Source organism: Micrasema longulum, unplaced genomic scaffold, assembly GCF_059751315.1.
Source record: "Micrasema longulum isolate JH-2025_06_02 unplaced genomic scaffold, ASM5975131v1 h1tg000040l, whole genome shotgun sequence".
Classification (NCBI taxonomy): domain Eukaryota; kingdom Metazoa; phylum Arthropoda; class Insecta; order Trichoptera; family Brachycentridae; genus Micrasema; species Micrasema longulum.
In genome coordinates this window covers 244,905-389,083 of record NW_028277247.1, presented here as the reverse complement: position 1 = coordinate 389,083, position 144,179 = coordinate 244,905, and the positions used below count along the sequence as shown (strand labels likewise).

The 144,179-nt window shown below is 31.0% G+C and overlaps 8 protein-coding genes across 8 annotated transcripts; 4 read left to right on the top strand and 4 right to left on the bottom strand.

Annotated features, from left to right (window-relative positions):
- Positions 1 to 13,214: 13,214 nt before the first annotated feature.
- On the bottom strand, positions 13,215 to 17,322 carry LOC148285346 (uncharacterized). Its single transcript, XM_088226433.1, has 2 exons — positions 17,222 to 17,322; positions 13,215 to 13,816 (listed from the first exon to the last, which is right to left on the bottom strand). The coding sequence occupies exons 1-2, from the start codon at positions 17,231 to 17,233 to the stop codon at positions 13,403 to 13,405; spliced, it is 426 nt and encodes a 141-aa protein (XP_088082559.1). The 5' UTR covers positions 17,234 to 17,322; the 3' UTR covers positions 13,215 to 13,402.
- Positions 17,323 to 48,364: 31,042 nt separating this feature from the next.
- LOC148285345 (uncharacterized) lies at positions 48,365 to 51,300 on the top strand. Its single transcript, XM_088226419.1, has 2 exons — positions 48,365 to 48,512; positions 50,841 to 51,300. Exons 1-2 carry the CDS (start codon positions 48,501 to 48,503, stop codon positions 51,168 to 51,170), a joined length of 342 nt encoding a protein of 113 aa, XP_088082545.1. The 5' UTR covers positions 48,365 to 48,500; the 3' UTR covers positions 51,171 to 51,300.
- Positions 51,301 to 66,388: 15,088 nt separating this feature from the next.
- On the bottom strand, positions 66,389 to 71,364 carry LOC148285344 (uncharacterized). Its single transcript, XM_088226407.1, has 2 exons — positions 71,252 to 71,364; positions 66,389 to 66,697 (listed from the first exon to the last, which is right to left on the bottom strand). The coding sequence occupies exons 1-2, from the start codon at positions 71,261 to 71,263 to the stop codon at positions 66,494 to 66,496; spliced, it is 216 nt and encodes a 71-aa protein (XP_088082533.1). The 5' UTR covers positions 71,264 to 71,364; the 3' UTR covers positions 66,389 to 66,493.
- Positions 71,365 to 78,835: 7,471 nt separating this feature from the next.
- Positions 78,836 to 80,963, bottom strand: LOC148285343 (uncharacterized). Its single transcript, XM_088226395.1, has 2 exons — positions 80,934 to 80,963; positions 78,836 to 79,148 (listed from the first exon to the last, which is right to left on the bottom strand). The coding sequence occupies exons 1-2, from the start codon at positions 80,943 to 80,945 to the stop codon at positions 78,951 to 78,953; spliced, it is 210 nt and encodes a 69-aa protein (XP_088082521.1). The 5' UTR covers positions 80,946 to 80,963; the 3' UTR covers positions 78,836 to 78,950.
- An 8,448-nt stretch (positions 80,964 to 89,411) lies between these two features.
- Positions 89,412 to 97,920, top strand: LOC148285342 (uncharacterized). Its single transcript, XM_088227062.1, has 5 exons — positions 89,412 to 89,456; positions 89,609 to 89,816; positions 90,130 to 90,138; positions 96,752 to 96,813; positions 96,972 to 97,920. The coding sequence occupies exons 1-5, from the start codon at positions 89,445 to 89,447 to the stop codon at positions 97,179 to 97,181; spliced, it is 501 nt and encodes a 166-aa protein (XP_088083188.1). The 5' UTR covers positions 89,412 to 89,444; the 3' UTR covers positions 97,182 to 97,920.
- A 3,705-nt stretch (positions 97,921 to 101,625) lies between these two features.
- On the top strand, positions 101,626 to 102,166 carry LOC148285341 (uncharacterized). Its single transcript, XM_088226385.1, has 2 exons — positions 101,626 to 101,666; positions 101,828 to 102,166. Exons 1-2 carry the CDS (start codon positions 101,655 to 101,657, stop codon positions 102,032 to 102,034), a joined length of 219 nt encoding a protein of 72 aa, XP_088082511.1. The 5' UTR covers positions 101,626 to 101,654; the 3' UTR covers positions 102,035 to 102,166.
- A 7,312-nt stretch (positions 102,167 to 109,478) lies between these two features.
- On the top strand, positions 109,479 to 110,293 carry LOC148285340 (uncharacterized). The gene is made up of 2 exons (XM_088226373.1): positions 109,479 to 109,546; positions 109,694 to 110,293. The coding sequence occupies exons 1-2, from the start codon at positions 109,535 to 109,537 to the stop codon at positions 109,901 to 109,903; spliced, it is 222 nt and encodes a 73-aa protein (XP_088082499.1). The 5' UTR covers positions 109,479 to 109,534; the 3' UTR covers positions 109,904 to 110,293.
- Positions 110,294 to 113,632: 3,339 nt separating this feature from the next.
- Positions 113,633 to 116,927, bottom strand: LOC148285339 (uncharacterized). The gene is made up of 2 exons (XM_088226364.1): positions 116,871 to 116,927; positions 113,633 to 113,983 (listed from the first exon to the last, which is right to left on the bottom strand). Exons 1-2 carry the CDS (start codon positions 116,880 to 116,882, stop codon positions 113,786 to 113,788), a joined length of 210 nt encoding a protein of 69 aa, XP_088082490.1. The 5' UTR covers positions 116,883 to 116,927; the 3' UTR covers positions 113,633 to 113,785.
- Positions 116,928 to 144,179: the final 27,252 nt, after the last annotated feature.

The window sequence follows — 144,179 nt, the reverse complement described above, 5'->3', positions numbered from 1 at the left end:
AGTAATCAACATAAATATAAAAAGTTTTCTTAATAATGTACACAGGAAGTGCTTAAATAAGTTGACTTTATTTTATTGATCGCGAAAATGTTTAATTGAATTCCGTGGTAAAACCTAATTAGAAAATAATTGACTTATATTGGCAGTAAAAATTTATCAATTGCTATTTGATTTTGGGGTTGATTAATGCCAAAAGAAATTTATTTCAAAGATTTGGTATTTATTTATAGATTGATTCCAACCCTTAAAAGCAATTTGTACGATTACCAAAAGGAAATTAAAAACAAATTAACGTCTCAATTCTTTAATAGGATTTTTCAAGCACAAATTAAAAAAAATTGCATATTTATGATTAACTAAAATGTTTAAGTTTTGGGGCCATTTTCATTAGGTCGTAAATAATTATTGAAGTTTAGAAGTAAACTCTTAGGGGAATTTCTTAGTGGAAACATTTGAAACTATCCCCACACTATCTTACCTATGTATAACTGGTCTTTTATTTCTATAAAATAAAGTTTTTTTAGATGATGGGAAACAAGCTGTGGTAGGGCGGGATTCGAATCTCGGACGTCCTGATCCGGAGTTCAAGGCACTACCCACGTTACCACAAACCATCTTTTATCATCATGTTTTCATTGAGTTTTAATTAAAAATAAATTCTCTATTTTATAATGTGTTTTGAATTTTTGGGAATCCAAAAATAAATCTGATATAATTTTTTTCAATCGGGTTTAAAAATATTTGTAATCCTATTTTCTTTTACGTATAAAAAAAAAACTGAATTTATGTACATTTTTAACACGACATTCTGTTTTTTTTTATTGTGTTATTTATAAATTGACCGACAGTAAACGGATACTAAACTAACAAATTTTCAACCATATTTTGAGTTTGTCAAAATGTTTGTAAAAAAAAGGATTTTACTAGCTAGGGATTAATATAAAAAATTGCAACAGAGAAAAACATGAAAAACAGAATAAGAAATATGGAAGTTTTAGTGGCCACATTACACATTATGTAACATTCACCCCTTTGCTTATGTTTGAACATCCATATGATAAAAAAATATTTCATTTTTGTGAAGTTAAAAAGCTGAAACCTTTATATTAACGTTTATGAGATTGATCTGACTGAATTATTTTTCATACTAGGCAACGCTTAAAAACATTTTTCAATTTTTATACTTTAAACCTACTGGATCAAGGAGAGCAAATTAAATTTCAAAAATATTTTTAAGCTATTGAGTTTTTCTACTGACATTTCTTGGTGGAACTGCATTTTAATTATAATAATAAAAATACTTTATAGTTTTATTCCACTTTTATTTATACCAGTCTGACGATGTCGGTCACGACGAAACCCGGTTACTGGTAAAAAATTATAAATTAAATATAAATAAAAGTGGAATAAAACTATAAGGTATTTTTATTATTATATTTTTAAGCGTTGCCTAGCAGGTAGAATAGCTCAGTTAAATGAAATTGAGAAATATGAATGGTCAAACCTAGGCAAAATGGTGAATATTAAACAGTGTGTAAAGTGGCCACATAAACTTCCGTATTTCCTTTTCTTAAACTTTCTTCATCTCTGTTGTAAAATTTTGTACATTTTTTTCTCAAGTTGATATGAAGTCAATGTTGCATCATTGATAAAATATAATAAACAAGAGACGTTAGTATTTTTATTTAATTTATTATTTTAAACGGACGGATAAAAGATTTCATATTCCAAGAACATTGTTTTATAATTTCATTCTATACTCGAACATTCATAATTTATTTTCAATACGAGTTTTTCAGTAATTTTCCGTTCTCAGCCTTTGATGACGCAATTTAAAGTCTGCCGCTATTTTCCGATGATAATAAGCACTAATTGTTACTTTATTTTATATTGTCACCTCTGTAAAACCCAGCACGTGGAGAACAAATTCTCCGTAAATGTAAAAATATCATAACGGAAAATGGGAAAACATGTTTTTTTTACTGCATTATTGATAGATATTATTTGTCGGGTCCAGCAACTCAATCACAAATGTTTATCACGTCGGTAAAAAGTCCTTAATCAACTTTTCCAATCACAGTGGAAGTGGATAAGTTTGTCGTGGTCACGTTGTCAAAGGCTAAACGTAAAGTCGAGTTTTGCATGATCTATGCGAGTTTCCATTTGTCCGTTTGTCGTTTGTTTTGCCCATTGCAAGGTTTTCATTATAAAAAAACCACATGTAAAAGTATTGTATTTAATTACGAAAACATTCATCTTGTTTTTTTTGTCTTGATTCATTAACTTAAGTTCATGTTATACACGACATTGTCGTCATAATATTATGTACCGTGTCTAACAAATGTTTTGTTTTCAATTTAGTTTTAAATATATATAATATGATTAATTGCGCAAAAACAATCGCAACCCTATAAAACAAATTTGTCGAGAGTATTTTCTATTCTTTGAATATTACAATTTTAAAAATATCATTAAAGTGTGACAATATTAAAAAATTATCTCCGATCGATAAATTCTAGTCGATGTTCCATTGAAATTGCTTAAATGACAAACAACTACGGTGAGAAACTTTTATCGCGTCGGTTATAACCGACAAGTGCGGCCATTGTGATTGAGCTGCAGGTGGATGAAGAGTACATGACTGATATTGAAATGGAACCAGAACCCCAAACTTCGTGTTTTCGACTCGATGACTACTTTCAGGTAAACAGTTTAGGACAAGTCGGACTTATAGTGTAGTTGTTGAAATATTTACATACCGTGCTTAAGGTCTGGGTTCGAATCCTGGCAGAGTCAACGTGAAATATTTGTTTTAAAGGTGGTTTGAAAACGCAATATTTTACCGTCCCTGGACTGATACCTCCAGCGTTAAACAGATCACCTTACTTTTATGTAATAGATGATTGAAGTATGCTGTATTTAGCGATGTAACATCCCGGGAGGGGAAAGGGTAGTACCAGATTTGTTTAGATTTGGAACTACCCCCAGGACCTTACCGCGCCGTTTCATAGGTTTCAAAATACAATATGAATATTTTGGCTTAAAATATATGTGGAGCTACTCATAAAAGCTATAAAAAGTAGTACAATAGATATTTCACCCGTGCAACTGTACTGCTACTGCCTTGCGTGCTTAGCTACAGAAACAGCGATCTTGTTAGTCTCTTATTTTCCGAGAATTTCATTTTATTTTTTTATTAAAAACATTATACATACATAAGTTGATACACAGTTGATAGAGACACTACCAGGAACGACCTATGCCTGAGAACTGCCCCGACTTGCTCAAAAATCCGTGTTGAGTCAGGGTACTTGCAATGCATTCATAAACATTCATGTACATACATACACACACACACATATACCCGATCCTTGCATATTATAAACATATTTTTTTAACTAAATAAAGTTTTTCATTGAAGTAAATTTAACAGAATATTGTTCGTTGAAGTAAATATAAATCTTGTACAACATAAACAAGGTAAAAAAATAATACAACTCCCAAATCAAAAAATACATACAATTGTTTTTTTTAGGTAATTTATTTATTAACGGACATTGTCAATGTATACAATTTAAAGGGTTTAAATATAACAATAAAAGGATAGTTAAAAACATTTTTAAAAAATAAGAAAAGAAGCATTGACAAACATAAGGGACATCAAGACAAGATCTGGACTATTTATTTAGTGCTCATTAAAATCGTTGTAAACTTAAACCAAAAAAATCCAGATCTTGTCTTGAGTTAACAATACGATAAAGACGGGTTATTGAAGAATTGAGACCATAGATTGAATTTATGCTGATTGATAAACAGTACTTCATTGTTTCTCAACCTACAAGTCGGAATGTTGAATTTTACTTGTCCCAGTAATGATGAAACATCGATTATACCATTTAGTACGCCGAACATATATATGGAATCAATATAAGTTCTACGTTTTTGTAGACTAGAAATATTTAACATTGACTCTATATCAGCATAAAAATATTTCCTTCGATACCGTGATACCGTTTGTGGTGGATTTGTTCCAAACAGTCACCTAAAAAAGACATATTAATAACGGTGACCGTGAAAACCTTCGAACCTACATACATATATATTCACACACATGTATTTACATATTATAATTTCAACATAAATATTTGGTTTATTTTTGTATGTCGAATGCATTTAAAAAAAAACTTTTTTTTTAAAAAGAGAAATACTTCAGTTTTTGGTATTTACTCAAATTTTTAAATTTTCAGACCATTTCTTACAAGTCGCAAATGACTTGTGCTTGAAAAGTGGAAATCAAGTTGTAGTAGAGTGGGATTTGAACCTGAAACCTTTGATCCGTGAGTCAACAATCGGGACTACGACCCGGTTCAAATATTACTAATTATGATAAATGTTATTAAATATTTGTATGTAACCACTTGCCGACTTTTCTATGTCTACCGGTTTTGAGATGTATCCGTCTTTTCATCAGGACACCAATTAAACTAACATGCAAACCAACATGCAAAACCCACTACACACTTTCACCATAGTTGTTGCACAAAAATATAAAACCAACGTCTCGAAACCGGTAGACATAAAAAAGTATGTAAATGGTTATACACAAATATATCATAACATTTAGTTAAATGTTTGACCACAAAGTTTATGCTTTAAATATTAAAAATATTCAACAATGTTTGATTATGTCCAAATGCGTGCAAACTGGCTGGCCTCCCTAGGGAGTTGTTCATATTAAAATTTATTTCAACAGAAAGGGAAAACATTTTTGAGAAGGTGAGAGATTTGGACGTAATCAAACATTGTTGAATTACTACCTGGTAAAAGAAAAAGTATAAAAATTGGAAAATTGTTTTCACGCGTTGCCTAGTAGGTGATTTGGTTCAGCCGGATGAATCTCACCCACGTGATAAAGGTTTAAGCTCTTTTCCTTCACAAAAGTCAACAAATGGAGTTGAGGAAATGTAGATGTTCAAACATGGGCAGAATGGTGAATGTTACACAGTGTGTAAAGTGGCCACTTAAACCAGACAATGACAGGTCATAAGCCTTGTAAATGCCTAGAATTCCATATTCACTTCTCAAAAATGTTTTCCCTCTCTGTTGAAATAAATTTAAATAAAAAATACTACATATATATTTTTTATTTCTTTTACATTATATATCTATACCTGTGCTGGTCATTCAACAGTATTGGTATAAATGTAATACATATTTTACAGAGTAGCAACCCCTTTCGTCACGGCCCATAGCTACAGTAATTTAAGAAAAAACCTTTACAGATTGTTTGAGAGAAACCTTAGAAGGTACATTCAACAAAAGTTTTAAATAAATAAATAAGGAACTACTGTCATAGTATTTTGTATCATGATACGAAGTAAAATTCATGTTTAAAAGTAAAAGCTAGTTACAGGCATTTGCCCATATAGGAACCGATTGCAACATTAGGCATACTAATATTTCTGGCTTGCCAACCCTTCATATACTGAGCCTACTCCAAGTAGAAACAGAATTAGCCAGAGTGTTTTTTGTGCCATTTTTGTAACAATGTATGTATAAACTAATAAAAATATAAATAAATAAATAAAAAGGTGTTTTGAAAGATGTAAACTTGAAAACCAAACTTTCTTAATTAATATGTTGTTTTCAATGTCATTGAACGTCTTGGTACAATTACTTTCCTCCTTATTTTAGTTTTTAAATAATAAATTGTTTGAGTTAAAGAAGTGGTTGCCCTGTTCAATTACTTTTAAATTACCTGTTAGCAGTGCCTACTTAACCTAACCGGACCGAAGTAGGGGATTTAAATCCCCCATATACCGATTTTAATTCGATAACTCGAGTATTATTAAAGCTGTTTGCCGTTTTTTTTTTCAATAGTGAAATTAATAAAAAGAAGCGTTTTCTTGTTTTTGTTTTTAAATTTTGAAATAATTATTTTGTTTTTTTTTAAATATTAAAACAAAATAAGACTTATAATTATTTACGACCCTCGTATTAACAAGGGTCGATTTCACTTAATGTACATAAGCATTCGGCAAACTTACAAAAATGAATAATACACACGAATGCGTAAAATATGTGTACGCGAAAACATAAATAAATTATTGCACGGTTATAAACACTTCCAACGTTTTATTCTCCTGACGCCATATGCAAGTAGGCGCTGGGGTCGTTTGGTCCCTCTGTTCGGTTCATGTGTAATTTTTGGATGCTTAGTGAGGGAAAGGTTAACTCCCCTATATCAAGAGTAAAATTTTGACTATGTTGTACAGCCCTATGAATAAGAGTAAAGTTGTCAAGAAGTTAGCGACCACAACATAATTAAAAAGATGAGACTCCTTTTGCCTAGAAGTAGGCGCAAGTGTGATTTCTTAAGAATCGTACTTTTCTTGAACTCAAAAAGAGTGGCAGGTTGATGCTAGGTTTTCGTCTTGAATAGGGTTGAGTGGTGCTAGAAATAGAGCGAATTTATAAAAAATGATTTTCTTTTGGGCTTAATTTGGCCGGTGGAGGGGTGGTGACGGTTCTGGTTCTCCCGATCGAACTTGTGTCTTCCGGCTTACTAACAAGCTAATGAACTAACATACCCTATCGCCGTCAGTATTGGGAAAATTAGATTGAGAGTGACAGCCAAACTGAATAGATTTACTTAGGTGTTTTTTTTAAACGGTAATAGGGGTATTGGAAGCAGTAAATATACATAAAAAAAACGCAAATCTTTTGTTAACAAATAATGGTTGAAAAAAACAAACATAAATAACCGTTCATTAGAGTTTAAAAAATTGTTTTTGCAATGTCTGAATAGAGGCTACAAAACCTTTAAAACAGATCCGGGTAAGTGGGTCGGGCTTCCAATTCAAAAAGAGTACCTTAAATATATTTCCGAATGAACATTATACTAAAAACCTGCTCTATAAATAAAATAAAAAATGATAATATCAACGGGTGTATTTGATTACAAAAATCAATCGGTTCGGCCTTTTTATCCACCGGATTTTAAATATGCTTCTACAAAATATAATTCGGCATTTGAATGTCACATTTAAATTTCAATGCTAGTAAACATAAAACATCACATCTTAATACGTCAATAAAGGATTTACGTACACAAATTTTTTGCACGTTAATCAATAATATTAACCATAAACCAGTATTTTTGAATCGATGGCCACTCTCAGGTAAAAATCATTTAAAAATACATCGAGTGCAGATAAGTCCTCCTCCTAGAGTAGTGGTTGGTGTGTTATACTAGAGATTGTAGGTTCAAAGTAGTTCTATTTTAACGACAGATACAGTTTAGTTTCTTGGCCAACCCCAAAACTAGCGTTGCGGGTTCAACTGTCGTCAGACGCAAGAAATCAAGAAAGATTTTTCTCAATTCGCCTGGTGCTGTGTGTATTTTTTATAACTTCCTTCAAATCCTCTCTTTCCTGCCTGCTGACAAGCCTCTAAAATGGAAACTTGGCGGGTTATTCTATTAAACAAAAAAAACTAAAAGAATAATCACCCCTATGCGATCCGAATATTTATGTCACTATAATATTATGTTTATAATATTAGAAATCAAACACTGATTTGAGTCTACCGAACACTTTATTTTATTTTTACAAATCTTTACTTATCTAAAACTCATAATTTTTTTTTTACAAATCTTCGAATTCGAAGGCGAATTAATTGTCACGAAATTTTTGTTTTTATATTTGTAAAAATAAAATTAAGTGTTCAGTAGACACAAATCAGTGTTTGATTTCTAATATTATATGTTTAAATATGGAGTTTTACAGAATAAACACCAAATCAATCAATAATATTATGTATTTATTTATAACTAAATAAATGTGAATTGAATCAGTCAGATAAATCTTACCCACATCAAGCTCTTTTACTGAATAAAAATCAACTCGTGGAAGGAATGAAGAAACATAAACGTTCAAACATAGGCAAAATGGTGAATGTTACGTTGTACGTAAAGTGGCAACTTAAACCAACCAACGACGGGTTGTAAGTTCTGTTAATACAATACTTCCATATTCTATGTGTTTTAAGTGTTCGACGTCTCTGGTGTAATAAGTCAATTGACGTAACATACCCAAAAAAATATCGGCTTTGTTTACCAAGTTATTTAATAACGTCGTAATAATTATTTCTGCACCAATTTCTTTGATCGATGTTTATTTAGAAACCACTAATCTAAACAGATAATGATTTTCAATGAAAATTTCGGACAGCGGAGATTACGCAAAGGTCAAGTCTGGTAACATATTAATAAATTCAATCATCCAGAGCATTAGTCCGACAAGCCCCAAAAACGAGTTTAAGTATACAGTTTCGGATACGCTTGCCTACTTGACAAAACATCAGGTTCTCGAAGTCTTGGACACTCACCTCTGACAGTTTGTGGGCAGTTCACGATTGAACTACGGGACCCGGACCCGAAGAAGAGGTCTCGCAAGATTTGGTGGACACCATATGCCCCACCTAGATTAAGTGAGTTAATTCAAATTTTTGTATCTTCATATCCGGGTGGGTGAAGAATACAGATCGGTGAGTTTAATAGAGCCAGAATCCTGGACGAGTGTTTTCTATTCAATGCTCGTACTCAGGTAAATATTACAAAAACTATTGTGTAATGATTGGCGTGTTCGCTTTTCATACTTGAGGTCCGGGGGTTAGTTCCTGCGAAGCTCGGCATAAATTGCAATTTGAAAGGTGGCGCCCGAAGAGTAAATAACTGTAGTGATATGAGATATTACTTGAGTCATTTTTTTATAAGAAGCATTCTTAAATATCCTACTAATAAAGCGGAAAATGTAACAATATTTTGAGTTTGTCCAAATTGTTGTAGACAAAGACTGGATTTAACTTCCTGGGGAGCTGTCAACATTAACATATTACAACAGAAATTAATAACATTTTACAGAAGGGAATATAGAAGTCTAAGCATCCACAGGGCTGACGACCTGTCATTGGTTGTTTTAAGAGGCCACTTTACACACTGTGTAACATTTACAATTCTGTCTTTATTTATTATATTACCAAATATTTATGGCAATATGTTATACTAAAAACTTCCTAGGGGGTTGAGATTCCAGTCCGTGTCTACAAAAATTTGTACAAACTCAAAACATTGTGAATGAGTTCACCTGGTCCAAGAAGAAATAAAACAATTGAAAAATACTTTTAGGCGTTGCCTAGTATGTAGGTGAAATAATTCAATCAAATGAACCACACCCTCAATAATAAAGGTTTCAGCTTTTTAAATTCACAAACGTCAACAGAAAGAAGAGTCAAAGTAATGTAGATGTTTAAATATGGGCAGAATATTGAATGTTACACAGTGTGTAAAGTGGTCACTTAAACCAGGCAATGACAGGTCATGGGCCCTGTGGATGCCTAGACTTCTATGTTCCCTTTGGTAAAATATTATTTATGTATGTTGTAATATGTCAATATTAACAACTCCCTAGGGGGTTGAATCCAGTCCTTGTCTTTAAAAATTTAGACAAACTCAAAATATCTGCCTTAAATATCTGTTGGAAAAGGAAGCTTGTACAATACATGTAAATAATGCTCATATCAAACATGGTTCACAAAGTTACGATTTTCGGATTTTATGAAAACAAGAGGACTCGTTACGACTCGAAAACGTTGCGTAATTTTTGGATAAATGAACATTAAATAGTTAATTTTCACTATCTGTAAATGACTTTAAATGCTCTTCTTAATGCTTGGCAATCGCGATGGGAATCTTCCTCTTCAGGGAGGGTTACCTTTCTTTTTTTTCCTTCAATCCGCCAGCGCTTAGAATCTTCTTGGGTTATCCCCGATCACTGGACTACGCAGTTTTTATCAGGTCATGGTAAATTTAATCAAAAATTATTTGTTTTTAATATTGTTGACTCTCCTTCGTGCTGCTGCGGATATCCTAACCAATCTTCTGAACACATCCTGTGGTCTTGTCCCTTTCCCCTTCTCTATGATTACCGAATGGAGCTTCTCGCTACTATCCGTGGCCCTGTTATAGGTCCTGTCGGATATATAGATCTGGTGGCTTCTAGAAAGAATTTCAAGGCTTTTAAAAAGTTTTGTAATCATTTCGGCGAATTGATTATGTCCAATCAATTTAATCCCAGTCAGTGAAGAATTCACTTCCCTCTCTTCTCAATCCAATGAAGTACATATTATGTACTTCTGGATTACTTTCTTTCAACACAAAGATGCTAAGACTACCAGATTTCAGAGAGCTCCTTCGGGCAGCTTTTCTCGTTTGACAACGAGCAAATTTTCCGTGTATGTGGGCACCGCCAAGGAGACTTATGTCCTCAGATGCGGTGTGCGGTATGTGGTGGGTAAGCTATCTGTAAATTTGTTATTTGGAAATGTCTGACTTATAAACTGGGAGATTGAATTTTATATTTGTCTGGGTAATTCTTCGTTAAGCCTGTTACATAAATATCATCACATAGTTTTCAAAGATAATCCTAAACCAACAGATCAGGCTTGGTTTACGGTTAAAACAATAGATTTATATAATTTTTCACCATCGTTATTTTACATTCAGCGTCTAATGGTGCATAGAGGACTGCATTTATATATCTATCTCAGCATATCTTGATTTTTTTGTTAAGTATAAAAGCACAATACGAAAAATAAGATATATCTATCGCAGCAATTCTTTTTTTTGTTAAGTACTAAGGTTCAAAAGCACAATACGAAAGATAAAGATATTTTGATAATAACTTAGAGAATTTAAAGGTAATTTATTATTCACAGGTCTGCTTTCATAATTTATTATTTAATAATTCATTTCATCTTAAGGTTATTTATCAATTTTTTTTATTACATCGTCAGTTTTCTGTCGAATATACATTTTATTTTATTACTTTAAAAGAAATTTATTTCGCATTTATATTTTTTTCTTCTTTTTGTTAAATTAATGTTTGTTACACATTGCATGCAGTGAACGGTAACGGTTATAAAGGGTGACGGGTCTAGCAACATTACATATTTTCTACGTCTGTGCGTCTAGTTGTCTGTCGCAGTTCCATTATAAAATAAATCAAAAAACAAATAAAGTGAGATGATCAGTCTATAACGGTGTTTTTCAACCTGTAAGTCACGACCCCCTGGAGGGTGGCGGACCCAAGCACGGCAACAGTAGCTCAATCACAAATAACTATTGACGTGCTAAGAAGCGACGTGATAACAGTTTCTCACCATGGTTGTTTATCGCATTCGCGGTCACAATGGAACATCCGCGAACACCTAATATTTTGGATTATACAATCCTGCTGCGCAATCACATATTTGAATTTCACCGGTGTTAATATGAAAAATATTCGAAAACCGCTATATTTATTTACTTATTTATTATTTATCATGCTATTTCTTGCATTTAGCCGGCGGTTGGCAAGCCAAATGTCAAAAAAAGCAGTCGCCATGGTAATTGTAATTTAATTTTTTACTTTTTTGTATTAGATACTCCTTACTATTTTGCAAATTATTTTTTTATTACTTCGATGGCTTACGCCTTTCAAGAGTATAAAATAATATTGAAAAACAATTCAAATGAAACAAAACACCTGATCACAGTATAAAATATATAGATACATGAAATAAAATCAGCAGAAAATAAGGAAATAACAAAGAAAAATGAAAGAAGAAATTATAACATAGGTATGCAGCAAATTAACAATAAATAAAGGGTTTAAATAGAAAAAAAGTATTAAAGTAACAGAAGCGATGTATCATAGCAGAAACAGTGAAATAAATATAACACTTTTATAATTTAGGAAAGAAGTGATAAAAGAGTAATGATTTTAATTGGTATAAAAATAAATGAAATAAATCTAAGTTTCCATGTTTGTTTGCTAACATGTGGAAAAATATGATGTATTCTTTTATACAGAAAACGACGACTTTTTGCCAATGAACTGTATTTATTTACGAGGAAAACAATAAACAAACCGACGCGAGCGTTGACTTAGAGATTTCACACGCGTTAACTTATGACTGCGATAACTTAAGTATAGTCATTATTGTTCATTGTGATCGCTTAAATGCTTAGCATGTTTTTAAACACGTCAATGGTTATATGTGATTGAGCTACACGAAGGATTCAAAACAGACATCCTGGGGAGGGTGGAGATAGCACCAGATACTGAGAAATCTGGCGCAACCTCCCTAAGACCTTAACTTTTGTATTTCTCATGACAGCGACCCCCCGACCTCCACAGACAAGGCAAAAGCTACTGCTGGAGGGGGGAAGTATTGGCGAGCTATTTTTCTACTAGCAACGGTATTTGAAAATGTTAAAAAACTCTGGTCTAAAACTTCAGGAGCCAGCTTTCCCACCACATACCTCACATCGCTAAAGACTTAAGTTTGCTTGGTGAAAAGAAAAAATGTTTGTTGCCGAATGTGAAAACCTGCCGAAGGAGCTCTCTAGCCTTGTCATCTTTTTGCTGACAAAAAATAATCCCGAAGTACATAATAATATCTACTGGTTTCATAATGAAACTATATTTTTTTTATTGAAAAAATGTCTCAACAGAGACGACGGATATAACTTGTATACATATATATATATATATAGATTTACAGTGCTTATGACTTGAATTCACCATTTCACCTTATGTTTGTGGTTTACACATAAACACAATTTTTGGAATTTGTAGGTAGATAATATCTAGTCAATGCACGCGTACTTTCACATCATTTGATACTTACTCATAGGCGACATCTACTGTTTTTTTGGTGAAGTTTTTTTAAATAGTATTTTTTTTTATGCCATCGAGGTTGTGACTAAAACTAATACGAATCTGATTGTTTTTTTGCTGTTGTAATATGTATCTTTATATGAATAAATAAATACATGTTTTATTTTCTTACATACATTTTTGTTCAAGTATGATTGGGAATCCTTGATAACAATTTATAACGATTGCACGAGACTATAAATTCTCTTCTCACCCTGTTAAAATCAATTAGTTATACTGGAGTGAAATAGGGCACTTAATTTCACCTCATAACTGCCAAGATACTATAGTGCCTTATAAACCATTTTGTGCGAGTGAACGGAAACGGATGAACTTTTTTTAATATGTAACTGAGCTTTTTTTGCGGCACTAAACCAGGTGAACAAACATTTTTGATTTAGCAATCCACGCTTATGAAGATGGTTTCTGCTGTCCATAAAAAAACTCATTTAAATGAGTAAAAGTCTTGTATGTTTACTGTAGAAAAAGTTTATTAACAAAAATAAATAAATAATAATTTATTCATGTGGAACACAAACGATGTATAATGGAGACTTTAATTTATTTACGTAAATAAATAAAAGTTTCGTTTTATTGATGATTGGAAAATAACAAGTGCATTTGGAGTGACACTTATGATCTTAATAGTGGGAGTAGGCGGACACAGCGGGGTATCCGGAATAGGCGACTGGAACTCCGGATGTGTATGCGACCGGAGATCCGGCGCCATATGCGAGCTGAGATCCCGCTGTGTAGGCGAGGGGAGATCCGGCGGTGTAAGCGAGGGGGGACCCAGCGGTGTATGCGAGAGGGGATCCAGCGTATGCGAGCGGAGATCCGGCGGTGTATGCGAGAGGAGATCCCGCGGTGTATGCGAGGGGAGATCCGACGGTCTTGACCACCTGGGTGCTGTAGGCGGACACAGCGGGGTATGCGGAGTAGGCAGATACTGCCGGGACAGCGGAGTAGGCGGACAAGGCGGGGTAGCCGGAGTACGCCACGTGGGATACGGAAGGCTTGGCGGCGCACACGGCCACGAGGGCAGCGAAGAACAGCTGAAAAAATAAAGTTAAAATTATTTTCAAATGAACACCATATTATGTAAATATTTCAATTTCAGAATTCTGAAGATTGTAAATTACTCACTCCGACTGAAAATTTCAAAAAAAGATACATCATAGAATTACTACTTTTTTTATATATATAAAGTAATTTTAATTATATAAGGTACAAAAAATGGAAAAATTTCATACAAATACCTAACACAAAAAATAAGACAGCTAAATTGTCTATTTAACTAGTTATATTATATTTTCATTTTGTAAGTGCCTACTGGACTCATACAAATATATAAAAAAAATAAAACTCTACAAGAAAAATGAATAATGTAAATAATTTAGGAAAAAAATTAGATGATTTTTGTACTTGAAAATTAAATAAAAAACGCAAAGAAATAAATCAAATTTTAGCTTTAATTATGAAATAAATAAAATATTTATTTTATAAAAATAAAAGAATTGATTAAACATGCAGCCAACAAGTGTCATTTAATATGTACATAATTGAATATTTTTTTGAAATCGGCACATCTTTGAGAAGCGGTCAAGATCTTTCAGCTTAACGAATTTATGCTAATTTAAACCTTAGCCTTCTTAATGGAGTTGCTAGTGTATGGAAATAAAGACAAATTGAGATTGCTTTTTCTCAAGACAAAACAATAGTGAAACCAATTGAAAAATTAGTAAGTTCTTTTGAGTACAAACCAAAACGAGCAGTCAATTATAGTGAAGTGTATTAAATTAAACTTAACTGTTTTAAACATAAATATATTACACTATTCTTTTTTTTTAAATATCGTTCAAAATAAACATAATATTTATTACTCATCTTTAAATTTGTTTGAATAATAACAAAAGAAAGAGAAAAAAAATCAACACAGTAATAATAATAATTGGCTAATTTATATAACGCTTTGTAAGAAATTCCTTTAGGGGGGCTTTACAATTTTGTACCAATGAAAACTTAGGTTCTAACTGAGCTGGCACAACATATTATGCTAAACGGAAGAAGTGGGATGCCAGTCGAGATGAACTGACTAGGACTGTAGATGATTCGCAAGTCTATAGGCAATTGGTTCCAGGCAAAGGGGCCGGCCAGCTACGGCTGCGCCGCGCCGCGCCGCGCTGGAGTTCCGACAAGTTTTCCTCTGCCCGAATCAAATGCATACTATCTACTGTACACGGGTGTATAAAACTGTATGACTTATTATGCATGATTAAAGAAATTTTTTTTGGTCATTTGTCTGAAGAGCGTCGGGATTATTTAAAACAAATAGTGATGTAATTTGATTAACAACACTCTTACGTAGGCAAAAAGGTCCATAACCTTTTGCCAGAATCGTGGATCTGATACTAAGTGAAGGGGTCAACACTGTTCTGGCATCGAGACAACACTATTACGTAGGCAAAAAGTTCCAGAATCGTGGAAAGACGGGAGTGTTGTCAAGTTGCGGAAGGTATTGACCTCACTCTTTCATGACATTGGTCGTAGGGAGTTAGAAAGGTTAATACATGCCGCGGATTGGAGATTCTTACTGGATGTCGAAAATAAAATATAAAAATAAGTAATAATTTTAAAAAGTATATACAGATGGCAATCATGAAGTTTCGCATTATAAATAAATTGTCTATGTTTTATGAATGTATGTATGTGTATGCGCATGAATGTACGTACGTGTGTGTGTATGTACATGTGTATATGTGTGTGTATATATATATGTGTATATATGTGCATGTGTGTATATGTATATGTATCAAAATGTGTATACGAGTAAGTTTATATTTTATTAGTCTGTGCTCTCTATTAATTTGTTAACTATTATCATATATAAGAATGTAATTGTCTAGGTTGGAACAGGTTATGTACCCTAGTTAGCTGGGCAAAGTGAACGTAAAATTGTATTTTTGATAAAAGGTGTAAATAAATAAATAATGGACATGGACTTTGATAACTGAATTCGATAAAAAACACAGTTTTTGCTACCATTTGTGTTTGCACTAAGGTCACGAGGAAGAATGACAATATCCGACAAAAGTTCTCCATATCTTTTTCCAAACTTACATTGAAAGTTGTTGATATGAATTAAATTAAATTAAAATCGCGATTTATGAAATTGGAAAATTGAACTTTTTAAAAGTGTAATTCGTTTATTGACAAAAAAACGTTGCTTTTTTGTATGAGCGAAACCGACAGTAAGACCCACGGTCTTAAAAATGGTTTTCGGGTATGTGGAGGAAATACTTTCACTGTATGACTTATTATGAAATAATTACAATCAATTTGAATTATTGTTTAACTTTAAAAATCGTTTCTCAAAACCATATACAAAGAATTATAAAATGGTATCAATAGATTAATTGCAATTTTTTAATATAAAAAAAAACGCTTCTAAATTTTTCTGTCTAGTATGGACAAAACACTAATTATACTTATAAATATTAAGTCCTCATCAGGACATCCCGTGCCAATAAATTTGTTATTATAGTAATTATATTTTTACTAACATAATAAAAATATTTTCTAAATTATTTTGTAGAATGATTTTTTTAATGTTTTAAATGTTATTGTGTTCGTTCCGTATAATTCTGTAATTGCAGGTATGTTGCATGTGGAATTATACCGATAAATCTGTACAAATGGTATTTTTTTACGAGTGTTGAATTACTCAATAAAATAAAACAAACTAAATTAATTTGGATGAAGTATACAGCGCGAATTAATAATCTAAATAAACGAATTGTATTACCTATGAAGAAGTTTAACAAAATAAAGGAAATATTCGTTTCACTAAATTACTAGTGAAGTCTTCTTTTTAAAATAATTTTTCAAAGCGCCTTCACAAAAATCATATTAAAGATGGAAGAACTTAAATTATAATAATAATTATTATAATTTGAATCTTGAATTCAACCGAAACTATTTCAATAAAAAAAATATTTTAACAAAATAAAAAAATAAAAAACTATCAGTTTAAAAACTGACTGGAAAAAGTTTCGAAGTTATTCAATAAAATTGTATAGAATGTAAATTTAATTTCAAACAGCGAAATTTAATTAAACAAAATATATTTTTCATATGACCCTGGTAAACGCTTTAAACTTTGCGATACGCAAGTAATAAAAAAAGTTTATTAAACACAATGCTAAATGAACTTAAAAATTAAATGTAAAATCAAAAATGTAATAAAAAAAACGAAAAAACCTTGTCACCATAAATATCAAAGGAAAAAAATTCCATAGAATTGTATTACCTAAACTTTAAAAGAGTATAAGATTTTAAATGCTATTCTATGAATTATAATTAGGATATTAATAAATATTTTTTCAATATAGCTATCACTTTTCACTGATGTTGCATATAAAATTAAACCAATCACTTTTATTAATAGAAATTATACTTACAATCTTGAACATGTTGAGTGGAGGATTTGAGATTGTCAAGTGAAAGACAAAAGTCGAATGATAATATTTTCCAGGCGCTGAAGCCTTTTATACTAAAAGAACTTCTTGGAAAACGAACAGTTGAAGATCGAAAAAAAACAAATGCTTGCGGAAGAATTTTCAACCACCTGATTTCGGCGCGAATTAGGAAACGAAACAACAATGAAATATAATTACTGTTATTATGCATACATAATTGTTTTAAAACGATAAGGTTCTTTAATTTTCGCTTTGTTCATGACATTACAGTGGCCTTATTACATAACACGATATACTACATTATTAGTTTGACGTGTTCTGACTTGCTGTTTATCAATATTTTTTTGTTTTTTGTCATGACGAATTAATATCGGATATTATCTTATAAACAGATTGATTAACATTTCGAATGTTAAATAAACGTACAATTATAAACGGTTTTCGATAGAAGCGTTATGTGGTAGGTACCGCACATAATGAATGGGATAGATGAAGGTAAAGGCAAATCTATGCAGAAATGAATGAACTCATTTTTTAATTGCGTTCAAACATTAGTTTTGGTATTTTTGGCAAATTTTAGTGCATTAAGCATTACTTTGATAAAATAAATATATTAAGAAAAATATAAATTATCGAATGATTTGGTGTTTATTTTGTGAAACACCATATTTAAACTTATACTATTAGAAATCAAACACTGATTTGAGTCTACTGAACACTTTGTTTTATAATAAAATAAAAAAAAAACAATTTTGTTTTTAACCACTTTACGTCAACCTTGATAAAGAAGCTTGTTTGCTTTGAAACCGGTCGGTGAAAAATAAAAATTAGTGGTTAAAAACAAAGTTGTTTTATTTATTTTATTATAATGAATAACCACAAAGTTAGTGATTCAAATATAAACTTTTTACTTTATTTTATTTTTAAAAATATATATTATTTATATAGATATTTTATTTTTTTTTCGTGACAATTGTTTCGCCTTGTTAGGGCATTTTCGTTTTTTTGATTCGTTTGAAAATAATTCCAAGTTGTGCGACGAATTGACTAATCTACACATTTTGTACATTGGGGGCATAAAAATAAAAGTAGGTTTGATTTGACAAATAGCAAATTTTGACTTCTGGTGAAACGGTTGGGAACATAAAGTGAAATTGATTACAACAGAGATAAGACATTACTTAAAGCATTAAGTATTTTTAAAATGCACACAAGGTCTATCTCCATTCTCGATCTTGTTTCTCCAATGAAGACAGATTAAGAGATTGCTCTATTTCAGTATTCAAGGAATAAAGTCTTGAAATAAAAAGCTTACATAAAAAATAGTAATCTTCGTCTTGTGGTGCCCTGTCACGTCCCCCCAACGTTGGCGATTACTTCAGCAAAAGCATCTTGGTCCTACGCTACTCTTATATTCCACAGCCAGGACAATTATTGGATGTACTCGCCATAATAAATCCTGATAAAAGATGACCAAAATGGTTTCCTGTTGCTTTCTCTGGTAGATTTTTCAGTCGGAAGGTTACCTTTCCTTAGCTGGTTGGTTCTGGTTTGGAGGCGCCAGAAACTTTTCTTTTCATTCCCTCGTTATCTGCTGTAATTACACCATTATGAGTGTGATCCCAATTCCTAGGGTTCACGTCGTGAACGCTAACGAGTAGAACTGGACTAGTCAGTAGTGTTGTCGGTGGAATGTAATTGGGCGTTCGCAGCATTTTATAGAATCACACCCTCCAGCAAGATGTGACTCACTGCAACCCTACTGACAGTTTGAACCCCTTAATTTAATTTATATTTAAAACATTAACTTCGTGGTCAAACAATTCTATTAATATATTTTTTAATTTGGTATGTCACATTTTCCGGACTTTTATATGTTTACCGGTTTCAAAACGTACACGTTTCTTTGTCAAGTTTCTTCGTTTGTTACAGTAGATGCTATTTTGCACTTGGGTATATTCATCACTAAGACAGCTTTATTTATTATTTTTATAAACGTTATCTTGCCTTATCTTTTTTTTCCTTTCTTATGAAATATTAAAATCTAATTAATAAATTTACTTACGAATATTGTTAGTTAAACTAAAGTAAATATTGTATTTTGTTTTTTTTTCACACACACTTATTTTATAGGTTGGTTAGAAGATCGTCATTATCATTCCTTAACCGCACCTATTGGTGCTTAAGGCACTGCATTGGAACTTGTATTGTAGCGTATCTAGGTCATTTTATTACATTTAAGGTAAGTTGATGACGGTTACAATTCAGGTGCCAGTTTTTGAAAAATAAAAAATTGCGATGCAGAAGCACCTTCGAAATCAACGTCTAGCATCCATTCTACCAGGAATCGAACCCAGAACCTCAAAACTTGCGTAGTGGTAAGCGAATGTGCCAACCACAACACAACGAGGTGGACTTAACTCCACTCGATTTATTTTCTTAGTATTTTTACCTTAGAGTAGCCACCGAGTCAAAAACGGTTTTTCATGGTTCAGTTCTTTTTTTGGATAATAAACAAGTTCTCATATATAAATACGATAGGAAAATATCATACCGATAAAAGTATTTGAAACGGATTTAGAAAAATTCAGTGTTTTTCCAAAATCAATATGGATATTGTGGAAAAATGTTTTCATTCATAATTATTAAAAGAAAATTGTTTTAAAAAATATGACTACAAAAACGCGTCAAGATTGGCCTTGACAATTGAGACGGCAAAATTCATGAAATAACGACGGTCTAGTCAAACGGTCACAAACGACGGAAATAATTTAACCGAATCATGACGTATTAGGGACCTGGCCAATGCAATGAAGCGTTATCGCGGGAATTTAAAATAATACATTTCAATAAAAAACTTATGCTACCAATATATGCGAAAAAACATTTTTTTACTCGATGGTATTTTATAGACCCCTATTAATTCATAATTCTAAAAAAAAGTGATATTTCCATATTGTACAAAAAGGCAAATAAATAGAATTCATCTCTTCTTTGGTTTTGCTTAATTTTGTAAACAAATTAAGTAATGGTTACTTATTGATCTATTAAATCCTGGAATATTAAAACACTTGTCACTTAGGATATAGATTGCAAACACAGGGCATAATGTTATGGTAAATCGTAATCAAGTTTGCTACGCGGTTAACATTTTGAGAACTTTTATGAGTGCGGAATATGCCCACAAATCAGGTTTAGTTACCGTGAACTTTAGTTATCTGAGTGTTTTATATCCAATTGCCACAGTGTTTTGATAAATGCACGTGTTAGATATACAGCATGTTTATTTGCAACAAAAAAGCGTTTGTGCCATCTTTTCCGAGATCTAAATAACACATTATATTTTTTATAATTTTTTATTGCTGACAATGCATACTACATTGATGTACATGCATAAATCTTGATCTCAGATAGAAGGAGTCACATTCAGTCAATAAGAGAACACGCTAAACGCACGCGTTTACCCTTATCTTACCCACCACTAAAGTGGTGATCCCGACGTGATATGAGCCGGTAAAAAACCCGTTGGGGTTTTATAAGAAATATTATAAGGTCTTTTCATGTTATACCTCGTTTGGTTGTTTTATGGAGAATCCGTGTAAATAGAATTCTCCTTTTGAGATTTAAATATATTTTTTATAGCGGACAATCAAATTATTTTCTCCAAAACTGCCAATGTGAGCTAGTGATGCAGCCAACAATCTATTAAAATGTACTCGAACCAGAGCAAATCAATATGTAAAAACACTGATCAACCTGGTGTTGAGTCTTCTTCTTTGTCGGCGATCAGCTCACGCGCTAACGGGGAAACTGGTGATCAGGAAAACTGCGTGCACACAATTGTCTGGAGTCTGGAGGCGGCGCGGCGGATGAAGATTAATTGCGATGGATGATAAAATGTTTGCGGCGTTATATGATTTATAGCGTTAAGTTATATTAACTTTCACGGCAAAATAGCGAGAGATACTTTTTAACAATTAGAAAAGCGTGCGAACGTAACTCGTTGAAAAAGCTAAGAGTGGCGCTGAGGACGAGCAGTGTTGCTAACCAACAAATGTCCCGTCAGGCGTAGCAACCCCACAAATCAAAATTATACCAGTAACCAGAAGTCGTGTATTTTTTCAGGTTGATTTGAAATTTTTCTACTGTAAAATTATGCAATTAGTAAGGTAAATCGTGGAAAACGTGGCAAACTAGTTGTGGGTGCAAGTTTAAGAACAATTCCAATAATTAACTTTTTTTTAATACAGACAGTTGATAATTTAGCCCCACTGTATTAATATTTATGAAATTGTATGCATTTCCAATAAATATTATTTAACTAATATTTTTATGTATTTTTTTCACAAAGAAACGTTTATTTAAAATATTATTTTAAACAAAAAATATAAAATATAAAACAATATTTTTCTCGATAAACTATCAACAAATATTAATAATGTAAATCATACTCTTAAAAATAAAATCTGATCAATCAGACAGTACATTTTTGAAATAAGTAAATACACGTAAATTGAATGGAAAAAAAAGATGATAAATTCAAAAGAAAATGTGAATATTACATTTAAAAAAAATACATACTGCATCTGATAGTGCATAGAAAGCTGCATTGGTAAACCAGATGCAGCGTTTTTTGATCATATGTTGCATAAAAGTACGGTGATCAGTCTAACGCAGATTCCAGCCCGGGGACAGCTTGCCCACCACATACCGCACACCGCATCTGAGGACATAAGTCTCCTTGGCGGTGCCCACATACACGGAAAATTTGCTCATTGTCAAACGAGAAAAGCTGCCCAAAAGAGCTCTCTGAAATCTGGTAGCCTTAGCATCTTTGTGCTGAAAGAAAGTAATCCAGAAGTACATAATATGTACTTCATTAGATTGAGTAAAGAGGGAAGTGAATTCTTCACTGACTGGGATTAAATTGATTGGACATGATCAATTCGCCGAAATGATTACAAAACTTTTTAAAAGCCTTGAAATTATTTTTGGAAGCCACAAAATCTGTATATCAGACAGGACCTATAACAGGGCCACGGATAGTAGCGAGAAGCTTCATTTGGTAATTATAGAGAATGGGAAAGGGACAAGACCACAGGATGTGTTCAGAAGATTGGTTAGGATATCCACAGCAGCACGAAGGGGAGTCAACAGCCCGGGGACAGTGAAACCTCTAAAAAAAATATTCTACATTGACTCCACTGTAAAACCCTGAGACCTCAAGTATGGTAGACAAACAAACCAATCGCTACACTACGAGGTGGCTTCGATTCGATTTCCTTTTTCAGGATTTTTACCTAAAAGTATACATCGAGTCGAATACACTCGTCTAGGATTTTAGTTTTATTATGATAACTGTATAACTGTATTTTTTATTCATCCAGACACACAGTTTACCAATACAGTAACTGTCTACCTTTTAACCGCTTTTGCAAAAAAAAAAACATAGTTTTATTTGATAATATTGATGTTTTTTGTTGATATTTCTTGATAATACTCCATACCTAATGATTATGATAAAATTATAAATTATCAATGAAACTTCTTGGTTTAGTTTTACTTTTTATTATTTTGACCAACGAGCGCTTTCGCCTAAGTAGGCTTCGCCTAAGATGCCTACTTAGGCGAAAGCGCTCGTTGGTCAAAATAATAAAAACTAAAACCAAACAAATAGTTTTATTTATTTAAAGGCATATGAAATATTTGAGGAATAATACAATCCAAAGTTATCTGTCCATATTTACATTTTGAATTATATTTTAAAAGATTGGAATTTTTCATTTGAATTTGTTGAAAATTAGACGTCAAATAAAGCACATGCTTTATGTTAACTGGCGTCCGCAAACGTCGACATAATTATGTGAGTTTAAGATTATAATCACGAATTAAATTTACGAGTATAATAGAAAGATATGTTGACTACTAACCGTATAGTAAGTCAAAATATATTATTCAGGTACTAGTTTGTCATGCAAACCTGTTATTAATTTAATAAGTTTTAAATTAAATTATTTCTATTATAATTGGAAAAATTAATTTCATATATATAACACTGCTAAACTTAACAATGGAGGACGAATTAAACTTGATCTGTATGTAAATATATATGTAAATTTTGCTTTAATCTAATTAAGTACATTTTATGTACTGGTGGATTTTATTCTTTCAGCACAAAGATGCCAAGACCACCAGGTTACGGAAAACTCACTCGAGCAGTTTTTCTCGTTTGCACGCAAATTTTCCTTGTATGTGGGCACCGCCAAGGAGCCTCAAGTCCTCAGATGCGGTGTTATGTGGTGTAAAGATGTAACGATATATTTCTTTCTCCAACTTGACCGTCTGAGCCATTGTTTCAATTTAAGGCTTAAGGTTTAAGGTAATAGACATTAGACAATTTAAAGAGTTTTCTGGTCATAAGGTAACAAGAGAAGATCCCAGCAGAATGCTAGTACGAGGTTTTCCTGTATTTTGAACTATTTAGTACCAAAAACACGTACGACTTTCGATCAGAGATATTTTGCTTTTGTGGCCCTAAGAGTATTCAATATCCTGGATGAACATAATAAGATCTCGAATACGAAAGCCATTTACCGGAGATGTGTACAAGTTTTGATTTTGTCTAAGAAAATAGACCATTGCAAGAGACAGCCGCTAGACATTACAAATATTTATTTACTATTAAGCGTGTCGTCTAGATGTTTGTGTGATATTTTTTTTTTTCAGAATTCTTTGATAATATGCAAGCTTCCACTTTCTATTATGTTGTGTCCCAACTCAACACAGGCCTCTTGGCCTCATAGAGTTAGGGATACGTTATAATTTTTTTGTTATATGTATCTCGGTATGAATAAATAAATAAATAAACATATATGGTGTAGCATTTTATCGTCTTTGCTTGTCCTTACGGGGGACTGTTCACCTTACCTTCATGAAACAGATGATCGGGATACGATGCATTAACTTTACCAATGCAGTGCTCTATGTACCATTAGAATAATCGAAGATTAATTTGAATGTACTGACAATGCATATTTGTTAACAAATTGACTATATTGCACTGAAGGATACAATTAAAACTTTTACTGTTTCTATATTTTGTTATTTTTGCAATTTGATTCGAAAAAATTAAAAAATCTAACATTTAAAATTTTCCCTCCATATTTAAAAAAAACATTTTTAAATAGATACACGTAAAAATGGCGATCGGCAGCAAATAGATGTTATTATGGCTTGTTTAAACATCTGAGATTTAAATTGCTCTCTAGAAAAACAAAGACAATTATTTACAAAACTCTCTTTAGACCGGTATGGTGCCAAATGCTGGGTTATGACCAAAATTGATGAAAACACGGTATAAGTATTTAAGAAAAAATATTACGGAAGATATTTGGTGTTGCCAACCAAACGGAGTGTAGAGGAGATGGTTTAATCATGAATTAGAGGCACTTTATGGCAAATCCAACATTGCAGAATTCTTAAAAATAGGAAGATAACAATGGTTGGACAATGTGTCTTCAGAATAAATGATAATTGCACCCCCGAAAAAAAATCTCTATGCCCCTTCGGAAGGTAGATGAAGCAGAAGCAGTCTGAAACTAAGATGGCTGGATAATGTGGAAAGTAACTATAGAGCAATTACAAGCTGGAGAAGAGCTGCAGGGTGCAGCAAGGAATGAATATTGATTCTGGAGGAGGCCAGGGCCCACAACGTGCTGTAGCGCTACTGATGATGTAATAGTTTTGTTCTAACATATTGACCGAAACGTCGCAGCGTGTCCTCCAGGCCAGATGTCGCGAAGGTAACTAGTGTGGTAGAAGAGGCCATGAAAAAGTATCAATTGAACAAACATGTGTCTTTGTGCGTCCAATACCCACAAAGCTATTGCAAACGATTCCCTGTAAGTAACCCGTGATCTACTCTTACCTATTACTACTCTACTACTACTACTACTACTACTCTCCTAATATTTTTATTTCTGTGCCATATCATGTCCCCCCAACGTTGGCGATCACTCTAGAGTAGGCATTCCGGTCCTGACTGTGCCAACTGGAACTCCTCCTCAACCCCGCGCACTCTAGCCCAGTCATGGATGTTCATTCTCAGCCAAGACATCTGCCACCTTCCAACTCAACGCTTTCCCTCGATCTTTCCCATCATGATAAGCTGGAAAATCCCATATTTGCTTCCGCGCTTGATATGGCCCAGATACGCGAGTTTTCTTTGTGTTATTGAGGACAGTAGTTCTTTTTCGGCACTGGCTCGTCTCAATACCTCCTAATATATTGTCCTAATATATTCAAACACATTAATTAAATTGAGACTGTTCAGCATGATTTTTTAACGGTCATTTGAATATGAGTAATATTTTACTATTATTATCTCGACACAAAAAACATCGCGTCAATATTCACAACAATTATTTTTATCCGAAGCTACCTCGGAATGATCATGTTTGATCATAATATATTATATTACATTTATGCAAATTATATCCGCTTTCAAACTGGTTGATATACCTTTATATTGTATGTATGAGTATCTATTGTAAATGGATCAGTTAATATTTTTTTCCAAAAGCCCACGTGTTTTCTGTATTCTTGTGTTTGTTAAAGACAAGTTTGATGAATATTTATACTTTGTACCGACTTGACATTGAAATAGTTACTTTTTTATGGATAATCAAACGAAATCATATTCATCACTGAACTATAATAAGAGCACAGACTTAGATAAAATATGAGTCGACACATTAGAACTATTGTAACAATTTTTACAAATAAAATCATTTTTAATAAGACATATTTTTAAGTTGTCCAATTGATTGATTTATCGTTGTCCCGGTAGATGAAAAAAACAGTTCCGTGTGTGAAATAGATACGGAATCCTGCACAAGTATTTTAGACTCGGTGGCTATTCTCAGGTAAAAATCCTGAATAAAAAAATGAGTGGAGATAATTCCGCTTCGTTGTGTAGTGGTTGCAGCCTTCTCATACTATTTTTGAAGTCTTGGATTCGATTCCTGGTAGGGCGGACCTAAAATATTGTTGTTATTTTATGTTGCAACATATCATTATGTCTGTTCTGAAACTTAAAGCATAAAACTGATCACCTTACCTTCGTGTAGCTAATGATTGAAATACGCAGCATTTGGTTTACTGGGTGCGGAAAAGGAGAAGGGGCTCGTTATGCGATATTTTATTGTAATAGTCAATCTGTACCTAGTAAATTCATATTTTTTTTTTTTTTTTTTTTTTGTTTATTAAGAAAAACAACAGCAATACAAAGAAATATACACAACATAATAAAAAAAACATAAAATAAAGCCAAATCAGTTTTTCACATAAATACAATTATAAAAATCCAGTTCAGTTAAATATAATTTATAGAAGTGCATGTGTGCGAGTTTTTTTTTTGTGTGTGAGGATGAGTGTGTAAAAAAGTGGAGTGTGGTTTTGGTAGGTATGTGAATATGTGTGTGATTGTATATGGGTGTGAGGGTAGGTTTAAGGACAGGGTAAGTGTGTATTTGATATGAGTGAATAGAAATAATTTAAAATTATAATGTAAAAATATAAATATATTTTTTTTTATAACGAAACATAATTTTTTTCAAATAATAGTTTTTTAATTTTGGTTTTAAAAGTGAGTTTACTGTAATTAAATATGTCTATGTTATTAAAAAATAAATTATAATTACGCGTCAAGCGAATCAGAGGAGAGTTCTGAGCATAGTTGGTGCGAACTGTGGGTACATGGAAAAGAGATAGATTCGTGTGACGGGTGCGGTAGCCAGGTACGTTAAGGGCCAACTCAGAAACCAGAACAGGACTATCAAGACGTCCATTAAGAATGTCATGTAAAATACCCATATCTAATAACAATATTTATCCCTTCCTCCCCCTCCCACCCATTTTTTTAACTATACCAAAAAATCAAACATAAAAAAAGGGTGCTCGTTGTGTTAGTTTCTAATAGCATGTGTCCTATCAGCACGCTGGTTTTATATTTTGCTACTCTGCGGTAAAGGTTGAAAGATGTAATTAATGTCCGGATTAAGAGACGGGTACGTGGAAGAAGACACACAAAATTCAGTAAATAGATGAATATTTACTGACATCAACTCAATATATCTGATAAAAATTGATCCCAAGACCTCGTGCACTGTGCACAAAAGCACTAATCAGTACACCATAAGGCAGACTAATTTCTCCTATATTTTCCTCTTCGAGGTACTAGCCCGAGAGTAGCCAGTTCGTGCTTTATTGTACGCGCTTAATTTTATTCATGTGCTTGGACATGTAGAGCGAATGGACAGCGAAATAATGGCTGAAAAGATTGATGATCCGAATGTTGATGGATGCAGAAATCAAGGAAGACCGAGAAAGACATGGCATGACTAAGTCCAACAATAAAAGATGGACAAATTAACGGTATTCCGAGGAAACATCGACGCGCGTGCATAATGAACACGAAGAGAGTTATGTATGCAAAGACAGAGTTATAGGCATTCAATTTTTTGTGCCTACTTCTACGAGGAAACAGCTTATAATTATTAAATAATATAAACTGATAATTATTAAACAAATGTGTTTGATTTCAAGGATAAATTGGTTTTACAATAAATCGATTATAAATAAACTAAAACATGATTTAAAGTAATTAATTACGAATTATAAAAACTAGATGATGGGTTTCGAATACATTCTCGATGCTTTTAATGATCTAATTCTGACCTTAAAAAGAAAAAACAAATTATGGAAAAAATTAAGCACACCAAATTTATTTGCATGAATGCTCTCATAAAGCTTAATCATCTCGCAAAAAAATAAAATTCTCAGAAAAGTGATAAATTAGAAATACTTATTATTTCTTGAACTTTTTAGGTTGGTATCGTGATTCTGTAATTTATTGGGTTTGATAAATTTTATTCCAATGATACTGTTATTTATAAGCGATTTTTTCAATCGTCATCATCATTTCACCATCTGCACCTAGTGGTGCGTAGGGCATAGCATTAATACTCCAGTATAGCGTGTCTTTTCGAACTTGAAGACAAAATAATTATTCGTGCTATTGCGTTGCCCTCAATATTTTATTTTGAAAAAAGATATGGAAAATAACGATACGCTTTCAAAAATACATGAATTTGTAAGAAAGAGATTTATTTATTGACGGACTTATACAGTCCATTCCAACAATGGTAAAAACATTTTCTTCTACTAAATACAGGTAAAATTTAAATAATATACAACCAAATAAAATGAGAGCTAAGACAAAACATAATTACAACCTCAAGTGAGATCTGGTCTAGAGAGTTTTTAAATCTATTAAGACTTACACCAAAAAAGTCCAGATCTTGTTTCGAGTTTACAATGCGACACAATCGGGACATTGGTGCATGCAAGCCATAGTTTGTACTGTGTTGATCAAGGAATAGCACATTATTATTTCGCAACCGGCGCGGCGGGTCGGGACATTGAATGCCACTTGTTTATAAATTTCCTTTGTTCATATTTATTTCTTGTTTATTCATTTGATTCTAATTTGATTACAATGAAAGCATCCACCCCTTTCTCGAAACTTTTCATAAAGACTTGAGTCTTTCTTCAGTTTCGCACATCAATATCATTTTTTTTTAAACTAATTAAACCAAAATTTAATATTTCTTTACAATCAAACCGCGAAAATAACAAAACAAATAAACTTTAAAAACTTTCATTGTACCCCTCACTGCAGTATTGTCAGTTTGTGACCAATCAAATACACATGGTCAGCACAATCACCTTTTTCTAATTTCCCAGTATGACAGTGGAGGAATACAGTGTTAGTTCCAAATTGAGACCGCGGCCGCACGCTCCAGATCCCGCATCGGAAAGGAAGAAGAACGTTGTAATACAAACAAATCAATCAACGACATGAAACCCAAATACATATAGGAAACATTAGAATAATTTGCCCTATACAACATGCACTCAAGAAAAACAATACGTTTCTATAACAAATCACAGAGGAATATCAAATTAAAATAATTTGATTAGTTACCATGGAATCGACACTTACCGCGCAGCTGTCATAATCAAAAAGAATCTACTGTTACCCAGTGTGTAAAGTGGCCACACCAGCCAACGACTGGTCGTAAGCCTTGTAAGTGCCTAGACTTCCATATTCTCTTCTCTAAAATGTTGTGCATCTCTGTTGTAATTTGGCAATCTTAAGAAGAATCTGCTTAAAACATAGCTAATTGTCTTATATATACTTATTTCATAAACTGACATGTGTTTACGAATAAAACAATATATCGGTTTTATTTTCCACACGTGCAGTGCAATTAAAGTAAATTTTCGTCGCGCACATTGGCATATCTCTGTGTAACATCGCGTCTGATTATAATTAAATTCCGTTAGAGAATGAATGCATCAAAGGCAAACCGACGAGTTGAAATGCCATTTTCTCAACTTTTCTAATCTCAATTTTCATAAATTAAATAATGCGATTTTACAAAAAAAAAAAATTAAAGCTAATCACAAAAAAGTTCCTATAAAATTTTACGGTATGACCCCAGAAAACCGTGAGTGTACCTGCTGATAAATCGCATGCTTGCAGTTCGGCAGGACTTTAATAATAATATTTATTAAAAAAGTTTAGTTGTCAGATCTGAAATGCTAATTGCTGGCTGTGCTTGTTTTTGTAACTTACGTCAGAAAGATTTTTTAGGAATATTAACTTGTACTGGTTTTTGGCGCCTTTAAGTCTACTTACAACAGTTAACACAATATGTTTATCGATTTATTCATTTAAATAAATAGAATGGAATAATTACAAATCATAATGTTTATATTTAAAAATATATATTTATTTATTTGATTTATTATTACATTATAACATTACGTATTACAAATAAATCATAATAACGAATCGCAAACTCTATGAAGCTAAAAGCCACATTATGGAAAGTCAAAGCATGTACATTATTCAATAATAGAAAAAATAAAAAGTAAAAAATATTACATATATATTTCAATAAAAATCGGGACAACACGCTTAGTAGTTTATAAATCTATGCAATATCTCGTAACAGTCTCCCGTAATGGTCTCTTCCCTTAGACAAAATCCATTTGAACACTCTTTCTGAAAATTAAATATGCTGTTTTAATTACAAAAATTGTAATCGGTATATATTTTTGTTGATGATAATAAAGGCCAATTTCCAAATGGCAATATCATTTAAACAAAAAAGAAATTAAAGGATTTTTTTTATTAAGTTAAAAAAATACGAAATAAAATAAGTACTAAAATAGACAATATGCGCACATCAATATTTATACTAGTCTTCTACAGAAAAAGCACAAAAGGAGGGTTATAAAGAAGAGTCCAAAGAAAGAGATTGGAAATGTTTCTTCACACAGTGTTGCTGTAGAAAAATCATTGATAGTAGATGAAAAACTATATGATTCCACAGTTAAGCCGCATGGACAGTAAACTTTATTATGAGCCTGTAAAGGAGGAATTATGGATTTAAATTAAGAGGATGGTTTGAAAATGGGAAAGAAAAGGTAAGTCATGATCTGATAGGCATTGAAATTTTTCAAGAAGGAATATCGTAGCGTTAATACTATGGAGTGCAGTAAATAGAAGTTTAGGGGTTTAATAATCTAAACTATCTGATCTATATCGATTTTATTTATTATTTTCTGCACTTGCTTCGTGACTGAAAGATTCATTTTTATTTATTTTTTTGTTCATTTTAATAAATAATGTATTTTTTTGAAATTGTATCAAAATTCGTTTTAATAAATAATGTATTTTTTCCACTAACCTGTCCCTTTATTTTGTTTTAAATAGTTACTGATATTAAAAAAAAAAAAAAAAATTGTCTCATATTTTTGCACGAAAATATTATCTATTAATATTTAAACGTGTTTTTTTTTCATTATTACATAGATTCATTAGGTTTTAAATTAAAACTGAAATAACACTATTCGATTCTTAGTTTTGCATGAAAAAAAATATTAATTTGTTTTCTAAGACTTTAAGCGTAAAACTGTTTATTTTCTCTATTTTAGTATTATTTGAATAACTAGGAGTACATTAAGATAAGATGAAGAAGAGTCATTAAAAACTTGTCATTACCGAAAGGAAATTCCAAATGCATATTTCTAAATTCAATATATTATCTATGATCTTTTGTTTGCCGCAAAAGCCTTGAATTTTCATTCAAAAGTTACCAGCACATCAGTTACATAGAACTTCCTTGAATTTATGAAAGAAATTGACTCATTAAATCATTTGTTTATATTTTTTCTATTTAAGGAGAATTGTTTTAAATATTTTTGTGGAGAAAAGAAAATGAATTCCTATTTTTTCGGTAATGTGACATCATTTTGAATATTTTATGCATCTAAAATAAAACATTTTCAAAGAATACTTACATGTGGTACTTGAAATTCAAAGTATTTTAATATTTGGTATTTTCATGTAAAAAGCATTTGTATAGGCTAGAGAAGGATATTTCTAAGAACGGTTTCTTGGTATTTGGGTGACAATGAAAGATATTATAATATTCATTCAAATTAATTGACATATTTGAAAAAATATATATGTACAAAATAAACATTGTTTTGATGGTAGATAGCCAACCTGCTGTGGAGTGATACTGGAAGAAGAAAAAAATTGTTTTTATTTCTTCCCGTAAGAATTTTTCTGGATTTTTTATTTGGTCTTCACAAACGTTGTACTACATGAATGTCGTAATATTAACTTTAATCTAATTATCATTAAACTTTATATTATTTATCAATATTTGTAAAGTATATACACTTGAAACTTACATTTCATCATAACAATAAGGTGGTAACGACAAAGATTACAAAGAACGAAACATTTTCAGCGCCCTTAAGATGATTTTCAAAAAAATGGCGCTTTATAAATTAGCCAAACATTATTATTATTTTTATTATTATTTCAAAATCACGTACAACACAATAACTGAACCACGCACCAATCATCACAGCAGCACATTATCCTATCAGACCACGACAAATTTTAAACAAATATAGCATATTACAAAACAAAGCTCCAAGAATAATCCCCATAGAAGAAAAACATATTCACAATGGTAAAGACGATGTTTGATTAATTAAAAGTCCTAACGGATTACAAACAAAAAATACCTAACAAGTCTAACAATGATATTCGTTCACGAAATCATAAACTTTAATAAGAGTACAAAATTAAGGAAATAAAAAAAAAACATCTTCAAAGCCAACGAGAATACGATTACTTTTCAAGAGCCAACTTTTGTCTAAAAAATATGCTACACACGTGTTTGTTAACTAAAATTTAAATTAAATACTTCAGGTATATACATATATGTATACTTATATTTATTTATTGGTACAAATGCATGTACAAAATATTCCAAAAAAACATCACAAAATACAAATATTACAAAAAAATTATAAATCCCCGTAAATAATTATGTTTTTATATATTTTTTCTATTGATTTCAATGATACTATTATTTTACATATTTGATTCTTTATAAATCTCAAAGTGTAAAATTTGGATTTTAATATTAATATCTGATTATTTTCTTATATTTTCTTCTTTAGAATTTTATTATTTATACTTTGTTTTTCTGGATTGTTATTATATTGCATCACATGTCATTATAATTGATTTTAATTAAATTTGAATTAGAATTGAAGGGATATAAATGTTCAAATATGAGCAGAATAGAATAGAAATAGAATGGTAAATGCTACTCCGTGTGTATAACGGCCACTCAAACCAGCCAATGACAGTTCACAAGCCCTGTAGATGCCTAGACTTCTAAATTACTTTCTCTAAAATGTTCTTTATCTTTGTTGTAATATGTTAAAATTAGTTAATTAATGATTTGTTAATGATAATGGCTTGACACCCAAAAAGCCTAACAAAGTTCATCAATATTTCAAAGAGTGTAATTTTGAATGAATAAATAAATATATAAATCCTAAACTCTATGAAGCCAAGAACTTTGTGTTGAGCTGGGATACAACAAAATGGAAAGTAGAAGCATATTTATGATTAAATAATAGCAAAAATAACTTTAAAAAAATAAAAAAATTATTACATAAACATGTCTATATTTCAATAAACATCTGGACAACACGCATAATCGTTTATAAATAAATGAAATATCTCACAGCAGTCTTCTGCAATGGTCTCTTCCCTTTGACGAAATCCAAACTTGTACACTCTTTCTAAAAATAAGAGAACTTAATATGTTCATTCAGGACATTGAACGATGAACAATGAACAGCAAATATACCAATGATCCACAACGTTAGTGATACAAATATCCAAAATAAATAAAAACCTTTTTATGTTATTTTGTGTATTTCCTTATAACGTAAATGTACAGTTCGGTGCATCAGCGAGTTATATTAAAAGATAAGCGAAAGGTGAAAAACCAAAGTTGGTAAGAACATTTGAACCGCCTAACAATATTTTGTAGTCCTTTTGAGCCAGGATTACAATAAAAAATTGTCTTTACTTTTTCTATGAAAAATTAATTAATCCTTTTTTTCGCGTATTCAACCAAGGGATACTTCAAATAAATAGAATATTTTAAAACTAGTATACACAAAAATTTTAGCATAAAATTTTATTTTACTTAATGGATAACTGAGGATAACGATATTAACTTCCGATTACAATCGGGGTCCTAGGTACGTATTCCGATGGAAAGTTAAAATTTATCTTAAATTTTATCTTCAAAGTAAAATTATGTTTTCTGTATGAAAAATAGAATATGTTTCCATATTTTTTTCTAAACATGTTTTATGACCGGTTACCGACGAAAATACTTTGAATTTTCATACAAATATACACACTTTCGTACATAAATATCGATATTCTTTTATACTGTTGTAACGATAAGAGGTTGAAATAAATTATTTGGTCTCAGTTGGGCGACATTATAAAGGTAGGAGGTGGGCGACTTTATAAAGGTAGGTTATCATAAACCAATAAGCAAATTCATAAGATGTAGAAGAATAATGAAGATAACCAAATAAAGTACCTACAAACAACTTACCCTTCACCAGTTTCGCTCAATCGGCAAGAACATGAGAATTCTCCAGAAGAATGAGATTATGTTGTATAAATTTAATTTTAAGATCGGCATCAAAAACGTTATATATAAAATACCTTACTGTAAAATGGAACAAATATGACTCAAAGATCTGGATTCTATGAAATAAACAACTCGTTATTGAAATACAAAATTTTAATAAAAGAAGCAATTCTTTACAAATGTAACAAGATTAGTTGATATAAAATAATCAGAATTCTGCCTAGCTGATATGAATAAATGGTTGACAATAATTTTATCTAAGAAGTAAATATTCGTAACAATAATAATGACAACTGAAATAGATTCTTGATTGTTTTCTTCACGCCGTAATATGAAATAATTTTGATTTTACAAAATAAAATCCGCAGATGGAATTCGATGTGCGACGTCTTCGGTTGATATGTTTGCATTCATGATTGCCTCAGTTGATGATTTCCCAGAAGATTATTTGTCGACATCTTAATTCAGTAAATGATCGTCTGCTTCATTGCATTTGTTAATTTGTGTCTCATGATCTTGAAGAAAACTTTAAAATCTGACACCGACTTTTCCAGGTATTTACGAATAAACTTCGTGATAATTAGTGATCCATTCAAATCATGGAGTAAATATACCATATTGTAAAATCTTTATCATAGGACAAAGTAGATAAAAATATGTAGGAAAATGAAGAAAGGGAGATAAAAGTGGAAGAAGGTAAAAAAGGTGGACAAATAAAAAAAGTGGAAAGAAGGGAACCTGTATAAAATACAATCTCATTAGAATATGATATCTCTCTCTACAAAAATTGCGCTTATAAATTTAAAACAAATGTTACGTTGAACGTTCCCTTTCTTGAAGGACTACATTTTTAAAATGTGCGGTCGCCTGCCCTTTGAGTCCTTCCGCGACAGCTGGACTGTTCGTCCCGAGTTTTCAAATGGAAAAGAATTTATTTCTAGCGCACGGATATCGAATGGATGAGTTACTACCGCGGCCGTCAGATGGCGCTAAATCAGGCAACATAGAATTATATTCCAGTACTAAAATGCTTTCAAAAATGGGGTACGTTGGACTTATTTTTTACAACGTTACAATGTCTCAGTATATACCGATGAAGATAGCCGTTCATAATCGCGGCCTAGGTATGTTTGAAATCCTAGCAGTCAGCTTCTTCGGTCCATATTGCAAATAACGTCTCAGTCCACACGGTATGGTAAAATGAATGTGCGTGGACACTTTTTTATTATTTTCTTTTTTCGTTTAATTTAATTAGTTTCTACTTACGGATACAAAAATTGGGAAAATAAATCAAGTGGAGCAGTCGGCCTCGTGGTGTACCGGCTAAAGCGTTTACCTGCCATCAAATAAATAATTTAAAAAATAGGTTGTTTTGCGATTAAAATTAATCAACTCTATGCTTTTTTACCGTGCTGGGTGGGTGGATTTTTACTGTGGTGTGAAAATGGAGCGTTTAAGGGCGGCCAACATTAGAACTCTGTTTGGTGGCAAGAGCAGAGTGGTTCAACTCTCACTGCTGTACAAGGATGGCTCACATCTGAGGCATTAGTCAAAACTGTTAAATTTTCGATGACCCTCATGATGGTGAGCTTAATTTATATTTTAATAACGTATTTTGAAAAATTATTTTTTCTATAAATTAATGAAATACGAAAATAAAGAATTGTCATTATTATTTGATTTGTCCGAGTAACGTCACTATTATCTCCATTTCCATTTTCGCACCCAGTTGTTTATAGGGCACTGAAATTGTAAACCAAATGCAGCGTATTTTGATCATCTGTTACATGAAGTTGATGTGATCGGTTTTACGCTTCACGCGCTAGTCCAGGAACGACGAATACCTACATATAAAAATAAAAAAAATGTATTTTAAAAAATTAATTGTATTTTCAAAAACAAAATGTGGATATTCTGCCGTCATAAGAAAAAAGGACGTTTCTACATAAAACAAAAAACGGAGAAAATAAATATTTAGTAACTCGGAGATTGAAAAATTCGCTTTGTGAAAAATACGACAAAAATTAAGTAACGAAATATATTTAATATTTTTAATAAATTTATGTTATATATTTAAAAATTAACATTTTTATCTCCTTTTTAGCAAAAAAATACAAGAAAATATCTTATACCCAAATGAAAAGAGGTTTCTAGCTAGAAACGCCCTTTTTATTTAATAATTAAGAAAACGTCTTTCTTTTTTAGTGTTAATATGCCAATTGATTCTACTCGACTAAATAAAATAGACGTTACTGGCTATTTACTGTTTTTTAAACTAGTAACGCCGACCTAATAATCAATTAACTTCGAAATTACCAGCAGACCTTAAATTTAATTGAAAAAGAGTTGGAACATTCATTTCAGATGTTTTTAAAAACAGGAACAGAAGAAAAAATAAGTATTTTAATCAGTCTTTAATAATTATATAAGTCAGAACCGCCTTTTATATTAAGTAATCTTCAAGATTTTTTGCAGTTTAGTCTAATTTATTAGTGATAGTAATATTGTTGCGGTTATTTTAGGAAGATAGATGTATTTTAGTATATGCGTATTTTTTTCCTGATTCCGAATATGTATTTGACACATTTTTGAAAAAAATGTTAGATGCGTCCTTCTTTCTTATGACGGCAGTATTGTAGAGAAATGTTTATATACATAACTTTCAAAAAGAAATTATTAAAATATATGTCTCTACAAAAACGCGACATGTTTGGCCTTGATAATTGTGACGTCAAGATTCATGACGATGTTCTATTTAAATTTAAACGGTCAGAAACAAAGTTAAAAATTTACATGAATCGTGGCGTGTTCAAGGCGTGGCTAATGCAATGGCCCGTTTTCGTGGGAATTCAAAATTATAAATTAAAAAATATATATCCAATAATACGCTACTCATGAGTAGTAAACAAATATTTTTTACTCGATGGTATTTCATGGATCCTTATTCATCTCTAATTGTAAAAAAAGGGTTTATCTTTATAATGATAGACGAGCGCGCCAACCATTACACGAGACAAACTTATCTCCCCTCGATTTTCTTCTTCAGGATTATCACCTGAGAGCAGCGAGTAAAAAAAACTCGTCCAGAGTTTTAGTTGAATTTCATACACAGTACTGTATTTTTTATCCGCCTGGACACAGAGAAGTAAATTCAATGCATTTAAATGTAAGACGCACTTTGAAATGCTTAGTATAAATCACCGTCATCATTTGATCATAATAAAATATAAATTTCTCGACATACATACATACACATTTGTCAATGCATCGTTGAATTAAATATACAATGACATCCTAAGACTTATTTCCTAAGATATAACTTTCCATTTTCACTTAGTATTTCTCTCGTGTTTAAAGTTCGCTTTGATCGTGTTTAAATTATTATCTATTTCACATAACACATAAACTCGAGGTCCACACGAACACAGGTGACGAGTAAATCAAGAAGGATGTATTATAGTAACTTGAGTTGTTGCAACTAAAGGCTACAAGGTCTGTAGACAAAAATGTGGTTTCGTAATCCAAATACAATTATTAATAAGTAAAACAAATGTGCCTATTGATATTTATACCTGTTATAAGTTAGGTTAACTCGATAATCTAAACCACTTAGGATTGAATATTAATCATTGTTAAACGGTTTTCAGTTACCTATTATAATTTAAACTCTAATTTAAGATTTTGAACTGAGTTTCCCCTCGTAAGGATATATTAAGATTAACATTTCCTAAACTGTTTCCCATAATATGTTTCTCTTTATATTGGAAATACTTGAATTCTGTGGATGTAAAAAATATTTTGTATTCTGTGTGCATGAGTTACAAAAAAATGTGTTCTTTTTTGTTGTATATTTTGTACTTTAGAAATGGTTTAAAGTTCGTTTTTAAAGAACGCTAGGTCTTAAACTGATAACAAACGTATTTGTGCAGAAAACAGTCAGTTCACAATTTTGAAAAATTGATATTTGTGTTATAGGGTGCAGTAAGATCACATCTATATTCTACTAAAAGCAGCCAGGCCACATTTATACAAAATACAGTAATAATCCCCTTCTAACAATAGTGTCCATCTCAAAAACGGCATTTCCTAATTTGCAGAAAACACCCACAGCTCTAAAAAAACCTGGCGGTACTTCATAACTACTACTAAAACTGGTCAAATACGTAATTAGATACTTGTTTAAAATATAACACTTATTTATTAATTGTTTATCATTTGTCAAAGTCAAAGAGATTCCAACTGTTGTGTAGATTCGATTATTCAGTCTTTATACAAACGTGCTATTATCTCAGTTTCACTGTTCTACCCTTTTACCTACATAATTGATAATAACATATTTTTATTTAGTGAAAACATTTAAAACATGAAATATTTCTTGACTTATTTTCGGAAATTTCGGAACGCAAAATTCTTGAAATGCTTTATTAGATAGATATGTTTTAGTCATAATCAATATATAATCTAAAATAAAATATCTGGGAATACTAACCAATCGAAATATTAAATAGCAAGAACAAATAGATAAAGGAATAAGAAAATTACTCCACATATTTTTAAAACTTAGAGGTGTCTTATCGATGGATTAATTGAACACAGTTATTGTGCATCGGTACAGCCAATTATTTAATATGCAATATTAGGATGGGAAGGGGCTGTCAACTCTCATCTTAGGCCCCTAAATGTTTTATTTTTTTTATTTTATTAAAATAGTACGTGAACTATTCTTCCTCTCAGATATCAAAATTTTCCGGGAGTTATATGTTTTTAGAGTGGAGGATATTTATTTATTTATGGTTACATATTTACATATTTTTTAAAGCAATTAACATTTAGTTGTATTAGTAATACGTTTAATGGGTTGTAAAAGTATACATACATATTTTTTATTTTCCGCTGCTGGGTCATCTAAGTTGTATAAAAAGGAATGGCTTCCCCATTTTATGTTATTAAATATATATTTTTAGAATCTGTTATTTTTATCATAAATCTTATCCACTTAAAAAGTTGTCGTCTTTTCGTTATTTTTGCCTTTTCAACAATTAATATTTTATATCTTTTTTCTTCTTCTTGCGGTGCCTTGTCAGGTCCCCCCGACGTTGGCGATCACTACAGTGACAGTATCTCGGTCCTGCGCTACTCTTGTTTTCCGCAGTTAGAATAACTGCTTATTGGATATCCTAGCCATAGTGATTCCTAGGAAAGAATGACCAGAGTGGTTTCCCGTTGTCTTCTCTGGTGGATTTTTCTGTCGGGGTTACCTTCCCTTAGCTGAATAGTTTTGGTTTGAAGGCGCCAGAAACTCACCTTACATCCTCAGTTTGAAGCCCAAGATTGATTTGAATTTATCTGTGAGTGTTGGAGTGAGTTTGGATGGTTAGGATTAACAATTTGACCTGGTAAGTGGCTGATTATATTGCACTTTTTTCATTTGGTTTGGAATACAGCAAATCACACAATGATGAAACGAAAAGATTGAAATGTCAAACTCAATGTCAAATGCCACAAGAGCTAGTCTCTTTTTTTGGAGGGTTTTTAATTTTTTTTTTAACCTTATCTTTTATTCAGGAAATATACAGTACGGTAACGTAGTTTTATATTTTAGACAGCTAGACTTAACTCTAATGGACCAAAGAAGTTTCCATATTATTATATGTAAGGTTATCAATGAAAGTACAAAACAGAGAAGGTAAAAAAAACATAAATGAAAGTTGTTTAAAAATTAAAATTAAGTCAATTTAAAAAACAGTTATAACATTTACTAGATGTATAAGAGTTACAGTTATAACATTTACTATAATATGTTTAAAAGTAGATTTGTATCAGAATAAGAAAAAAAACATGTATCATTTATGTAAATATACTGATTAATCGGGTTGTGGTCCTGTGGCTAGTGTCTCGGACTCACGGACCAAAGGTCCGTGGTTCGAATCCCACTCTACCCCAACTCGATTCCATTTTCTAATAGTGAGTTATTTACAACTCGTTGAAAATGGCCCTCAAAATTAAATATTTGGGTAAATCATAAGAACATAAATATTTCTTTTTATTAAAAAAAAAAAAAAGAATAATAATATACATTTTTTAATACTTGTTATTAATTTTTTTTTATTTGTTAGGCTTTTTTGTATCAATTTTATTTTATATTATATTATTTTGTGCACTCGCCAAACATAATAAACTGTCTTTTTTTGGCTAGTTCAACATGAAATGTTATTATTTTTTCCTTATAAATGTTTTGTTTTTGAATAAAGATTTGATTAAAATTATATTTTGTGAAATTAAAAAAAAAGGATGTAAATTTTATTTTTAGCATCTTCCCGGTCAATTTTGAAGACAATATAATATAGGAATGTGTAATGAATTAAAATTAAAATATAAAACTTCTTTACTAACAGTGACATAATTTAACACCTTTGCACAATGCTTTTATGTAACTGGTATAATACATTATGCTTTTTTTTATGTGTACATATGGTTTATTCGAGTATTTGAATACATTATGATTTAAAGGTTGCGTTTAGGAGTGAATATTCTAATATCGCGTTAATTAAATAAATTAATAAATTTATGGGATCAGTGATCACAATAATGCATTGAATAACGCAAATGACTGTCCACCCACATTAAACATATTACCGAAGAACATTTACTTTTTTTTTTCTCCATGAACTATATGAAAAACAATTTTATAATAAATATTATAATACAATGGAGTTTTTGCACTTTTGCAAAAATCGTTTAAAGCCTTGTATCAAAACAACGTACGTATTTATTGTTTGAAATAAATAATTCTTAAATAACTCATACATTTAAAATAATTCAATAGTGTCCAGGCGGTTGAAGAATACAGTTCTGTGTGTGAAAAATAACCCACACTTTTTTTGAAGATAAAAACTTTCTTTTAAATTCAAACTAAAATACATAAGAAAAAATTAAAAAATTATCAACTTGTAAGGAAAGAAAGAAAAAAATATTAAAAAAAAATATTGAATTATTCTGTGCATAAATGTGATAAAATTAAATAAATTCACTAAGAGTATGTCGTTATGATGGTCTCAGCATTTTCCGCCATCGCTCAAACAGGGTATTGTTGGAGCTTTTCAGGCGTTCCCATATGCTCTAGGCTCTTTGGCGAAGTAGGGCAGAGGTGTTTACTTGTCCAGCTTTAAACGTTTCGGAGGCACTGTAGTACCTAGGCAGTACAAATAATTGCCCATATGCATTGTTATGGATGACATTATAATTATGTATTAAATATGTGCCCGGGCGGATGACGAATGCAGTTCTGTATGTCTGTAATAGAACCAGAACCATGGACGAATATATTTAACTGGGTGGCTATACCCAGATAAAAATTCTAAAAAAAAATCGAGTGGAGAAAAGTCCGAATCGAAGTGTGGTGGTACACGTATTTGCTTATTATGCTTAAGGTTCTCAGTTTAATTCCTTAAGGCTGTAGTCTGGTAAAACGCACGCAAAATGAGAAAATCATACGATTTTGCCATTATAAAACGAATGTTTCTTTTAATCGCGAAATAATATTTTTTAAAGGTATTTCTGTTAAAAAATATACTTAAAAGTTTTATGTTACTAAAATATAATTACTTTTAGACTGGCAGATTACGCTATTTCAAATTAAAAAAAACTTGGGTTTCTGGGATGTCAATAAAGACTAAGGATCAAACCAAAATTTGTTGGAATAATTTTAAAATAATAAAGTGAACATCGGTAGTCAAATGGCAGAAGGGACCATCTGTAATTTTCTAAAATGTTCAGGAGAGCTGAAATACGTCTGAATTTCAAGACTTTAATCCACAAACTGAAATATTTTAGTTCTGCTTTTCAATAATTAATTATCATTCTAAATGACGCTAATTTTTTCATTTTTTTTCTGCGTGTATTTACTGAAATATAAATTAAACTTTTGAAAACTTAAACACAGACAAAAATACAGATGGTCCCTTCTGCCATCTGATTACCGACATGAAAGTGGCTTAAGCCAAATTTTGGTTTTTGTTTTCGAAAAGAAATACAAGCATTTTAAATAACACGCATTTTTGTGACATTTTCATTTATTTCCACGTTAAATTATGCCTTCGGTAATACTTAGAAAAAAAAAATATTTAAAAAATATTTTTACATGATATTTTTTTTAAAGAATCGTATTCTTTTTTTTTAAGGAGATAATTCTGGTTGTAATGTTTAATTTATAACAATATCTTATTTACATTTTTATGACCTTCATACCTGCCCTTACCGGTATTGATTTTAGTTCAATACTTAGTCTTTATTGTGATCCCAGATACCTAAGTTTGGTCTTAATTTTAATATGGCGTAATTTGTCGGTCTCAAAGTTATTATTGATAAAACTTTTAAGTATATTTTTTAACAGAAATATCTTTAAAAAATATTGTTTTTATCTAATTTATGATTTTAATTATCGTGCGATAAAAAAAAACGTTCGTTTTAAAATGGCAAAATCGTATGAATTCCTAATTTTGTGTTAGTTTTACCAGACTACAGCCTTACGGGGTGGACGTAAAATATCGCCTATTAAGATGGTTCTACCTTTAGGTGGTGTACAAATCTAGTGCACTATGCGCCACTGGGTGTAGAAAGGGAAATTATGATGCAGATATTAAAATCCAGTTTAACCCTAAAATCCCGGGTGTATATTAGCCAATTACAGGCCATAAGCAGTGTAGACTTCTATATTTATCTGGAATGAATGACCAGAATCTTATGCGGACTGCAAAGGTTAAGGATCTAGGCATCACTGTTGTGAGTTCCCTGACATTTCATGATCAGATCGAAACAGTTTGTAGTAGTTCATTGAAGATGTACGGATTCGTCTTGCGTACTGCCAGGGTTTTTGGTTGTACACGAGTAATGAGAATTCTTTATAACTCGTTGGTGCGAAGTAGACTCGAGAGTGGCTCGATGATTTGGGGGCCGTGTGAGTTGAAGTACTCTCTTATGGTGGAGAGGGTTCAGAAGAAATTTGTTCGGTTTCTCTACATGAGGGAGTGCGGATATTATCCATGGCTTTATCCCACTGAGTTCCTCCAGGGTATGCTTGGTTACAGCAGTTTGAAGACAAGAAGAAATGTGTATTTAACAACGCACTTCTTTCGATTGTTGCAGGTATTATTGACAACCCTGAAATTATGCGGAGCATTAGCTTTTATGTTCCGGATAATTACCTTAGACAGCGTTAGCATAGACTGTTTAACATTCCAATATACAGGACCAACCTGCCAATGGTTATGCTTGTTGGAAGGGCTATCTCTATGTTGAACAATATCACTTTGGACATTGATATTTTTCACGTCTCTTAGGGAGTTTTTCGTTACAAGATTCTCTTACTTTTTTAACATATTATTCTTTGGATATTATGTATACTAATATTTTTTTTTTTAAATAAACCTAATTATACCTAATTATTTTAATTATTTCTATATGTGTGAATTAAGATATTCCATTTTGTAATGTACTTATATATGAATAAATAAATAAAATTTAAATTGAAATTACCTTCTCTAAAATGTACTTCATTTCTATTTTAATATGTGAATAACTGTTTCCCAGGGATTTGAATCCAGTCCTTGTCTACGAAAATTTGGGCAAACTCAAAATATTGTTAATCAACTAGTTCTTTATAAAACTTTAAACAACTTGCTCTGCTCTATATAATAGTTACCTAAATATTAATGACATTTATAAACTTTGTGTTACTACTGTTTCATTGACCGACGATAATGCATTGCCGGATACATGTATCCGGCAATATGTATCTCATGAGATAGAGTAGTGGTGTAGAGAAAGGTCAAGGGAAACTAGGGATTCAGCAATAGCAGAGGAGAATGCAGTCCCTATTATGATTGGGTGGTTCAATGCAATAACCGGTCAACCCACGAGATTCCAAATGAGATATAACTCATGTCGAAGTCAATATATTCAGAATAATAGGATGGGAAAGAACAAGTAAAACCACACTAGAACCATTGATCAAAGCTCAAAAAGTTTTACTAGGAGTCGCTAATTAAAAACCGTATCAAGATTCTGCCGACGAAAAATGTACATCAAGGCCAATTCAAATAAATAAAGGGTATGTTTATTTTATTTTATTTGGGAAATCAACAGTTCTACATACATATTTATAGTAAACAAACAGATATTGTGTATAAACTCAGAACTAATAACAGGTTTCCACAAAGTATACAAAGTTAGTAAAGAAAATATATTACCAATAAGTTTATACATATAAAAATGTTATTTTTATGTACTCGTAAATATTTTTCAATAATCAAAGATTTTTTTATATTTGTTTTAAGAACATTTACTGTAAATTGGGCAGGATTAGGACAAGAATGCTCGAAGAGAGGATAAAGAGGGGAAGGGAGATGTACATATTTATTATTATAATGTCTACCGAGTTACATAATGCATTTTTAGTGTAAATTTTAAATCTGACAGAGTGATGTTTGTGTAATCTATATTTTTAAATTTGGTATTGTACACTGAAAAAGTCCTACGAACTTAGTATTTTTATAAAAACAATAACTTTATAAGGTATTTGAATATATACACATGGATTGCTAAAAGGACTAGACAGGAAGCTGAGGAATATGTTTCATATATCAGAATATAATTTTAGTTTCTTGAAAGTCCTCTCTCGTTTTATTGATGTAGGTATGTTTAAGAATCATTTTTCATATTTCTTTTGAATTTTTACACAACAATTGATGTGAAAGTGTGTACAATCATTTATAAAATAAATAATACACCGACACACCGAAACGTGCCGGTGGGCCAGTGGAGTGGCTACATCCATTAATAAAAATAAAATTATATTGAGTACCGATTGTATAAACATTCTCTTTTGTAAACTATGTATTTGTATTTTATATTGGATAAAATAAATAAATAAATATATCATTTAAAAAAATATATAAAAAACATGTAATTACTTTTCGATTACTCCTAGAAAATTTTGAATAATTGAGATACATTTGTCATAAAAAGACTAAGTATTTAGCTAAAATTTGCTAAAATCTTAACTTCTTGGTAAAAATGTTATCCTTCAATAATCGTTTTAAAAAAAATAAAATTGTAAAAATATTTCAGTTTAAACCCTTAATACGGAATATAAGGAGAATATTTTGTTGGTAAATATTTCGTTTTTAGCAGAATTTTAATGCCGGCATATGAAAACGTTAATTTTTGTAGTTCGTAATTATGACACTTTTAAGAAAGCCTTCTCAAAGCATGAAAATTCACAAAATGTGCCGGGCACAGGGTAAATTCTATGTGTATTCGGCCGGTACTTAAAGTGTTAATAAGTTTCCTGTTCAATCCATTATCATAAAATCACTCGAATTTTAAAAATTAAATAGTTTTTCTGTATCCGAGAATGTGTATTATATGAGAGTATCTATATATGTTTAAACAAAATAATACATATGACACCCTGGAACGTGCATATGGGTGAGTGGTGTGGTTACTTCGCAAAAAGGGGTATTACATGAAATATTATTTCAAATTATATAAAAAAGGTGAATTCGCCAATTTTAAAAATATTTATATTTTTGTTGGATTGTTGAAAACAAATAAAAAATACGTATAATCTATTAATACAAGAAATCATAAGATAGATGCTTAATTTTTTTGATTTGGATGATGATGGATGATTGGACTATTTAGATTTCTGAACGTAGAAGAAGAAGAAACGTTTCCAAGGCGGCCAGCGTATTGTAATAGATAGGATGCTTACCTCACGTACATACATGCGTTATTGTTTTGATTCCCGGTGGTGTATTCTCTGTCCTTTAATTTATTAGGCCCCAAGGTCTGTTGTGCAAGATACGATTGATGTCAACCATAAAAGTTATAAGTGTTAAACATTATGCTGTTTCTAGCAAATCCGTAATTGCGTTCCACAAAGGGGTATTTGTACTAAAAAAAGACGATTTAAAGTCAAATGTAACTAACTATCGAATTCCAGGAAGCCAACGCTTTCTGAATTACGGTTAGGATCTAGGAAACAATAATCTACCATGTTTTTTTATAACTATTACTTACCTCTTCATATATATAGTCTTTTAAGCGGATTGCTGATAGCACGTACAAGTAACAACTAAATTTAACAAAAAACTCAGTGAAGTAATTTGAGACCGGCTAAGTAAATTGTGATTATTTTTACGATGGATATTGCAGAACCAAGTATGTTTGTAGAAATCGATTCATCACCTCGTTTGAAATAACATTTTTTTTTATCATCTTCCAGTTTGCAATTCTTTTTCTTTTTTAATTTTCAAATCGATTTTGTCATATTTCCAGACCTTTCCAGAATCATTTGTAAATGTTTTTATTTGGCGTATAATCTTTGCGTATTTTTAAAAAACCAGCTGCCGAAACGTGCCAAAAATCTGTATTTTAACCATGATAAAACATTAATAATTATGATCCGTGGAGTTTTTGTACTGAAATTTCTTACTGGATGTGCATTAAAATTATAGTATTTGTTTAAAAAAATGGATGTTCGTAGTTCAATTCCACTTTTATTTTCACCAGTAACCGGCTTTTGTAATGACTGACATTGAGAATGGTAGAAGACTAAATAAATTCTCATTTATCCATTTTTATCTTTATTTATTCATAATATTATGCATACATTTAGAGTACAGAAACACAGCTTATAGTGACACAACCAGGAAAAACTCATGCCCGTGAACTTGCCCTGACTCGCTGAAAAATCTGTGATGAGTTGAGGCATCTTATATACAAGTGAAAGCAGAAGTTGTTAATTATAATTTTATTTAATTATGCGAATAAGCAAATTAAATCAAAACGTATTTAAGTAAAATATTATTAAAATTATAATTAAATATTTTTATCAAGTGTAACTGTATTTTGTTTTTCAATTTGTGTAAAAAAATATATTAAGTGATTCTGCATTTTGTTGGGCAATTTTATATATATTTTATTGTGCTTTCTTAATTTTTATTTCATACTTTTGTAATATAATATATCATTTTAGCATATTACTTACTTACATACTTTCTACTGAATATGCTGTATAATTTTAAGGTTAATTTTTTAAATATAAATCTTGTATAATTTTTAAGTTGAATTTTTTTTATAAATCTTGGGTATAAGGAAATTTAAGTTTTTTTTAAAAAATAAAATATATTAATCCAAATATGTTAGTATTATAAATGTTTGTAAAAGGCAGATTTGCCGTTTATGTTAATAAAATAAAATATTATTTATTGGTTCATTTTATAATTGTTTGTATTTAAACATTACTATGTTAATAGTGATTTGTAACGCATTGTTATGATCCATGTAGGTCCTGTCATATGCATTCTTCAAATCGTCACGTTTAGAGTTTTGTAAAAAAATATATAATAATCTCGTTCATTATTTATCTTACATAATTCTGGTTAGATAATTTTTTTAACGTTTAAAAAAAAATAACGTTATTGAAAAAACGTATGTTTTAAAAAAGACCAATTTATTTGACTTAAATAATGCGTTAAAAATAAATCACATTTTATAGCAAAGGTGTTTTATCAATTTATTAAAAACTTAAATTATTAATTTATTTAAAGAGTAGCATAAAACTGATTTTAAAATAATAAATGACTTTTCGTTTTGCATTGTAATTTATGTCTTGTGTTTTTATCAAAATTGTACATAAAATTTTAAAGATAATCCGTGCATTTTCGTTGCCATAAATTGTATTTTTTACGCTTGCTATAAATCAGGAATAGGCTGACTTTTTGAATAAAAATGATGTTAGATTTGCGTGATCAGCTTGGATTCTCAGCATCTCCTTCGGTAAACCTTTACTCGGCTAATCGAGATTGAAATTCCAGTCGCAATTTTTTCACAGTGACATTGGCCTTCGTAAAAAGCGGCGTGTACTTTATCTACGGTGGATTTTTTGTAGAGATTATTTATGGGCTCATGTTCGGAAAACCAGTTCGAACTCGGGAGTGCACAGATATTTAGGCGACGGACTCTATTAATCCGTTTATTGTTTCCTACGCGCTGGGGTATAAAACTGATCGCAGATTCTGTCAAATCATCACACGCTCTCAGTCTCCCGACGACAGCAAACTCACCCAGCAAAAATGTTCAAATTCGTAAGTTCTTCTCTTCATATATAAATATTTTTAAAAACTCTTTTATTTGACAAAACCATTACATTACATATCGTAGGCATTCTGCGAAAAGCCATTACGTTAAAATTACTATTTTAGAGCCGTTTGAGTTTAAATGTTTTCTAGGCATTAGCAATTTTTTTTAAACTAAACGTTAAATAGCCAATTATAAGAAATGCTACGTTGGTATATCAACTATGTAAAAAAGTTTTAGTAAAAAAATTAGGTTACTTTTTTTTTTCACTAAATAAAAAAGTATTGTCACGTTAAGGTACTATTATACATGTAAGTCACATAATAAACTTATTGTGTGTGACTTATTATTTTTGAAATTAAAATATTTTGCTTTAATCATTTTATACGTTGGGTCCAACAATAAATCAATAAAAACAAATAATTGAAATTTTCTTTTTTTGTTTTTATTTTTTCAGGAATATAAGTATCCTTGATAAAAGAAATGCTAGTATGCTAACTTCAAAACTTGTGCGAAATATTTTCATTTTAAATCATGGAACGGATTTATGTTATATTGACTTATCACGGAATATAATTAAAGTTGTCGGATTTGACGCATTATTGTAGATTGTAGGGCATTTGCTGAACAATATTACTTCGTCATTAAGTTAAAAAAGCTTAGTTTTGTCTTAATGCTTTTTCGTAGAATGCCCACAAATTGTAATATTTTTTATAAAAAACGCATATTTAAAATTATGGTATCTGTCCAGTTGAATAATATTTTTATCATATCTAGGGCATTTATATTATTTCACTTTCAAACAAACTGTGTTTTTTTGTACTTACATTGGCACATCAGTTGCAGCGTATCTTGATCGTTTGTTACATTAAACCAAAATGATCAGTGTTCTTATTCAGATCCAGTCCAGGGACTGTGGAATATTTTTATAAAAATTACCGGATCACACGAATATATTTTATGAATCATTTCGGAAATCGAAAATAAATTCAATTACATGGAGGCAGTCAATAATTTGAACATATTAAAATAAGCAAAATGTTCTGTGTTGGGTTATTTTTTTTAAAGATATTCGGATTCCTGTTAAGCTAAGTAAAATAAAAATATAAGATAGCTTAGGTACTTTTTTCTTTTCTATATTATTCAGATATATTGAAATTTGTGCTTGATTTGTTCACGTATTTCCAGACCTAAAGCGTATTTGGTTGTCATTACTTATTTTGCCAACGATTAAAAAATTATGATTTTTAGACGCAAGTCACAAAATTAAAATCCTCATTATTATCCTCGTTTTGCATAAATATACTTACGAAAATAATTGACATACTTTTATTTGACCGTACCTACTATACTTTTGTGTTAATTTACTTTATTATCAACTTTAGTGACAACAGTCAATCACCGATATACCAATTACTTAATTGTATATTTTACGCAAGTTTATAAAAAAAATAAACATAATAATTGAGAAAAAAAAATCAAATTCAAATTCAAATTATTTATTCACAAAGTAACATAACAAATAACAAAGAATTTCAGACGTTAAATTGGAACTTTATATCAAACCAAGAACCCTTGAGCAATGGTTCGACATTATTAAGGTATAATACTCTCTAGTAGCAAGAGTATTTGCCTCTTAAACATAGTTTCACTAATGTGAAAGATGTCGATCTCCAAAGTGATAATGTTCAGCTGCTTGACTGTTCTGTAAGTGTAACTGAACTCTTAAAACGAGAATCCTTAAAATTTATTCATAAATTAGCCACTGACCTAATTGTAGACGAAGAATTAAAACTTGAAAAAACTGTAGTAAACATGAACACAATACGAGAATATCAGGAAAATATAATATCCAATCTTTTAAAACGAGAAAAAGACAATAGAGACTAATAAACCACGGACTGAAATTATGCAATAAACTACCAGACAAAACTAAACAAAAGACTCAGACAACCTTTACAAAAGATGTTAAAAATATTATTATTAACAGTAGAATGTGAATTTTAAAAGTGGAAATATTTTGTTAAATGAATGTAACCCGTAAGGGTTTATCAATAAAATTTAAATGAAAAAAAAAAATCATAGTTACTTTATAAAATAACACATTGTTTAGATCATTTGGTACATGAAGGCAAGATGATCAGTCTCATGCTTTAGATATTCAGAAATGTAAACTACGAGGTGGACTGATCTTAATCATATTTCCTTGGATTTTTGCCGGAGAGCTATCAAGTCGAAAACACTCGTTCGGGCATTTGTTTTTTTTTTCACAGACAGAACTGTATTCCTCATACTCTGGACACGGAAAACACGAATTTATTTTTACAAAATTTCAGTTCTTCTTCGCTGCCCTCGTGGCTGTGTGCGCCGCCAAGCCTTCCTTGGCTCCGGTCGCCTACTCCGCCTTCCCCGCCGTGTCGGCCTACGCCGCCCATCCAGCCGCCTACTCCGCCCTGCCCGCCGTGTCCGCCTACTCCGCGTACCCCGCCGTGTCAGCCTACTCCGCATACCCCGCCGTGTCGGCCTACTCCGCCCACCCCGCCGCCTACTCCGCCCACCCCGCTGCCTACTCCGCCTACTCCCCGGTGGTCAAGACCGTCGTGGGATCTCCCCTCGCCTACTCTGCTGGTCTGCCCCTCGCCTACTCCGGAGTCAAATACGTCTAAGTCAACGGGTTTTGGGATTGACTACAAACACAACTTTTACTGAACATTTTTTAAAGAGCCTCACAGTTTAACGAAAAATACCGAAAATTTCATAAAATGCAATAAATTGATCATTTCCGAACACAAAGCAGTTTCTGATTTTTATTTTTATTTAAAAATAATATATAACCCAACATATATATCACATGGCGCATCTACGGACTTAAGACTACTTGGCGCTGCCCAGATACGAGAAAAAAATACTCGTAACACAACGAGAAAAGCTGCACAAAAGAACTCTTTATAATCCGATGGCCTTGGCATCTTTGTGCTGAAAAACAGTAATCTAGAAGCACATAAAATGTAATAAATGTTATTAAATATTTGTATATAACCATTTACCGACTTTTCTATGTCAAGGGGTTTCGAGACGTACCCGTCTCTTCATCAGGACACCAATTAAACCATCATGCAAACCAACATGCAAAACTCACTATACACCTTTACCTTAAAAAAATCAGTAAATGGTAATATACAAATATTTAATAACATTTATTACATTTTATGTGCTTACATTTATCAAAATATTTGACCACAAGGTAATGCTTTAAATATAGTTAACATAAAATGTAGTTTATTGGACTGAGGAAACGATAGAAGTAAATTCTTCATGCATTACATATAATAAGACTTATTTTCGGAATCTCTAAGTTCAGTCATATCACTCCACTACTTCGGGAACTACACTGGCTACGTTTTCCACAGATGGTCGAATACAAACTCTGTTGGCTTATGTATAAGTCACTGCACAACTCGGCTCCGGAATATCTAAGGGAACTATGCATTCCACATGAACTAGCTGACAGGCGTCTTACTTTTTTTTTTTTTTTTTTTTTTTTTTTATTTAAATTTTATTGATAAACCCTTACGGGTTACATACATTTAACAAAATATTTTCACTTTTAAAATTCAAATTCTACTGTTAATAATAATATTTTTAACATCTTTTGTAAAGGTTGCCTGAGTCTTTTGTTTAGTTTTGTCTGGTAGTTTATTGTATAATTTCAGTCCATGGTTTATAAGTCTCGATTGTCCTTTTCTCGTTTTAAAAGATTGTATATGATATTTTTCTGAAATTCTCGTATTGTGTTCATGTTTACTACAATTTTTTTCAAGTTTTAATTCTTCGTCTACAATTACATCACGTTTAGATCAGCTACGTCTACGGCGAGAGTAAAAGTTATTATACCTCTACGCAAACAGCGCACTAAATTTGGTGAACGCGCATTTGCGGTCGCAGGCCCTATGGCATGGAATGCTCTCCCAGCAGAGGTGCGAGGCTGTGAAAGAGAAGTGATGTTTCGGAAAAAACTTAAAACCCACTTGTTCTCTAAATCATTTGAATAAATCCGTAGCACGTGACAACAAAATAAATTATTTTAATTAAATTACAAATTTAAAAGCTTCAATTAAATTAACTTAACAATAGAATCACCATGTAAATCGCCCTTGAGGTATTTTATTACGAAAATGGCGCTACATAAGTTATCCATAATAAATAAATAAATAAAATCTGATGAACTAATTTTTTGTGGCATAACCATCATCTTCCCATCTGCATCTAGTGGTGCATATAGCACTACATTTAAACACGAGATGCAGCATGTTTATATCACCTGTTACGTGAAACCAAGGTGATTAGTCTAACGTTTTAGGTGCCAATCTACGGACAGTGAAATATTGCAGTTAATAAAAATCATCCTCTTTAAAAATATTAAGCGTTGACTATGCTATGAATCAAACCCGGGGCCTCAAGAATGGTAGATTGATTATTTTTTCTATACAAAAAATAGAGAAACATCGACGTACAATATTTTTTTTTTTTTATTATTATTTATTTATTTATTTATTTATTTATTTAATAGCATAATTATACATTTTTACAATTTAAAAAAAAATTCACTTGTTATATTTTTACTAAAACTAAAATCCCACCAAGCCACTTTTTGTAGCTTGTTGGTGAAGATTATATTTATACTGACTTAATAATATTATTTACATTTATAAAAACAATGAATAACATAAAAAAATTAACAGCCGGAAAGATCAGAATAAACATGTTTGTACAAATAATAATTAAATATAAATTTATTTTTTAAATACAAGAAAATATATGAAAAAATAAAATATTTACACCTAAGCTACTATTCATATATAAACTCTTGATCGAGTAGCTACTCTCTTATTTTGCTCTTGTTACAATGTGAGTTAAATTTAAGTTCTTTTGGTAATAAATTAAAAATTCTACGTACTAAATATTTGAGAGTTCTATTTCCATATTTATTACATACTTTTGGTACAACCAAGCCATCATTAGACGTGAAGCGTGTATTATGGTTATGTTTGGGAGAAAACTTGAATGTATTACTATTAAATTGTTCCAAAATGATGCAAAGCCACAGTAGTCCTCGAACAGGCAGAGTTTTGATTGTTTTGTACAGGAGATCATTATTACTTCTTGGTTCGTAAATCTCTGCAAGTACAATTCGCTTAACTATAGAATACTGTAGACCCAGGATCATTTTACCCCCACCACTTTATACCATATCTTATTATTGATTCTACTAAAGAAAAAATAATAATTTTAAGAGTGATTTTAGGCAAAATGCTTTAATCTTTACCGCGTGTAAGAAAACATTTTTTATATCTAATTTTCTGTAGCACTGAACTTCCTCATAGCTATTCTTCTCTCGATTCAAGTGGTCAAGCGAACAATTTTATTACTGCCAAAAATTGACTCCAGAGATATACGATCGAATAAGAAAAGTTTTTTTTAATACGTTCATTCATATAGTATGTTTCTACTTAGCACTTTGTTGTATCCTACTTTACGTGGGGATTTTGGTCGGCGGAGTTCGGAATACGTTTTTATTTTTAAAAATATATTTGTAGCTGTATTTTTTTTCTTCTATTTATTTATTCAGAAAAAATATACATAAATTACAGCGACATGCGGTTTAAAATATATATTTATATTAACGTCTCCAATACATAAAAGAAAAAATAGTGACTAAATAATGAATAGGTAAAAAAAAGAGGCATACATTTTTTACTGTCACGATAGTTATTTAAAGTCAAAATAAATAAAAGTATATGTAAATGAAACATGTAGATATAAAAACGCATAAATCTCGGCATCGTTAACTTGCAAATAAATCTGTATTTTTGCATAAAAAACCTGAATACGCCATAAATTTCAATTCTTCTCTTTTAACATAATATTTGGCTATTAATTTAGTTTTTTTCTATCAACAAGAAATTTAATTAGTTGAATCCGCCACGCTGGAAACATAATTCTCTTAATTCGTGAATATGACTAATTAATAATGTTACTTCAAATTGAATATTGATATTTACTTTTTTATTGATTCTATCGTAAGTAGTAATGTAGATTATAGATTTAGGTTTTTGTATGAATTTCTCACTTGTTATTAAAGCATACGTAATATGCAGGTAAACTGATTTTTCGAGATTTTTTTTTAGAAAAACTAAAATTTGAAATATTTTCTTATGATTTACTTAAATATAAATTTTTTTAGGGGCCATTTTCAACGGGTTGTAAATAACTCACTTTTATAAAATGGGAATCAAGTAGGGTAGTGGGATTCGAACCTCGGACCACTATACGACTCATAATTGCGTATGACTTAAAACTAGTGTAACTTCCATATAATTTATGTTAGTTTGACAGCAAAGGACGAAATCTAAAAATGTATGTATTTATCACAAATTCAATGTTTTGTTTATGACATGTTTTAGAAGGATAAGCATTACAGACTAATAAGGTGAAATTTGATGAAAAATTAAGAAATCTGTCAAATTGGCCTTCTGTTTCTAAAACTTGTCCACTATGTACTTCGTTTGCTATTTTTTTTTTTTCCCATACACATATTTTTTACATAGAAATATAATTACAAAAATACACTTTAGAAAAATACATCACAAAATTAAGCTATAACATGAATTGGAAAAAATGTCCACAAAGACTTCAGCGTCTGAGCGCTGGCCATTCATTTTTTTATTATTTAAAAGATTATAGCATATATTTATGGTGTGATATGAACATGAAAAGAAAAAAAATGAAAAACATAACAAAAACCAAATTAACATATGCTGATATTACGAAAACATGATTTATTTGCAGTACGCATTTATTTTTAATTTGAATAATTTTTCTTTTAGTTTGGTAATTTGTGCAACGCCATATTTGTGAAAATAACCTCAAAGACGATTGGATTTTATAACTTTACTAGCTGAACTCGGCCACGCTTCGCGGTGGCTTTGTCTGATATTAATTACTAGGGGAGTAAATAAAAACAGTGTAGCAACTTTACATTTACCGAGGAAACATATTGTTATCGTTGCTAGGATTACGCTGCAGAATATAAAAAAGAAAATTGTAGCTTTGGCTAAAATTGATAAAACTGTCATTCAACTATGACAAATTATGAGCCAACTTAAAACGCATAGAATGTTATGTTTCCGTTGAAACGTCCAGATAAAAAATGTATATAAATACTCTTCTACTAAAGTGCAATGTTCTGTAACAAAATTGAGTCAATCCATCGATTGCTTTCCGAAATTTGCGGCCACAAACATACGGAACCTAAATTTATTGTATTTGTTCATTAAACCCTGTTACATCCGAAACCACGATGATCAGAATGAGCAAGAAGACATATTGGCACATTAAAAAAAAATTTTGAACGAAAAAAATCTTAAAAAATAAAAGATAAATGTTGCTTACTCCTGTAGGGGAGAAACGAGGAGGGGAGCCTGATACACTGTCAACCGCACAGCCGCGCCACCCTCGCTTCTCTCCTGCAGCAGTCCGAAATACTTTTTAAATATGCTAATATGTCTTCTTGCCCATACTGATCATCGTGGTTTTAGATGGGACCGGGTTTAAAGATCACCCTGTATAAATAGATATATCTGATAATGCCATAATCTAATTGATCCTAACTCTCCCAGAATGAGTTTTCAAACTCAAAGGAGAACAGTTATGTCATGTGTATATTTTCTATTTTTGGTTTTTTAAAAATCAAATTAAAAAAATGGGATAGGGGAGATTAAAATAAAAGTGATGGCATAGTTAGAGAGGACGGAATAGAATCTACAATTTATTGCTTTTAGAGGAATGTGTAGTTGAGGTACTCCTCACATCGAATACTCACAAACAGATAAGATAAATATTTAAAGTCTACGTAGGATCTTTCACCGCAATCCTTCAGTCGAATACGACAAATACTAGAAGTTTCTTGGTTACTGAGGACAACTACTTTAAAGCAATGGCTGTGTCGTGTCCTAAATTGTGTCTGCTTTTTTAAATGAAGAGAACTAGAATACACAAAAAATTTACAACAAATTAGTCAATGATGTCCCTGATGAACATATAAAGTTCTCGAAAATGAAAGCCATTTTCAGGAGAAGTGTACAAGTTTGAATTTTGTCTAATGGAAGAGACCATTGCAGGAGACCACTACGAGACATTGCATAGATTTATATAACTTCTATTAAGCGTGGTGTCCGGATGTTTATGTAGTTATTTTTATTTTTGAGTATTATACCATTATTTTATTGCCCTTGTTTGTTTTTGCTACATAGTTTTATATTCTTTTTATTTAGTTTCTTATAAAAATATTTCTTCATATAACTGTTGTAATTGGATTAGGCCGTATATATGTATATAATAAACAAATACACGTCTTGTAATAAATAACAAATCACATCTATCTTAAACATGCTTTAAACCACAAAAAAACCTATCTTTTGCCCAAACATTTAAATACGGTTTTCAAGCGCGCATCAATTTAAAAAAAAAAACATATCATCATCATCGTCATTATTTTTTCTACACCCAGTGACAAACCAAATCCAGCGTATTTTGATCATCCGTTACATGAAGGTAAGTTGATCATTTCTACCCTTCAAGTGACGTTTAAACCACCTTTAAAATTAATATTTAACATTTAACCTGCCAAGAATTGAACCCAAGACCTCAAGAATTGTGTAGGCAAACGCACCAACCACTACTTAATGAGGCGGGCTTATCTCCACTTGATTTTCTCATTCAGGATTTTTACCTGAGAGCAGCCGTCTAGTCACAAACAGTCGTCCAAGTTTCTGGTTCTATTTTGCCCAAAGAATTGTATTTTCATCCGCCTGGATAGAAACGTTTCAAAAAATATACATTAATATAAATTTTGTGCAACTAAGGGAAGTTTTATCTTTGATTTTTAATCGTACCTCACAAAATTTCAAGTTCCATTTTTTGTTTATATTTTTAAGGAGATCAGACGAACCAATTAATTTATTATAAACATTAATTAATTTATTCTTTATTGAGCTATTTCAATTTATCTTAAGAATACTACAAACGTTTAATTTACATTACATTTCATATCAAAATTTATCAAGAATGTATTTCAAAAAATTAATGAAAATTTTTCTGGCTTGATGGAATATTTCAAAATTTTTACTTATTTACTGTTATGTATAATTATATTAAATACATAATATTATACATTTTTACAAAGTGCTTTGTCTGTCTAACATTTACCGCGTTTTAAGACAGTCAAAAAAAATATATAAAACAGTAATCAATAAATAGAAAATTAAATAATGTTAATAGATATACTTTTTTTTCACACAGACTGTATTCCTCATCCGTCCGGATACATTATGTAATTTGAACAATTTACTAAATATCTGTTTAAAAACCTTCATTAATTCATTTAAACAATATTATGTCAACAACCCCGGATACTGAGCATCAGCTTGTGAGTTTTAACATAATTTACATATTAGACCGTCAGTTTTTTCTTTCCGCGGGACACCTTCATGTATTCATGTTTCTCTGTTTTGTATTGTGACATGTAATTATTTGTTTGATTTATTGAGTTAAAAAATGAACCTTTACTGTTATCTCTCATTGACTGAAATCAGCGGACATGTTTTTTCTAATATGATTTTATTAATATTTACATATGTCCTTGAAAGAAGATATTCTGAATCAGATAGAAGAATAGTATATCTAGGAAGTACATATGTACACTAGGTATGAAAAGACAAAAATATGTTAAAAGGAGGGCGAGTGCCGGAAACTGGGTGAACGATGCGCATAAACAAAACCACCCAATAAATGTTTGTCGTAGGAGGCAAAACAACAGTTCACAGTGGAGCTCTCGTGCCCACTCTTATGTACGAAAGGGAAGTATGGAATAGAAAAAACAAGGGTGAAAGTAGGCTGAATGCTGTCGAAATGAAATCTCTTAGGCAAATGTGTGGTAAAACTATGTATGATGGGTACAAAAATGTTTGAGTCCGTGCGTTATGTAATGCCGAGACTAGCATTATCGACAAAAGAAGTGCTGCGTTAGTTTGGACATGTAGAGCGAATGAACAGTGAAAGAACGGCTAGAAGGTTTTACGATGCAAATAGTGACAGATTCAGAAAACGAGGAAGACCGAGGAAGTTTTGTGATGGTTTGTTTGTTTTGTTTTTATTGGATGTTTCTTGATAAAACTTCAAAAAATATACATACTTTGTATTTTCAATAGATTTATTTTTTATGTTTATATACATTTCAAGACATTTGTTTCAAAATAACACGAGAGAAAAAAAAGAAAGAAAAAAATATTTTTTAATAATAAAAAACACATTAATTGGAATAAAACGAAGTTATCCTGTCTGAACCTTCTTTCAGTAACATAAGCAATGTGAATATCCGGAGAGATTCAGTTGAGTAAAGACATTGCTCTTCCAACTGGCATTACCATTAGCAGGCTGGTTTTGCAGGCTTCCAAAAAGTAGTTATAGTTATTTTGGAGTAGGTTTTGTTTTCATATATATATGACTCCTTAGTCGTTTACATTTCTCATTGTCATTGTGTATACGTCATTTATGAATGTTATAAAAAGCAACGGTCCCAAATTAGACCCCTGAGGTAACCCTAATTCTATTGTAGTTATTTGACATTTATATTTTAAGGTTTTTGTGAACATTTTTTTCCTTCCAGGTTGTATTTAAAGATTTAAGCGTTTGTTCTTTAACTCTTGCATGTTTTGTTTTTTTAAGAAAGGTATACATGTGGACCGCGTCAAACGTCTTCTTAAAGACAAGTCTCAGTGCAGTCACGGTATTTCCCTAACCTATGTTTGTTTGTATAAAACTGCATGTCATTGCTGTTTTCTAGGTGCTAGTAGTCTTTTTCTTCCTCAATTTATCTTAAAATGACCAAGTTGGCAATGGGTCTGCAGTTACTGGCTTTATTTATTCCCCACTTCAGTGTATTGGTATTATTTTTATTTTTAATAATTCTATTATTTATATTTTTTATGGCATGTAATTCTCAATAGTTATTAGTTAGCTATGGAATGGATATGCATACATAAAATCGTGGGTATACTGGCAAAAAACTTAAACTCTCAAATCCCTGTTTTGAGAAATCAAGCATTTAAGGTTTTTTCCAATTTTAGTCTTTTATATCTTATTTAAATATAGTAAGATGTTAAGTGCTCATTTAAGAACATGTTTTTAATTTTTCCGTTTCTTAATTTTATATTAGGTAAATATTAAGTTATTTAAAGCTTTTAGCCTAAATAAAGTACCCGGTATTCTACTTAACCTTAAAATTATTTTAAAAACTACAGATATATGAAATTGAATATGACTTAGTGTATTTTGCCAGTTTGTAGAGCGTTAAAAACTTTACAAAACTGCATTATTAAGTCAAATTCGCATATTTTCGAGTTAAAATTTTTTGCCAGTATACCCGCGATATATAGTGAGCATACAAAGAAAACTGGCCAAGTCAGAATGTTTGTTTGTTGGCAAACCAAGATTGAAGTGTTTACATAGTCAGAAACTAATAGTTTTTCAAAAGCAAAAAAAATGTAAACTTTAAATTTTAAGTTTTTTTTGCCTAAAATAGATAAGATATTAGCAATGTATTGTGTTAGTATGGAAGTGTTTTAATTTTGACAATACTTTATGGAGCAGACGTTCATACACGGTCAATATAAAATCATTTATTTTGTAAAAAAACATTGAGATATTACTGAATTTGGTTTTTACTTCAGTAAAAGATACCATTCAGAACTAAAACTTGGTGTAAAAATCTTAAAATTGCAAAAAGTTGACTTTGCCAGTTTTCCTTATATGCTCACGATATATTGAAGCTATGTAAAAAACCGCTTTAGCATCGTATATGTAAATTATATAAGATAATGAATGAGCTGAGGTCATTCACATAGTAGAAGTACTTACCGCTTTTCCTAAAAATTACCTTAACATAAGAGGTGTGACCGTGAAACAAATGGTTTTTTTCTTAGAATTATTTTATGTGTATTCGTGTAAATCTTTTTTTTTCAATTCTTTTTAAAGGACCTTGGCTAGTTGTAAAATACAATTTTATTCCAAATTATTACAGTGCTTTCTGGTTTTCGGCTGTGCAAGTAAAAATCCTAAGAAAGTAATAAGAAAATATTAAGCAAAATTTATTTATTGAATAAAATATTTGTTACCAGACTTACTAATATTCTTCATTATTTAACCTTATATCTGTATTATCTTTAATTAAACTATTGGTAATTGAAGTAAAATTATTCAGTTAAATATTGTACTATATAAACGTTTCATTTTTTAGAGTAATGAATTTTTAGTAGGTTATTTAATCAAATTTAATTACAGAACTACTTAAGAATTAAATTAGAAATTTTAAATACATGATGTTAAATTTGATACGTACGTATTACGTAATAACTTATCTGTATTATATTTTGAAATGTATTATTTTTTATTATTTATTTAATTCATTTGAGAAAACTCTACTTGAAATTATAGACCAATTATTGTTTTCTACGTATAACCATTAAAGTATATAACTAGAGTAAACATGAGCGTTCGAAATATGTTCCCTCAATCTGCGGCCAATTGGCATATGTTGAATAGAACGGACTTTAGTCTGTTGCGAGCGTTCACCGGTTCTTTTCTTTTTTCGTTTTCTCTTCACAATTACTAAAATGCCTATATGTGCGCTAAGATACTGCACAAATCGATCTGGAGAAGCGATGGTATAACCTTTCACCGGTAGGTAATGTTTTTATCTTAATCAATGCTCGTTTAAAATAGCTATTTTAATCTTTAAAACGTTTTATTAATAATTTACCAGTATTTATTATTCGCAAGCTATCTCCTGTCTTTATCTTACTCAGTTAGTCAGGCGTATAGTGAAACAATAAACAAAGGTGACGCGTATGCGGAAAGGAGTGACATACTGAATAAAACTAACAGTAGACCGATGTAAACAGTCCGTGCTTTTTATTGAACTACTTGTTTTGCTTGTCAAAATCGACGTGATATGACGTGACGATATTTGCTCCCTCCGTCATTCCTTTCATTTGGAAACGACTAGCTCAGATTTGTATGGAGTGTTATCTCTTTATTTTATATCTCAATGTATTACTAAATACAATGCCGAAAAAAAAACAAAAGCTTACCCGTGAAAAGCCACTCCGTATCATTCTGTTTGAAAAAAAAGTAAAAATAATTACGAAATAGAACATATTATGAAAACAACTAGAATTACATTTAATTGAAATGTTTTGTATATTGATGTGTTTTATGATATCATTATATCTATCTATCTATCAGGAGCGTGCGGTGAATAGTATCAGTAGGTATGCTGACAAAAACTAATCGTGTCTTTACTTTTAGTAGACACAAAAGTAGATAGGTTTAGATAAATATCTAATTAAAATCAACATCGCATAGAATCACTTTTATAAAGTGCGCTTGAGTTATATTACGAAAATAATCCATTATAAGTTTTCTATAAGTACCTAAAACTCGAGATGTTCTTTGATTTTAGCCAAATTTCAATAATACGCTATTTAAGTCTTTATGCCATACCTTATTAGAATCGTTTTTTCTTTGCATTACACGACTTGGATGCTCTCATCTCCATGAGTCTTGTAGAGAGCAATATGACTACGCTATGAACCTTAATGCGCGGGCGCGGAAATTCGATCACTTGCAATAGGACTGGACTCAAAATGAAGAGTAGTATCCAGTCTCCAGCGTATCTAACGAATACCGTCAAGGCCAAGGTACCTTGATACCAGTGGCGAGCCGTGATTTATTTTATAGGTAATCTATTTAAAATGTTCATTAATTTGTACTACATATAAGTACTTACATAACATGTAAGTAATGTAATTATAAATGACTATTTTTTTTGAGGTTCTGTGAAAATCAACTCAAATAACAATTAATCTTAAGCACGCGATATACGTAGCTTTATGCTACACTATTTTAATAGAATACTAAACTTGTACCAAAGTTTATTAACACATACCACAATGACATTCAGCAGATATTTTCATTATGATCTGTCATTGACAGTACTGTCAAGAATTGAGCACTGGCCGATTTCTTTTAAAATGAATAATGCCTAAAACGGCCACTGCAAACGCCACCTGTCCTATGTGATACATAATATGTCAACGGTATCCCATCAATGAAAAATAGTCCTTCTGAAATAATGTTCGAAATACTAGTTTCCAAATAGAGAATCTTCTAAAAATATTTGTAATCTGCAAGTTTGTTTTAGTACTAAAAAAGCCGATTTGGGTTAAAGACGAAAACTACAGTGTACTTTTTTTGTATGGAAGAATAAGCTGAGGTAATCGGCTAGTTTCATCGTTCAGTAAGAATGGGCTGAGCGCTGGCGCTGGGCGCACTTCATGGATATTTTTTTGTAGAAAGATATAAACGGTGATTTATAATAAATAACAATTACTTTATTTATTTTCCCATAAACATGGTTACTATAAATTATTATAATTAAAAGTCAAATATAATGGTAAGCTGTGCATAATAGCTTACTTTGACGATTCGCTCCTGCTTGATACTCAGTACCTTGACAGAAAATACGGAATATTTAGGAATATTTTTAGATTTTCTTTTTATATTTTCAATCTTTAATAAAAAACTACGTATTATTATTTTCAAACTGTCGAGGGATGGGACACATCCTCAGTATGTATGGGCGGAACGCGCCTGCTATCTACTCGTATGTATTTAACAACTCAGGCAATTTCGCGGGAGTTTGGTAGGGTCATGTGAGGATTTGTGTTAGGATTTTGCCAGAATTGTCTTGATAATTTAAGGTACTTATGTGCTTTAGATAGCGAATTATTTTTCTTTCGTTGTTTGAGTGCGTGTTATATTGGGCAAATTTTGTAAATGTTTCCTAAACGTATAGAGGTTCTTCTTTTTGTCGAAAAGGAATCCGGGGAATAGAGCCGCGGTTCCAATTCGGAACTAACTCTGTATTTCTTCACCACTATACAGAGAAACTAATGATTATTATTAATATATGATTTTAAGATATTATAATTATGATTTGACTAATCACATATTGACAATACTGCAGTACAGTGAATGCTTGTTTCTACGTTTTTTTTAAACAGGTTTGATTGTGAAGTTATTTTACATTTACGCTTAATTATATTTTTTAAATCGATAGTTTATCGTATATGCAAAACCGAAAAAAAGGCAATAGTATTTATCAACAGTTTCAGGAAAGAGGCGAGCCCTTTTATTGTATCCAAACAAATTGAATTAACCGTGTAAATTATTAATAAAGTAGACTCTTTTAACCTACTCTCCAAAATTAATCTTAATTTCCCCTTTCGCGTGACGAGAAACAAGTATTTATTCCATCTGCCAGTCTGTAGCACTAACTTTGCACAACAATCTTTCCTCTATTGTACTAGCTCTAACTATAATGCTTTTTGTTTCATATAATGATATATTTTACATACCCCTTAATTTATTTAAAAATAAATTAAAACTCATTATTTCTGGCTGCGATACGATCCCACTTATTATTTTATGATGCTCACACTTACCTGAACACTTAATTCCACACAAATACACATAAACACACATCTACACTTACTCTCATACAAATACACATAAACACACCCTTTTGTTGTAACACAATTTAATAATATGTAAAATTCTTATTTAGAAACTTCGCTGGTCTGCCTTTAAACTGTATTTTTAAAAATGTTATTATATCATTGTTTGTTTCTTAAAAATAAATGAATAAATAAACGTATTTTGTTTATAATGTGAAAATACAACAAGAAAATCAAAACGAAACACTATTTAAAAAGGTTAACCTTATCGGGCGAAATAAAGAAAACAGATAACTGTAATAGATGCTTCTTTTGGCTCAATGGCTACTCTCATGTAAACATCTTGGAAAAAAAATGGAGAGGTAATTGTTCCGACCCGTGGTGACTTGGTTAGGGCATTGCCTTACCATGCCAGACGAAGAGACGTCTCGAAACCGGAAGACCTGTACATTCCATATATTGTTATATTAAAATATTAACTTACACTCATAAAACATTGAAATTTGTTCTGTTTGCTTAGTAGTATTTTATTTCAGGTCAATATTCTGAATACAATATCACAGTTTTTTGTATGTATAGAATCACCTTGATTGACTTTTAAGTCACCTTACCTTTGTAAGATACGAAGATTGTATTGATCTCATTTCATTAAAACTGTTTTGCCGATTCATTAAAGGCGTGTTTGCAAAACTATTAACGCCTTTTATTATAACAATAAATACACAGAAATGCTTATTACAAGTAAAAATAAAGTATTACCGTAAAAACTGATTGATCTCATTTCAGTTTTTGTGCTGTGCTCATAAATTGTTTATAATTTAAATTGTGTCATTATGTTAAAGGCAAACGGTCAATTTCTATTAATATAACAAAGGAGTATATTTTGAGGCTATTTTCAGTTACTGGTAAATAAAAAATTGTGATAGAGCGAGATTCGAGCCTCGAGCCTCTGATACAGATTTAGCGACGCTAATTAATATTAAACTTTGGATAGCGAATTATTTTTTTTTCGTTGTTTGAAAGCGTGTTGTATTAGGCGAATTTTGTAAATGTTTCCTAAACGTACAGAGGTTCTTCTTTTTTTCAAAATAGAATTTACCAAAATACTTTAAATCATAGATTGATAGAAAACGGGATTCGATTGTGGTAGGGCGGGGCTTGACCCCCGGACCTCTGATCCGTAAGTCACCGTCACGACCATAGAACCACAATAAGATTTATCTATCTATGTGGATTAGCGTGGGCCGATATTTTTTTTTTCCGAATTTCGAAATAAAAGGGGTCTAAAAGGTGCCTTTTGGATTCGACACTACTTGTGGCTCTCAACTAAAGCTTAAACTTTTAAAAGAAGTCGATTTTTTGCACAAAACCGGTTTTTATTTCGTATTTGTGTAAGAAAATCAATTTTTTTAATATGCATTAAATCTTATTAAATAAGTACCTAAGAGCGTGAGTTGCACTTTGTTTTGTAATAAATGGGTAGCATTGTTCTCATGAGCCATTGTTTTCGTCAATATTAGCCAGGCGCTCAACGGAATCAGTCCCGCGAGTAAACTTTTTGCATTTCTGTAGTTTTAAAATGTGTTCGAATTTGTAATGTGATTAAGTTATATCTTTAATAACGAAAAAATAATTTTATCAATATGGATAATGAACAAAATGTTCAGACAGCGATGAACTTCAAACCTCGGTTGAGAGCCATAAGTAATGTGAAAATTTAAAAAATAATAATGTGTACGTTCAATGTGATACAAAATGCGACTTTTTAGACCCCTTTCACTTTAATGTCAAAAAAATAAAAAACTTCGCATAAACTGTTTGAATAATGTTGTCAGTTATTTTAGAACATCCAAAGTTTCAGTATCATCATCGTATCCCTATCTGCAAATGACAATGCATAGGGTACTGCATAGAAACACCAAACGATATAACATATCACGGTCATCTGTTATATATGGGTGAAATATTGTAGTACGAAACCTTTATAAAAAAATATTTTATGTCGACCATGCCCGGGAACAAACCCGGGACCTTATGCCTAGGAGGCGAATGTATCAACCATTACACTACCATTAGACCCAGTTTGTTTCCCTGTTTCAGGTTTTTACCCTAAGTACATCGAGTTAAAAATACGATTCTGGACGATTGTTTTCGGTACATTTTTTAGTGTAGTACAAGTTTACGATTTTTCATGTACCTTATTTTCCTATTTAATATTTTTTCACAAGAGATTAACTAAAATAAAAATATTTTGAATGGTGAACTTTATTTATTCAATATGATACATAACATTTAAGTCCAGTTGCAAAAATTACATCTTTATATTTATTCATTTGTTTATAGTTTATTTGGATTTAATAATAGCTGTAGGCGGCATATGGCGATGAATAAGCCAGCGGGGCGGTGTAGGCGTAAGGACTATACGCGCTGTACGCAGCATAAGGGCTGTATGCTGTGTAAGCGCTATAGGGGGCGGTGTAGGCCAGGGGGCTAGCATAGCCAGCTACGAAACCTGATGGTTTGGCGTATGCCATAGCCAAGAGAGCCAAAAAGAAGAACTGGAATAATAAAATAACATATTTAGTCATACAGAAAAATAAATTAGGTATATCGCATCCTCAGAAAAACTTTGCCATAAGCCTAAATTTGGCACAATTTTTCTCTTTCTTACGAAACTACTGACGTATCTCAATGATTTTTTTAGGCGAGATACACCGTAAACCTTAGTAGTCTTTGAATGAGTAAAATATTAAGAAAAACACTTTAATAACTATGACGCTAGAGTATTCTTTTCATATTTTTATAATCAAATGAGCAATTACGACAAAACAAACTGTGCAATATAATGTCAATACACATTAATTTATGAGGATTAGAAATTTTTTCAAAGTTTGTTTTTGCTGTCCCATAAAATGGTTCATTTAGACAAACCGCAGTGTACTTATGGGGGAATATGATATATTTATAACAAAAGAGGACTAAAAATAAATTTGTCTTAAACTCAGTGTATGGTTTCCAGTAAAACTGACCAAGTAACATATATGCCTGTAAAAATGGGAATGAAGGAACTAGAAAGATTACAATAATATAAATATTTGGGATGCTGGCCCAATATAAAGTTAGGATAGAGATGGCAAGAAACTGTTTTTTTTTCAAAATGCATGACCTTCTTAGTAATAGAGACTTCAACCTCAATTGGCATATGCTAATTGTGTGAGGCTTTAATATTTTATCAGTACCAGGGAATGGGGTAGCTTCCAATATGGCAGGAGAAGTCGGACAGTGGCACATAGTATCGCTTCAAAGTAATCTATAGGGAGGGGATAACGCGAACGACAGTCCTCTTGCATCGGTATGCTTGCAACGGCCTAACGCTACGTGGGTATGTTTTGTTTCTTATTGCTAGTGTTGTAAATCATTATAGTAATCGCGGCACTACTGTGTCTCTGCCAATCTTTAATTTTTTGCATAGTGTTCAACAAACTCGTGTCCAGATCAGTAAAATATAATTATATATTTTTGGATAGATTGGTTTGATATAAAGACTTTTGTTCGTTAAACGAATATAAAATAAATACAAAAATAACGTATTTTGCGAGATGAAGTGGACATGCTGCGAATATATAAACGTAAGGTTGGAGGACGACGATTAACAAAATATGGATAAAGCTACTTTGAAAGTACGGGATAAAAAAATATTTGTTCGAGATGAAACTGTCAAGTTTTCAGTGCCAAAAATACTTAGATTTATATCATTTAAATGAATTTAATTATTGTTTTTATTTAATAAACACGTCACAATTTTTTTCATTCAAATATTTTATTTCTCACTTTTTTTAACCCCACATGTGTTACGCACAGCACCATTTGAACAAAAAACTTATATGTTGACCATGTAGTGTATGTTGTCCTCATAATTTCAATTGAATTTTCTTTACAGAGAGAATTTCATAGTCGTCCGAAGTCACTACACTTGTAGTGGCAACTCCGAACAATTTCGAAAACCAGCAAAAAAAAAACATGTATATGATAGTGGTAATGTGCTTCACATGTACTTGAAAAATTGACTTGTTTAAATGGTTTTTTTAAAATTATTTTGTAGACCCGAATCTTCATAAACTTAAAAAATTTACGAAAGATTGTCCGGTTGTCCATCGTTCATTGTCTCACAAAGAGAATTAAAACATTCTATAATAAATGTGGTGCCATAAAACAATGCTTTTAATTTTATTAGTAGATCAACAACGCTCGCAACGAAAAAGTAATTAGACGCATGAAAAAAAAAAAAAAAAAAACATTTTATGAGGAGAGAGAAGTACAAAACAGTTTAAAAAAGAGTCGAAGGAAAAAGCACCGTAGAAAGAAGATATATTTATCTTCTGGCTTAAAAGTTTAAGAGAGTGGTTTCACTGTAGCTCCAGATAGTTATTAAGAGCGAATGCGGACAAAAAAGGGCTATGATGCTACCCAACCTCCACTGCATAGTGACACCATAAGAAGAAGAAGAAGCGTTAACAAAAGGCGTTTCTCAACAAAATTTTAAATGTTATGTCGAAATGTTCTTAAGGCTGTATTTCACGAATCAGTAAATCGAACAAGTAATCGGTCAGAAATTTCCGAGCGAAAAACCTTGTTGTACTCGTAAAATTGCCATTTTTCTTCATACATAACAGGGTTAATTTTTTGACTCGAAATATGTCTGAGAGCTTGTATAATAAGTCGCATTTGGGCAATAATGATGGCACAAGTCAAAAGTTGACGTTTTTCAAGAAGAGTATGCAGAAATTTTCCTGAATGTATTTTTTATGGGCACAATTAGTGGCATAGTTCTTAAAATTATTAATTCGGCATTAGAAACAAAAATGATAATTTAATATTATACACATTTTTTTGTTATTGTTTATAATGTGAAAAAAAATACATCTAATTGAAAAACAGATAGATGAGCATATCTTTAGGTTTAGCCTAAGAGACGAGAAAATATAATCACCTGGGATTGAGGCATTTTTACTAAAGTTAAATTTAAGGCAACAAAAATATTTCATGTTAGAGTGTACAAACCAAAATAATTACTTTCCTGAAGAACTTTTAGTAATAAAATCATATAAAATCTAGGAAAACTGTTTTTTGTTATTATTATTAGAGCAATTCATTTAACTTTCGAATAGTCGGCTTCGTAGTGTAATGGTCAGCAAATCAAGATACGTTGCGAATGGTGTACCAATGCAGTGCCCTTTGCATCATTGGGTGCAGAAAGAGAATTATAATGATGATAAAAGGGCTTTTATTTTGAAAAATAAATTCCAATGATTTTTAAACTGAAAAAAACATTGTGTGCCTGGGCTTAGACTCGAGTTCGAGATCGAGAGTTTCAAATACCTAGGAGTACATGTTACAGAAAATGGCAGCTTTCAAAAAGAACTGGAAATGCGGTTAGGAGTACCATTCAACAGTACTTAGTGAGAACCAAGAACCGCCTATATAACGCCTGCATAAAACCGATTTTACTCTACGGATTCGAATCGTACAACCCCAATAGGGCCCAAAACAGCAAAATTCTGAGTTTTGAGAATAAATGTCTCAGAAGAAACTTGGGTGTGTGGTGGTTTGAATTTGTGGGAAATAAAGTAATAAGAAAACGAACGCAGTAAACTCCGGTGACAACTGTCTTCAAGCGGAGGCGATACAGTTGATGCCTCCTGAGAGCCTTAACCACGCTTGCCTATTTTACAAGGCATCAGGTTCTCGACGTCCTGGACGTCCACTGCCTGACTGTTCGTCGGCAGTTTATGTCACATAATCGGAACGAGAACCTGACTTAGGAGGACGCAGCGCCAGGAGCTGGCAGCCGATAGAGATGCATGGAGGCTCTTTGTGGATATCATATGCTCCAACTAGGGAGCGAACATGAAATGATGATGGTGTTTTAGACTCCACAGGAAAAAATGTGTATACTTGCGTTCTTATAATTTGGGTAATATTTTAATTTTGGAGCTGTCGTATTTGAGTCGTAAATAACTGTGTTTGAAAATGGGGAATACCTTCTCGGTTTTGAACCCGGATTTCTAAACCGCGAGGCCGCGACTTTACCACAGGACCAAAACCCTTCTCAAATTCTTTGTTTTACTGTTTTTACTGTGGATTTTTTGATTGGTTTTTTTAACGGTTTCAGAATAATTAATAAATGTTATAAAATAACGTCAACAGTAAGTACTTAGAAGTGGTTGCAAAAAGTACGTAACTATTTAATTATTCATCAAAGTACGAACAGAGAATAAAAAAATCATGGTGTACTTAAACGTTGTTAAGATAATCATATTAACATCTTAAGTAACAACCAGTCCAAGATAACAAATTTTTTAAATGTTTAAATATAAATATGCATGTAAAGCATATTTTTAAAATAAACAGCTAGGTATTAAAAAAAACTTGTTAATAAATTATGTAGAGTGAAAACCTTTTTTCCAAATTGTTTTCGAGTCAAACTCGTAACTAGATTACTAATAAGGATATAAAAAAACGAATTAAAACTCAAGATGAAATCGTTTATTGAACTAAACGATACAAAAAAAGGAAAAGGTCTTCTCTTTTACAATCAAATTAATGCGACATATAAAATAAATTTGAACAAAAGGAAGTAATTTTGTTTGTAATAGGGTATATTCGATCCTAGGCATTTACAGGGTTTATGACTTATGACTCATCATGGTGGATTTAAGAGTAACAGATAATAAGCTTTGCAGAGACTAATTAATTTATTATTTAAAGAATTTAGTTAGTTGTCCAGATCTATTGATACAGTTCAAAACCCTCAAGCGTTAGATCCAGATTTTTTTTAGCTATGAAAATTTTGACTTACATAATACATTGTAAAATAAAAAGTAATATAAAACCAAAGATTTTCAATGGTTTTTAATACAATTTTCGTCGCGTGTTTAAATATTAGTCAGAATGAACATTGTAATAAATGTTAAACTTGATTTAATTTTATTTAAGAAATATAACACTTAACCGGGCACTGTGTATACGAGTACATTAACAACTGAATAATTAAAACTTCACTGCAATTAAGAGAAATATTACAATATATAAATATGTATTTTTTAACCCACCAGTTTGAACATTTTGATCGAAGTGTGAATCTGCCAATTGTCTCAAACTAAGTGATGATTAGGTCTGTCTTCCCGGTCTTTTATACCTTTGGTCTCTAGATGGACCATCAACATGTCCTTGTTATTGTAATGTATCGACATATTACTTACTTATGTACCATTACCATGTGACGTGAAGACGAACTGTTAAGGTATTCATAACGTATAACCGAAGCCTAATCGTTTATTAAAGAATGTGGCTTCTGACGACAAGAAGACTGTAAAGAATATTCTAGATTAGGGATGGCCAATAGGATTCGATCAATGTGCCAAAATAAGAAGAAAAAAGGTTTTTTTCAACGTGCCAATATGTAATGACTGAATGTTAATATTAAAAAAAAAAAAATTGTTTGCAACAGAGAGGGAAAACTTTTTTGAGAAGGGTATATAGAAATCTCTGCATTTACAGGACTTACGATTTGTCATTGGCTTGTTACAGTTATCACATTACACACTCTGTAATATTCACCATTCTGCCCTATGTTTTTTTGTTTAATCTTTATATTTACAATTGTTCCATACGCGTGATGTCACTGAACTCCTCCTGAACGGCACAACCGATTTACGTGCGGTTTTTAGCGAAATGTAGGTCTTTGCGCTCGCGTGTTAGATATTAAAATTTTCAATCGAATCTTTAAAAAAAAAGTTAGAAGCCTAAATATTTGTTTCATCGACCTACCAGGGTTGCATCCAATGAGAATGCAAATGCAAAAAAAATGAATGGATTTTTTTAATATTTAAAAAAAGTTTGTTTTTTAATGTTTATTAACAACATTCGCTTTTTATGGATACCAATCAGATTCTTTCCTTACATTACTTATAATTTCTTCCCATTTACTTCTTTTTACTGGATTTTTAGTAAAACTAAAATAATATAAGCTGACATTTAATGCATTTTTGAAAATTGCATTTATGAATAAAATGCACCCCTTTTGGTGAAACGAGCTGAGTTTGACATTTGCAAAAATAATTCTATATTTGAAAATGAATTATTTTGTGTTTTGGAATTTAACAAATATCCAGGTACCTACTGAAATACAATATTTGAATATTAATTATTTTTAGTTTTGGAATTCAATTATTAACAAGTACCTACTTATCAATGAAAAGTCTTTTTTCAAGGTAACAGCAGGAAAACTAACGTTCGGGCAGGACAACGCCTGTCGGGTCCGCTAGTATAATATAAAGTTACAACATTTTAACTAAAAATGCTTATGCTTGCTGTGGGAATACAATATTTAATTTATGTACAATGCATATGCATGCAAATGCGCATGCGTGCGTACGCATGTATAATTATATTCACACATACCCGTTAAAACATTCACATTTCCTAACTCTTCCATTTGTCGACTTTTGTAAAGAAAAAGAGCTGAAACCTTTATCATGTGAGTGAGATTAATCCCGCTGAACTAATTCACCTACTAGGCAACGCCTGAAAACATTTTTTTAATTTTGATACATCTTATACCAGTTAGTTAATTCAACAATGTTTTGAGTATGTCCAAATGTTTGCAGACAGGCTGGATTTCCTCCCAAGGTAGTTATTTAGATCTACAATAAATTTAATGCAACAAAAAGGGAAAACTATTTTGAGAAGAGAATATAGAGTTATTTTAGTTCATTTTGCACTTCCATATTCACTTTAAAAAAAAATTCCCTCTCGATTGCAAAAAAATTAGATCAAAATAACTCTCTAGGGAGGAAATACGTCCTGTCTGCCAACATTTGGATATTCCTAAAACATTGTTGATTTAAAATAATTATTGCTAAATAGGTACTGACTGTAATTTTTTTGTGAGGAAAAAACGTTTAAGATGGGTTTTAATTTCAGAGAATAATTTACAACCCGCTTACAGATCCACCCAAACGGACAAAATCATTTAATGACAATCAATCACGAAGTTCGCTATAGTTTACAGCAATACAACGGGCTTTAGATACTCAGGTCAAGAATTGCAAGCGCAAACTGAAAACGTTCATATTCGTAATTTCAAGTTGTTTTTAAACCAAAAATTTGGTACGCTTATGTTCTATGCAATAGAGCAAAAAGGCATCTCTATAAGCGGGTAGCGAATAATTACTTTGATGTTTTAATCATATCAAGCTTTCACACTTTCAAACATCCGTTACTTTACTTACTTTCATCCAAATAAACACAAACACACCCCTTACACATTACGCATATATACGCACGCTCACAGAAGAGAAGATAAAAACTACTATTTAACTGAAATTTTACTGGTCTGTCTTTAAACCATATAATTTATATGTAAGTAATCATTGTTGACTGTATGTTTTCATAAAATAAATTTAGAAAAAAAAAATTGCATTAAGAAATAGCACATATAAAAACATAAAAATGTTCTTCTCTAAAATGTTCTCCATTTCTGTTGTAATACCGTAATCTTAATAACTCCCTAGGGAATATTAAATCCGGCCCTTGTCAACAAAAAAATTGACACACTAAAAATACTGTTGATTACTAATCCGGTTATTATCCCGTGGCTAGTGTCTCGGACTCACGGATTAAAGGTCCGTGGTTCGAATTCTACTCTACCCCAACTTGATTCCCATTTTCTAAAAGTGAGTTATTTACAACTCGTTGATAATGGCCCTCAAAATGAAATGTTTTGGTCAACCACAAGCATTAAAATTATTTAATTACTAAAAAATATATATATTTTAAAAAGCCAGCTGGTTTAAGAAGAAAAATAAATAAAAAATATTTTGGGCGTTGCCTAGTATGTAGGTAAAATAATTTACTCAGATGAATCTTACCCGCATCAATAAAGATATCAGCTTTTCAACGAAACCAAAACAAACATTTAGACAAATTGAAGGAATATCGATGTTCAAAGAATGGCAGAATGGTGAATGTTTGATCAATCATTCTCTTTCCGCACCTAATGGTGCTAAGGCACTGCATTGGTACGCTAATCGCAGCGTATCTTGATCATTTTTGTTACATGAAGGTAAGATGATCATTCTTACGCCAGAGACTACGAAATATTCAGGTGTGAAAACACCCTCTTAAATAAATATTTCATATCAACCATGTCGGGAATCGAACGCGAGACCTCTCGCATGGTAGATAAACGCGCTGACCATTACACCACGAGGCCGACTACATTATGGTGAATGTTACTCACTGAATAAGTTGCCACTGAAAACAACCGATGACATGTCATAAGCCCTATAAATTCTAAGTCTTCTTAATATTTTGTTCATTTGACTATGGCTTGTATCTGAAAAGACAAATGTCAGATTTCGTTTATATCTTTCCAACATTTAGAGGGTTGATGTCAAATAAAAAAATATACGTATAATTATGTTATATGTACATACATACTAAACCTATTGTGTTGTAATGTATTTAATTAATATTCGTTTCAAGCACGTTTATTATTTTTACAAAAAATAGAATAAACATTTTTTATTCATACTCTGTTGTTCAAAATAATATTTTTTACATCTTTTGAAAAGTTTGTCTGAGTCTTTTGTTTAGTTTTGTTTGGTAGTTTATTGTATAATTGTAGTCCCTGGTTCATTATTCTTGATTGTCCTTGTCTTGTTTTAGTAACTTGTATATGGTATTTGTCTGATATTCTCGTATTATGTCCATGTTGACCACCATTTTTTACAAGTTTCAGTTCTTCGTCTACTATTATTACATTAGTGGCTAATTTATGGATAATTTTTAATGATTCTAGTTGAAAGAGTTTAGTCATATTTTATTGCTTAGTTTGTTTAAAAATTTCTCTAGTTGCAGTTATAAAGAGAAGGTCATATACTAACTTTAATATTTTATTTTGTTGTCTTTGTTGTCTTTGTAGTCTGTTTTGGTCATTTTGATATCCTGCTCCCCATAGTAGTTGCGTATTATTTTAGTTTTTACATAGGCTTCATACATTAGAATTTTTCCGTTTTTGGAACAAAGTTTTTGATTTTTAAAAAAAGACTCAATAATGTCGCCACTTTGCTAATTAAATTGTTGATATGAATTGTCCATGTCAATTGTCAATATTTCATTAAAACTCCGCAAAATGTAAAAAAAATTAATCTCTTGTAGGTAATACTGCGATTTACGACATTGGCCATATTAGATCAAAGCCACAGTCATATTGATGGGCATGATATTAAAAAGGTTTTTCTTTGAGTAAAATAAACAATATTCTAAAAATAAATAGATGGAATTACGCCATACATTTGGTAAGAATCTAAGATTGTCTTAAAATATATTATTTAAGGGTGAGTAAGTTTTCTTCATCGTCATGCTTAACCCTTTGATCCGTCAACATAGATTTAGTGAGTTTTTGATTTTTTTGTTTTTCAATTGTGTTATTTATTGCTTGAAAACGATTTTGTTTTTTTCCTTGTTTTTTTTTTTATAAAATGTAACTAAAAATATTCATACAAATTTGTACAGTCAATAAATATGACAGGCAAAAAACAGGACCTTGGTAATCCGCCAAACAGTTTACGTGATATTTTCAAAATTTCAATCTATCAATATCCGTTATTTTTTTACTTCATTTATTTCTAAAGTTAGCTTTTATTACAATACATAGTAAATAAACAAATATTAACACTTATTTTACTTACATATCTATTTACATCATTTTACAGTAAACACGACATTTAAAAAAAAATCATTCAAACTTTTTTCATTCTTCATACATTCAGGCATATCTTTATACGTTTTCAAACCTTTATACAATATCCAATTTTGAGATTCTGTTTTTTTTTATGGCAGCCTTCTATCCTTATTTATAGTAATATAGTTATGGAATTTTTATTAAGCACTATCTTATGAATGAAGTATTTGGGCATTCGATTGTTTAAACATTTAAATGTAAAATCAAGCAAATGAAATATCAGTCTATTTTTAATTGCTATCCAATAAAGATCTTCTCGCATTTTTTTATTGTACTATACCTTCTTTTCTTTTGCAGTATTCTAATGGCTCTATTTTGAAGTATTTCCAATTTATTTTAATTTCTGTCATTGGCTACAAATAATACTGTTTAGCAGTAATCTACATGTGGAATGATAATAGTTTTATATATCAGTTCTGCTGTATTTTTATAGAATTTATTTCTCAATTTACCGAGTTTTTAAAATTTTTTTTAAAGACGTGCTTAAAATTTGCATCCATTGTTAATTTCCAGTCTAATATTATACCCAAATACTTCATTTCATTAACTTTTTCAATAGTTTTACCATATATTTACTTTGTTTTTTTCTTCTTTTATCCATGTATTTCGTTTTATTTTTTTATTTTGTTCATTGACTCCCAAAAGGCATTTACAAAAAATAAAAATGAAATACATACTAACACACTAAACAATAAACACAGAATATACAGAAAAAATATGTGAAATTAGTTAAAAAGGATATAATAAAAAGTTTTACAAAGTAAAAAAAAACAATAATAACAAAGGTATGCAAGAAAAAACAGTAAGCATATAAACAAAAAATGCAAAGATATAAGCTTATGAAATAAATTCTGTAAAGCAAACAATATATAAAGTGTTACGGTAAGCAATAAAGACATTTTTAAGTTAAATTAATAAACAAGCAAGCATAATATTATCACGAAAAAATAAGAAATAAAAATATGTATCTATGAAATGCGTATTTGCCAATACTACAATGCAATTTGATATAATAGTAAAAAATAAAAAACAAGTATATGGTAATAAAAATAAACAAGTAAGTATTTTTTAATTAATGGAATTGAATTGTCAATAATAGTTTGACGAGCAGCTACAAATAAACTTGATATTGTGGACTTATAAGATAGTAAAGAATTGGACAGAATGTCTGCAGCCGTTCCATAAGTGTTACCTTACCTATGCAATCTCGGTATCAATGAATTGTTTTGTTGGTTGCAAGAAGTACTAGAGCAATGAAACAATAAAGTATTCCCAGTGTTGACAGCAGGTACTCTAAAATTAATAAATTCAAGTATTTTTGGTGCGTCAAAAAGAGAGTTTACAGTTTTATGAGACAAATAACCTCTTTTAAAGGGATAATGAGAAAAAAACATTAATTTTTAGTGCAAAATTTACCATTCAGCGTATGTTTAAAGAATCTATAAATATTCATAGTATTGGAGTTGAAATATTTACTCACATATATGAGGTTTACCCTAACTATATTAAAAATTAATCCGAAATTTCGTGAATGGTATTTAAATGTTTAACTACTACACCACGACAGATAGATTAAATACTATTTTTAAAGTAATGTAAAAAAATTAATCAGTATCCTAAGATTCTCTGGCCGCTAGGTATTCCTATGGCAGTTCCCAGCGGGCCGTTAAATTTTAGACAATGTTTACAAACTCTCATTTAAATCACGGTCGTATCGATAATTTTAATAATTCCCCTTATTCTAGTGTTTAATCAAGCTTTAAACAGATGTTTCCGAGTGTATGAAATCCAAAATCGTTCTGTATACTTGAACTCGACGCGTAAAGCGCGTACAAAGGCACGCGTTGTTACGCGCTATTTTTGTACGGCCGGCACTTAACTGGTTAATAGAAACACAAAAATAAATATGAAAACCAGTGTGCTGTAGACATTTGGCTATTTTTACGTGCCATTATTGTTATTATTATTATAAACACTAGAAACAAAAAGCTGATACATGAATAGCTGTGAACACCATAATGTCTTTTATGTAGAAAATGTAATTTAGAACATTATAAATTTACTAATATGTGTTCGTCCAGACAGTTTTTAAATGCAATAACCGAGCGTGCATCAATCACTTTCCCGGGAAAGCAATTCCAAAGTTCCTAAACTCGGATTGTTCTTTTTAGGGCTGGATATGAAAGAAAGGTGTTTAATTTTAATGAATGACCTCTAATATGGCAGTTATTATTAATTATCTGCTATCTCTCATTATCTTCAGGGTGCTTGCAAGAGTTACGAGACCGTTACTACCGTTTTGTAGCAATAGTGTATACTTGTAATGCTGTGTTAAACAGACTCCACGAACTCGGCAATAGCTTTTCCCACGTATCGGGTATATTAAGTGAAGGGTACTGTTCCTGTAGAACCAACCTTTCGAACTTTTTTAAAGATGGTGAATGGTAATTAAACCTTTAGTATAATTATTATATGAAGCAGAAACTTTATGATTTTCTTGTCATATTAATTTGTTATAATATTTTATTATTAACTTAGTTCTTTACGTTTATTTTTAAATTGTTGTAACTTTAACTGAATGTGTTGTACAATTTTCTGGTTTATTTTTTTTTCTAAATCTTGGGTAAAAAAAAGTGTTTAAAAAAAAATATAAAACCAAATATATTCATATTATAAGTTTTGTAAAAGGCAATGTTGCCGTTTATGTAAATAAAATAGAATATTGTAAATCGATTTCTTACCAAGTAAATAAAAAAAATCATAAAACACTTTCCATTTTCATCACAGGGCAAATAATTTAGTTTTCTGTAATTTGCTTGTTGAAGCGTTCACTTTATATGCTGTGCATCATTCACAGTTCAGTTTATAAAAAATAAAATAACAAAAGACAATTTCTATTAATTTATTAATAATATTATTTTTTGCTTTTAAAAACATTGAAATGCACCGTTTTAAAATTTTGTCAGTTTCATTTTTGTTTTATTTTGCGTGTCTCATTAGATTCAAAGGTAGTAGGAGGCGTAGGGCGCAGAGTAGGCGAGAGGAGCAGAGTAGGCGTAAGGGCTGTAGGCGCTGTAGGCACTGTAGGCCAATGGAGATGAGTAGGCCAGGGGGGCAGTGTAGGCTATCGGAGCAGCCACGATAGCTGATGGCTTGGCTTGTGCCATAGATACGATAATAGCCAAAACGGCGAAGAAAAACTGGAAAAAAAGAGTTAATTAATGTTTGAAAACGTATGTCTACAACATGTTACGCTTAACGCTGTAGTCTGGTAAAACGCGCGCAAAATTAGGAAATCATACAATTTTGCTATTTTAAAACAAGCGTTTTTTTTAAATCGCACAATAATAAAAAAGTAAAAAAACATAAATTAGTTAAAAACAATAATTTTTATAGGTATTTCTTTTTAAAAATTTTCCTTAAAGTTTTATGTAACTAAAATACAATTACATTTAAACCGGCCATTTCAAATTTAGACTTTACTTAGGTATCTGGGATCCAAATAAAAACTAAAAAGTGTTGAACTTAATTTTTTTGTAATAATTTGAAGATCATAAATTTAATATGAAAGTGGCCGCTGCAAAATCTCATTTTTTTCTTTTTGAAAAGAAATACAAGCATTTTAAATCACATACATTTTTCTGACATTTTCCTTTATTTCAACGTAAAATTATGGCTTTGGTAATACTTTTAAAAAAAATGTTTATTGAAATATTTTTGCTGAAACCCTTTTGTATAGAATTGTTTAATTTTATTTTTTTAAAAAAAGGATAATTCTGAGTGTAATATTCAATTTATAACAACATCTTATTGACGTTTTTATGACCTTCATACCTGCCCTTATTGGTAGCGGTAACTAACCAATATAATTTAAACATACTATCAAAAAAAAAAGTATTCCTTTAATCTGTTATTGACAAAATAAGATGTATTTTATTTGTAAAATACATAAATATCATGTAATTTTTATTAAAATAAACTTTATGCATGATAAAAAACTTTAAAAAAAAATATTATTTGTTGCAACAGAGAGGGAAACCATTTTTGAGAAAGGAATATGGAAGTTTAGGCATTTATAAGCTTTATAACCTGTCGTTGGCTGGTTTAAGTGACCACTTTACACATTAAGTAACATTTACCATTCTGCCTTTGTTTAAAAATCCACATTTTCTCTTCCATCTGTTTACTATTGTGAAGTAAAAGAGCTGAAACCTTAATCATATGGGTGAAATTCACCCGGCTGAATTACTTCACCCACCAGGCAACCCCTGAAAACATTTATTTTAATCCAGCCTGTCTACGGACATTTAGACATACTAAAAACGTTATTGATTTAAGTATCTGGTAACAGAAGAATATAAATTGGAAAATTGTATTTAGACGTTGCCTAGTAGGGGAAATGGTTCAGTCGGATGAATCTCATCCGCATGATAAAGGTTTCAGCTCGTTTGCTTCACGAAAGTCAAATAACACTTAAGTCGTTTATTTTTTTAAAACGTATTGATAATTTTGTATAATTAAATAAGATGTGAATGAAAAGACAACAAAAACAAGGCAAAAAATTACGTAAAACTAAAGTAAATTTGGCATATTTCGTCAAACAATTAATGGATCTGTCTTGTTTAATTATGAGATATTTAATTATTTTTTGTCTTTCATTTACAAAATAATATATTTTTTTTGGTTTCATTTCTATTGTTTTATTTTATTTGAGGTGAAGTATTAATAAATAAAAAAAAAGTAAAAATATTTAAAAATTGCTGCCTTATTAAAAACTAAGAACTTTACCATGTTTTCGAAAGCATTGATAATTTTCTTCGATAATGGGGGTAATTTGCAAACAAAAATTAATAAAATTTGAGCCAATACAATAAAAAAAAATATAATTAAAATTTTTTAAAATGTTTTCAAATTTTCTATTGTTTATTAGATATTTCAAAATATAAATAAATTCAAAGAAAAATATAATAATTTTGTTAACCTACCAGTTTGAACATTTTGGGATACTTTTCAGAGTACATAAACTGAATGATACCTACAAATGAAGATTGCTAAGTATTTATACAGATCGACGCTGTGCTACAAAGATTCGTGTGACCTTCGGTGGTCTTAAATGTATTTGGCACCGATTACCTAAATTAATAGCGGGAACCTACCTGCTTAGGGGTAATTGGATTCAAATCACGTTTTCAAGATACAGTAGCTGAGTTTAGTTTTACGAACGACGCTCATATATTTTTCTCCTTCGTACATGATAAACGAATACGATCAGCGGTCAAGTTGGGTGGTTTTTTTTTATAATTATGAGAGTTTTCTTTAATTTTTACATATTCTAAGTTATTTTATATAATTTACGTATGTCCAAATATTTGTAGAAAAACGGGTTCTGAATTTTAATTGGAGAAGATTTTACTAACTCCTAAAAGACTGAGCTAAAAATACCTCTTAGAAATGGTGTAGTATAATCGTGTTATATTTAGCAAAAGACAAAATATTTTAAAATACGGGTATTCAAAATAAAAAATAACAAACAAACATACTGTTAAGTAATCTGTCTTCTATCATTTATAAAATAATTATTTAATTTAGGCCTGCTATAGTGAAATACGACTTTTTTAAAAATAAACAAATATATCAAGTGTTGAAATTTGAAATAGGGAAATATCACATACTACGAATACCGATAAAAATATGTAAAAAGAATTAAGTATAATTTATTGTACCTTCAAAATTAGTATGAATATTGTGGAGAAATATTTTCACACATTACTTTATAAAATTATTTTTTAAATATGTCCCTACAAAAATGCGACATGTTTGGCATTGATATTTGTGACGTCAAGATTCGGGACGGTGTTCATTTTAAAATTAAACGGTAATAAACCGTGATCCAATTTTCAATCGAAACGTGACGTATTAGGGGCGTGGCCAATACAATGAACCGTTTTCGCAGAAATTTAAAATTATAAATAAAAAAAAAATCTTATGCTTCTAATAAGCGTCAAAACTTTTTTTTTTGCTAGACAGTATTTCATAGACCCCTATCAATTCAAAATTATAAATAAATAAATAATGGTATTTCCCTGTTATACACTGGTTTAAGGAATGAAGTAATAAGAGAACGGACGCAGCAAACTCCGGTGACAACTGTCGTCAAGCGGAGGCGATACGGTAAGCTAGGTCATATAGTCACATTTGAGTTTTTCCAAATGTTTGTAGACACAACAATAAAGGTTTCAGCTCTTACTTCACTTAAATCAACAAATGGAAAAATCGAAGAAATATAGACGTTCTAACATAAGCAAAATGGTGAATGTTACACAGTTTGTAAAGTGGCCACTTTATTTTATTTAACAAATTACCACAGGGATGGAGAATACCTTAAAAAAGGGAATATGGAAGTCAAGGCATTTACAGGGCTTATGACCTGTCATTTGCTGGTTTAAGTGGCCACTTTACACACTGTGTAACATTCACCATTTGGCCTATGTTTGAACATCCATATTTCTTCAATTGTTCCATTTGTTGATTTTGTTTGGTTGATGTTGATTTTATTTATTTTATTTATTTGTACACTTACACTTAAACCAGCCAATGACAGGTCATAAGCCCTGTAAATACCTTAACTTCCATATTCCCTTATTTAAGGTATTCTCCATCCCTGTTGTAATTTGTTGACATTAAATACTTTTTTTCATGAATAACAACAAATGAATATTTTTTTATTCGATCGATTTACGTTGATTAATTTGTCTCATATCTACCATTTTTGCAAAATGAAGTAACCTTGTAAAAACGTCGTTAATAAGTAAGTTTATTTTAGTTTTAAAGCTGCTTTCATAAAATTATGTTGAATTATATGTCAAGCATTGTATTAAAAAAAAAAATAGCATGCCAGATACGAATGATTTTTCGTGTGTCAATATAAATCATTTCTAAGATGTTACTACAAAGTTATGTCGTCACTTTTGCTGACAACCGTCATTCTAAGCAAGCTATATTTTAAGGACTATAGGGAGTGAAAATGGAATGATGATAATGATATACTGGTTTAAATTAACTTTAAAAATTCCTTCTCTTTGGTTTTTTAGCTCCATGTCGAATGAGTAAACTTAATTAATTCTGGGATTTACCAGATTACTGTTTCAATTTTTCCAGTCAGTAAGGCACTTACTTGCAAGAATAAAAAAACATATTTTTAACATAAGAACGCAGATGAATGCAAATTTTTTAATTATCTCCGTTTTATTTTGCCAAATTTCTCTGAAGGTAATTCCTTAATAATATCGTATTCTGAGAAAAACTGGCAATGATGCTCATAATTTTGAATACTTAATTTATCAATAATATAATTTCCCAAAAACATTTTTTACTATTTAAATTATGTTTTACTTACCATGATCAAATTTTTAAAATAAATAAAAATTTGTGTAAAAAATTTCAAATTCATGACAAAACTTTTATTTATTAACTGATGGTGTGTAGAACGTAGTATTGGAAAAAAAATGCAACATTTATCGATCATCTGTTACAAGAAAATAAAATGATCAGCTACGCATCAGGGTGCCAGGAGTAAAATCACCTTTTAGACCATAGTTCATGTTAACCTTCCCAGGAATCGAATCCGGTACCTCAAGGATGGCCGGCCGCGTGGAGTAATGGTCAGCGCGAATGCTTACCATGCAAGAGGTGTCGGGTTCTATTCCCGACATGGATGATATGAAATATTTCTTTAAAAGCGTGTTTTTACACTAGAATATTTCATAGTCCATGGACTTAAAACGTAAGATTGATCATCTCACCTTCGAGTATCAAAAATGATTAAGATACGCTGCGATTGGTATACCAATGTAGTGCCCTATGCACAGTTAGGTCCGGAAAGAAAATATTGATTACAATATTTTAAGTTTATAGACAAAAGACTGGATTTCACCCCCTAGAAAGTCATTAAGATTAACAAATTACAACAGGGATGGAGAACATTTTAGAGAAGGAATTATGTAAATATGGAAAAATTGAAGAAATATGGATGTTCAAACATAGGAAAAATAGTTAATGTTAAACAGTTTGTAAAGTGGTCAGTTAAACCAGCCAATGACAGGTCATAAGCCCTGTATATGCCTAGACTTTCACATTCCCTTCTCAAAAATGTTCCCCATCCCTTTTTTTATTTGTTGATGACGATGATCTAGATCATATGTTACAAGAAGGTAAGATGATCAGTTATGCATCGGGTGCCAGGAGTAAAACCACCTGATAGAGTGATAGTTCATGTCAACCTTCCCAGGAATTGAACCCGGTACCTCAAGGATGGTAGGCGAGCACGACAACACTACTTTACAAGACGGATTTTTCTCTACATGATTTCGTTTTTCAGGATTTTTACCTGATAGTAGCCGTAGAGATTAAAACACTCGTTTTGGATTCTGGCTCTTTTTCACAAACATAATTGTATTTTTTAAAAGTAACAATGCGTTTGAAGAAAAATCCCCGCTCAGGGCAAATCCGTAGAATTATTATTAAAAACACTTTCTACCTCAACTTGATATTCATTTTTCTAGCCCAGCTATTCACAACCATAAAGCAAATGTTTTTTTTTTCAATCTTGATAAACACCTACAAGGATAAATCCAGTAATCTACTGCAAAGATTTTAACATATTCCATAGATTATAATATCGAAAAGCTGTTTTTATACTCGACTTTACACAGAGTTAGCAGTACAATTTTACAGGCAAATTAAAAAGAGGCTTTTGACGTTTATGAAGTTCTGTCAATATTGACAGTTAAGTGTAGGAAATGAAATATTTTATTGTTCTAGCTGTCGCAATATTGACATAACTTTGGAAAACTTCACTATCGGTCGACAATATTAAATACCGAATTATATTGTGCGTGTTCATTTTAAGGAAATTGTTATGCGATCAATTGAATTTAATCGACGATAATTTTGACGTCAACCATATTTACGCGCCTATAAAAAAATATAGTTAAACTTTAAAAAATAACACATGCTATTATGCGTGATGGTCACTTAAAACAACGCATATTTGCAAATTGATAACTTTAGCTCTACTTTTTTCACACTGGCCATCCCCAAGACCATCTCCTGTCTCCAAAATATTGTCAATAATCACGATTACACTAGCGATTATTATTATGTGATCCATACTACGATTCAGTATGTTATAAAGAAACGCTCACGAGTTAATCTTAATAAAACAATTATAATTTTGATTACAATTGTAAATAGCTATTTTTGTTTTTTTCTTTGTCGTCTTATAATTATTGTTTCAGCTATAGTATAACCTTTTCTTATGTATTATTTTGTCTTGATTTATGTATTCCTGTTGAATTACTAAATTTAACAAATAAGTCAATTTCTTTTATGTTTTTTTTTACTTTAACGATTTTATTTTTAGTTTGTATTAAGATATTTATTTTTTATTTTATTTTTATTTTTATTTATTAAGAAAAAACAACAGTTGTTATAGAAGAATACAAAATATAAAAAATAGTACATACATCCAGTTAAAGTTTTTCACAAATATGATGAGAGAACATGTTACACAGTTAAGAGAAAAATAATATATTATATAAGACATGAGAAATAAAAAGAGCTCGTAAGAAGGTTAAGGAATGAGGAAATAGAGCAGAAGAGAGGGATTTTCATAATAAAGTTGACCAATTAAAAATATTGATATTATAATAAAATGAACATATTTAAAGGAACATAAACTTATTACACACTGACAAATGTTTCATTTTACAGAGTTTCAAAAAGTTTTTTTTTGAAGTCACAAAATTTTGTATTAAAAATATCTAAATGGAGACAAAGTAAATTAAATTTGGAGCAGCTACGATAAATAAACGAGTTTGGAGCATAATTTGTTTTGGGCAATGAATTATAAAAAAATGAACTTGTCGTGTTGACTTTACGGAACAGTTGATAGAAATACGCTCTAAGAGATATGGACTATCGATAAAATTGTTTAAAATTTTAAAGAGGAAAGACAGATCAGAAATGCTTTTACGTTCAGTGAGGGAAGTTAAACTATGAAAGGAAGAAGAGTCTTTATACGAGTTAAAATATGTAAGAGATTTACGTAAATTTATTTTGACGTAAATATGGAAACTCGTTTCTATTCACTTGATCTGACGGAAGATTATTCAAATTTGAAAGATGGATATCGTAAATCAAGAGAAAAAAGACTGTGACAACACTACTGTAATCTGTCAAAAGTATCTTGATATAGCTAAACCTAGAGTCTTTCTAGAGGCTTGGCAGCAGTTGAAAAAGAAAGGATATTAAAGGAAGTTATCAATTACATTGCCGTTACGTTGGTTAAAGTTTTCAATAATACAACCAAACGTTTATTTTGTTTATTACTCTTTTGCCCAGTACTGAGGACTCGGTATGTTTGTCAGTATACGGAGCCTCAGTACTGACAAACATACCGAGTCCTCAGTACTGGGTATTAAGATAATTCTGTATACTGACAAACATACCGAGTCCTCAGTACTGGGTATTAAGATAATTCTAAACGAAAATATGAAACTAATTATTCATAGATGGCGTTTTTATAATTTTTATAATTGAAAAATGCAATTTTTATTTATATTTTCAGTGGAAATTTTACAAAACTTGATTTGCGAAAATTTTATACTATATTAATTGTAACAAATGCCATAGCAATATGATTTAGTTTCTTTTCACAAAATGGTGTACATAACAAAAAATAAGATGAATATTTTTTAGTTTTGTACACTATTTTTTGAAAAAGGATCTTAATTGTATTGTTATGGTTTTTATTACAATCAATAATGTGTAAAATTTCCGCAATCTTAGTTTCGTAAAATTTTCACAATCTAAGTTTCGTAAAATTTTCATTGAAAATAAACGCACAAATAGCATTTTTCAATCAAAACATGATAAAAGAGCCATCGATGAATTAAATTTGTCATATTTTCGTTTAAAATCACATTAATACGATTTTTTTACCACATTTGACTATTCATTTTACGACTCTTTCACAATTACATAATGATGGACAACAAATATTACGACGGTACTTCTGCTACCAAAGACAAAAATAAAATAACGGCAGAGACACTACAATTTTCTGACACCTAAGCTTTATTATCTATAAATTACGAATGGAGACATACAGTTAAATAAATAACAATTCTTTCAAAACTTTAGACCATAAATGAAAAACTTAAAGGATTACAAATGAAGCCGACTAAAATGTTTATTTCATACGTCAGAGTATAATTGTATTCATTGGAATTCTTTTATCTCTCTTTTCTTTTATGATTTTCAAAATTTCGTTTTTCTTTTAAATAAAAATAATTATGAAAACTAAAACATCATTAAAATTGATGTAAAAATACAGTTATGTGTGAACAAAATAATACACCAAACACTCCGAAACGTGGCAAATGAGCCAGTGGAGTGGCTACATATGTATGCAAAACAGTGAATTGTATGGAATATGAAATAAATATTCATGAAAAAAAACGGTAACTTTGTAAATAATTGTATTACTTTTGTTTGATTATTGACAAATAAAACGTATGCTTGTATTTGCATGGAAACATTAAAATGCGGGTTTCTGAAAAATCCTCGTGCCGCCTAGGCGCGTCTGTTAATTTCAGCTGAAAAACCTATCATTCTCCGGTAGATAGGGGTTGATTCTGACTGGTTTAAAAACTATTTCACTCTCTATTGTTTACCTCATGTATCAACTCAATGAAGGTTCAAGGTTATTCAAGTATTATGACTTGTATGGAAATCGAAAGTTTAGTACAAGTGACATGATTACCCAATGCTTCGGCCTCCTGAACAAATCGTTAAGTGTGATATGAATTCTAATTCACCTGTCCACCGTATCGTGTATTAATGACATTGCTATAAAATAATCAAAAGGTTACTAATTAATTAGTAAAAAATAAGGCGTGAACACTTAATTATCCCAATAATTATTTAAATTATAATGATTTTTTTTTTCCTTTATATTCTGTTAATTTTTTTTTTCCTGTACAATTAAAAAAAAAGAAGAACACCTATTGATTTTTGCACATAAATGAGATTTTTATTTTATAACAAAATAATTTATATCTTAAAAAAATTAAAAAATTTCAATTTTAATAACTCTCAAGTGAGTGGAATGCGGCTTTGTCTACATAAAATATTTATGATATATTTTTTTACAATATTTGAGTTGGTCCAAATGTTCGTAGACATAAGACTGGATTTCACCCCCTCGGGAGTCATTAAGATTAACTAATTACAACAGGGATGGAGAATACCTTAAGTAAGGGAATATGAATGTCTAGGCATTTAAAGGGCTTATGACCTGGCATTGGCTGGTTTAAGTGGCCACTTTGCACACCGTGTAACATTCACCATTTTTCCTATGTTTGAACATCCATATTTCTTCAATTCTTCCTAGACATCCATATTTCCGTATTTAAGGTATTCTCTACCCCTGTTCTAATTCGTTAATGTATATTTTTATTTCAAACTTCATTAACAATAATTAAATATTAAACAATTGCAGTTAAATGTAAATACATTAACAATAGAATGTTTTAAAAGACTTAATCAGGTTTTTGCCACAAACTCATTGAAAAAAAAATTATTTGCAATCCAATTTAAGACACATATATTTTAATTTAAGATATACTTTTAACGAGTTGTAAATAACTCACTATTAAAGAATGGGACTCATGTTGTGGAAGAGTGGGTTAGGAGCCTAGGACCTCTAATCTTTGAGTCCAGGACACTAGTTACGGGGCCACAAACCTGTTTAATATCAATATTTTGTAGTTTTCGCCCTCGAGAAACTAATATGAAAAATGACAATATTTTGAAAACAAACGATTTTTTATGAATATCTTTTTACATATTCTGGTTAGTTATGAGCTGACATATCAGCAAGTAAAAGGATTTTCTTGGTTTTTGGGACATCTTTTATATACATATATGCTATGATTATAAAGTTACAATGTCCGTAATGTTAATAAACATTGAAAAGCTAATATTTCCGGTGGAACCAACAAACTTTTTCATTGTTATTTTTTGGCTATGCAAATCTTCTCGCCCAATAAAAATATTTTGATCCCTACTTTCGACGACTAGTTCAATGGTTTAGAACGATTGAAGCCATTTTTATACAAATTTAAAAAAAATCGCAATTAAGTCAGAAATCGTATATGGAAAACAATGGTTTGATTGAAAAAAAGGCGATAATCAATTTGTATATTTGAATCAGATCTTCAATAGGTAGCTTAGGTTACGAAAATGCAAGATATAAAGTGGGAGGATACTCAATTGTAAATACAAGTAAACAATGTTAACAAATAAATCGTGCACCCAATTGCAAGGCCAATACACTAACTTATTGCTCTGAACAATCGTATAAAAGATCGGAACACTGAATAAAGAACATCATTCACTTCTGTAATCAAGAAGAGAAATCAACTCTAATCAAAATGTTCAAACTGGTAGGTTTATTGTTTTGTAATTTCAAAAGTGTCAAAAAAATAATTAAATGGAATTATTGAATTAACTGTGTTTAAAATTGCCGAATATTTATTTGAGCACTATGTTTTGAGCCAAAATGTGATTTTATTTAAAATTTGTTCATTGTTTTTAGTTGTTCGTATTCGCCGCTCTGGTAGCCATGAGCTACGCCAGCCCCAAGCCCTCGGCAGTACTGGCCGCTGGCTACGCCGCCCCTCTCGCCTACACAGCCCCCCTGGCCTACTCGTCTCCACTTGCCTACAGTGCCTACAGCGCCTACAGTCCTTACGCCTACTCTGCTCCTCTTGCCTACTCTTCACCCTACGCCGCGTACTACCGTTAAAAAAATGCGGGCTACCATATTTCTGACGTTCATTTTGAGTTTCAATGGTTTATTTTCTTCTACATCTTAAAAATCTTTCCTTTTCATATCCTGTTGATGAAACTTATTTATTTTTCTGAATAAAATAATATGCATCAAACAACCTATTTATTTTTCACCAAATTCCTTTGTTCCTTCACTTTACAATAAATTAATTAAAATTTTGATGAATTAAATATTTTTTACGATAAAGCCATCCAGCTATGCATCAAATATTACTGAAAAAAAACTATTAGTCAAAAGTTTCTTGATAAAGCTTTGATTTGTTTCAGATACTAAAGGTAAATTGTAAGTTTTTGATTCGATTGTGCTCTTTGTAAATCAAATAGTTAACACCTATTTATTTTAAACTTCTTAAACTCCAGAAAAAAATCATACTCTGATTATGATTTTCATGACATTTATTTTAATAGGTTGAATTTTTCTACTGACATTTCTTGGTGGGACTGCATTTTATTTGTAATAATAAAAATACGTATTTATAATTGTTTTGTTCTGCTTTTATTAATAATTTTTACCAATGACCGGATGTCGTCACGACCGACATTGTTGGTCTGGTGGGAGACTTCATTTAAATCAAAAAATCCTTATTTTATCACTGTTGAAAATTATTAATAAAAGTAAAATTAAACTAAATACGAATTTTTATTATTATAATCAAAGACCTCGTTCCAAAAACATCAAATGTCTAAAGTTTTCCAAAATAATTTTATTGGATTTTATTATTTTCTGTCTGTGAATCCACACAATTATTTTTTCTAAATATTTTCCTAAAAATCATTAGTTCCTCAAATTCACTGTTAAAAATACGGTGTTTTTACGAAAACAGCAATTGTCCAAATCAGTTTGAAAACCGCAATTAAGGATCGTTTTTTTAAAACTCCCTGTTCGCCCAAAATGGCGTATTGGGTTTTATTTTATAAATTTATTGCCATTATTGAGATGTATCAATAAATTGAAAAAAAATCTTAAAATTTGCTTAAAAAATTATAAAAGTCTTATAGTCTTTTTCAAAACATGATGCTCACATCAATTTATTTAAATGAACCGAAAATATTTTTTATTTTAAGTATTTGTACCGCTACATAGCGCCACTATCACTCATTTGACAGTTTGAAAGGTGTTCTAGATAGTTCTGGATAGTCTGTTATGGTGTTGTAAGATATGTGCTAGCAGTGTTTACTGAATATTTTGGAAAGTCTTAATCTGGGTATTGGATAGACGATACTATAAAAGTTTCAGAAAAACTGCTTTTTTTATTTCAACCGTTTATACCAATTTCTTAATAGTTTGCACAAAAACTACAATGTTCCAAATATTGTCTAAAAACATCAAACGTCACACTGATATTTTATTTAATATTTAAAAATATACGTAAAATATTTATTTAAAAAATCAAGTCCAATGCACTGTATGAAATGAATATTTATGATTTTATTCAATCAAATACTTAAAATCATGGTAAAACCGTGGTATTCAGTTTAAACATTCTTCTAAAAAATCGTTGGATTGTGATATTCGAGATTTTTAAAACAAGTTTTTCAATTGATTTTATTTTTTTTAACTAACAAGGTATTTAAAAAAGTTGTTTCATTTCATTATTTGAGTTTGTCCAAATGTTTTTAGACAAAATACTGGATTTCACCCCCTCGGGAGTCGTTAAGATTAACAAATTACATCAGGAATGGAGAATACCTTAAAGAAGGGAATGTATATCTTTAAGGTATTCTCCAACCCTGTTGTAAGTTGTTTTATTCATGATATTAATTTTCTTAAATAGATAAGACAGTGGGTAATTTTTGTCATTTCTGGTAAATCGATACATTTTAATTATAAAAATCCTATCGCCATATACGCTTTCCTTTATGACACAAATGGAAATACAGTGAATATAACGATTCTGATCTTATGTAAATCCGTTTTATATTATTCAGTATTTATTACCTATGCATATTTATGGAGGCTATTCAGCTTTTAACGCTTGACATATATCATTATGCCAAGCGATAAAAAACGTGTGGTCGGCTACGTGGTGTAGTGGTCAGCGCATTTTCGTACCATGCAAGAGGTCTCAGGTTCGATTCCCGACATGGTTGACATGAATTAATATTTATTTGAAAAATGTATATTTCCACCAGAATATTTCACAGTTCTTGAACTGGTACCTGTAGCGTAAGACTAATCATCGTACCCTCGTGTAACAAAAATGATTAAGATACGCTGCGATTGGTTTACCAATGCAGAGCCCTATGCACTATTATATGTAGAAAAGAAATGATGATGATGTATAATAATCATCGTCAAACTCCTATTCGCACTCAGTGGAGCATATGGCACTCCAGTGTAAATCATATGCAACGTATCTTAGTCATCATACATGAAGGTTAGATGATCAACCTTACGTACGTTTTAGATGGCAGTTCAGGGAAAATGAAACATTTTATTCAAAACCACCTTAAAAACAAATATAAAATTATCTCTTTACCCTCTTAGGAACCGAACTCAGAACCTCAAACATGAATAAACGCGCCAACTACTACACTACGAGGTGGATTTTTATGTACTCGATTTCCTTCTTTAGGATTTTTACTTGAGAGCAGCAGCTGCTATCGAGTCTAAAACACTTGTCCAGGGCTTTGGCTCTATTTCACACACAGAACGACAAATTTCGCATTTCTTCATCCGCCTGGACACAGATGAAATGTCATATAAAAAGTGTGATATTTGATTATTTTTTTTGGTACTATAATTATGAATGATAAACGTTATTCCTTCACCAGCATTGAAATCATACTGTTTTATCTTTTTTGCATCTTTACGTCGGGCAACTGACTGAATAAAATAAATGGAATCTCGCGAAATAAGTAAATGAATATAAAATAACATATTTACTTCAATTCCGTTCATCAAAAAATAAAAAAATATATGGTCAACGACCATTATACCTAAAACGTACAATGACCAAATGAATAAAAAAATGGTCCCGAGTTGAATAAAATATCATATACCAATCTTGGGTAATTGGTTGGCAAATATCATTTTTGTACTGATTAGCATGCAAATGATTATTTATTGAAAAAAATATATATTTACCTTAATATAATTTACCAAATATTTTAGTTTTAGTGGCAATTTTCTACGAGTTGTAAATAACTCACTATAAGAAAATAGAAATCAACTTAGGGTAGAGTGGAGTTCGAACCTCGGATCTCTAATCCGTGAGTCCGCTAAACTAGCCACGGAACCACTATCCGATTCGGTTTATTCTGCTATTTGTATGTATCTTTACTTTAAGCCGTTGATTTGAAATGTATGCGTTTGCTTACCATTCAAGAGGTATCGGGTCCTATTCCCAACAGGTTCAACATGAAATATTTATTGTTAAATTTGTTTTTACGCCAGAATATTTTAAAGTCCCTCAACTGGCACCTGAAGCGTAAGACTGATCATCTTTTCTTCACGATACAAAAATTAAATGCAGTGTTTTTTGCACCAGTAGGGGCGAAAAGGGTATAATGCATACATATATATCGTGAGCATACGTACAAGAAAAACTGGCTAAGTCAGAATTTTTGCTTGTTTGCAAATCAAGATTGATGTTTTTACATAGTCACAAAATTGGTGAAAAAATCTCGAAATAAAAAAAAAACTTTACCGGTTTTCTTTGTAAGCTCCTCATATATAATATATTAGTTGCTCTACATTTACTTTGTGTATGGTATTTAACATTTAATATGTTGTTGCTTTAAATTTATTGCTACCTACTGAGCTCTGGGGTTAATGTTGCGAATATATTCAAAAAAAATTCGTAAAGTTCATGTATTTCCGGTTGAAACTTGAGTTTAAATCTGACCAGTATATTCATATATGTAAAAAACATCACCTACTGCCTCTGCAAAAACGTCGCGAAATAGCGGACATAATTTATTTACTTAAAATTGCCTCTGGTTCAATTGACTGTCCTGAACTACTTTGCAAACTTTCTATCAATGTTCCTTCCAAAGTTTTAAGAAATAACCCTCTTCTTCACATACCTCTTGTTTCATCTAATTATAGGCAAAATTCATATTTATGGCGAACTTTTAATAATTTTAATGTAATTAATAAATCATTTAACATAGATTTATTTGAAAATAATCTTAATAACGTGCGGCGTTTGCTTTCGAAATAACTCGTAGTATTTTTTTCTTTTCTTTTAAATTTACATTTAATTACTATTCATTTTATGTTCGAGAATCTTTTTTAACTTACTGTGATGCTACTTGTGAAAACCTGTAATTGGCTTATTTGTTATTTGTTTTGTTATATAAATATGTGATAATTATAGCTGTTGGTTATCCAAATAAATAAAATAAAATAAAATAAAATAAATATGCTACCGTGGGTACAATATTTTCCTCTTCGGCCCAATAACATCTAGACTTTCATTGAATGTGTGTGTGATCATGGTATTCTCGATCGCTAAAAAGCTATTTGAGTTATCAATCCGTTATTCCATCCACTGTGTCGTATTATCGCATGCATCGATAATCAAGAAAACTACAAGTGCCTAGTTGACTACAGGACATCAGATAAAGCCTGCTACGAGAGAATTAGAATCAATAAAATTGGATCAATCCCATCACAAGGTTATTGCATTCATTTGTATTGGGGTTCGGTGGAAAATTAAATAAAGATAACGCAATTGCAACGACAAAATCCGCAAATCAGGAAAACCGCAAAATTCGAGCGTCTACGTGCTATCTGGTGAGTGGCGCGATCATATGTATACTTTATTGCTGTACACCTTGTATTTTTCGCATTTGTTTCCGTTTTGTATAGCTTTTAAAGTAAAATATTGAACTCGTGTTTTGAGCACTCAAAGGAAACTTAGTTAAAAAACATTTTATCGGGACTTAGATTATGTTTAGGTATTATGATGTGAAAAAACTCTGTAAACATGTTTGTATATTTATTCCATCATTGTTTTCAGCTAAATGCAAAATGCATGGGATAATAGGTCATGGGGCCTATAGGTGTTGTTGGTTAAATTAAAAGTATTGTTTTTAAATGTTGAACTTTCCCGTTCACAAATGAAACACAAACATCTCAATTGATAATAAACACAAACATCCCACAAGATAAATAGAAAACAACTTTATTTTTAATGGCTTGTTTTTTTTTCAATCGATCGGTTTCAAAGATACACAAGCTTCTTTATTAGGATATAATTAACGTATTACATTTTTGAGTGATTACTAAATATTACATCAAACTTATGGATCTAATAAGTCAAGTTTTTTTGTCATGTGTTTCTTCTCAAGATAAAAAAAAAGTAAAATGTTTTAAATAAAAAAGCAATTTTTAGTAAGAAAATAATCATAAATAACCGAAAAAACAATATTTCGTTCAATCCACTCTAATAATATCGCCGCTGTCTTCATTATTATCCATATACGTATATGTGTATATCATCTTTGAATTAACTTAATAGTGATGCATAATTATTTGTAAATATGTATTTTAAATCTATTATTATGTTTATTAAATAACATATTCTACCATATATGTAGATGTGTTACAATTAAAACTTTATTGTATTATTTTGAATTTATTTTTACCATCAATTAATTAGCGAATTGAATTATAATATTACTATAAATTATAAATAACATTTTGCTATGTATTATTTCATAACTTTTCTGCATTCCATTTTTCGACATGTATACATTTTATTATTTATATTTTTCTATTATTATTTTGTATATTGTTTTGATATGTTAATAATGTTTTAGATTTATATATAGAAGAGTCCCGACTTGACATGGAATTTAATAACAGGTCGGGACATAAAAAAATATAATTGTGCCCTTTGATAAAATTGTTTATTTTGTGCGTTAAATAAAAAAATAAAATAAAAAATAGATCGTACCCATCTCACTTCACACTTTCCATTTTTAGAAGAACAACGTGACAAAAAGACTTGACTTATTGGCTACATAAGTTCAATGTTATATTAAGTAATCACTCTTAAAATAAAATAGGATCGAATTCATTAGTAAATTAGACGTTGATAGCTTTGAAACCGGAGGGTAAAAAAAAAAGGTTTAAAACAAAGTTGTTTTACATTTATTTTATTAAAATGAATAAACACAAAGTTAGTCAATCAAATATTAATTTTACAAACATCTTAATTAATTAGAATCTAAAGTTATTAAATTTATAAAACTACTATAATGGACATAGGCTTTTGCAATACAAGTGAATACAGTTTTTGCCTCTATTCGTGTTTGCAATATGGTCAGGAGAAAGAATGACAATATCCGACAAAGGCCCTCCATATAATTTGCCAAACTTACAGTGAAAGGGACAGTGAAAATCACAGATTTAAATTCAATCGAAATTGCTACATATAAAATTGAAAATTTTAAAAGTGTAACTTGTCTATTAACCAAAAATATTGCTTTTTTGTATGAGTGAAACCGATAGGAAGACCCACTGGTTTTAAAATGGTTTCGGGTATGTGGAGGAATGTACTTTAAATTTATTATAAATTTTAAATAAAGATTCATAAATCATGAGTCGTAAAATTAATCCTGCCTACTTTGCTATACATCAGCGCAGCGGTAGGAAAACTGCTAATAAAGCAAACGAGATAGTCTGTTTTTTGATAAGTAACAGCTATAACATAAAAAAATATAAAAGTAGATTGTTTAGAAAAAAAACCATGTGTCAATTATGTCATTGTATTAATAAATAAATAAATTTTGTCCTCACCGCTCATTCAAGGTTGAAGATTACCAAATTTGATGCAGATGATTTTTATTGACAAATCAATCGTGCACCCAATAACAAGGCTATATAAATCAACTTGTCACGCTGGTCAATCGTATAAAAGCTCAGAACACTAAGTAGAGAGCATCACTCACCTCTGTTATCAAGAAGAAACATCAACTCCAATCAAAATGTTCAAACTGGTGCGTTTAATTCAAACTTTCGTTTTGTGATTTTTATACTACCAAAAAGTGATTTATTTGTAGTAACTTAATTAACCGTGTTTACAAAAGCCCGTTCTTTTTTATAACTTTTTTTGTGTGAAAAGTGACCTTATTTAAAATTTGTTCGTTCTTTTTAGTTGTTCGTATTCGCCGCTCTGGTAGCCATGAGCTACGCCAGCCCCAAGCCCTCGGCAGTACTGGCCGCGGGTTACGCCGCTCCCCTCGCCTACACAGCCCCCCTGGCCTACTCGTCTCCATTGGCCTACAGTGCCTACAGCGCCTATAACCCTTACGCCTACTCTGCTCCTCTTGCCTACTCTGCTCCCTACGCTGCTTATTATCGTTAAAAACATGAAATCTTACATTGTATTTTTTGATATTTTAAACTATTCTATTTTCTTTTCATTTTCAAATACTTCTTATTTTTGAAATACTACATCTTATTTCTTTAATATGATCTCAACTCTGGCATAAGATTTTACCAAGTTTATTATTTTATAGCTACTAATACGTTTATTACTCTTCATACAACTAATTTTTTTAAATGTAATAATTTAATTTATTTAATAAAATTTTAAAATTGATTAGACGTGATTGCTTATTTGCTCCATCCCATAAAACATTCATGTGATAATAAATACTATTTATAATGAACTTTCTAGATTTTTTAAATCCCTTTTAAAATTCAAGAAATTCCACCAGAGAGCCCTTTTTTCTATTGCATCTTAACGATTCTCTTTATTACTTGATTTTATCTATAGTTCTTTCTGTAGATAATAATATATGGTACTTTATGTAGAAACACTGCCCGTAATAATAAATTATTATAACGGTGCTAATATATCGAGAATAGTGTTACATACATTTCATCATTAATCATCATCATTCCCTTTCCGCACCTAACTATACATAGGGCACTGGGTTGGTACACCAATCACAGAATATCTCGATCAATTTTGTTACATAAAGGTAAATTGATCAGTATTACGCTTCAGGTACCAGTTTAGGGACTATTAAATATTCCATTATGAAAGCACCTTTTTCAATAAATATTTCGCATCAACCATGTCAGGAATCGAACCCGAGACCTCTTGCATAGTAGGCAAACGCGCTGACCATTACACCACGAGGCCGACATTCATAAATACTTTCTTTTTTTTTTTTGGAATAACCCGCTTAGCCTCTATTCTAGAGGCTTGGCAGCAGGTGGGACAGAGAGAATGTGGAAGGAAGTAATGAAAAATACACCATAACACCCAAACCAATTGAGAAAAAAAAAAAGGATTTTTTTCTGGCAACTAGCGGGAATCGAACCTGCGACCCCAGTTTTACAGTTGACCATCTTACCAACTGCTCCACGGCGCCCGTGTAATATACAAAATTATAAAAATATAAAACTCTGTGCAAACGCTTAGCAAAAGTGTAAAAAATGTATTTAGAAATTTTGAATGGGCTTCTTTCGCCCTCTATTATATATGTATATTATACTCTAAAGTTGCCTCTCAAAATGGACACAAAGCTGATGGAACAAAAGGCATCATCTTCAAGTGCACATGTGCATCGTATCTACTAGGAATTAACAGAAAAGACTTGGCTAACGTGTTTTCGGTTACCAGGCAGACCCCTTGGTAGTCACTTTCATCTTATGAACAATAAATATAATATCTGAAAATAGTGTTTTATTTATTTACTTGTATAACACGTCTGGTTTTATTTCAAATATATTTATTGCTTCAACTGATTTATTACATACAGTACAAGCACTTTTAAATTAAATAAATACAATATCGTTAGTTACACGGGTTGTCAAGCACTGACTTTATATATTGAGAGGCGGCGGAGTTATTGTTTCACGACAGAGAGTGATTTCGGGTTCCGGGTGGCCAAAACACGTGGCGTTTCGCACAGCCGAACTATCTCTTCCTAGTAATATGATGTCTCACATTGTATTCAGAATTTAGCGAAAGGCCTAACATCTAGCATTCGTACTTCACTAAGTAGGTACCAGGAATCAATTACTGGAATCCGAGTAATCAGATTATACGTCTGGTCAAAGTAGTCGGTTGAACCAAATAAAGTTAGCGGCCAGGTGGCAGGGACCGATCAGTATAACGTGATCTTACGGGGCGAGAGCCAAGGCGTTCCCTAGCACCAGAAAGTTTCAAACAAGGAAAGCAGACTGATTAATCTAGGAGAGCCCTGAGTAGGTGTCTTTACCAGAGTGAACCAAAAAGATAGGTTGGCAAAATGGTGGAAGACGACCCGGATTACTCTGACTTCTGGAGCTAGGAATCTGTCTTGTAAAAGCCAAAATTAAGGGGGATGACAAATTTAGGGATCTTGCGGGGCATATGGTAAGCGCGGGTGGCTGTAGGGATGTCAGAAGGACATCGCGTTGAAATGCGAGAGTATGCAAACCTACTGTACATGTTGGAGGAGTCGATAATATGTAACTATGTTGTAAGAGTAGGATAGCAATATTTAAGAAAATGTATTGGGATTAAAGCGGGTGCTATACTTGTTTATTGTTTATTTTTAATCATGAACAGTTGACTAACTTACTACTCTGATCAATGTATATTTGTTTATTTAAATCGTTGTTAGGTTTCCAGAATATCATTCTTCAATGCGCTTTGTAGCTGCAAGAGTAAATGTCATAAACAATCAAATTATTTCAAACATAAAATTCTTAAATAGGATAACGAATTTCAACTGCCTAAACGCTCTGTAGCTGCAGGATATGTTGTCATCCAGCTCATATTTGTAAACGATTTTAAACAACAACCAAAAACGAAATTCAATTTTTTTATAATTTTAATGGAGGCTTAGTTTCATAACGTCCATGCGCTCTGTAGCTGCAAGACATATAATGTAATTAGCTCCTCTCTGTTTTCTGTTATAAAATAAAAGTTTAATTGGAAACGAGGAATAGGAAACCCAATCGCTATGCGCTATGTAGCTGCTGAACGTGTTGGGATATTTATTGTGTAGCCCCCTTTAAGTAATTTTCACAAAAAATGGAGCTGTATAAATTAGCCACAATAATGATAATACATTACATTTAAACTATTTTTATTTCATATTATCGACATAGCCCCGAGACCACAACCCAATTAAAAATAGCGACCGGTTTTAGTTTCATTTGTCAATGCTTAAAAATAAACACTAAATATTTTTAATCTTCACAAATAACATGTAAATAATTACGTCTTTGATAAAAATTATGGATAAAATTTCTTACATATTTGTAAAACAGGCTTAAAATGTGATAATTTTGAAAAATTACACATTAAAAAAGCAGTAAATAATAATTTGCCCCTTATGCATATATACTCAAGTTAAAGATTTATATTTTTTTTAATGTTTAATAATTAAAACTATCGTTCAATTGAATACGGCTCATTTCTTTTTTGAACATTATGTTAGCAGATGTATTATATCTCAGTTATATACGGTAATTGGGTCTTCTGGCCTGTTGTGGGGCAAAAAATTGAATATATAATATATAAACTTGTTGTTTTTTTTCAAAACCTTGACAAAAGAACAGAAGTGTTTTAAAATTGGTGAGCATAAAACATTTATTTGAAAAACATTCGAACATTACGAGCATTCTCTTGAAAAAGACAAAATGAACTGTTGATATTTTTTATTTGACATTTTGTATAATTTATTTGAAATTTTTTCCAACAGACCAAGAAGATTGTATTTTTTTTAGGTTTTACGAATGTAAGAAAAAATATTATTTTCCATAATAATAAGGTTCAGTGTTTAATAAGCTCCTGACGTCATTGTGACCTGTGTAACTATTGTGATGGGTCCCCGTTAATCAATTCTTGTACTCCAGACCTTGGTATTTAAATAGCCATGTTACTGGATGGGGGGCGAATGCTTATATGTTCATATGCTCATATGGTCAATCTCCTCCAAACCCAAGTCCAAATTATCAGGTTATTAGGTAAGAGGCGAGCGCTCTCACATCTTCAGGTTTAGCTAGTGGTTTCCCGAAGATGAGCCTTTTTTGTGATAGAAAGAATCGCCTTTTTATGTTCAAAGCTTAAACTTTGTGGTCAAAATTTTTAATTAATGTTAGTAAATATTGGTATTTAACCACTTACCGACTTTAAGTGTCCACCGGTTTCGAGACGTGCACGTTTATTTATTATATTTTAGTATTTTCGTGTTGTTGTAGTGAGTGTCCGGCTCTATAAATTATAATTTTAATTCACTGCTGTGATTATAGTTCATTGAATCATGAATAAATAAATCATCCTTACTTAGTTTCGGGGCTACGTTTCATTGGGTCCTAAAGAAACCGTTGCGACAGGTCTTGAAGATTAATATCAAGACTGTAATTCACCACTATAATTGGGCCTCCTGGCCTGTTGTGGAGCAAAAAAAAATAACTCACTTCTCAAATAAACTCTCCGTGTGTGTTGAAATATCGAATTATTTAGACAAAATTTCTGGTAGGTGTAATCTTTTAATTAAACACAAAGATTTGTCTTTTATCAAAATACTGCAAAATGTGTTTTTGTTTTAATTACTTCTTCAGTGTAACGATTACGAAAACAGCCAAGTGATATTTATATATAATTATTTTGATAATCAGTTAAAGGTTGTCCTTATCATTAAAAAACACAACTTAATATAAGGCCATATCCAAATTAAAAGTATAAAATGTTGACAAATAAATCGTGTTACAACTAATCACAAGGCCAATACACTAACTTACTTCTGAACAATCGTATAAAAGCTCAGAACACTTGGTAGAAGGCATCACTCACTTTTGTTATCAAGAAGAGAAATCAACTCCAATCAAAATGTTCAAACTGGTGCGTTCAATTAAAACATTTGTTTTGTGATTTCAATATTATCAAAAAGTTTTTTATTTGCAAATATTGAATTAATTGTGTTTAAAATGGCCGATGTCTTTATTTATAACTGTGTTTTGTGTTAAAAGTGTTTTTATTTAAAATTTATTTGTTCTTTTTAGTTGTTCGTATTCGCCGCTCTGGTAGCCATGAGCTACGCCAGCCCCAAGCCCTCGGCAGTACTGGCCGCTGGCTACGCCGCTCCCCTCGCCTACACAGCCCCTTTGGCTTACTCCTCTCCATTGGGCTACAGTGCCTACAGCGCCTACAACCCTTACGCGTACTCTGCTCCTCTTGCCTACTCTGCGCCTTATGCTTACTACGGTTAAACATGTAAAACTGACTCCTTCTGACTTCTAAAATACATTGTACTCTGATTATAACGGATTTTCCCTTGTTCTTCATACAAATTTCTCAGTGTGAAAATTTAACTTATTTATTTTTCCCAAATAAACAAAATATGCAGCAAATCATCTTTTTTTCTTAGTATTACTTACCAATTCCGTATCTACAATGCGCCACAGTGCCGTTTTAAACTACGAACTAGTATAACACGAATAATTGAGGGCATTGGAAGCAAAGATAGCAAACTCCCGTTTTGATGTTTTTGAGAAAAATTACAAAAAATCCTACACTAATGCCAAAAAGAGTCTTTACGTTAGAAATGTTATTTTCACTGAACTAAAACTTTGAGATACTAATAAATTAGATTCAATAGAAACATGAAATCAAAAAACCTTCTTAATATTTGTAAGGCACGACCATTTTGAAAATTTTATTTAATTTAATTTCAAGCCAGTCATCGGTCGAATAAAATGATATTGCTATGTTTGCTTAACACTATTTTCAAACCATCAGAAGTATGTTTTTAAAGTACATTTGCAACTCAACTCATGATTTTTATAAAAATAAAGTTGATAAACTACAGAATGACATCAGAACCAAAATATTATATTTTTTTGAGGTTCTTTGCTTCCAATGCCCTCAATTATTGTATTATTGCTTCTTCGAATATTAGCACTTTTGTTATTTCAGTATTTTGATGTTTTTCTAGGCTTTACCGGCAGTGGTATAACAACCAGATGTAGCTTCCAATCTATCGGTAGTCTTAATAGTTTGGTAAATATGCAAAATGTACGAAAGCTCTGACTGTAAATAATACCTGAGTGGGTAGATCTTACCATCATTTTCCTATCTCCATTTAGCATTCGCATTGCGGTATGTCTAAGCCATTTTTATCGAATTGAAGGTAAGTTGATCAGTCTTACGCTTCAGGTGCCGGTACAGGAACAATGACATATTGCAGTGTAGAACCATTTTTAAAAGAATATTTTACTTTCAACCTGCCAAGAATTGAACCCAGAACCTCAAGAATAGTGAGCAAACAAAATTTTTTATCGGGTGGTTTAGCTAACCTTAAAGGTTACAGACAAATCCCTCACACACCTCAGTCTTGCATAGTAAGCGTACGGTTAATCCCATTGCCCCCTTAGAACAACTGCAAAATCACACAATGTGCTGTGGACACTGGCAACTCACAGACATTATCAAGGTATTTACAGACGAGGAATCTTATCGGTAATTTCTGGATTTGAAAAAAAATAATTACGATTTTCAGTCGGCTTCGTGGTGTAGTGGTCAGCGCGTTTGTCTACCATGCAAGAGGTCTCTAGTTTGATTCCCGACGTGGTTAACATTACATTTGTATTTAAAAATGATTTTTCACGCTACAATATTTCATAGTTCCTGAACTGGTTTCTGTAGCGTTAGGACTGGTTATCTTACTTTCATGCAAACAAAATTGATCAAAATTTACTACGATTGGTGTATCAATGCAACGCCCTATGCACCACTAGGTGCAGAAAGGAAATGTAGGTGATGATAATAACAATTTTAAATTTAAAAAGCTTATCTATATACCTATATATAAACTTATCCTTCCTTCCCATTAATGTTCGTTTTTTATAGGTTTTTTCGGAAAAAATAAATGTACTTTTAAAACTACTATCATACCTAAACGATTATGACATTCAATCTCCCATGAAAACAGATTGACACAGGATATCAGGCTTTAATTTAATTTAATCAGGCTTAGACGTTATGGTTTATTCAAAACAAAATATAAGGAGTAAAGAATTACAAGATTAATTGATAAGATTAAGAAAGGGTCTCTGAGATGGTTTGGTCACGTAGAACGAATGGACGAGAGAATGGTAAAACAAGTATATATGGCAAAAATGAACGGCAACGTTAGACGAGGACGACCAAGGAAGACGTGGCATGATCAAATAAACCAAAATCTTAAGTCTGGTCATGTCAAAAGCAGACAGAACCGAAGGGCATGTATGACAAGATGTATGAATGTGGAAGAGGCTAGAATTGTATGCCAGGATAGACGTGTGTGGCGGTCCATTCTCTCTGCCTACCCCTACGGGGAAATGGCGTGATGATAGTAGTAGTAGTAGTAGAAGAATTACAAATTATTTATTTATTTAATTTAATGTACGATGTAGCACAACTGCCAATTACACTGTACATATCGTGGGTATACTGGCAAAAAATGTTAACTCGAAAATATGCGGATTTGACTTAATGATGCAGTTTTGTAAATTTTTTTACGCTCTACAAACTGTTAAAGACACTAAATCATGTTAGATTTCATATATCTGTAGTTTTAAAAATAAATTTAAGGTTAAGTCGTATACCCGGTATTATATTCAGGCTAAAAGCTTTAAATAACTGAATATTTACCTAATATAATATTAAGAAAAGGAATAATTATAACATGTTCTTAAATGAGCAATTAACATCTTACTATATTCAAATAAAATATAAAAGAGTAAAATTGGAACAAAACTTAAATACTTGATTTCTCAAAACAGGGATTTGAGAGTTAAAGCTTTTTGCCAGTATACCCACGATATATGATTAGTATTTACAAAAATATGTCGTCAGTCGGCGTGCACTACCCACTATCTATTAAATCAACTTTTTACAGGAGACAGTAAAACTAAAACATTTAAGTTTGTAAGTGAAAATTCTTGATGGAAGTTCATTGTAATTTATTATATAAATAAAACACGAGTGATACTTTAATCCACAAATTTGGAATATGAAATTGTTTTTCAGAAATCATTACAAAACCACACTCACGAAGGATGGGACACCAACAATAAAATAAAATACTTAAACTCATTAAAATAACATTATATCCATTCATTTGTTAACCCATAGAAAATTTGTCGATAATGATCCTTAAGATAAAAATAACTTTATTTAATTTACTTACATATAACTTTGAATTATGTATCCTTACCTCTGTTCTGTATAAATACATTTAACTTTTTAATAAATATACCAGTCTCGAAGATGTCGCGAAAGCGATGAAACCGGTCACTGGATATTCCAAATTTGTGGATTAAAGTATCACTCGTGTTTTATTTATATAATAAAAAAGACAGTAAAACTGTTTTCAAAATCAAATTTTACACATTATTTACTCCGGTCCGTGGTACTGGTCTTCTTCAGAAAGCTTGCTTCCTATTGGTCCTTCGCGTGTCGTATGAATAGGGAACATCCAATAAAATTTTGACAAAATTGTAGATTGGTGGTAATGCAAGCCGACCGACGGTGTTTTTGTTTTATTTTTTTTATTTTTTTAAATACTGAATCGAGTCACTAGAAGTACGGAGTTGTTTGCAACTGCATACGTAGGTAATAACTATATACGAAACTCTCAGATTTTGCGTCTACATTCCTTAGCTAACAAATTTACTTGTGATATATACATTTTTAATACAACAATTATTTATTTTAAAACGTTCTTAAATACATTGTTTTGAACTTATTGTCAAAGTCGTAGTAAAACTTTCTTTTTCATGCAATTTTTTCTCTGTTTTTGATGTGTATTATTATTATCTTATCTCTTTCTGTAATTAATTTATCAAATATATGCTTACCATATATTATCTTATATATACTTACTGTGAACTAATTTTTATTATTTGTTTTCAACATTAATTTGTTAATACCATTTTTTTGCTTAAATTCTTTACAAGTTATTTATAATTTGTTTTTCAATTCCAACATTTTTCTTATATCTATATTTATATTTTTTTTTTCCTTTTTTATTATGCATAGTTTCACCATGCTTTTTTGTTTCTACAAGTATGCAAAAAAAATGTTGTTTATTTTTAAATTATTACTTACTATGTTTGTACTTACCTGTATAATTTTTGTAAGTGCCCCTTGGGCGTTTTGCAAAATTAAATAAATAAATAAATTAAATTAAATAAATAAACATAAACGGCAAAATTGCCTCATCAAAACTTACAATATAAACATTTTTGGATTAATTATTTAAAAAAACGCATACATTGTTTTTACTAAAGATTTAAAAACAAAAATCAAACATCAAAATCATCTACCACATTCAGTAGAGAAGTTTAAAACAGTTTATAAATGTAAAAATCAAATTATATATTGAGTTTATATTGAGTACATATTGAAAACGGTAGTAGTTACACACATAAATAGAGACATTAACCCAAGTGTCAACCATAACCATAATACAAGACACTCTTATAAGGATCTGATACTAAGTGAAGGGGTCAACATTGTTCTGGCATCGAGACAACACTATTACGTAGACAAAAAGTTCCATAACCTTTTGCCAGAATCGTGGAAAGACGGAAGTGTAGTCAAGTTGCGGAAGGTGTTGACCTCGTTCTTTCATGACATTGGTCGTAGGGAGTCAGAAAGGTTGATGCATGCTGCGGATTGGAGAGTCTTACTGAATGTCGAAAATAAAAAATGAAAATATGGAATAATTAAAAAAATATATATATATAGATGGCAATCATGAAGTTTTGCATTATAAATAAATTATCCATGTTTTATGAATGTATGTATGTGTATGCGCATGGATGTACGTACGTGTGTGTATGTACATGTGTAAATATGTGTGTATGTATATATATATGTGTGTGTGTATTTGTGTATGTATATGTGTCAAAATGTGTATACAAGTAAGTTTATATTTTATTAGTCTGTGCTCTCTATTAATTTGTCAACTATTATCATATGTGAGAATTTAATTGCCTAGCTTGAAACGGGGTATGTACCCTTGTTAGCTGGGCAAAATGAACGTAAAATTGTATTTTTGATAAAAGGTGTAAATGAATAAATAAAATAATAAAATATTTTAATGGATTAATATTAAAAGAAAATCATAAAGTACTGTTTAGTATAATAGATGTACTAAAGGTTTAATTACCATGCACCATCTTTGAAAAAGTTCAATAGGTTTTATCTATAAGAACAACACCCTACACTAAATACATCCGATACGTACAATTACTATCGTTGATTTCCTGGGCCCCGATTACGAGCTTGTCAATTTAAAATCTGTGTCGTTTCCAAGTATTTGCACAGAGCAACGACTGAGACACTATAAATAAATTCACTTTTCATAATAAAAAAAAATTAGTGTACAATCAAAAACAATATAATTCAACAGCAAATACAACATTCTTAAACGAAACAAAGACAATTATTGTGACTCATAAACCGGGACTAAAATTATACAATAAACTACCAGACAAAACTAAACAATAGACTCAGACAACCTTTTCAAATGATGTTTAAAATAATATCACCAACAACTTAGTACGAATTAACAGAATTAATTAAATAATACAATAAACTACCAGACAAAACTAAACAATAGACTCAGACAACCTTTTTAAATGATGTTTAAAATAATATCATCAACAAAAAGATGCCTTTTTGAGTGAATGTAATAACCCGTAACGGTTTATGCATAACTTTAAAATATACTAAATAAAAAAGAACCCATATGCTTCATTTGAAACTTTTTTAGATAACATTTAGCCAGCGACGGTAATATCCGGGAGATAATATTTTCTGGTTCAAATTAGAGTAAAGAAATGTGAAGAAAGAGGATGTGACGTGGTAGATGAAAATCCCGTACATGTAAACTCATTACAAAAGATTTCCTGTAAATGACAATTCAGGCAGAAAGACTATTATCACCGACGCCGACGTCAGGAAATAGCTTTGAAGGATATTGCAAAAGAGCACTCACATATTTTTAGAATATGTCTTTCTTGGTCAGCGCGTTTGCCTACCATGCCAGAAGTTTATTTTTTTTAATGATTACCCATTTGTATAGTTTTTGATTTTCGTATTTTTCTAAAACCCCATCCCACCAAGCCACTTTTTCTAGCTTGTTGGTGAAAAAGGGTGCTTACACACCAGAATACTTCATAGTCCCGGGACTGGTACATGAAGCGTAAGACTGATCATATTACCTTCATGTAACAAAAATGATTAAGATACGCTGCAATTGATGTACCAATGCAGTTCCCTATGCACCATTAGGTGCAGAAAGGTAATTATGAAATGTTATATTTATTAAGTATGACGGCACATTGAATGGATGCATATTTATATATACTCGTATCTAAATATATTTTTTTATTATTTACTTTATAAATAAGAGGTAAAACAGAGTATTCAAAAAATAAAGGATAATTACAAAGCAATGAAATACATAGTAATGAAATACATATTAACAGTAAAAATAGTAAACAAAAAAATCCCACAAAGGCATAGACTGTTCGTGGCCATAAAGGCGTAAGTTATTTCAAAAGCATATGGCTTATTTTTAAATAGATTTTTTGATTTGCACCAAAACAGACTAGGAGGTCGGGCCCAATGAGGCAGTTTACTGCTTTAAAAAAAATAATTAATAGACTATTAAACTAAGCCAAATTTTTGATTTTTTTTTGTGTATGTCGTATTGCACGACGTTTTAAAAAATTTTGTTTTTCTGAAATAACTCCGCGTGTGACGTCAGAGGTTCTTCTCTGTCAGTCATCTTGATTGGTTCGTTTAAGGTAAGCAAACCGGATATCCTATCCAGCTCTCATATCATTGGTCGGTTCATATGAACCAGTGACGTCGTTCGAAGTAGTGTCGTACAATTTAATGCTATTATATATAATTTTTACCGCACGCAAGAAAACATTTTTTGTATACAATTTCCCGTAGGGCTGAAGATTCTCATTACAGTGTTGAATTACAGCACAGCAGATATTAAAACAGAGACGAAGAGCATTTTAGAGAAGGGAATATAGAAACCTAAATATTAACAGGGCTTATGACCTGTCATTGGCTGGTTTATGTGGCCATTTTACACACTGTATAACATTCATTAGTCTGCCTTTTTTGAACATCTATATGTCTTTAATTCTTAAATTCGTTAATCCTTGTGAAGTTAAAGAGCCGAACCTTTACTGGTGCGGGCGAGATTCATCTGACTAAATTATTTCACTTGAAAATATTTTTCATCAAAATATATGCAGAATGGTGAATGTTACATAGTGTGTAAAGTGGCTATTTAAACCAGCCAATGTCAGGCCATAAGCCCTGTAAACGTCTTGACTTACATATTGCCTACTCAAAAACATTTTCCTTTGCTGTTGCTAAATCTTAAAAGTATTACATCCAGCCTGCCTACCAAGCATTTAGACACACTCTAAACATTCTTGAAGAGTTGGGCTCTTTCAAGAGGAAAGTAAAGGATAGATACTGGAGTTTCAATATGCCAAACTTGATTCGAACGAATGCATTCAAAGTAAAATTTAACCAAACATCAGATTGTTACCCAATAAAGCGTGCACCTAATATCAATGATACGGCATCACAACTCTCGTAGTACTTTACCCGTCTTATAAAAGCCCAGGAGACTTCCACAGGAGCATCATACACTTCTGTTATCTAGAAGAGATATCAATTCATTCAAAATGTTCAAATTGGTGGGTTCAATAAAAATATTAGTTTTGTGATTTCAACACTATAAAAAGTTTGTGAACTAACTGTGCTTAAAATCATTAAATCTTTTTTTATTACCGTGTTTTGTGTCAAATTGTGAATTTACTTAAAGATTTGTTTGTTTCCTTTAGTTGTTCGTATTCGCCGCTCTGGTAGCCATGAGCTACGCTAGCCCCAAGCCGTCGGCAGTACTGGCCGCGGGTTACGCTGCTCCCCTCGCATACACAGCCCCCCTGGATTACTCGTCTCCATTGGCCTACAGTGCCTACAGCGCCTACAGCCCTTACGCCTACTCTGCTCCTCTTGCCTACTCTGCACCCTACGCCGCGTATTACCGTTAAAAATTTAGGTCAATTGAAAAAAAAGGCTTTCTACGACATCTCTCTCACTCTTCTCTTTTTGTTATATTATTATATTTCTCTCCCACTTACGCGCTTTTGATCATATTATACATTTTTAGTTATATAAGTATTTCGTAGGCACAATTGCGTCATCATGAAATAATTAATAAGAAAATGTTTTCGATTAAGTATTTCATTATCGACATGCAAATGCATAGTAGTCTAACGTGCTAACCACCAAACTATAAAGCTTATATATATATACGTTCTTAATGTATAAAATCAATTATTTTTTATTATTACTACTTTTTCAATCCATTTTCCCGCAAAGAAGTATTTTGTAAACATTCATTGATTTTTGTTAAATAAAACTGCTTCAGCAAGATCAAATTATCTGTTATTTATTGTATTACAATGTATTTTTTACTTACGCATTGTAAACCACACATCAATTGGTTGCATTTTTAGTATTTTATAAGTTCATAATTTATAATTTAATTTATACACTATTTTAAAAACAATTTTATTTATGTAAAAATTTGAAGTATGTCAGTCTATTAGATTTTACTAAATAGACTAACTTAATGTACGGAGTCGAGATTCTCGCATTCACTTTGGAGTTCCGCAGGGAAGAGTCATTTTGTCAGTTCTTTTCTTATACAGAGTGTTCTTTTAACCCTGTTATATCCGAAACCACAATGATCAGTATGGGCAAGAAGACATATTAGCATATTTAAAACAATATTTAGAACGCACAATTAAAACAAAATAAAAAAAATTGTTGCTTACTTCTGCAGGGGCGAAGCGAAGGGGGCATGGCCATGTGATTGACGGTGTATCAGACTCCCTTCTCCCCTCTCCTCGCTTTCCCTTGCAGAAGTAAGCAACCATTTGTTTTTTTAAATATTTTATTTTTGTAAATTTTATTCGTTTTAAAAAAATATTTTAATGTGTTTTCTTGGTCGTACTGATCATCGTGGTTTCGAATGTGACAGGGTTTAAAGAACATCCTATATATATCAACTCGTTGTTGAGTTAAGTAACGGCGGAATATCGTTTGCCGATGAAACAGTTTTGTTGTTTAAAGCTAGGAATCAAAACTTCTCAAAAAAAGTAGTATGCGAGTCGTTTAAAGCTGACTAGACAATAATTTTCTTACATTGAATGTGGATAAAACCAAATATATCACGTTCAGAACAGATAATGGATCGTTACCTGAATCCTATCTTAATCTGAAACCAGTTGATTACATTAAATATCTGGGAATATTTATTGACAGAAATCTACTATGGGACGTACAACGTACAGGTCCGGTCGCTGGTTTCTAGATTAAGAAAGCTGAATGTATTTTTTTCACTCATAATGGTTAGTAGGATATTGGACACTCTCTGTGTATTTTGCTCTTTTCCAGTCAGTGGTTACCTATGCTAGATTGGGGAGGTTACACGGCGTCTATCAAAAACCCCCTAATAAATTTACAAAAATTGATACTTATAGTCATGCTTCGATGTCCTCCAATTTTTCCATCTAATATTTTTTTTTAATTCATGAAGGTACTGGACATTTTTTATAAAAGAGTTATTGACATATTTCTGGTCCAAGCAAAATGCTCCAACGAGGCTGCCCTGTTATTCGAATTATTTAACACCTAAAACGCGTACGGCTTTTGCTCAGATATTTTTTCATTTTATGGCCAGAATAATGTTCAATGTCATGGATGAACATATTGAGTTCCCTAATTAAAAAGTCATTTTCAACAGAAGTGATCAAGTTTAGATTTTATCTCAGGAAAGAAACCATTACACGAGACTACTGCGAGACATTGCATTCGTTTTTATTATCGATTTTGTTATCCAGAAAGTGATTAAAATGTATGTTTTATGTATTTTTAAATAATATGTATGCTTCTACTTTCCATTATGTTGTATTTTAACTGAACACAGGTATTTTGGTCTCATGGAGTTACCGATACGTTCAATTTTTTTTTGTAATATGGTTTTCTGCCCACCTGTTAAAAAAATATATTTAAAAAACTCTCTACGATAAATAAAATGTTGAATAAATGTAGATAGGTTCTGCAGTATAGTCGATAAAACACATTTACATATTTTATGAGAATGCGATGCCTCAGGTCACAAAAGAAAACGCATCTACAGGGGGCTACTGGTTAAAACTAAGGATATAAGAGGGCTCTGATCCTACTTAATATCCTGATCTCGAAGGACCTGAGCTTGAGGGAGGAGATTTAGCAATAGGTAAAAAAATACTGGCCTTCGACTCAGTAGATCAGCTTTTTAAAAAACTGGGCATTGGGAGCTAGATCTTCACAGGTCCCAGTGACTTAGCACTGAACCCATTATTCAGAATAATGATCATGTTAAAAAAAGAAATAAAAATTACGTGAATTCAAAAATATGTTATCTAATGCCTGTATTCAGAGACAAAACTCAAAGTAAGGAAAGTACATTTTACTGTCCTCATTTTAAAATTATTATCTGCATATAAAACAAAGAAACGAATCTTTACGCCGTTTCACCGTAAGGGTATGAAGAGATGCTAGAAAGATACGAGTATATCACTCAGTATGATTAATATTGCATTCTCCATTTTCATTAATTTGATCTAATTAATGTTGATTTTATTTATGTTCTGAAATCATATTTTTTAATAACACAAGAAAATGCTGTCTCCTTACTGAGGTGACCCGTAATGAGGATATTTTAAAATACTTTAAATTTTTTTACTGACGTAAAACACAGAAAATTTTACTACTGACAGAAGATTAATAAAATGCGTAAACTGTTTATTGACTTTCAAATTTGACTGACTTTTTTACGTCCGTGTAAGTACACATTTTATATCGTATTGATGTAATCTTATCTTGTTTCTTGTGGGTTATGTTTTGATTCTTTTATTATTTGCTTCGACCATAATAATTTATTATTTTATGAATGAAAATTGGGACATTATATTGTAATTGTCACTGAACTAATAACGGATTAGTCACGAAAGTAATTTTCTCATGCATTATGTTTAAGTATTTTAATATATTGTTTATCATTTTGGCTTTATGTACTTTCAGTATGAGAGATGCTTTATTCTGTAAAAGTAATTAGATCCAAACTTCCATTTTCCACGCTTGAAAGTCTTTTCTTAGATCTATATCGTGAGCCCACAACGAAAACTGGCTCAGTCAGAATTCTTGTTTGTTGTTAAATCATGATTGAATTTTTCTTATTGACATACACTCAGAGTTTTGCTATTTAATGCGCTATTGATTTCAAGTTAATTTTTGTTTGCATTGAACAAACTATTAGCAAATTAATACATTTGAACATGAAACACTTCAATGCTAACTCAATAGAGTTAGCACAGAAGTGTTTAAATTTTGTCCAGATTGCCTGTAGCAGATGTTCATAGACTGACATTATTCATCAATATAGAAATATCTTTTTTTTTTTAAACTTTGAGATATAAGTAAACTTGTTTTTCCAGTAAAATATACCATGCAGTAACTGGATCAAAATATCTCAAATGTGCAAAATTTTACTTGGCTGCTTTTCACGGTATGCTTACGGTATAAATATGTATCTAGTAAAAGTGTTTCCCCTAAATTTGCATTGTGATTGTGTAAAATGACAATTTTACACATTCGCGTTCTAAAAATAAGTAAACACATTTTTTTATAAGCGAAAAAAACCTGTGAAACATAAAAATAATAAAATAGAGTTTTTGAGGTAATGTTTCTATATTTAGACCAAAGTATTTTTTGGGTATGAAAAAATCCAGTTATCTGTTTATTAATTCATAAATACATTTTCACATTCGGAGCTTGCAATAGTCGGTTGGATAACATTTTCGTTTTCAATATATTATTCTCGTTCAGTAGTAGGAGTAGGCGTAGGGTGAGGAGTATGCGAGGGGAGCGGAGTAGGCGTAAGGACTGTAGGCGCTGTAGGCACTGTAGGCCACTGGAGATGAGTAGCCCAGGGGGGATGTGTAAGCCAATGGGGCAGCATAGCTAGCTACGACTGCTGGCTTGGCGTAGGCCACAGCGAAAAGAGCGACGACGAAGAAGAACTGTAAATAAATAAAAATAGCGCTTAGATTGGATAAAAATTGTAATTGTTTTTTTTTACAAACAAACCATCACGTCGTTTCCCCAGGCAGAGAGAATAGAAAGCCATATTACTCTTGTTTTGTAAACAAACGTTGCTTCGTCTACATTCATATATCTTCTCGTGCACGAACGTTAATTATTCCGACTTTTTACATGTCCATATTCAAGTATTTTTTAATGTCATGTATTTCTCGACCTTCCTTGTTTTCTACATACATCAACATTCGCATTTTCGTTTTCTTTTGTTATGTTTTTATGTGCATGCGTGTGTAAACTTAATATTAAATAAATACTATGTATGCAAGTAGAAATGATATATTTATTGTTACTTTCTTTGTGGTATATCAACTTCAGAATAAAAAATAAAGTTTACCCACCCACAGGCTATACCTATGCGGAATATTCGTTAGTTTTTTGAAAAAAAAATGATTAAAAATGTACTTACATCGAAAATTAGAAAAATGATTGTGATCGTGGTTATAATTTTTTTATATTTGAAAATGGAAATCAATAAAAAAAAATGTAAACAAAAGAAAACTTAAATAAATTGTTCGAGGTCTTGTTTCCTATTGGTATCCAGATAATACATATTTTTGCACCTTAATTCATCTGCACAGAGTTTGTATTCCTTCAAACAATTTATTTAACAAATCTTTATGCGCAATTAATAAAGTTTCTCTTAATGTGATGAGTTGTTTACACGTAAAAAATTAAATCAATTGTATGTTAGAGTAAAGATACAACATACAATTAATAGGTCGATTTTTCCCCTTTTGACAATAACTTGCTCTATTTGAGATGTAGCAAAATACAATATTTTAAACATACACATTTTAATAATAACAAATAAAACAGCCTTTCAAACCATACTTTTATTGGTTTTGTTTATCAAATATATAATTGACTTTAAAACACCATATATTTTATTTTATTTAATTTTATTTGGGAAATCAACAGTTTTACATACATATTTTTAGTAAACAAACAGATATAGTGTATAAACTCAGAACTAATAACAGATTTCCACATAGTATACAAAGTTAGTAAAGAAAATATATTACATATCAAATAAATGCATACAATTTATGCATATAAAAATGTTATTTTCATGTACTCAATAATCAAAGATTTTTAAAATATTTATTTTAAGAACAAAAAATAATAATAATATTTTTAATGTCCAAAAAGCATAAGTATTTTACTTTCTAAACTGAGAAGCTCGGTGTATTTTCTCAATACGGTCTTCTCATTTCCTTTCTATGATCATTTAATGTAAGTATTTATTTACAATAGAGAGGCCTTCAAAAAATGATTTCGTAGCTTTGTATATTTCTAACTATTATATTAAACTGAAGAAATTATTTATAACCTATTGTCCGTTATAAGGACGCAAAAATGTGGATCCACTAGCTAAAGATAAATAGTTATTGAGCCTCGAAAGGTTTCTAAATATTGCAAGGATTTTCCGCGTATTAAGCACCGAAGAATATGGTTTCCGGATATGATAAAGTAAATTATATTATTCAGTTGAATAAATTAAATCCTACTGTAGCCTAATTTGATTGTTTTAAATGTTTCATTGACAAACGGTTAAATCTGATAATTATTGCCATTGAAATATTTAATATAAAATCCCACTTTCTGTAGCTTGTTGGTGAAGATTATATTTAAACTAACTTAATAATATTATTTACATTTATAAAAACAATGAATAACAGATAAAAATTAACAGCCGGAAAAATCAGAATAAACATGTTTACACAAATAATAACATATACATTTATTTTTTAAATACAATAAAATATATAAAAAATTAAAATATTTACACCTAAGCTACTATTCATATATAAACTTTTGATCGAGAAGCCACTCTCTTATTTTACAATGTGAGTTAAATTTAAGTTCTTTTGGTAATAAATTAAAAATTCTAGGTACTAAATATTTGAGAGCTCTATTTCCATTCGTATTACTTTCTTTTGGTACTACCAAGCCATCATTAGACGGGAAGCGTGTATTATGGTTATGTTTGAGAGGAAGCTTGAATGTATTACTATTAAATTGTTCCAAAATGATGCAAAGCCACAGTAGTCCTCGAACAGGCAGAGTTTTGATTGTTTTGTACAGGGGATCATTATTACTTATTTGTTTGTAAATCTCTGCAGGTACAATTCGCTTAACTCTAGAGTACTGTAGGCCCTGGATCATTTTAACATTAGTTTTAGACGAATGTCCCCACGACTTTATACCATATCTTATTATTGATTCTACTTAAGAAAAATAAATAATTTTAATAGTTATTTTAGGCAAAATAAAAGACAAATTATAAAAAAAACTCACAAGATATAACATTTATAATTTAAGAAAATTTATCCGCGTCAGTAGGTAATTGTTGTCTCGAGTGCTTTAAATATTTTTGTGTCAAAAAAATGAAGACGACTAAATGTATTGAGATTTTTGATAGTTGATGTATTATTTTTTGACCTCATCTGTTAGAAAAAACGCAAGAAGATTGGTATAGTTAGGCTCGAAATTGAAATAGTTTATTTTGGCAAGTATACTTACCGTTTAACATTTGAATATGTTATTATGTTGTTAAAACGTTGGTTATTCTATTAATTTTAGCTGTTTATTTTGTGTAATATAGTTTTTAAATATGAGCCACGATTTTTTACTATAATAATATAATTGTAATTTGATTTTTTTTGGAAATTTTAATAATTCAAGCCAGAACCGAGGTATCAATTATAAATTTTATTGAATTGTTCAATCATTGCACCTGATTAAAAGATAATTGTTTTTTTGTAATGTTTCAGTTTTTAGGGATAAAAACAGTATTTTTTCTCTTACCACTTTGAACATTTTTGTTTTCTTAGTTTCACTTTTAGTTCACTAAAACTGAATGGTGCTTGGAGAGGATGTGACCGGTGCTTTTATAGTTTAGAAATAAATATGACAACACCATTGTCCTTGTTGTCAAATACATTCATGTACTTATCTGGTGGTACAATGTTTGGTATGTGATACATGTTTTGAACAAACAAGGATCGCCAATGTTAATCACTGTATTGATTTTCTGTTGCTGCTCCGCAGATCTAAACTCTAAGCTTCTGTACACAAATTGACATTAGTAATAAGACGCCAATTATTCCGAATCACGTTTGATATTGAACTTGATATTAATAAACCGCGATTACGAGTATACTGGTTATAATTTAATCTAACCGTTTGTATGTCACGCTAGGATTTCGATACAATTTTTGTGTGCGGAAGAAACCTTTAAAGCGGTCATTTTTTTGACGAAATGTCAATGATAAAAATATTAAAGAATGTCGTTTTTTTGCAGAAAGTGAGCCGGCATTATTTTTATTCACAGTATTTTCTTTTAAATAATAAAAAATAATGTACATGCTTCCACTTTCCATTATGTCGTATTCCAACTCAACACAGGGCTTTTGGCCTCATAGAGTTAGGAATACGTTTTTTTTGTAATATATGTATTTGTATGAATAAATAAATAAATATAAAAATAAAAAAGACGAAAATATGAAAGTTTTGTTAAACAAATGACTGCATACGTGAGCAACGTATGTTCGGACATTGTCAATGAAATGTTTCAGTTCGAAAGCTCATTTAAGAGAAATTTTGCGACGCTCAGCGATGTCCATATTTTTTTTTTCCGAAATGGTAATATTGCTTAGCGAAAAAAATATTGTACGAGTAATCATTAGCTAGTATTGCTACTGATTCAAACTTGTTTCAACGCATAATTGGTGACGAAAAATAGGTGTATGGCAACAACATTAAAATGAAGGCCCAATCTTTAAATGGAAACTGCTAAGTTCGATCAAATCTTAAGATTTTCTTATTGTTTTCTTTGATTTTAAAAGGAATGTGCATCATGAGGTTTTCCTAGGAGGTAGTATGGTCAATAAAAGATATTGGCTTGAAGTTTTAGGAAGATTGCGTGTGAATACTCGTCATAAAAGACCATAATCATGGACTAACAGCTCTTGGATTTGCGTGAAATATTGGTTTTAAATGTGGTTTTGCACTGCAAGATTACTTTTTTCCTGGACTGCCACCTGAAGCGTAAGACTGATCACCTTACGTAAGTGATAATGATGTGGCTTTTGACTTGTCTTCCAAAAAGAGATTAAAAAATCGCAGGAGCAGCAAAACACCATCTCAAAATTATAGTTTGTGAGGTGTTTTAAGCCAAGAAAAAACTTTGGCATAGATGTATTATATCCAACTAGAAGGTGACAAAATAAAATGAATCAATGCATAAAATGAATATTCTTTTTAATATAAGAGAATTGACATTTCTTTTTGATCAAATCTTGTATTCATATGTTTTATGTTACGTGTTTCCTCAATAACAGAATAACTCGTACTCAGGTTTCTATAAATTTTTAAGGTAGAGGCTGAAATATTTTTATGAAATATATTTATAAATACATTTTGAGATTTTTGCAATGTATTTATAACTTTCGACAACACAAGCGCCTCCAAAACAGAACATACCGAAACTATCTTTAAAATGAATTTTCTAAAAACATATAAAAATCGTAATATTGTTTATGCGAGTAAGGGTATACGAGTAAATGGGAGCGTATTTTTTTTTTTTTCCACTTACAGATTTTTTGACAGCAATTTGTTAGTATCAGATAGTGCTTGTACATATAAAATGGATTTAACTAATGCTAGTAACCATCGTCAATCATTATCATGGTATTTTTTTAAACAATACCCAGTAGTGCATAGGGTACATTGGTAAACTTAACGCAGTATTTTTCAATCGTCTGTTACAAGTGATTAGTTTAACGCTTCGAGTGCGAGGACAATGAAAAATTACGGGGAAAAACCTATTTAAAAAAAAAAAAAACTTGACTAAATAAGTATAAAAATACGAAATTATTGGTAAATTCAAACTCATAAATATTTAAATATTTTTTATTTATTGACTATTCTTGATGGAATTCCATTTTAATGAATAGAATCCTCCCCTACTATAACGCCGCCAATACATGTTTTTAATAACGTGTCTAACTCTGTTTCATTGAAAAAATATGTTTTGTATCTCTTTAGACTTATTTTTTTAATGTACCTTCATCTAAGATAACATTTAGTTTTATATAAATTATACTTACACTGTATAATATTTACCAATCCGAAGTTGCCTAGTAGAAGGTGAAAGCGCTAATTGGTCAAATGAATAAGTGGAAGTGTACCACGTATTTTTAATTGGTAACTTATATTTAAATATAAGTTATTTTTTCATTAAGATAATAATCTTATCTAACGTTAATGCATTTATAAAATTACTATAATGAATACAAGTGAACGCGGTAAAAATTCGATCTCTTTCTTGACGTATTTGTGGGAAATCAATGTATGACAGGGTTACGAATGATGAAATCAGGTGAGAGTGTAAATCTGAGTCAAGTTTAATTGATAAGATTAAGAAGGGTCTCTGAGATGGTTTGGCCACGTAGAACGGATGGACGACAAAAGAATGAAAAAACAAGTATTTATGGCGAAAATGAACGGCAACGTGAGACCAGGACGACCAAGGAAGACGTGGCATGATCAGAAAAACCAAAATTATAAGTCTGGTCAAGTCAAAAGCAGACAGAACCGAAGGGCATGTATGACAAGATGTATGAGTGTGGAAGAAGCTAGGAATGTATGCCAGGATAGACGTGTGTGGTGGTCTATTTTCTCTGCTTACCCCTACAGAGAAATGGCGTGATGGCAGTAGTAGTACTATAATGGACATGGGCTATTGTGATACAAATAAATATAATTGACTTCTGTGAAGCAGAACAGCTGAAATGAGTACCAATGACGGGTCATCATCCTTGTTCACCTAGACTTCTATATATTCCCTTCTCAAAAAAGGTTTATTGTCTCCGTTGCAATAAATTTCGAACTTAACAACTCACTAGAGAGTGAAATCCAGACTGTAAACGAACATTTGAACAAACTAAAAATAGAAGTGATTTAACTTATCTGTTCTGTATATTCATGCACACTTTTTATTGAAGGGTTGAAATTTAATATGACGTTACCATTTGCTTTAGCAGCGGTCGGTAACCAGCGGCTTGCGGCTGTCGAGGCGTTTTTTGTGGGGCCTGCCAGGTTTTCGCCGCAACGCACGTGGCGGACAATATCATAGATGACGGAATAACGTACTTTAAAAATCAATACAAAAATCTGGGTTAAATTTTGTCTGGTAAAATACTAAAATGAAAGTTGCATTGATACAACATCAAACTGAGGTTAAAAAAAAGGTTGGGGGATTTTAAGACGTCACAAAAAATGGAGATTTTCGAAAACTCCTTAGCAGTGGATATAGATCATGTAAACATGGGGATTTTTTATGGAAGTTTTCCTTCTGAAAACGACAAGGAGTTAAAATGGTTTTCTCAGCAAATAATTGCTGTGTTTGATCGTAAATATATTTGTTAGCAAACTTTTCAATTCTGAATTTCCGAAAAACAAACGCTGTTCTCGATTTTCAGATTCACATTTCGACACAATTTTAAAAATTCAAGCTTGTATAAAAAAAAAACTTGCAAGTCAAATTCAGCCACATAAATCTAATTGCTTTTTTTAACTACATACAGTAAATGTCGTCAAAATGCATAATTGGCGTTGTATCATTAGTACAAAACTATTTTTACTTAAATAAATATGGCTCAAATGCGACCCCTTTTAATCCCCGAGTAAAACATTCGGCCCTTCCACAAAAAAGGTTGCCAACCCATCCCCCAAAGTATCAAATATTTCATTACTTTGAATCTTGAAGTAGGGCACTCGTAAAAATATTATTTGTTTGCTCTTATAATAAAATTGTATATATTAAATTATGTTTTCGCTAAATAGTAAAATCAGCCACTCAACTAAGCGGCTAGACTGTACATTAAATGCCGGCATTCAACTGAATGGCTAGGCCGTTCGTTGAATTCATGTACAACGAAAGAGTTAAATGACGCTCTATTGAACTTAACTCAACCTATCCCAACCTAATGCGGCGGCTTTTGGTTTGGCTGATTCCAAAAGATTAGTTTTCAACCAGCCAACTCGTTGAACGTTGAGCTATCTTAATTTATTCAACGAACAGCTTTGTTGTATAACATCATTATACTTTTTTTATGTCTGAACTTCCTAAAATAAACTAATATATATCATTATGTTCCTTAACAATGGACAAATATATCAGGACGCCTTGGGCTAAAAAATATGTAATATTTCTAGTACCCACATGTCTTACATACAACACTACGCTGCTTTACCAATATGTTTAGTGACGATACAAAAGGAATTTCTGTGACGTCAATAAAACATAATTATTTTTAAAGATGCACCTTGAACCCTTAATAGTAACTTTTAGTGAATAGAGAAGGTTCTTCTAATATTTTTACATATAGTTAGGGTAGTATTATCGTAAGAAATTATAATTATCATTCCATGTAGGTACGTTTTGTTTCATAGTTTTTTTTTTCAATAACAAGATAAATGGTATGTCCAAGTCTTAATAAACATATGTTTAAGTTTTCACTGATGAGATTGAGATCTAGTCATCTGGTTTAAATAAATAAGATTAACAAAAATTGAAAATTAAAATTCTTGCCGTTGTATATTTTGGGTACCAATAAAACATAAAGAATAAACGTTTAAAAAAACTTATTCCTTTTCAACTATTTCAACACCCATGGAATGTTATATTCAAACCTAGAATACGTATATCATCATCATCATTCTCTTTCCGCATCGAATGATGCATAGGGCACTGCATTGGTACACCAAATCGCAGCGTATCTTGATCATTATTGTTACATGAAGGTAAGATGATCAGTCTTAGGCTTCAGGTACCAGACCATGAGTGTGAAAACACCCTTTTAAATAAATATTTCATATTAGCCATGTCGGGAATTGAACTCGAGACCTCTTGCATGGTAGGAAAACACGCTGACCATTGCACCACGTGGCCGACAGAATCAAATATACAGAATCAAAAATACCATAAGTGAAAAGCGAGGTCAATTATTGGTCAAAGTATTGTAAACTTAAGAATAAGAAAACTGCTATACCATTCACTCGCAAAGTCATCCCGTTTATACGGAATTATTGGATGGAGTGGAGCCTTAGACAAACCTCGCAGGCCTGAGGCTCGCAGGACTGAATTTTTCAAAACGTTTTAAGCTGGAATTTCTAATTTGAGATACTTTTATCTATTATTTTAATCAAAAAATTAAAGCTCTAAATTTCTTCTTTTATCGCTAGTCAGAGCACGTACGAGTCGCAAGGTATTCACGTATCGGGGTCTGGGGCAGGTCAAATAAATTATTTATCAGCAATCAATACTTAATTTAATTAATCGACTCTTGACATCTGCACTGAAATCAGAATGAAGATGTAATAATGGAATATTTGCAAACACAGCATTTTAGTACAATGAAATGAACGTAGTTATGCAAAAAGCCAGCAAAAGAAAAGTGAAACTGAGATAATACCGCTTTTTTGAAAAGGGTGAATAATCAAATCTACACAAAAGTTGGAATGTTTTTGACTTAAACGGATGATAAACGATAAGTATACTTGTTTTTTTTACAAGACAAACAAGAATTTAATTATGTATTTGACCAGTGTTAATGATTTGAATGTACCGTAAGATTTTTCTAGTGCTGTGGGTGTTTTCTGCAAATTGAGAAATGCCGTTTTTCTGATCGACACCATTTTCAGAAGGTGATTTATACAGTAGCACAATTATTTAGCAGAGCATAGAATTGACCTTACTGCACTCGATAACATCAATATCTCATTTTTTCAAAATTGTGGACTAGCTGCTTTCTGCATAACTACGTTCAAATATTTTGTGTTTTAATTATGAAATTAATTTTTTAAATTTAAATTTGAAACCATTTGTTAAAATATCGTAATTTCCTATCTGCACCCAGTTGTGAATAGAAAAGTGCAATGGTGCTACAATTTCAGAAAAACTTGATCATTTGCTACCTGAAGGAAAAATTATCACGCTTTAGATCAAGTCCAGGAGTACGAAATATAACATTGAAAATTACTAAAATAAATATTTGATTTCGAGATTTGAACCCGAGTCCTCTGGCATAGTAGGAAGTGTTTTAACCATTACATCAAGTGGCTGATTTATCTCCAGTTAATATCTATTTCTAGGATTTTTGCATGAGAGCAACTACTTGAAAACACTCGTCCAGGGTTGTGGTTCTTTTTTACGCACATAACGGCAGTATTCATTCCGCTCAAATACGTAAACTTAATTGTTAACAGAAGAATTGTAATTGTAATTGTATTTTAACAGATTTACGGACAAAGTCATTTTTAAATATATATTGTAACAAAATATACAGTAACATAAAACAGAAATGCAATAAAATAAAAAATCAAACACAGATAAGTAAATTGGACAAATATTATAGGATCCAGGTTGATCAAAGATATATTGAATTGATTGAGTATTATTTTACTCTCACAGCCTCGCATTTCTGCTAGACTTGCGTGCCATGCCATAGGGCTTGCGATCGCAAATGCGTGTTCACCGAATTAAATGCGCTGTTTGCGTAGAGGTAAAATAACTTTTCCTTTCGCCGTAAACGTAGCTGATCTAAGCGTAAGACGCCTGTCAGCTAGTTCGTCTGGAATACATAGTTTCCTTAGATACTCCGGCGCAGAGTTGTGGAGTGACTTATATATAAGCCAACAGTTTATATTCCACCGTCTGTGAAAAACGTAGCCAGTGTAATTCCCTAAGTAGGGAGTGGTATGACTTAACTTAGAGATTCCGAAAATAAGTCTCGCTGTGACATTTAATACAGACTGTAGGCGTGTCATTTTGATCATTGGTAGTATAGCCTAAAACTGCCAGCGCGTTAGCTCTCTCAGGAGTAAGATCTTTCTTAGGCTGCCAATTCGGAAGTGCCTTACAATTGGATATAAAAGGAAATAAAATAAATATTGCACAATGATAAAAACAAGAAAATTCTCTAGTTAGAGGTTTACAATTATTGAAAAAAATACACTCTAAACTAAACAAAACTATAGGTATTTAAACTTTATACGTAATTTCTTATGGGCCATAGTACTAGATGAATCTGATGGAAGACAAATAGAACATTTTCCATTCCTCGATACAGCAGATCATTTTTCAGCTTTTCTTTTTCCATTTAAGGTGTTAGACTTTGAAATGAGCTACTTTTTTTACAAAAAATGCATCATTTCTAGGCCTTAAGCTTCAAGAAACGCCTGAAACATTACTATATATCCTCAGAACTCTAAACTCCCTGTATGTAATTGTTTTTTTTAATATATTTTCATCCCTTTTCTTTCCGTGGTTCCTCTTTTTCTCCCCTTCCAAACTCATTTTCTGATTCCACATTCCTCATCTTTCAATATGTATAACATAATGTACCCTTTTAAACTAAATATGTGCGTCTTATTGCCCCATTAAAAAAACAGCTGTTATTTTTAATAATTAAGTTTTTTTTCAAGTAATTATCTTTTGATATATATTAACATTTTAAGAACAAACTTTTGACCAACTGTTTATTTGACCAGTCTGTTTTTTGGTTGGCTGGAAGATATTGCTCTCAGCAATAAGTCCGCCAAAGCACTTTGTACTTAAAGTTTTAAATAAATAAACAGAGTATATATGACTAAATGGGTTACCTAAAGATGGTTGCTATACAATTGTTCAACTAATGATGCATTGCAATACTTAGGCAGTTGTTGATGATATATAATTGTCTAAATTAACAAATGTCCGATATTGAATGAAGGAAAGTAAGGCAACTACCCACAAACTGAATTGCCACTAACTTCGAGCTTGGGGCGTGTCTGTTTAATTTTAGACATCATTGGTTCAAACTAGATACAGCATTGATTTGAAAAAATGATAAAATGTGAATTTTAATTCAGGTCACGGCGCAGAGAAGCTCTATGCTCATAGGTTATTCCGTAAGTTTGGCATTTTTCCAATGAAGCATTTATTTTACTTACACCTCACGTTGTACTGTTGTAATTTGTTGCCATCTTCAGATCCATTTAAATGAGAACAAACAAAGCATTGTCACTTATATAACACACTATCAAACACCTGCGCACTAATACAGTCATACATTCAACAAATAATGCGTTTTTATGATTCATAAATTTCGTTTTTTTTAAATATTTCAGTCGTAAATAACCGTATTAGAAAATGAAAAACAAGTGGCAGACCGGGTTCCGAACTTCGGACCATCTAATCCGCGTCCGTGACACTATCCTCAGGACCACGACCCCTCTTAATATAACATACTTTTTTATTTATTTACGGCATTCTGCTTCTGAAAATGAACACATTATTTAAGAGTTCTTTGACAATTTATAAGGGAAAATACATGTTTATTAAAGATTGTAATAATCATTCTGTAAACATGCAAAGTATTTTTTGATGGGAAGATTTAAAATACAATAACTTTTATAGCTTAATCCTTCGGAATTGATCACATATTTTTAGTAGAAGTGTACTGCCGAATTTGATTTTATATTTTTGTTAAGATAGATGCATGAAATATATCAACGCCGAAGGCACATGAATTGATTCCGGAATAAATTATAACTAAATCATATACATATTTATAACGTTAGTAAGTAAATATGTCAAAATCGATAAATAAACATAATTATTAATAGAGAGATTTTTTAAATTTATAAAAGTAGGCGGTAACTCGAGGATGTCTTTGAGGATGATTAAAAAAATACTATTAATTTATTTTTTTTGGTCTACAAACGATGAAAAATAATACATAATCATCGTCATCATCATTCCCTTTCCGCACCTTATGGTGCATAGGGCACTGCATTGTTGAACCAATCGCAGCGTATCTTGAACATTTTTGTAACATAAAGGTAAGGTGATCAGTCTTACGCTTCAGGTACCAGTCTAGGGATCGCGAAATATTCTAGTGTAAAAACACCCTTTAAAATAATATTTCACATCAACCATATCGAGAATAGAACCCGAGACCTCTTGCGTGGTAGGCAAATGCGCTGACCATTACACCACGAGGCTGACATTAAAGAAAACACTACTTATTTTTCGTCAATTACATGTAAACACCAAAAAAATACATATTTAAATCAAATTAACAATGTAAATTATTACAATTAAATTGTAGAAAAAAAAATTTTGATATAACTAATAAAATATGCATCGAAATAAATCTAGCAATGAAAATCATTAAAAATAAATTACTGTAAAAATTAATATATTAATATAAAAACGCATCTTGTTTATACTTAAATCTAAACAATCCAGTGACAAAAATAACTGTTGTATAATCTACACATTCTTGATATTGGATTGAAGGACGCATAAGGAACACTATTTTTTATAATACTCCAACAGCTCGAACATTCTAATTTACCATAAACAATTGTAAAGAAATTCAACAAGTCATTCACCTTTCTTCTAGTTTCTAACGTTTTAAAGTGAAAATGTTGAAGTCTCTTTTCGTATTATTCAGTGTGGAACTCAATTGATTTTAATTGTGGTTGATATTATGTTCATTATATAATATTATGTATGTTTGTTGGTATTTGACGTAATAAAGCTTAGCCGAAATCAAGCGAGGGTTATCACTAGAGCCCTTACAAAGCACTGCAGATTGAACTAACACCTTTCTTGAATGAACCTTTCCAAAAGGTCTAGGTGTAGGTTCTGCAGTGCAGATGAGGAAACACCCATCCAAATTATATGTGAATGTGATGTTTTACATCATAAAAGGAGCCCAGTCCTCGAGGAACCACTGGTTAAGCCTGAGGATGTAAAAGAGCTCGTCCCCTACCTAATAGCCCGATTTAGCGAATATTTAGCAAAATGTAAACTCTCGCCTTCCACACAGTAGGCAAGCTCTTTACAGACCTAGGCTTGGAGAGCGATAACTATTCACGGGGGCCCTTCAGAATAGATCTTCACATGTCGCAGTGACGTCAGGAGCTTGCATAGCACTGACCCCCACCACTAAGAATATGAATAAGAATAATGTGTGTTGGTACAATATAATAATGTTTAGTAATGAGGAATAACTTAAGAGTTTCCGGCTGTAATGGTGTTTGTTTTTCCACTTTGATTGATTGTTATTTATTATTCACTTTGTTCTTTAAGTTTGGTTGACAAAAAAACTTCGTGTATCATTAGTAGCCATGTGACATTTACTGACTTTTGTATTCTAATCAGTAGCGCACTTGGCTCTGTGCCAATACAAGGAAACTACAAACACTCTTCATCATCATTATCCTTCTTTCCGCACCCAAAAGCGCAAAGGGAACTGCATCGGTAAACCAAATGCAGCGGATGAAGATCATCAGTTTCATGATCAGTCTTAAGCTTCAGATTTCAGTCTAAGGATAGTGAAATAGCGTAGTTTAGAACAAAGTTGCCAGGAATCGGACCCAGGACCTCAAGAATGATAGGCGAACGTTTCAACCACCGCACAACCAAACGTACCCTTTGCCACTATTCAGGTTTTTTATCTGAGAACGCTGATCGAGTCAAAATGACTTCTTCGTAGATCTGGTATTATTTCACACACAGAAATTTACTCTTCGTCTGCTTGGACACAAAGAGAACAAACACACGTGTTTATAAACAATATTGTTTGTATAGTCAAATCTTTTTAGAAAACTGGATTCATCGAGAATTTTTATTTATATGTATATATTTTATTGGCGTAGGAAAATACGTTTTACTTGTAGGCCTCCCCTTATTCAGAAAATAAAGAAAAAAAAAATTATCCACACGGCAAAATATTCACGCTTTGTGAGTTACCATTCCATAAATAAAGGTTCCAAGCAGGGGCAAACCGTATATAGAAGCGATTATGCGCAGCTTACTATTATATTTGACCATCCATAATAATGTTCAATGGTAACTTTGTTTACAGAAAAACAAATAAACATTGCCCTCATTTGGATGTTCCTCCAAATACTGACAATGTATATCACGGAATAAAACAACTCTCGGTTTTTCATGGCCAGACCGCGAAACTTTAGAGGAACATTCCTCAAGCAAGCTTTAAAAAAAATCCTGGTAAATATATTCCAAAAATTCATTTTAATTTATTTTTGTTATAATCTCAAAATGAAGTAAATCCTTAATTTTTTGGACAAACAGTTTTTACACAAAGCTCATAATGAGGAATGTTCCCCTGAAGTTATGTGGTCTAGCCCTAAAAAAACGTGTAAACGTATCTTTATTTTTATAATTATAATGCAGTTCCACCAAGAAATGTCAGCAGAAACACTCTTTTATTTAGTAAAACAAAAAAAAAACAATTAAACAAAAATCATTCCAAAAAAAATATTTATTGGTATTCATATATCTCTACATAATTTATCTACTCCTAATTAAAAATATTTTTTTCTATAGTCAAATACATATGTTTTAAGCTTCATAAAGATAGGCTAGTTTCTTTTTTGGTGAATTTTTGTTTTGTTTTCATAAAATTATTTGTAAACACACGGTGGTTACATTAATTTGTTTTTGGTTCGGTAGTGTAGGTACGTATTTACATTAGGGTGGGCAAAACATAAAAAATAACGATTTTTCATAAATGGCTTTTAGTTGGTAGGCGTTTTCAATAATTAAAGGTTCAATTTTGTTTGCCTGGTGTCGTTTTTGACTACCATGCATGAAATCCCGGGTTCGATTCTCAATAATATTGCGAGAAATTATTTGTTTTTAACTAAGCTTGATTCTCTTTATTTCATCCTTTTGAAATTCAACTGCCTTTTGAAATTTAAGACTGATAATCGTGTATAAGCACCCCCTCCACTCACTTTGAATTATTAGATACCTACGCATTCTAGCAAAACTTTTTGTACTACTCAGCCCACTCGCTTTCATACTTCTCCGTACCTCACCTACCTCCAAACTATCAATATAAAGCCCTATGCATCAAGAGGTTCGAATGAGAGTAAATTAAAAAAGACAAAGATAATTGTACAATTGAATGGTTTATTGCGATACAGCATCGTATATACATTTCTTTTTTTCTTCATTGGTATTTAAGTGCTTTCCCACAACATTTAGCGCATGTTCAATTCTCTGTAGACAATAATTGAAACAAAATTGTACGACGTTGAAATTTCAATAAATATGAATAAGCTGCAATACATCACAAAATCGATACCTTACAATCTAGAAGAATCAACAATGATACCGTCTTCCATTACAAAATATGAAATAACAACTTAGATTGCCCTCAACTGCTTGAGAAAATTAAAATTCGTATCCCTCAACATACAACTCGGCTGCAACAATTGTTTCATGTTGGTATTTCAAGCACAAATAATAATACGAATGCAACTTTCCCCAGAATTCTAAATAATTATAACACGTTTTTTACTGAAATCGATACATATTTCCTCAGTTTAAACAAATTTTAAAAAAAATGGTAGTACCCTTATGGAAAATAATGATTATAATTCACTCTAACTGTACCTACCTAATATTTGATTTTTATGTACTCTTTAATATTGAAATTTATTAATTTGTTTGAAAGAAAAAAAGGAGGGAGGGCTGATCTGGGGTTACTCCGTATGGATCTGCCGAAGAAAGGATTTTTAAGTTCCGAGTAACCAAAAAACTTTTTCTTTTATTTTTTTTATTATTTCATTATTATTGTAATATTTTATTTATTTTTTACGTGTGGAATGATGTAGAGTGGCTTTTTCATATTATTTTTTGACATTGTATTTAGTAATGTAGAGAAACCCATAATTGGCTTATAATTTTGGCTTATTTGTAAATATTATTTTTTGTTATAATGGTTGTTTTCTTTGAAAAAAATTTTTTTTTTTTTTTTAAATTAAAAAATTAAATTAAGCATATTTTTTCACAGAACAGACACAAAAAAATCATTTTGATACTTCTTCTAAAAAAAACAAAACTGGTTTAGTTTTAGGGTCTGGAAAACGGGACAACGATACCTCGATTTTGTCAATTTTAGTTAGGCATAATGCGATGTGACACGTAGTTGTCTTTTTCGCAAAAATCGGGAAGGCATCTGCGAGAGAGTGATAGAAAATAATGTTCAAATACCTATTCATTAAATTGCTCTGACACCGCGTGTCCCCTTAACTTATATAGTAGAAACTTTCTTAGATAGCATGTAAAAGGATCACTTAAACCAGGTCATATAATGTCTGCACTATGTTACATCGAAAAACATTAAACCATGTCACATCAAAAACCATAATATTTGCCAAGATTTAAAATGAAATATTTTCGTTTATTTTTAAGCGTTTACAAAGGAACAGTCGTGTTCCGGAACCGGTAGGCAAATGAGTTTTAATTTGGTGATTTTAAACAAAATTACCACATATGTTATTTATTTTTAGATATTATTGTAATCACTCATTCTTATTCTGCCCACCTTAAGTTATGTAAAAATAATATACCTTTTGGCGTATTTAAGACGGGTCGGTCGTACAAATCTACACGGCATACGGTTTGGAAAAATTAAGGTTTATTGATTTTCATTGTTTTTTTTAATAATCATCACTAACCTATCCGAACTAAGTGGTCTATAGGATATTTTATTCCATTCAAGTGTATCTTGATAATTTAACACGTAAAGGCAAAGTTGATCGGTCTAGTCCATGGACTGCAGTAAAAAGCACCGGCTCCCTTCCTGAAACTGTTTATAGACACTAGTGTCTTTTTTCAGTCCAATAAATAAATAGAAACATTTTTATTTGATAGAAAAAAAAATATTTGCGTTCTTATGATTTACCCAAATATTTCAATTTTGCGGTCATTTTCAAAAAAAAAATCACTCATAGAAAATGGGAATCAAGTTGAGGTAAACTGGGGTTTGAACCTGGGACCTCTAATCCAAGAGTCCGCAACACTAGCTTATTCTAATTTTACCATACAACTTTCTCATTCTTGATTCCGGTTCCATTTTTTTAATGGCTTCCCGCGTTCCTACGTTTTTAGCTTTGTTTTTGGCCAGGTGTTTGTACTTGTAGCAAAGATGACCCATTGTACTTTTTTTTTGTGATCTTGTTCCGAAGTTGAGGTAATCGTTACACTGAGAATCCAACTTACGCGGGATCACCCAAAAAAGATAGATATTTATTTATTTATTAGTTTTTTTACAATTTATTCCATTAAATATAATGTTTTCTCACTGGGGTGTCCCGTATCGAGAGAGACCGTTCATAATATTTTGAAGCATATTAAATCAATATCTCAAATACATATTCATTAAAAAAACACATAAAACCTACAAATAAAAACAATTTAAATAAAAGCATCTTTCTATCTATTTGACCTGATCCACTCATCAATCCACTCATCCTTCCTCTATTATCCATTTCTTAATGGCAATTTTACAGTGAAAGTATTGACAAACTGCCCTTATGGACAATGAAAGTAGGTTGTAAACTTTAATGGAGAAGTAGACCAATCCTCTTTGACTGAAAGTTGTGTTAATGTTCGATTGCTTTTTTAGCATCGGTAAAATGTCTAGTTACTCTTTCAATTGTGTTCGGTATCATGGAAGGTATCGAATAATTTTTGTTTGCATACATTAGTAAAACTTTTGCATTACTTTGTTTTATAGTCATAACATTAATTTTTTCGTATATCGTCGCATTAGTTCGTTTTTCTCGAACATACCATTTGTAACAGAATTGAGTTAAGTGTACAAGAGTTCTGAGAAAGCCTTTATCAATAAAAATTATAGAAAAAAAAATGTTTAAGGGGTTTTATAACGAATTTTATCGTACGTTGTGGTCATTATTTATGCCTATTTCATAAAAAAAAACTTTAATGCTCTATTTCTCCATATTTGCGTTTTGATATGTTGGACAAAAACGAACTGAAGCGACGATATGTCGAGGAAGCTCGTTTTATCGATAACAGTGGCTGTGAAAATCTACGTTAAATTTTTTTGACAACACCAATAAAAGCCGCTCTATGGAACAATACACAATAAAAAAAGAAGTCCATACAGAAAAGTACTATCCGATTCGTCTGAAATAGGCCTTTGTTCATTTAAAAATTTTGCGTTGGTAGTTAGCGTCACAAATACCTACGTTTGTATATTTATGCGGCTATTCAGATTTACATATTATGTTTATGTATTTGTGTTCACATAATACTACCTGAAAATAAAGTAGTTTAGGAGATCTTTGTTAATTATAATTTGGCGACCTTCAGCATTCGTGTGTTCACTGCCCCTTGCTAGAGTAGACATTTCTTATTTAATTATATTTTACTAACGGACACAGTCCAATTCATACATGCTTGCACTGAATAATAACCGGATTTTGGTCCCGTGGCTAATATCACGGACTCACGGATCAGGGGTCCTAACTTCGATTCCTGCTCTACCACAAGTTTTCTATTGTATAATTGTTCAATCAGGTTGTGGTGCCGTGGCTAGTGTCGTGGACTCACGCATCAAAGGTCTGAGGTTTGTGACTCACTCTGCCACAACTTAATTCCTACTTCTTATAAAACAACTAGTTAAAAATTGGCAAATGATAAGATCGCAATATTTGCTTTTTAATTATTATTTCAAATGTTAACATTTCTTAAACTACAGGTATATGAGAACATGGAAAATCATTTTGTGAAGGAATGTAATGTAATGTTAACAAATTACAACAGGGTTGGAGAATACCTTAAATAAGGGAATATGGAAGTCTAGGCATTAACAGGGCTTATGACCTGTCATTGGCTGGTTTCAGTGGCCACTTTACACACTGTGTAACACTCACCATTTTGCCTATGTTTGAACATCCATATTTTTTCAATTCTTTGATTTGTTGATTTAAGTGAAGTTATTGAAGAATTGAAGAAATATAAATGTTCAAACATAGGAAAAATGGTAAATGTTACACAGTGTGTAAAGTGGCCACTTAAACCAGCCAATGACAGATCATAAGCCATGTAAATGCCTAGACTTCCATATTCCCTTATTTAAGGTATTCTCCATCCCTGTTGTAATTTGTTAATCTCAATGAGTCCCGAGCGGGTGAATCCAGTTTTTTGTCTACGAACATTTAGACAAACTCAAATATTGTAGTAATGTAATGTAGTTATTTTAGATAGTTGTACAAAAAATATGAATTTTCAGACGTTTTCCGATGACACTCTATCCGTTGAAAACCATCGCCATTCCACGAAACGATGCGATTCCTAATCTCTTTTGGCAACTCATTAAACATCTTTAGCCCTTTATAGTACGAATTGTTCTGATTTGCCCTGTTTCTTGTTTTTAGAAGTCTGAAATATTCATCTCCCCTCGTAGAACAGCAATGAATTTATATCGTTTTGACTCTAAACATTACTCAACATGTATTCGGGAAAAAATTGGCGGTACTGTATATGGAAGTCTAGGAATTTATAGAGCTTAATATCAGTTATGAGCTGGTTAGAGTATGGAATCATTTAACACACCGTTTAACATTCACCATTCTGGCTTTGTTCAAACATCTGAATTTCCTTAATTTTTGGATCTGTTGGTCGTTATAAACTAAAAACACCGAAAGTGATTTCTTTACCTATGAGGGTTTTAGATAATGGTGGGAAGAATCGAATTAAAATAATCGAAATATTCGATTATTAAAAAGATCGAGACATTTCGAAATGCTTACAACTAATCGAGTTCACTCGTACCAATCGGAAAAATAATCGAGATATCTCGAGTGAATTCATTCGAAATGGTTTTCCGAGACAATCGAGATATGAATTCGGACTTGAGATTTCGAGACAATCGAAATAAGATTTCGATCTTGACATTTCGAGACAATCGAAATTTGATTTCGGACTTGAAATTTCGAGACAATCGAAATATGATTTCGGACTTGACATTTCGAGACAATCGAGATATGAATTCTGACATGTGGGTAAACATTCACAATTTTTAACATTTTTGTGTGTCGTATCATCCGCACTATGATTTTAATTTTGATTTTATTTTGAAATTACTCTGCGTGTGACGTATTAAGTTCACGTCTGTTAGTTTGTTTCCCGGAAATAGGATAGCTATCATTTTCATCATCATTCCCTTTCTATACCTAATGGTGCATAGGGCATTGTATTGATAAACCAATCGCAGCGTATTTTGATCATTTTGTGTTACATGAAGGTCAAATGATTAGTCTTACGATTCAGATACAGTCCAGGAACTATGAAATATTTTAGTCTGAAAACACCCTTATAAATAAATATTTCAAATAAACCATGTCAAAGACCTCCCAACAGTTACCAATGTTGTTTGTTTTTTTTGTTTTTTTTTTTGACCGTTTTCTTATTTTTCACGTTAAAAAAATCGATTGATTCGATTTTTGAATTCGACTATTTGCATGTCTCGAATGCTTATATTGCGATTATCTAAATATCTCGATTATTTCCATCATTAGTTTTAGAAGCAAACTTAGAAATCTCGTTAAAACACAGAAAATTAGTTATTGTTGCCAAAATAAACTATACATAAAACCTACCTAGCGTAATCCAAAACCGCCTCTAAATCTAGCAAAAACCGTTTTCAATTATACTACTTGACACCGCAAACTTGGCATTTTCTATTGAGTTAGTGAAGCTTAATTAGAAACTTCACAATTTTATTTTCAAAGTTATTCTTAAATATTTGAGTTACTCTTTCAATAGAGATTTCTAAGTTTGCTTATAAATACCCTCATATCAATTTTGATAAACACCATAGAGACAAAATACTTTTACCGTTCTTTTACTGTCCATTCGCTTTATATGTTCAAACCAATGAAGTACTATTTTTATTTTTTTGCTCCACAATAGGCGTTGAGGCCCAATAACAGTGGTGAATAACAGCACAGTACACCCAAGCTTGAGAAAAATCACATTTAAGTTTTAGTGTTCTCACCGGGAATCGAACACCTTCCGCGTGTGAGTCAAGTGTCTTAACTACTATTTCTTGTTGATAATGCCTGGCTTAGCCTTAATGCAACTCTAAGCGCTACGCAAGTCAATATGTTCTTCAATACGTTGGCAAATACGAATTGGCTAAAATGTAGACATGGTTACTTGTGGCCGGCTGATCGACCTATTGTCAGTTTTTTAACACAAACCAAAAGGCGTGAGAAAAAAGTTGGTAAACGCGTCTACACATTGGCCAGCTTTCAGTACGCAACGAACAACCAGAGTGGGTGCATGTGATTTTTTAAGCGCTTTTGACGTCCGCACATTGGCTCGCATGGATATATATGTATATATATTTATTTATTTATTTATTTATTTATTTATTTATTTATTTATTTATTTATTTATTTATTTATTTATTTATTTATTTATTTATTTATTTATTTATTTATTTATTTATTTATTTATTTATTTATTTATTTATTTATTTATTTATTTATTTATTTATTTATTTATTTATTTATTTATTTATTTATTTATTTATTTATTTATTTATTTATTTATTTATTTATTTATTTATTTGTTCATTAACGCCCAAAATGCATTTACAAAAAATAAAAATGAAATAATGCTAACATACTAAATAATAAACAGAGTATACAGAAAAAAAATGTGAAATTAGTTAAAAAGGATATGATAAAAAGTTTTACAAAGTAAAAAAAAAAAAATTAAAACAAAAGTATGCAAGAAAAAACAGTAAGCATATAAATAAAAAATTCATAGATATAAGCTTATGAAATAAATTCTGTAAAGCAAACAATAAATAAAGTGTTACGGTAAGCAAAAAAGACATTTTTAAATTATTATGAAAATAAAACTTTGTTATCAGTGTTACACAAAATTAAAAATTGTGTAACACTGATAACAAAGTTTTATTTTCATAATAATTTATAATGAAGTGTTACGAAGTGAATGCCGATTCAATTAAAAATATAAAGACATTTTTAAGTTAAATTAATAAACAAGCAAGCATATATTATCACGAAAAAATAAGAAATAAAAATATGTATCTATGAAATGCGTATTTGCCAATACTACAATGCAATTTGATATAATAGTAAAAAATAATAAACAAGTATATGGTAATAAAAATAAACAAGTAAGTATTTTTTTAATTTATGGAATTGAATTGTCGATAATAGTTTGACGAGCAGCTACAAATAAACTTGAAATTGTGGACTTATAAGATGGTAAGGAATTAGACTGAATGCCTGCAGCCGTTCCATAAGTGTTACCTAACCTATGCGGTCTCGGTATCAAATATGCTGAAATACTCGTCAACGTGTGGGCAGTTTAGTGATTTCGTTGCCAACACGCGCGCCAGCGTATTTTAATCAAACGGATATAATTCAAAACTTTGGTTATTAATCTTACATAGTTAGTTGTTGGTGTGTTCCAAATCAAATTATAAGCGAACTTTAGCCAAGGACACGCCTAAAGGGATGGCAGAACATTATTAAAAAGTTTGAATGTTTCATAACCTAATTAATATTCATCAAATAAAATTCAATTTTCTCAGTTATTTATGAAATGTTGAAAATGACCTTCCAATTAAAATGTTTTGGTAAAAAATAAAAACATAGATACCTTCAAACATTTAACAATGTTTTCATAAACATATATTTAAACAGATATGAAGAACATTTAAAAGAAGGTAATATGTAAGTCAAGGCATCTACAGGGCTTATGACCTGTCATTGGCTGGTTTAAGTGGCCACTTTACACACTGTGTAACATTCACTATTCTGCCCATATTTGAACATCTATATTACTTCAATTCTTTCATCTGTTGATGTTTGTGAAGTTTAAGAGCTGAAACCTTTATTTATGCGGGTGAGATTCATCTAATCGAGTTATTTCACCTACATACTAGGCAACGCCTGAAATTTTCATGTTTTCATAGTTTTTCAAAACAACTTTTTTGGCGGCTTCTGTGGCGTAGTGGTCAAGACGCTTGACTCACGCACGGAAGGCTCTGGGTTCGATTCCCGAAAAGAACACAAAAATTTCGTGTGATTTTTTTCAAGTCTTTTTTTTTTAATTCACCACTGTAATAATTAAGCCTCCTGGCCTGTTGTAGTACAAAAAAAATCGAAATATTCTAGTGTGCCTACTAACACAAACAAAATTTATGTTTCCTTGGTTCACCGACATTTTACAATTACATTTACATTTACAGAAGCTTATTAGACATTTGAACGCACTGCACTTAATTTAAATCATCATACATTTTGATAATGTATTGTGTGTAATAATATAATGTAATTTTGTATTGTATAAATGATAATATAATATAATATTTTATCATAAAAGACCACAATCTAAAATAATATGTTTGGGGTTTATATTTTCTTTTCTCGGTCTCATGGTGTAATGGTCAGCGCCTACTAAGCAAGGGCTATTGGGTTCTATTCCCGAAACGGTTGAAATAATATATTTATTGAAAAGAGTGTATTCACACTAGAATAATTCATAGTACCTGGACTGGTACCTGAAGCATAAGACAGCATCGTACCTTCATGTAACAAAAAAAAATCAAGATACTCTGCGATTGTTGTACCAATGCAGTGCCTTATGTACCATTACGTGTGGAAAAGGTATTTATTTATTTATATATATGCCCAATGGGCATTTTTATGGACACATTCATACATAGAAAATTATTATTAAAAAAAGTAGAAAGACTCAATGGTTTATAGTAGACTTTGTGGGAGTTGAAGCGGGAGAGAGGTGTTTATGATCGAATTTGATTCAAGAGAAATCAAGACTGGTATGTTTGTTGGCAGACCTGAGAATTCTGGACATAGGGGAATGAAAACCATAGTTAGTTCTATGGTTATCGGTATGAAAGAGTAAGTTTTGTTTGAGGTTTCTAGTTGGAATATTTAATCTTATTGAGCTCAGTATTTCAAGCGCATCAAAGAGTGAGTTGAGAATTTTAAATAGGACTATAAGGTCGGATTTATTTCGACGGTCTTGAAGAGAAAATATATTCAAGGTAGTTTCTAACTCATTATACGTATATAGGTTTCTGGATAAGCCCAACCTTCAGCCTATCTTTCTCAATGTTGAACTGATTCAATATTCTTGATGTGAACATCATAATATGGAGACCAGATAACAGAGGAATACTCTAGGTGCGGGCAAACTAGGGAACAGAAGATAGTTTCAAGGATATTGATATTTTTGAAGTCAGCTGGGCTTCTGTTAATAAATCCAAGAAGTTTTAAGGATTTTTTGATAACATGTTCAATATGAATTGTAAAAAAAGGTTTAGTCTCAAGCATAATACCTAAATCTTGTATGGTAGACACATTTTCTTGACTTTTTATTGAATTAAATTTTTAAGAATTTTTAAAATTATTAATATTAATACTAACGAGATCAGTATATCAACGGAGACGAATAAAATAATTTTGATAGATATCTCGACCGAGATAAAATAATTATTGAGGAACTAGAAAATAAAGCCATTATTGGGCTTATGACCTGCCACTGGCTTATTAAGTAAAACGTCGGAAATCTGTAATTGAACATGTCAAAAAATATTTTTTATGTAAATATTATATTTGTCATTCCGAAAATTTTATTTCACTTAATAGATGGCAATTGAACTCTAATAGTAATACAGACCCAGAGATATTATGACTTTAATATCCTAACCACCGCACCGCACCTCTAGCTAGTATTATAGTCAACCTTTAATTAATTAATTACCTACCTGCTAAATTCTTTAATCGTGTCTTAAAATTCATATTCTTTCAAACTAGTTTAAGTGCCCAAATGGTAATTGTTTGTAGCTAATCTGAATAAATAAAAACAAAATACGATCTAATCTTATTTAATTTGTATCTTTAAGTAGACATTCAACTTGGGCTATTAAGTATATGAGACTAAAAGTAACAAATTAATTCATCACTGTTATAATTTTTATCTGAATAGCAATAAAAATATTATTTATCAGTATTATGTAATTCAATTTAGTTAATAAATCAATATTTTTGTCTCTTTCTAGAAACAAGAATACGTATCGGCCATTACAGTTAAGTAGTAAATACCAGCTATGTATAATATGTTTGTTCTCGTGTTCTATTTCTGACAACATCAAACTACATAACCAAAAATTGTAAATGTTGCTTATAATATATTACCGCCTTCAAAAAAATGTTTAGTAAGACTAAGTACAAATTTATTTATTTGTTAGATCGTTTAAGTATCATTGTATAGTTTAACAAAACAAAATTTTAATTTTTTTTAGTACAATAAAAAGATAATAATATAATAATGGATGTATTTATCAATAATACAAATATTTTCCTTTTTTTCCTCATAGGTCGTAAACAAAAAAAATATTTTAATTAATTTATTATTCACTGCTGAGTGACTTTTATAAAATCCCATATTAAATATACAAGTACTGGTTTTTAAAGTTTTTAAATATTATACAATATCTACGTATATAAGGCAAAAATAAAAATTAAATTAAATGAGGTATAAAAATAATAATATCAAAAACAGAAATAGAAAAAAATTACACCGTCTCCGACTAGTTTCTATTTTTGTTTATCCCTCAGTTTTTTTAAAATCTGTTTCTTGTTGTTTTTATTTGTGTAATACGGGCAGTAATAAATATTACTGCCCGAGTAATTAATAATTATTGATGGTGACTAGAGTTGGCCTTTTAGTTATTGATAAGAGTAGCAGTAACAGTTGTTGTTTCATATTTTGCCTTCTTTTTTAACGCTAACCGTAACCGTTTTATTTTTTTTAATTTTTTTATTTTTGAGAAACTGTTTTAGCTGTTTCTAAAGAAAAACTGTTGTAGAATAACATGTATTTTTTACCACCTCTAATGGAAGCTTGTTATTACTCCTGTACTTCATGTATGATGGTATCGGTAGAAACAGAAACACAGTTTGTTTTCAAAAAATATTAGTACATAAAACCGCTACGTTTTTAATGAAGAATAACAATCGTGTTCATTTTTAATAACTGTTAATTTTCTGATTTACTATTCATATTAATTTGCATAATTTTATTTCATTTAATTGGCGTTAACATTGTACAATAACATGACTAAAATTATTAAATAAAATACACTCTTGTAAAAGAGCATTTGAATTTATTTTGGAGCACTACTATATTAAATCATATTAAGAGTATTGGATATAAAGGATAGATGTCAATTTTTGTATGGTTTATACATGGCGGTTCTACTTTCCAAGATTAAACAAGAAAAAATGCCTTCAGAGGAAAAACGATGGGCATCAGTTAATTATATATTCTGATTCTGCTTTTATTTTTATTATTGTTATTTACGGTGAATGTTAAAGTCAACTGAATATAACTTCATTATAAATATATTTGATAAAACCTTGCATATAATAAAAGCTAGGTACAAATAGTTTGCAACTAAAAAAAAGAAACCTGAGAACACGGATTTGTACAGTGTAAGAAAAACGCTGTTTATTACCCAGTTTCAAAACAGTATTTTTTGACATTCATCCATTATATCCAGTACCCTTTTTTTTTCTTTTTTTTTTTTTTTCATTCAAAATTACAAAATTAAATATTTATGAACTTATTAAGGCTTTTTAGGCTATGCCCGTGTCAAGCCACAATAAATAACAATAAAAATACATAGTAAAATTAAGTAGATCAAATTACAATGACATAGAATCACAATCTAGAAAAAAGGTAAATGTAATACATAATCAAATTCCAAAGAATACAATGCAAAAAAAATATTCAGAATTAATTTTTAAAATATAAATTATACAAATTAAGAATCACACATAATCAAATATACAAAATAGTGGTATCATTAAAATCAACAAAATTATAGTAAAATATATTTAAAAAAAATAACACAAAATAAGATCATGATTTAAATCAACAGAAAAAGAATATATATATATAAAAGCATAATTGAAATGAGAATTGAGTTATGTTTTCTAGAAATTCACTCAATTATAGTAAGAAATATAAGGAATAGGAGCAATAAATCATATGCCAAATAATAGTACGTACTAAATTAAATTATGCAAAAATACATAATAAGAAAAACATAAAAATTATCAATAAATATAAAAAGCAAATAAAAGTAAAAGAGTATGGAAGGAAAGCAGATTTGTAAATTTTTTGCTAATTTCGTACTTTAAAAAAATTGACAACCTCGTCCCTATCGATGTGTCTTTATATTATAATAGTGCTTTTAAATCAAAGTAAGTGGTCTCATAACAAAGTATGTTATTTAATACATTATTTTTATATTAAATAGAAAAATAAATGTAAAAAATAGTTAAATTACCACAGTTAAATAAAAAATCTAAAACAACAAATTACACAAGGGATGTTTGTATTGTTCATCTTCACCATTATTTCCTTTCAGCACCTAATGATGCGTAGGGCGCCGATTGGTACACCAATCGCACCGTATCTTGAGCATTTTGTTGTTACATGAAGGTAAGATGATCAGTCTTACGCTTCAGGTACCAGTCCGGGGACTGAAATTTTCTGGTGTAAAAACACCTTTTAAAATAAATATTTCATTTCAACCAAGTCGGGAATCGAACCCGAGACCTCTCGCATGGTAGGCAAACGCGCTGACCATTACACCACGAGGTTACATTAGTTTTATTTTATCATTGTATTTGTTAACTATATTATTGAAGTTTTAGTAAATTATATGTGGCAACTCAATTGAGCTATTTTTTAATTACTTTTTTACCTACAATTGATAACTTCGGTAACAAAACAATAATGTCTTAAGATTTATATATGTTTATAAGACGATCGAGAAAGGCTTAATTCTTTACACTGGCATATATATGTATATTTTTTGTTTTTTTTAACGTTTGTCTAAATTTATCGAAAGTAATAATTATTGATCTTTACATAGAAATATAAAGTTCAAATGTTTTTGGAAGTTATCGCTAGATGGCGATAGTCAATAACTATGATACTGAACGTTCGAGGTTGTAAGTGAAAATCCTTGGTGAAATTTCAATGTAGTTTATTTCACAGATAAAGAAAATTTCGAAAATAATACGGGCTTTTTTTTGTAAAACAATAACCAGAAACACTTTGTAAAAAGGTTCTTTTGACAACAATAATTCAAGTTATATAAAATCTATATTTGAAATACTAACTTTGCTACTTACACATTGGTACTGTTGGTTTATATGTTTCGAAGTAATATTTAGTAATCACTGTCAAAATAAAATAGGATTATAATTATACCTTGATAAAGAAGCTTGTGTAGCTTTGAAACCAGTCGGTATAAAAAATAAGTATTTGAAAACAAAGTGGTTTCCTTTTTTTATTATTTCAATCCTATTACTATTATGTAATTTTAATTTGTTGTAAAAGCGACGAAAACCGGTTTTGAAAAACGAAAACATTCACAATTCTGCCTATGTTTGAACATCCACATTTCTTCAACTCTTCCATCTGTTGACTTTTGTGAAGTAAAATAACTAAAACCTTTATGTGGGTGAGATTCATCCGGGTGAACCAATTTACCTACTAGGCAACGCCTGAAACAATTTTCAAATTTTTATCTTCTTCTTTTACCAGGTTGTTAATTCAACAATGTTTTGAGCTTGTCCAAATGTTTGCAGGCAGGCTGGATTTTCTAACTAAGGAATTATTTAGATCCATTATAAATTTGATGTAACAGAGAGGGAGACTTTTTTGAGAAGAGAATATGGAATTATTTTCGTACATTAGACTTCCATATTTTCTTTTAAAAAAAGTTTTCCCTCTCTGTTGCAATAAATTTCAATCTAAATAACTCCTTAAGGAAGAAATCTTGCCTGCCTACAAAAATTTGGAAATACACAAAACATTGTTGAATTAAAATAATTATTGCTAAATAGGTACTGACTGTAATTTTTATGTGTGGAAAAAATATTTAAAATGGGTTTAATTAATCTCGGAGTAATAATACGCCATCCACGCACAGATCCGCTCAAAAAGACGAAATCATTTCATGATTATCAATCACGAGTTTGCATTATTTTACAGAAATACAATGGGCCCTAGATACTCAGGTCAAAAATCGCAAGCGTAAACTGAAAAAAATAATTTTACGTTTGTCGTTCAGCCAAAAACCAAAGCAAAAATAATAATACTTCTTCTTTTACCAGGAAATTAATTCGACTTTATTTTGAGTATGTCGAAATGCCTAGACTTCCATAATCCGTTCTCAAAAATATTTTCCCTCTCTGTTGCAACTTATTTAGATATGAAAAACTCTTTTAGGAGGAAATCCAGCCAGTCTGCAAGCATTTGGAAATATTCAAAACATTGTTGTCCAACAATACAAAAAAACACCTTCATAAATAAATTATTATTTTACAAATATAATAAAAGTATTTTTATTTTTTGAGAACAAACAAAATATGTTGCGTAAAGAATAATATGATTCCGGGAAGATTTATCATAATAATTATTTGTGTAATATTTTTTTAAAAAATCGCCTCTCTAACTCAAAAATTTGCGATTGTATTATTTCAACCATCAACAAATAAAAACGTGTTTTTATTGCGTCCAAATGTTTTTTGATTATAATACATTTTTTTAAATCATTGAGGGTCAGGCTTCACTATGACGTATTTAGGGGAGACATTTTTTGTGATAAAATATGACTAAGGGGAGGGATAAAAATATTTTAAACAATTTGACGTCATAAATGGATAATAAAAAGAAATAAAATTCGTATTAACATATTTAGATGAAGATCTTCGCTTTGACCTTTCAAACTAATAATACCTTTTTCACATTCTTTCGTTTTAAGATTTCTTTTTTTCCCAAGTCAAAGCATTTCAGTTTTACTCTTTTCAGTTAGACCCAATAATAGGAATAGTTGACATTTATGATATGTGATAAAAGCATGGAAGAGCAAATTTTTTCACGTTCGCAAAAGCTTTCGATAGTCAAAACAGATATCAAATTAAACTCAATATGTATCTTTTTAGGGTGACCCCGTGTACGTTGGATTTGTTTCGGCTATCATTGCAGGATCCATCTTGAGGGTAAATTTTGTGTTTTGTAAAAAAAAAAATTGTTTATTTACTAGTACTTTGTACCGTGTCGCAATCAACAGCAGGCACATTCCGTGTCATCTTTGTGGTGCGTAGTGCCGAGAACCATGTTGA

Excerpts from the sequence above, each read along its gene's own strand:
- LOC148285342 (XM_088227062.1), top strand. Across the intron at positions 96,814-96,971 it reads CAATCAAAATGTTCAAACTG|TTGTTCGTATTCGCCGCTCT; the intron begins GTGCGTTTAATT and ends CGTTCTTTTTAG.